Below are 144,179 nucleotides of genomic sequence, written 5' to 3'. Positions count from 1 at the left end.
GACTGTGATGCTAGAGGTGTCTGTCAGCGTGAAAGAACAGCCCCTGGAGCTGACAGTCACCAAGTGGCCCCGGGACCGCCCTCGAAGGGGGAGGAGACGAAAGGAGAGAACAAAGATGGGTGCCGCCTGGAGCAGTCTAGAGCGAGCGCACCCGGAGGCAAGAAGCCTGGAGAAGAGTATCGGAGGAGCTTACCCGGAGATGGCGAGAAAGCAGAGCAGCACCGGCCCGTTGGCCAGGAGCCTGCTAGAAACCGAGGAGGGAGAGCAGAGCAGCACCGGCCCGCTGGCCAGGAGCCTGCTGGAGACAACTGTAGGAGAGCAGAGCAGCACCGACCCGTTGGTCAGGAGCCTGCTGGAAACAACGACCCCACTAGGCCTAGTGGAGGTCCTAGCACAGCTCCCCCGAGACCGGGAGTGTGCACAGACCGCTCTGGAGGGCCTCGCAAGGAGGATGGCCCGGGTGCAGCGAGAGACGTTGGCGGAGTGGAGCCGTGAGATGGCCCAGCAGACCGAGACCTGTCAGCGGAGCACGCCACCCGAGACGAGGAGACAGACCGCCTCTGAGGATGGCGCAGGAGGACTCAAGGCCGGAGACGGCGCCGAGAAGGGAGCCGAACGAAAGGAGGCAGGTAAAGGGGACGTCTCTACCCCAAACCGGGAAACCGCGTACCTGCCCCAGCTCCCCGTCGCAGAGCCCGAAGTACCCCCTGCCGTGCCCGTAACCGCAACGTCACCGCCACAGACTAGGCCTCAACCGGAAGCCGCAGCCGCGACCCCTGTGACGTCACACGCCTCGACCCCGAGCGTGACCAAGCAGGAAGTACCACCAGCCTGGTCGCAAGGCCTAGTACCCCCGGGCGCCGCAATACCAACAGCGCCCCCTACCTCCGCGGAGCCACCGGCCTGGTCGCAGGGCCAAGTAGCCCATGGCGCCGCCGTCCTTACGGTGCCCTTCACTTTCCAGGTGCCCCAGGCCTGGCCGCAAGGCCTGGGCAACCCGGGCGCCACCACCACCGCGCCCATAAAACCTAAAGTGCCGCATCTGGGAGAAGATCTGTTCGCCCAACACACATGGCCGGACGGGCAGCCCCTTGTCTGGCCCAGGGAGTACTACGAACAAGAGCTCCAAAAGAGGGCAAGGCCCATGTGTGAACCCCTGATCCCGGCTCCAAAGCCCGTAAAAAGGATCTCGCCCCCGCTAGCAGAAGCGCAGTTTGAGTGGGACCCCACCGGAGAAGATCTCATGGGGTTCACTCAGGAGACCCGGGCAGCTGCAGCGGAGCGTGCAGAGTGCTGCCGGCAGCAGCTCGAGGTCTTTGAAAGGGAGCGGAGAGAGAGGCGGGTCCGGGAACAACAAGCCCAGATAAGGAGCGCGGAGCAGAAGAGCCGGGCCAGGAGAGACCCCCGTGCAGCGCATAGTCCCCGCACCACCGGGACTGTGATCAAGTTTAACATGCAGCATGGGTGGGGTTTCATCCGAGACCACCGCACCCCAGGCGACGTCTTCGTGACCAGAAGAGACGTTGAGTCCCACCTACCGGAGGGACACAGAGGTCGTGACCTTTACATAGGGGTACCAAAGAAACTGTTGCTGATAATATAGTCCCCATTGGGACCAGCAAGTGTGAACTGTTTACCCGTTTATCCCTTAAATACCTGGCCGAGGACTGAGAGCGGCCATATCCCTTGTAAATAGTTGCGCGTCCTAAAGCGCCCCCTACTGGTTTTATAGGAAAGCCACGAGTTCCAAAGACTGTCGCACTTTACCCGGTCACACGTTGCACAGTGACCGGAGGAGGAGCCAGAGGCGACGAGAATGTTATTAATATGAAAAGTTTTATGATGATGCTGATATATATATGATATTTTATATGTTTTTATTATGTTGTTTATATGAAAAAAAAAATGTATGTTTGTGGATGTTTATCTCTTACAGCCCGAGGACGTGCTGTGATTTACCAGGGGGGAATGTAGCACCCTGAGGATTCGGCTGCTACAGGGGTATTGCACCTCAACCCAGAGGTGTGATATTCCACTCCCGGGTAAGGATGGAGTGTGAAACTGAGCTCGGTAGGCTGCATGCACTACACACATCCCATTTCCGAGGAGCAGACCGACGGTACTCCCACTTAGAAATGTGCAGGTACGACCGAGTCTGTTCCTGGCTGGAGTGGGAGGGGGGTGGAACATCCCAAGTAGTGTAGGGGCAGATAGGGGGAGCAGCCTGGGTAAAGATAGGAGCTCATTGGGTGCTGGTCACCTGAGCTCACACATAGAGGGTGTATATAAGGTGGGCACCATCAGAGAACAGGGTCAGTCTGTCAGAGTAAGAAGCAGAGGAGGAGCAGAGAAGCCCCAGAGAGTGAGAGAGGAGAAGAAAGAGAGACCCAGAGGGGGAAGCAGAAGAGAGGACTCTAAGACCCCAAATCCAATCCACGGGTGAAGAGTCGGCATCAGGGTACCGGAACCCAAGCTGGTGGGGGGCAAAAACACACCCCAGCCAGAGACCGGAGGCCGTGGGCAGCGTCTGCCATGGCCACCCACCATATCCACCACGAAGGCATACCACGTGGAGGGTCAGGGAACCCAAGGCCAAGGGTCTCCCAACAGAAGGCCCGAGGGAGCTGGACCTGGGTGGATCACTAGTGGGGACGGCCAGAGAAAGGACAGAAGGAGAGCTCAGGGTCACGCTCCGGACTTGCTTGGGGGTTGGCTGGATCCAGGACCTGGTGGATGCAGCACGGCTCGGGAGGTCACTTGAAGCTGGAGTGACCGGAACATCAGCAGTGAGTAAATACCCTAAACTGCATAACCCGACTCTGTCTTCCTTTAACATCTACGCTGCACCACCACAACCCCCATCCTCTGCTCCTGACCCCCTGAGGCTATACCCCACCCGTTGGGGGTTATACCATCACAAGCTGCACCTACACCATCAGCCTCAGCGGACCCTGCTGCAGCGGCGGCCATAGTGACCGCAATACAACGGGTGGCGTAGTCGACAATAAAGAACTTAATAACATCTGTAGGACTGCCACATACAACTGAGTTTGACACCCTGGGCACGGACCGGGTCATAGCCACTCGGAAGACTACAACTCCCATCTGATCCGGCTCCGGATATTCCCATAAAGAATATGGCCCAGGGGGCGCGTCACATGCAAACTATATAGTGAGGAGTGACAAACTGGATTCACAGTATCTGTATACATGATACATATGCCACACAGGGATGGCACCTGTACACATATTACACACACGGTATATAGTGTGAATACCCTTGATATACTGGCTCTGCCTACATGATACGTATACCACATAGGGTTGGAGCCTGTACCCATATTACACATACAGTATACAGTGTACATATAGTATACTGAGAATACCCTTGATATACTGGCTCTGTATATAGTATAGTGATATACTGGCTCTGTATACATAAGTATACTGAACAGGGATGAAGCATAGACCCATATTACAATAATAGCATATAATGAGAGTATATATACCCTTGATATACTTCCTCTGTATCCATAATTATACCACACAGAGATGGTGCTTGGACCCATATTTACCCATAAAGTATATAGTGAGAATACTGCATCTGTAAACATAAGTATACCAAATGGGGATGGAGTATATAGTCAGAGTACCCAGATCATACATATATAGTGAGAAAATACATACACTGCTCAAAAAAATAAAGGGAACACTTAAACAACAGAATATAACGCCAAGTAAATCAAACTTCTGTGAAATCAAGCTGTCCACTTAGGAAGCAACACTGATTGACAATCAATTTCACATGCTGATGTGCAAATGGAATAGACGATAGATGGAAATTATTGGCAATTATCAAGACACCCTCAATAAAGGAGTGGTTCTACAGGTGGGGACCACAGACATCATCTCAGTACCAATGCTTTCTCGCTGATGTTTTGGTCACTTTTGAATTTTGGTTGTGCTTTCACACTCGTGGTAGCATGAGACGGACTCTCCAACCCACAGAAGTTGCTCAGGTAGTGCAGCTCATCCAGGATGGCACATCAATGCAATCTGTGGCAAGAAGGTTTGCTGTGTCTGTCAGCGTAGTGTCCAGAGGCTGGCGGCGCTACCAAGAGACAGGCCAGTACACCAGGAGACGTGGAGGGGGCGTAGGAGGGCAACAACTCAGCAGCAGGAACGTTACCTCCGCCTTTGTGCAAGGAGGAGCATTGCCAGAGCCCTGCAAAATGACCTCAAGCAGGCCACAAATGTGCATGTGCCTGCACAAACGGTTAGAAACCGACTCCAGATGGGGGTTGTGCTCACAGCTCAAAACTGTGCAGGACGCTTGGCATTTGCCACAGAACACCAGGATTGGCAAAGTCGCCACTGGCGCCCTGTGCTCTTCACAGATGAAAGCAGGTTCACACTGAGCACATGTGACAGAGTCTGACGACGCCGTGGAGAGCGATCTGCTGCCTGCAACATCCTTTAGCATGACCGGTTTGGCAGTGGGTCAGTAATGGTGTGGGGTGGCATTTCTTTGGAGGGCCGTGCAGCCCTCCATGTGCTCGCCAGAGGTAGCCTGACTGCCATTAGGTACCGGAATGAGATCCTCAGACCCCTTGTGAGATCATATGCTGGTGCAGTTGGCCCTGGGTTCATCCTAATGCAGGACAATGCCAGACCTCATGTGGCTGGAGTGTGTTAGCAGTTCCTGCAAGATGAAAGCATTGAAGCTATGGACTGGCCCGCCTGTTCCCCAGACCTGAATCTGATTGAGCACATCTCGGACATCATGTCTCGCTCCATCCACCAACGCACCACAGACTGTCCAGGAGTTGGCGGATGCTTTAGTCCAGGTCTGGGAGGAGATCCCACAGGAAACCATCCGCAACCTAATCAGGAGCATGCCCAGGCATTGTAGGGAGGTCATACAGGCACGAGGAGGCCACACACAATACTGAGCCTCATCAGGAGCATGCCTAGGCGTTGTAGGGAGGTCATACAGGCACGTGGAGGCCACACACAATACTGAGCCTCATCAGGAGCATGCTCAGGCGTTGTAGGGAGGTCATACAGGCACGTGGAGGCCACACACATTACTCAGCCTCATCAGGAGCATGCCCAGGCGTTGTAGGGAGGTCATACAGGCACGTGGAGGCCACACACAATACTCAGCCTCATCAAGAGCATGCCCAGGCGTTCTAGGGAGGTCATACAGGCACGTGGAGGCCACACACAATACTGAGACTCATTTTGACTTGTTTTAAGGACATTACATCAAAGTTGGATCAGCCTGTAGTGTGTTTTTCCACTTTAATTTTGGGGGTGACTCCAAATCCAGGCCTCCATTGGTTAATAAATTTGATTTAAATTGATGATTTTTGTGTGATTTTGTTGTCAGCACATTCAACTTTGTACAGAACAAAGTATTCAATGAGAATATTTCATTCATTCAGATCTAGGATGTGTTATTTGAGTGTTCTCTTTATTTTTTTGAACAGTGTATATACTGGGGATAATACACTGGATATACCGGATCTGTATACAGTCATGGCCAAAAGTTTTGAGAATGACACCAAAATTATATTTTCACATGATCTGCTAGCCTCTGGTTTTTATTAGTGTTTGTCTGATGTTTATATCACATACAGAAATATAATTGCAATCATATTATGAGTACCAATAGGTTATATTGACAGTTAGAATGAGTTAATGCAGCAAGTCAATATTTGCAGTGTTGCCCCTTCTTCTTCAAGACCTCTGTAATTCTCCCTGGCATGCTCTCAATCAACTTTTGGACCAAATCCTGACTGATAGCAGTCCATTCTTGCATAATCAATGCTTGCATTTTGCCAGAATTTGTTGGTTTTTGTTTGTCCACCCGTCTCTTGATGATTGACCACAAGTTCTCAATGGGATTAAGATCTGGGGAGTTTCCAGGCCATGGACCCAAAATCTCTATGTTTTGTTCCATGAGCCATTTAGTTATCACCTTTGCTTTATGGCAAGTTGCTCCATCATGCTGGAAAAGGCATTGTTGGGCGCCAAACTGCTCTTGGACGGTTGGGAGAAGTTGCTTTTGGAGGACATTCTGGTACCATTCTTTATTCATGGCTGTGTTTTTAGGCAAGGCTGTGAGTGAGCCGATTCCCTTGGCTGAGAAGCAACCCCACACATGAATGGTTTCAGGATGCTTTACAGTTGGCATGAGACAAGACTGGTGGTAGCGCTCACCTCTACTTCTCCGAATAAGCTGTTTTCCAGATGTCCCAAACAATCGAAAAGGGGATTCATCAGAGAAAATGACTTTGCCCCAGTCCTCAGCAGTCCACTCCCTGTACCTTTTGCAGAATATCAGTCGGTCCCTGATGTTTTTTCTGGAGAGAAGTGGCTTCTTTGCTGCCCTCCTTGAAACTAGCCCTTGCTCAAAGAGTCTCCGCCTCACAGTGCGTGCAGAAGCACTCACACCAGCCTGCTGCCATTCCTGAGCAAGCTCGGCACTGCTGTTAGTCCGATCCCGCAGCTGAAACAGTTTTAAGATACGGTCCTGGCGCTTGCTGGTCTTTCTTGGGCGCCCTGGAGCCTTTTTGACAACAATGGAAGCTCTCTCCTTGAAGTTCTTGATGATGCGATAGATTGTTGACTGAGGTGCAATCTTTGTAGCTGCGATACTCTTCCCTGTTAGGCCATTTTTGTGCAGTGCAATGATGGCTGCACGTGTTTCTTTAGAGATAACCATGGTTAACTGAAGAGAAACAATGATACCAAGAACCAGCCTCCTTTTAAAGTGTCCAGTGATGTCATTCTTACTTAATCATGACTGATTGATCGCCAGCCCTGTCCTCATCAACACCCACACCTGTGTTAATGGATCAATCACTAAAACGATGTTAGCTGCTCCTTTTAAGGCAGGACTGCAATGATGTTGAAATGTGTTTTGGGGGTTAAAGTTCATTTTCTGGGCAAATATTGACTTTGCAAGTACAGTAATTGCTGTTAAGCTGATCACTCTTTGACATTCAGGAGTACATGCAAATTGCCATTGCAAAAAATGAAGCAGTAAACTTTGGAAAAATTACTATTTGTCTCATTCTCAATACTTTTGGCCATGACTGTAGATAAGAATACTGCACTGGTAGATTACCCATATATAATGAGGAATGATAACCTTCACATACAGGATCCGTACACACAACATGCTCAGTATATAACAGAAAACCCATATATAATAACTTTCATACCCAGGATCTGTACACACAACATGATTAGTATATAACAGATTACCCCTACAGCATTATCAGGATCTCACCAGGTCACATACCAGTGACCAGACTCCATATATTTGAAGGTGGTGAAGGGGGCTAAAACACCCCACAGCAGGATGAGTATACCTTGATCTGACATTGTGTGTAGCATCTCCTTTTACATACCATCCCCCCGACCCCCTCTCACCAGTCTCTAGTAAATGTGTCTGTCCAGCTCCACTATAGAGAGCATTGTAATGGCAGACACTGTATGTGTCCATGATCTGTCCTGTACTATTACACTGTGATGGCCATCGCTCGGCTTTCCTAGAAGGTAGCAGTGTACAATCAGTATATAGATGACAGCAGTGTATAATCCGTGTATAGATGACAGCAGTGTACAATCAGTATACAGATGACAGCAGTGTATAATCCGTGATGAGTAGTGTTGAGCGATACCTTCCGATATCGGGAAATATCGGATCGGATTGGATCGGACCGATACCGAAAAAGTATCGGATATCGCCGATTCTGATACCGGAAACCAATGCAAGTCAATGGGACAGAAATATCGGAATGAAAATAAACCCTTTCTTTCCTTGTAGGTTAATTCTACATGAAGGAAAACAACTAAGAATAATGTAGAATGTATTGGGGGAGGTGGGGGAGACAATAAAGGCATAGAGGTTTAGCCCAATCAAATGGAATAGCAGGAATTAATATTTTTTTTAAGACGTTCTGAGTTACGGAAATATTGACTATGTTAAGTATTTTTATATTTTGTCAGATATTTATGTTTCACTACTTCCATGCTCTTCACCTTCTTTTTTACTTCTCCCACACTTTCTCCTTCATCATCCTCAGCATCTTTTTCATCCTCTTCTTCTTCACCTTCTTCATCTTCTTCTTCTTCACCTTCTTCGTATTATTCTTTTTTTTTACATTCTTCATATTCTGCTTCTTCATCTTCTTCTTCTTCATCATATTCTTATTTGTGACAGGCATTCCTGTAGTTGTTATCTATAAAAGGTTGGACATTACACCTTTCGTTCTGCCCGTCACAAAAGATTTACAACAGGATTTGTCCGCGTTCAGTTTGGCCTGCAGCAGCAGGTCTTTTCCAGGGGCACCACGAGGAGGAACGGACTCACCCCCATACACTGCTTAGTCATCTTCTGCTTATAATTTAGATATTATCTTTTGCTCTGATTTATAGCCTTATGCTTAATGTTCTTCCGCTTTTTGTTCTGCAGCTTCTTGTATTTCTGCTTCTTGGTTTTCTGTCTCTTGTTCTTCTGTATCTTGGTGCTTGTCTTCTCTTCTTTGTCCTCTTGGTCAACTTCTTCAGGGTCATCTTCTTGGTCTTCTTCGGGGTGGTCTTCAGGGTCGTCGTCTTCGGGGGTCGTCGTCTTCGGGGTCCTCGTCTTCTTCGGGGTGGTCTTCAGGGTCCTCGTCTTCTTCGGGGTGGTTTTCAGGGTCCTCGTCTTCTTCGGGGTGGTCTTCAGGGTCCTCGTCTTCAGGGTCGTCGTCAGGGAGATCCAGAGTGATTACCAAGAACCATTTCAAAAAGCTTGAACTTGGAAATGTAGCAGAAGGTACAAGAAAGCTGAGGAACTACCGAGAACCAGCTGACGGTACTGGAACCCGGATGGGTAGCAGAAGGTACAAGAGCCAATGGAACTGCCGAAGACCAGCTGACGGTACTGGAACTCGGTTACTAAGCAGGAGGTACCTGTGCCAGAAAGCACTACCAAGGACCAGCAGACGTTGGTGGAACTTGGATACCGAGAAGGAGGCACTTAATCCAAAGGCACTGCCGAGAACCAGCTGACGGTACTGGAACCCGGATGGGTAGCAGAAGGTACCCATGTAAAAAAAAGTTCAAGGCCGCGACCCGGCCGCAGTTACCAAAACCCACAGTCCTACAGGGGGTGCTTGTCCTATTGGCACTATGGAACCAGCCTTCATTGCCTGATCCCGCAGCCCACATAGGAGTCAACTAAACTGCAGGCACCATAGAGTCGGCTAACCCGACCGCAACACGACAGGACAACGCATTGGAGGCAAAGTGACGTTGACACTACCCGGAAACAGCTGGCGTGCTGGAAGCAGGCTGGGCAGGAGGGAGTACCCGTGCCAAAGTCACTGCCGAGAACCAGCTGACGGTACTAGTACCCGGATGGGTAGTAGAAGGTACAAGAGCAAATGGAACTACCGAGGACCAGCTGACGGTACTGGAACCCGGATGGGTAGCAGAAGGTACAAGAGCCAATGGAACTGCCGAAGACCAGCTGACGGTACTGGAACTCGGTTACTAAGCAGGAGGTACCTGTGCCAGAAAGCACTACCAAGGACCAGCAGACGTTGGTGGAACTTGGATACCGAGAAGGAGGCACCTAATCCAAAGGCACTGCCGAGAACCAGCTGACGGTACTGGAACCCGGATGGGTAGCAGAAGGTACCCATGTAAAAAAAAGTTCAAGGCCGCGAGCCGGCCGCAGTTACCAAAACCCTCAGTCCTACAGGGGGTGCTTGTCCTATAGGCACTATGGAACCAGCCTTCATTGCCAGATCCCGCAGCCCACATAGGAGTCACCTAAACTGCAGGCACCATAGAGTCGGCTAACCCGACCGCAACACGACAGGACAACACATTGGAGGCAAAGTGACATTGACACTACCCGGAAACAGCTGGCGTGCTGGAACCAGGCTGGGCAGGAGGGAGTACCCGTGCCAAAGACACTGCCGAGAACCAGCTGACGGTACTGGAACCCGGATGGGTAGTAGAAGGTACAAGAGCCAATGGAACTGCCGAAGACCAGCTGACGGTACTGGAACTCGGTTACTAAGCAGGAGGTACCTGTGCCAGAAAGCACTACCAAGGACCAGCAGACGGTGGAACTTGGATACCGAGAAGGAGGCACCTAATCCAAAGGCACTGCCGAGAACCAGCTGACGGTACTGGAACCCGGATGGGTAGCAGAAGGTACCCATGTAAAAAAAAGTTCAAGGTTGCGAGCCGGCCGCAGTTACCAAAACCCACAGTCCTACAGGGGGTGCTTGTCCTATTGGCACTATGGAACCAGCCTTCATTGCCTGATCCCGCAGCCCACATAGGAGTCACCTAAACTGCAGGCACCATAGAGTCGGCTAACCCGACCGCAACACGACAGGACAACGCATTGGAGGCAAAGTGACGTTGACACTACCCGGAAACAGCTGGCGTGCTGGAACCAGGCTGGGCAGGAAGGAGTACCCGTGCCAAAGTCACTGCCGAGAACCAGCTGACGGTACTGGAACCCGGATGGGTAGTAGAAGGTACAAGAGCAAATGGAACTACCGAGGACCAGCTGACGGTACTGGAACCCGGATGGGTAGCAGAAGGTACAAGAGCCAATGGAACTGCCGAAGACCAGCTGGTGGTACTGGAAATCGGTTACTAAGCAGGAGGTACCTGTGCCAGAAAGCACTACCAAGGACCAGCAGACGTTGGTGGAACTTGGATACCGAGAAGGAGGCACCTAATCCAAAGGAACTGCCGAGAACCAGCTGACGGTACTGGAACCCGGATGGGTAGCAGAAGGTACCCATGTAAAAAAAAGTTCAAGGCCGCGAGCCGGCCGCAGTTACCAAAACCCACAGTCCTACAGGGGGTGCTTGTCCTATTGGCACTATGGAACCAGCCTTCATTGCCTGATCCCGCAGCCCACATAGGAGTCACCTAAACTGCAGGCACCATAGAGTCAGCTAACCCGACCGCAACACGACAGGACAACGCATTGGAGGCAAAGTGACGTTGACACTACCCGGAAACAGCTGGCGTGCTGGAACCAGGCTGGGCAGGAGGGAGTACCCGTGCCAAAGACACTGCCGAGAACCAGCTGACGGTACTGGAACCCGGATGGGTAGTAGAAGGTAGAAGAGCCAATGGAACTGCCGAAGACCAGCTGACGGTACTGGAACTCGGTTACTAAGCAGGAGGTACATGTGCCAGAAAGCACTACCAAGGACCAGCAGACGTTGGTGGAACTTGGATACCGAGAAGGAGGCACCTAATCCAAAGGCACTGCCGAGAACCAGCTGACGGTACTGGAACCCAGATGGGTAGCAGAAGGTACCCATGTAAAAAAAAGTTCAAGGCCGCGAGCCGGCTGCAGTTACCAAAACCCACAGTCCTACAGAGGGTGCTTGTCCTATTGGCACTATGGAACCAGCCTTCATTGCCAGATCCCGCAGCCCACATAGGAGTCACCTAAACTGCAGGCACCATAGAGTCGGCTAACCCGACCGCAACACGACAGGACAACGCATTGGAGGCAAAGTGACGTTGACACTACCCGGAAACAGCTGGCGTGCTGGAACCAGGCTGGGCAGGAGGGAGTACCCGTGCCAAAGTCACTGCCGAGAACCAGCTGACGGTACTGGAACCCGGATGGGTAGTAGAAGGTACAAGAGCAAATTGAACTACCGAGGACCAGCTGACGGTACTGGAACCCGGATGGGTAGCAGAAGGTACAAGAGCCAATGGAACTGCCGAAGACCAGCTGACGGTATTGGAACTCGGTTACTAAGCAGGAGGTACCTGTGCCAGAAAGCACTACCAAGAACCAGCAGACGTTGGTGGAACTTGGATACCGAGAAGGAGGCACCTAATCCAAAGGCACTGCCGAGAACCAGCTGACGGTACTGGAACCCGGATGGGTAGTAGAAGGTACAAGAGCAAATGGAACTACCGAGAACCAGCTGGCGGTGCTGGAACCCAGAGTAAATACTAAAAACAGAGTGGAGCCAGAGGTGTAATTGGAGCAAGTTTTAAATCAGTAGTACAGTGGATGTGGACAAAGCAGGAGAATTTGCCGGACACACAGCAGGGGAACAGCTGACGTTACTGAACCCCAATAACACTGGAGCAAGCGTTGACTGTGCAGACGGCACTTCTGAGCAGCAACTAGCGGTATTGGAGCCCAGGGTAAATACTAAAAACAGAGGAGCCAGAGGTGTATTTGGAGGAGGTTTTAAATCAGTAGTACAGTGGATGTGGACAAAGCAGAAGAAATTGCCGTTCGCACAGCAGGGGAACAGCTGACGTTACCGAACCCCAATAACACGGCAGCAAGTGTTGACTGTGCAGACGGCACTTCCGAGCGCCAACTGGCGGTGTTGGAGCTCAGGGATAATACTGAAAACAGAGGAGCCAGAGGTGTATTTGGAGGAGGTTTTAAGTCAGTAGTACAGTGGATGTGGACAGAGCAGGAGAAATTGCCGTCCGCACAGCAGGGGAACAGCTGATGTTACTGAACCCCAATAACACGGCAGCAAGTGTTGACTGTGCAGACGGCACTTCCAAGCGCCAACTGGCGGTGTTGGAGCTCAGGGATAATACTGAAAACAGAGGAGCCAGAGGTGTAATTGGAGCAACTTTAAAATCTGTAGTAGTGAGAATGTGGACAGAGCAGGAGAAATTGCCGTCCGCACAGCAGGGGAACAGCTGACGTTACCGAACCCCAATAACATGGCAGCAAGTGTTGACTGTGCAGACGGCACTTCCGAGCGCCAACTGGCGGTGTTGGAGCTCAGGGATAATACTGAAAACAGAGGAGCCAGAGGTGTATTTGGAGGAGGTTTTAAATCAGTAGTACAGTGGATGTGGACAAAGCAGGAGAAAGTGCCGTCCGCACAGCAGGGGAACAGCTGACGTTACTGAACCCCAATAACACGGCAGCAAGTGTTGACTGTGCAGACGGCACTTCCGAGCGCCAACTGGCGGTGTTGGAGCTCAGGGATAATACTGAAAACAGAGGAGCCAGAGGTGTAATTGGAGCAACTTTAAAATCAGTAGTAGTGAGAATGTGGACAGAGCAGGAGAAATTGCCGTCCGCACAGCAGGGGAACAGCTGACGTTACTGAACCCCAATAACACGGCAGCAAGTGTTGACTGTGCAGACGGCACTTCCGAGCACCAACTGGCGGTGTTGGAGCTCAGGGATAATACTGAAAACAGAGGAGCCAGAGGTGTAATTGGAGCAACTTTAAAATCTGTAGTAGTGAGAATGTGGACAGAGCAGGAGAAATTGCCATCCGCACAGCAGGGGAACAGCTGACGTTACTGAACCCCAATGACATGGCAGCAAGTGTTGACTGTGCAGACGGCACTTCCAAGCGCCAACTGGCGGTGTTGGAGCTCAGGGATAATACTGAAAACAGAGGAGCCAGAGGTGTAATTGGAGCAACTTTAAAATCTGTAGTAGTGAGAATGTGGACAGAGCAGGAGAAATTGCCGTCCGCACAGCCGGGGAACAGCTGACGTTACTGAACCCCAATGACACGGCAGCAAGTGTTGACTGTGCAGACGGCACTTCCGAGCGCCAACTGGCGGTATTGGAGCTCAGGGATTACAGTTCAGGTGGTAGAAACATGAACAGAACAGGAGGCCTGGATACTTTTGCCAACAATTATTTATTCTGGAAGAGGACTGGCAAATTCATGAGAGATCCAGGCCTTGTTCATTTTGAGAAAAGTAAGCCGGTCAACGTTATCGGAGGATAGTCGCATGCGACGGTCTGTTAGTACACCACCTGCGGCACTAAAGACGCGTTTCGATAATACACTAGCAGCAGGGCAAGCTAGCACCTCCAATGCATACTGACTTAGCTCTGGCCATGTATCTAGCTTACAGACCCAAAACTTGAAGGGAGAAGAGCCGTCTGGGAGTACACTAAGAGGGCAAGACATGTAGTATGTCACCATCTGACGGAAACGTTGCCTCCTGCTGACTGGAGCCGTCTGTGATGGTGTAGACATTTGTGGCGGCGGGGACACAAAACTTTGCCACATTTGGGCCATACTGGTCTTGCCTTGTGCTGAGGCGCTGCTTCTGCTCCCTCTTTGTGCAGAGCTTCCTCCACTGCCTCGACGCACTGAGCTGCTTTGTAAAGCACTAGCAGCACTGCTCTCGGTTGGAATGGAGAACATGATGGAATGCACCAGTGCGTCTTGGTACTCCCGCATTTTACGCTCCCGGTTCAACGGTGTTATGAGGCTTTGTAAATTGTCCCAGTAGCGAGGATCTAGGAGGGTGGACATCCAATAATCAGCCGTGTTGAGAATGTGGGCGATGCGGCGGTCGTTTCTCAGGCACTGCAGCATGAAATCAACCATGTGCTGCAGACTGCCAACTGGCCAAGAAACGCTGTCCCCTGCTTGAGGCGTGATCTCTGCCTGCTCTGCATCACCCCACCCTCGCTCTAGATACTGACTACTAGAGCATTGTGTACCTCCCTCCTCTGGACAGATGTCTTCCTCATCCATTGACTCCTCCTCATCCTCCTCACAAAGTGTCCCCTGCCTAGGCCTTTGTGAGGAACCACGTTGCGCAGACTGTAGAGAAGCAGATGGCATTTGTGACTCCTCATCCTCCACCTCTTCCAAAACCTCGTCCCTTAGTGCTTGCAGTGTTTTTTCAAGCAGGCAGATAAGGGGGATAGTCATGCTGACTAGTGCATCATCTGCACTCGCCATCCGCATGGAATAATCGAAGGCACGCAAAACGTGGCAAATGTCCTTCATAGAGGCCCACTCAGTGGTGGTGAAGTGTGAACGGCGCGCACTGCGACTTGTTTGCGCCTGCTGCAGCTGGTACTCCATTACTGCTGCCTGCTGCTCACACAACCTCTCCAACATATGTAACGTTGAATTCCACCTGGTGGGTAGGTCACATATGATGCGATGTTCCGGAAGACGTAATCGGCGGTGCAGAGCTGCAATGCGTGATCTTGCATTGCTGGAACGCCGCAAGTGAGCGCACTCTATGCGGACCTTGTGAAGCAGTGCATCAAGATCCGGACAGTCCCTCAAAAAACTCTGCACGACCAAGTTGAGCACATGTGCCAGACATGGGATGTGAGTGAGGTTGCCTAGGCCCAGAGCTGCCACCAGATTTCGGCCATTGTCACACACTACCATGCCTGGCTGGAGATTCGCTGGCACAAACCACACGTCGCTCTGCTGCTTGATGGCATTCCAGAGCTCCTGCGCTGTGTGGCTTCGATTCCCCAAAGAAATTAATTTTAATACGGCCTGTTGACGTTTGGCCACGGCTGTGCTCATATTGGTCACCATAACAGGTAACCGTTCACGGGTCGATGTGGAGGTAGACCGTGATGGCTCCTGCAGCGCTGATTCAGAGGAACTGGAGTATGAGGAGCAGTCAATGTGTACAGACTGGATTCCTGCAATCCTTGGAGTTGGCAGAACACGTACAGCGCCACTCTCAAGATCTGTACCCGGCTCCACAACATTTACCCAATGGGCAGTGAGGGAAAGGTATCGTCCCTGTCCATGCTTACTGGTCCACGCATCGGTGGTCAGGTGGACCTTGCTACTGACGGCGTTTTGTAGCGCATGTTTAATTTTTCCCTCCACATGATGTTGCAGGGCAGGGACAGCTTGCCTGCTGAAATAAAATCGGCTGGGCACGTTGTATTGTGGGACTGCCAATGCCATAAAGTTACGGAATGTGTCAGTCTCCACCAGCCTGAATGATAGCATTTCAAGGGCCAGTAGTTTAGCAATGCCAGCATTCAGAGCCTGTGCTCGGGGGTGGTTTGCCGAGTATGGGCGCCTTTTCTCCCATGCCTGTGCTAACGATGGCTGTAGACTGGCCTGGGAGTGTGAGGATGACTGGGAAAGTGGTGCTGTGGGTGGAATTACACTGTGTCTCTGTACAACAGTGCCAGAGATTCTTCCATGGCGATCCTGTGAGGAAGCCGAACCAGCTGTGTGTGAGCTGGAGGAAGAGGCTACAACACGAGCTGAAGAGGTAGTAGGTGGCGCTGTAGGTTGGCCTAGGTCTTCAGTGTGTTTTTGTAACTCCACCACGTGCTTGGTCCGCACATGTTTCCACATATTTGTGGTATTGAGGTTGCTGACACTTTTCCCTCTTTTCACCTTCTGATTACACAGCTTGCATTTGACAAAGCAAATGTCATCTGCAACTGTGTCAAAAAAGGACTAGGCACTGCAAGTCTTGGGAGCGCCCGCTTTGGATTTTGGAAGAGCCATGCTCCTAATGGGTGCCGAAGTGGAGGCTACAGGCAACCAAGTCTGCCCCCTCCCTCTCCCTCCTTTTTGGGCTGTTCGGGGAATCTCTTCCTCAGAGCTGCTCCCACCACCTTCCCTTCCCTCACGCCATGATGGGTCAAGGACCTCATCATCTACACCACCCTCTTCAAACAACTGCTTCTCCTGGGTAGTCTCGACAGCACAGTACGCACCAGAAAGTGGCACCTGAGTCTCATCATCAGATGCGTACTGAGGTGTGCTGCTGACCATAGGCACTGGCCCATCCGCCTCTTCAGATTCAGAGAGACAAAACGGTTGCGCATCACTGCATACTACCTCTTCTTCAAATTCTCGAATTCTGCTTGGCTGGCCCCCTCTTTCCAAGCCAAGAGATTCAGAGAACAGAAGTAGAGATGGCTCCTGTCCAGGGCTCTCTGACTGCCTGGGCAATTTGGCAGGTGGTGACGAGACAGATGGGTGCTCTTCAGTGCTCAGGACCTGAGAGGATCTGGAACTAATTGAAGTCGATGCGTTAGCTGCCATCCATCCGACAACGGCTTCAATTTGGTCCTCCCGCAGCAGTGGGGTACGGCTAGCTCCTACAAAGCTGCGCATAAAGGACTGTTCCCTGGTAAAACTGGGGGATGCTGAGTCACTGGTGCCCGCAGCAGGCACAGAATCCCCACGTCCTCTCCCTGCAGGCACAGAATCCTCACGTCCTCTCCCTGCAGAAACTCCACGCCCACGACCACATGCCTTACTCCCTGCCTTCTTCATCTTGGTAGACTGATAAAGATAGGCAGAAAAGTACTAAGGGCTCAGTGTGCTTATTCCTGAACAGCTGCTAACAGGTATAAGAAACACTAATTTTATAAAGTGTGGACTAGACTTTAATATGAGCTAATGTGGCCTACACAACTGTAAAGTGGAGTGTTTGGTGAACTTTATTTAGGTTTTTTTTGTCACAAAAAGACACTGGATGTGCCTAAAGATGTAATACCGATAGTATCACAAACTTTTTGTGGCTATTACAATGTAGGAAGGTAACCTACAATGCAATAGATGAGGCTACAAAAAATAGGCTAATACTAATCTGGCTGGGGCTGCAGGGCCCAATGCTGCAGAAAGGCTCCTCTAACTACTCCTATATAGTGTGTTTGGAACCAATTTAGCTGAATACAGATGGAACCACCACACTAATAGGAGAAATCAGGAAAAATTATGAAATGGCAAAAAAGGACAATGTATGAGGCAGTGACGCACACTGAGTGCACTACAACCAGATGTGGTTGAAGCACACACTACAGGGTGAGCTGCACTCACACACCAGACCTTGCAGACAGCGGTGAACAGTACAGATGCAGAGCACTGTGCACTAGCGCTGCAAGTCCAAAAAAATTTCTCTATCTACTCCTATATAGTGTGTTTGGAACCAATTTAGCTGAATACGGATGGAACCACCACACTAATAGGAGAAATCAGGAAAAATTATGAATTGGCAAAAAAGGACAATGTATGAGGCAGTGACACACACTGAGTGCACTACAACCAGACGTGGTTGAAGCACACACTACAGGGTGAGCTGCACTCACACACCAGACCTTGCAGACAGCGGTGAACAGCACAGAGAACTGTGCACTAGCACTGCAAGGCACAGCGATTTATAAAGTAGCTTGGGTAAAGCAGAATAGACCAAATAGGTAGCTAAAACTGTCCCTCAGAACAACAGTGTCCTATCCCTAACTGAATTCACAGCAGAGTGAGCTCAAAATGGCGGCGGCGGCTTTTATAGTGCATCATGACATCATTTCAGCAGCCAATCACAGCCATGACATTAGTTAAGATGCCTACATGCCTAACAGGATGTGCCCACACTTCTTAGGATCCTCATTGGCTGAATAAAATGAAAATGGCTCATTGCATTATGGGAATTTCCGATTCCGGTATACGATATTGCAAAAGTATCGGAATTAAGTATCGGAATTCCGATACCGTGAATATCGGCCGATACCCGATATTTCAGTATCGGAATGCTCAACACTAGTGATGAGTAATATTTGCTATATCAGCCATGTCTGCAAGGAGGTCACACAGGAGCAGCATCCGAGGCAAGTTGCAGCAGTCACATGAGGACAATGGCGGCTACATGAATTTCTGAGGTAATATTGATCAGATATATGGTGTAGGAGCTGATACTACACTAATACATGGTGTCTGAGGTGAATATGTTCATATCATCCATAATGAGAGGTGATAATAACCCCCCAGTGTTATGCGAATACCCGAAATGTGAAATGTTATAATATCATCTGATAGTCCCAATATTATACTCTCCTGATACTGCTCCTGTCCATCCTCCATCTCATCCACAGAGAGAAAGAGATATCACACAAAGAGAGAAGAGTTACCTTCCCTCCCCCCTGTCAGCCCCACCCTCCTTACAATAAGCCCACAGGCAAATAAGACCCCCCGCCCCGCCTACTGTGATCCTTCCTCCTAGAGCAGAATCACTCCTTTAAAATCTACACAGCTCTACAAACAAAGCTGCTGACATTAAAGGTCCACCCCTCCCAAAGTCATGCCCTCCTCTGCTTAAGGCTCAGGGGGTTCCTCTGCCTTCTTTAGATGTTTTTTGCAAAGTCTAATCTGGCCTTTGTATTTTTAAGTCTGATTAATGGTTTCCACCTTGAGGTGAACCCTCTGATTTGCTCTCATGAAGTTTTCTTTTTTATGGTGGATGTAGACACTGAAAAACCTACTTCTTGGAAAGTGTTCTTCACTTAGGTTGATATTGTGAAAGGGCTTTTCTTCACCATGGAAAGGATTCTGCGATCATCTACCACGGTTTTCTTCCGTGGACGTCAATGCCTTTCTGAATTTCCAAGCTCACCAGTACACTTTTTTTTTTCACAATGTACCAAATTGTTGAATTGGCCAGCTCCAGACCCTTTACCTGCTTAATTGATAGTAGATTAATGAGGGAAGAGCACATACAGCCAATGAAGGAGGTTTTAAGATAATTGTCCAGTTACTTTTGGTCTCTTGAAAAAGTCAGATCCACACTAAAAAGCTGTAGTCGCTAAACCTTTACTTCATTTAGGATGTGAATACCCTCAAATTAAGGCCACGGGCCCACTATCAGTATTTGGTCAGTATTTTCTCTCAGGAGTGGGAGCCAAAACCAGGTAAGGAACAATCAGAGAAAAGGTATAATAGAAACAAGTCACCAATTCTGCATTCATCACCCACTCCTGGTTTTGGCTCCCACTCCTGGGAAAAAATACTGACCGAATACTGACCAAATACTGATAGTGGGGCCGTGGCCTTAAGCTAAGAGTCAACACTTTAAGCCCAGATTGATTATATAATTGTATCTTGAATATGTTTTGGTAAACAGCTATAATAATGCCATAACTTGCATGCATTGCTCAGGTGTTATTTTGTCACATTCTTCCACACAAACTCTCTTCAAATCCTCAAGGTCCTGTGGGCTCCTTTTATGAACTCTGAGCTTTAGTTCTTTCCATAAATGTTCTCTTCAGTTCATGTCAGGTAATCGGCTGAGTTATTCTAGCAGCTTTATTTTTTTTTTTATCTGAAACCAAATGAGAGTTTCTTAGGCTGTGTGTTTGGAATCATTGTCTTGCCGAAATGTAAACCCTCATTTTTATCTTCATCATCCTGGTAGATGGCAGCAGATTTTTATCAAGAATGTCTAGGTAAATTTGTCCGTTCATCCTTCCCTCAATTATATGAAGTTTGCCAGTGCCATATGTTGAAAAACAGCCCCACACCATGATGTTCCCACCTCCAAACTTCACTTTTGATATGGTGGAGTGATATGCAGTGCCTTTCGATCTCCAAAGATGGTGTGTATTATGGCATCCAAAGAGTTCTATTTTGGTCTCATCTGACAAGACTATCGTTATGAACTGGAACCATTGTGCCGTGGCCTGAGGTGAGCCTGGAGGGGGGTAACTAGGTGCCACACCAAGTCTGACCTTGGATGCACGGCAGCTAATGATACCATGATCCAAGGATGCGGAACCATGTGTACACCATGACTGACCTCGGATGCACAGCAGCTGACCCCCAAGTGACAGGAGGCTAGAACGGCCAAGAATGCGTAGACTTGGCAAGTACAGGTAAGCACGGCAGGTTTAGTGACTGGGACAACTGACAAACAGGCAGGCAGGTGCTGACAGGCACGGCTGATATACTGGCAGGCAGGCACGGCTGGTATACAGGCAGGAAGGTGCTGTGGGCACGGCTTGTATACAAGCAGGCAGGTGCTGGCAGACACAGCTGGTATACAGGCAGGCAAGTGTGGACTGGCACGGATGATATACAGGCTGGCACGGCAGGCGTGGATATCAGGGCCGGACTGGCCATCTGGCAATGCTGGCAAATGCTAGAGGGGTTGGTGTCAGCTGTGGGCCTCTCCTTCTTCCCAGGGAAGGGCAAACCTTCCCCCTGATGCCCCAATTGTTCTATAAAGATTCTACACTGTGCAGGGATTTAATTCAGTGGTGATCTGACCTCTGATTCTTCCTAGCCGCATTCAGTAAATAAAGGAGGAAGGAGGGCATGACGCCATTGCTGCCAGTCAGCTTAAAGGGGTCTAAATTGAAGACTCTCCTCTCTTTCTTGCTTTTGGACAAATCCAGACATGCAGAGAAAGTGAGAGCTGGGTCTGGTTTCTCATCTTCTTTGGATGCAAGTTACGTCCAAAGGAAGGGAGGAAGAAGCTGCTGAATTGCTACAGGCATCACCTTTAATGGTATATTTAGGTGCAGTCAATGCACCTTTAAGGGGTGGTCCAAAGCTAATAATGATTTTCATCCTAAATTACTATTTTTTTTATAATTGAATAGCATTTCTAGTATACTTTAATTAAAAAGCCCTTATTATTCCCTCTCTAATCTAACTGCTTTACATATTTTTTTTTTTTATCTATTTCCTCTTTGATGATGTTCTGTTTGAAAATCCCCATTGCATGCTGGGATACTCAAAAGAGTTGTCATCAGGAGGCAGAGGCTGCAGTCAGTCCACAGCCTCTGCACCCTAAAATGAAGTGTCATTCAGGGGGTGGACATATCATTGATGTAACCTGTGGTGCCGCACAGTGGCCCAAGAGGTCAGGGGCCCATTTCCACCTCCAAAACAGGTGGAATTGTGCATTATGATGAGCTGTTGGACTGCAAAGGGCCCATATACTGCTCTTGCACAGGGGCCCTTTTCTGTTTGTGTCTGCCAATGGCATCATCAGTGACATACATTTCAGGGGCTGGGCTAGTCCCTGCTCTACTGAGCATGTGTCATTTGTCAATTCCGATGTATGCTCAGTAGGACTTCCCTTGTCACTATGCAATCTTTTTCTCAGTGCACAGTGACAGTGCACAACCTTGTCAGCTCTAATGAGAAGTGATGTGCTGGAAAGAGAGAGCACTGTAATAGCGCATTGTAAGCAGGAAACTGGGAGAGCAGAGACCAGCCCTGCCCCTGATAGTGAAGTCACTTTCGTGGGTGGGCCTGGTCCTTGTTTGCTGCAATCTTTCCTTGACTGACAGCCAGATGTGCATCAGTGTGCAGCCGGCTGTCAGTCATAGTGCCAGGGCGTGCTTACAGCTGCTGCCCTCACTGCTGTGTGCGGTGACTGTAATTATTCTGGACACGCCTGCATGACTGAAAGCCAGTGGCTCCTGGGAGAGAAAATTTATTTTGTCCCAGGTGTCACACTTTTAGTACAGCGGCAGGGCACCTTCATAATGCAATTAACCTGCAAATTAACCCTTCATCTGCAAGTAAATAGTTATCTGACCTGACAGGTTCCCTTTAAATTTCACATTGTGTTATTCTGGCTCCACAGCAGTTTGCATTCTGTAAATGTGATATATATCTCGAGCGATCCACAAAAATCGACGAACATATATCACCTTCACTTCATAGCAAATGGGCCTGTGTGCTCTCAAATGCCAGGGCTGAATTTAAGTCCCAGTCCAACCCTGGTATACCTGTCCTGTATACTGTATACCTGTATACAGGACAGGTATACAGTAAAACCTTGTTTTACGACGAGTTTAATTAGTTTTGTGACCGAGCTCTTAACTCAATTTACTCTTATATCAAATTAAATTTCCCTATTAAAATGAATTGAAATGATATTAATCTGTTCGAGCCCTCCAAAAAACCACACCAATTTTTTTTGTTAGGCATTTTTAATGAACAAAAATTAACTTTATTAATAACAAATACAGTAATGTACAGTATGAAAAACTATTAAATGTGTAATAAAAAAAAATAAATACAAATAAGTACAGTTTAACTTCACTTAATCATCTTCACATATAAATATAGCAAATATTGAATCCTAAAGCCAACACTCCAAAGAGTCAGAGAGTGCACATAATAGTGTACCTTGCTGCACATGTGAAATAACATACACTACAAAAAAATAACCATTATCCTATGTACAACAGCCCCATGTCAAATGCATGCCGGAAGGAGTGCTAGAAATAGAGTCTACCCCAGGAAAATGATTCACAAGAAAAGGTCAAAAGCGCAACAGCAAAGACAGAGATGCTTACACGGCCGGATAATTACGTCGCTCGTAACTCAGATCTCGGATCGCATCATATAACAATAAATCAACTGAGCGGTGGCTCGCATCTCTGAAAATTCATAAGTAGATACCTTGATAAATGAGTGCATCACGTATCACTGAGATAAGAGCACTGGGGACCTAAGAACTAGCAACCGTTTTTGGAAACAGACTAACAACGTTGCACAGGCACCTCCATGCAGGTGGAGGTGCCTTAAATAGTGTCTCCCAGCCATTGGCTGAGGACATTTTAGGATGACGCACGTGCGGCCCCTTTAAGAAAGGAGTGTGCGCGCTCTAAGCACAGTGCATAAGGATCTGTGTATCCCGAGCTACAACCAATGAGGAAGGAAGAGGGAGCACGGGACGGGAGCCATGGTGGTGAGTAAGTCGGCTTCCCTGCTGGGGTAGTGGGCCAGCGTGCAAGGACGCTGGTACTACAGAACCCCCCCCTTTACGCACCCTCTTTTTCAAGCCTGCAAGGAATCTCTCCAGAAGGTCTCCTCAGGACCAAACCCCTTCCAATCCACAAGAAAAAAAGTTTTTCCTCTTACCCTCTTGGTGACCAGAATGTTCTCTACCTTGAAAACGTTTCCAGTGCTGACTGGAGCAGGAGTGGCACCAAAATCTTTGAAAAAAGGACTGAGAACCACAGGCTTGAGGAGAGACACATGAAAAGAATTGGGGATCTGTAAAGAGGCCGGGAGTCTGAGCTTGTAGGCTACTGGGTAAATCTGTTTTAGAACCTCAAACGGACTGATGAAGTGAAGGTCCACTTTATAGAAGGGTACCTTGATACAGACATACTTAGACGATAGCCAGACCTTTTCCCCAGGGCAAAACAGGGGCGGATCCAGACGTCTCTTGTCTGCATGTCTTTTCATGCATTCAGAGGAATTCAATAAGGTGGACTTGCTGTACTCCCAGTTTTTAGAAAAACCCTTGACGAGATTTGGCAGCAGGAATATGGGAGGTAGTGGAAACAGGGAACAGAATATTATGATGTTGACCATAGACCACAAAAAAACTGAGATTTGGCAGAGGATTCACTAACAAGGTTGTTGTATGAGAATTCGTCCCCAGTCAGGAGTTTGGCAGAGCTAACCACTAAGCCACCGTGCTGCCCCAAGGTTCTCTTTAATATACTCGGACATGGATAGGTTCGGCCTCATGGAGGGGATGTACCTGGTAGCCGGTCAATAGGGCAGTCATACAGCCTATGAGTTGGAGTCTTCCTTTTATCAAAGATGTCAACATACGTCCAATATACAGCAGGCAAGCCAGGTAAATTAGATGGAGAAGCCGGAGGTTGAGTAGGATGAATGGGAACTAGACATCTCTCGTGGCACTCCTGTCCCCAACGGAGTACTTCTCCAGATTTCCAATCCAAGACAGGCTCATGTTTTCGCAGCTATGGCAGACCTAGAAGCAGATGGTGAGACAGACCTGGCAGCACATAAAGATTAATCTTCTGTGAGTGTAGCATTCCTACTCGAAGTTCCGTAGGCTTGGTCATGAACAGGATTCAGAAAGAGGTTTTCCATCCACTAAAGAAAGCACCAACGGATCCTAAAGACGTTGGATCAGGATTTGATACCACTCCACAACGGCCTGTTGAATGAGATTACCTGTAGATCCGGATTCCAGGTAGGCCGACTCGACAAAACAGATGCCACCACAGGACACGGACATAGACACTGACAGAGTCTGCAATGGAGAGGAACTATTCTCTCCCAGGGTGACCTCTTCAACAAACCGCAGGCTATGGAGTTTCCCGGTCTCTCTGGGCAGGAACGTATTACATGCTCAGGACCTTCCTTCAACACAACGGACCTCTTGACGATGTTTGGTCAACTTGCATGGACTCTGGAGAAGGTGCTGGAGCTGATGCTTGCTGCATGACTAGTCTTAGAAAGGTAGGAGCCAGGCGTACAGGTCTTCTCTCTCGGGTCACCTCTTTGGAATGCTCCTGATACCGTGTTGCCAGAGACACCAGGTCATCCAGTGAGGTGGGTATATTGCGACCGGCCAACCTGTCCTTGATTCGCTCAGAAAGTGGCTACCAGAGCCTCATTATTGCAGGAGAGTTCAGACAACAGGCTATGAAAACGCACATCCTAATGGCCCACTGTGAGATTTCCCTAGCGCAGTCTGAGGAGAGAAGATGCTGCTGAGGAAGCATGGCCTGGCTCATCGAAGACCTTATGGAAGGCTTCTAGAAAGGACTGAAGGTTCGACACGAGAGGATCCCCTCTATCTCATAGGGGGTTCAGCCACTCCAGTGAGTTGGAACATGATGAAGGCCACTTTGGCCCCATCTGAAATGAACTGATGAATCAAGAGTTTGAAGTGTAGCGTGCACTGATTAATGAACCCCCGACATAGACTAAGTCTGACCATAGATGCATGGCAGCTGACAGCACCGTGAACAGAGGAGAGCGTAACCAGGTGCTACACCAGGACTGACCTGAAAGGAACTCATGAGACAAGAGTTCGAAGTGTAGCATGCACTGATTAATGAATCCCAGACATAGAGCAAGGTCACTGCCATAACGTGGAGGAGCTGACAGACAGGGTCAGGGGCCAGGTACAAAGCTGGCAGACTGATGTCACATCTGAAGTTGTTGCAGCTTGGGTAGTTGCGGATGCGGACAGAGTTGTCAGCATATCTAGTTAGGTGTTTACTGTCCGCAGGTAGAATCAGATTTTATTCTATTGATCTTTCTGGCGGGAGACCTCCTGGTACAGGTCAGTGATGGAGGAAGCCCGAGAGCCAGCAGATCCCATGGCCAGTGCAAACTGTTAGGATCGGTGGTGAAACCACTGTGCCATGGCTGGAGGAGAGCCTGGAGGGGCGTGACTAGGTGCCACACCAAGTCTAACCTCAAATGCAGGGCAGCTGACGATACCGCGATCCAAGGGGAGGCGGAACCAGGTGCTACAACAGGACTGACCTTGGATGCACGGCAGCTGACCCCCAAGGGACAGGAGGCTCTAACTGCCAAGAATGGGTAGACTTGGCAAGCACAGGCAAGCATGGCAGGTATAGTGACTGACATGGCTGACACACAGGCAGGCAGGTGCTGGCGGGCACAGCTGATATACTGTTAATATCATAAACAGGACATTCTGACCCATATTATATAATCAATTATTTAAATCCTGAGCGTACTCACAAAAGCAATTTTAATATTAATTACCATCAGGCAAACAATAGTTCATAAACTCATAATTTTATGAAGTATAATCAGCAAAATTGTATTAATGAAAGAATTATTACACAAATTATACCAACTACAGATAAATTCCCATAAAACCCCTTTAAAACACTATTAAAAACACAAAGAAATAGGGCAAGCTGTTCATAGAGATGGTGTACATGATATATAGGGTAAAAACTAATAATACATAATACATAATAGTACATAATAATACATAAATAACAATAGTCAATAAATTTATTTTTCAAATATTCAAAAACTACACAATAATATAAATAGTCGATATCATTAGACCCATATGCCAAATTCAATTGTACATCCCATGCAGATTCTACATATCATGATTATGATTATACACACCATATGCCATTGCAAAATGATAGCAGCTTGCTTAATATTAACACAGCTGATATACTGGCAGGCAGGTGCTGGTGGGCACTGCTGGAATACAGGCAGGCAGGTGCTGGCGGGCATGGCTGGTATACAGGCAGACTGGCGCTGGAAAGCACGGCTGGTACTCAGACAGGCAAGTGTGGACATGCACGGTTGATACACAGGCAGGCAGTTGAGTTGGAAGATATAACTGTAACACAGGCATCGCAGGCATGTATGGATATACAGGACAGGTATACTGAGAAACAAGCACTGGGGACCTGAGAACTAGCAAGCATGTTCGGAAACAGACTGATAACATTGCACAGGCACCTACCTGCAGGTGAAGGTGACTTAAATAGTGTCTCCCAGCCATTGGAATTTTTGGATAATTCTTTTCACTCCTCTGTCTGAAACCTAGTTGTGGCCAGTTTATGGTGAAATTATGTTCTTTCAACTACTGGATTATTGCTACAACAGTACTCACTGGAACCTTCAGTAGTTTAGAAATTGTTCTGTAATCAATGCCATCAGTATATTTTGCAACAATGAGGTTGCAAAGGTCTTGAGACAGCTCACTGGTTTTACCCTTCATGAGATGTTTTTTGTGTGGCATTCTGGTGAGAATTTCATGTCAATTACATCTTTAGAAATATAGTTACTTAGAAAATTGATGAAGTGTTCAATACTTATTTCACTTGCTGTATAACAATGAGAACTATTGACTGCACATTGAATATAGCTTTTTATTGCTTTTTGGAATAAAGACATTACTAACTGCATATATTTTTAATTCTAGTATACTGTATTTTTCAAACTATAAAACACACCTAACCATAAGCCACATCCAAGGCTTAGACAGAAGAAAAAAGGAAAAATATTGTTTTCTAATTAAATCTTCCTTGATGGTGTAAACTGGAGGGATGTGTGATGAATCAGCGTCACAGGAAAATATAGCCACTAGTGTGGGGGGCGTTGAACTATTCTTAATTATGCCAGACGTACTATTCCTTTGTTCAGTAAGTCAAGGGACATGAGCCATTGTTTCATACAAGACTGCCTGGCACCCCTTTTTGTATCCCAATTTGTAGACTGTCTGCTCAGCCTCCTGCAGTGTACTAGTCTGCAAAATCTGGAGGATAATTGGGCAGTCTAATTGAATAATCGAACAATGATAGAACAGCCATGTCTATCTACCCTTAATCCTGTGTGACAATGCCCTGAGATGGGAGTTGAGGGTTATAAAAAGATGACTGCTCCTATCACCGGTGTGATTCCACGGGACTTCAGCATAGGGATCAAGGCTCCAGCTGGTGTATTACAGAACGGCTCCACTGCCCAACAATGAGCCCACTAATGCATTTGGATAACCCAGGTTGGGACAATATGGTCACATAGCCACATACTTTGCTGTTCTCGGTCAGCTTCCTAAGCTAGCCACTACCTCCTCTCTGTAGTTGCCCGCCAAAAGCAGGGTGCTGTTGGTTGGGGTAGTTGGCCCTGGATGCCCCAAATACGCGGAGGTTCTAATTCTTGACGAGCCAGCGAAAGGGTGAGGCTCCATGACAGTGACAATCTTGTGTCCTTGCATGGAATGTAATATATGCTGTTAACTGTTGGTGACCCAATGAAGTCTTACTGGAGTGTGCTACCCTCACCCTATGTTGTGTGAGTAGTGTTCTGCCCACGGAGAAAGAGTACGAGTGTTCAGTGGGATGCGACCCAGGCCAGTGGACAAGATCACCCACTGACCATCGTGTCTACACAGGATGAAAATTACAAATTTGAATACACTAGTGTAGAATAGCGATGTACTAAATCTTTTGTTAGTCTTTCTCTGAACCATGTGTTTTATTTACATATAGATTCACAGCACGAACATTATTGAGGAAAAAAAAGAGGAAAAAATTGTGTGGATCTACAAGTGTGGCATTTGAATTATTCCTGAATTGAACCTGAAGGGAACTGGATACCCAGGCAAAGAAAACAATGTTTCTATTTGTGTTCACTCTCTCCCCTATAGTCTTTCACTTTCTACTAACCCCCTTAATCCCTACACCTAGAAAGGAACTCTTCATTTCTCCCTCCATTCTCCCCATTCATCTCACCTCCTCCTCGGAACTATTCCTCAATATTCACTCCTGTGTCTCCAAACACAGACAGCCACCTCATGCCCTCTCCTGCTCCCACCTGCTAACACTTTCCCTGCTCCTTCTGTCTGCTAGCGATATCTCTCCAAATCCTGGTCCTCCTCACCACATCCCCACAGTCACTTCCACCTCCTATCCACGATCTGCCACAAACTCTCGCAACTTTTCTAACCTTATAACCATCCGCCCAGCCACCGCCTCCCCAGCCCCATTAACAGGCGCTCTATGGAACGCTCGCTCCATGTGCAACAAACTTTCCTACATCCATGATCTTTCCATTACTAATAAACTCCTTCCTCGGCACCGAAACCTGGCTCACCCCCTCTGACACGGCCTCCCCAGCAGCACTTTTGTATGGTGGATTCCATCTTTCTCGCACCCCTCGCTCCAATGGCAAGCATAGTGGAGGAGTAGGTTTTCTCCTGTCAGGCAACTGCTCCTTCACCCATTTCCCACTGCCACCCTCCATTACTCTCCCCTACTTTGAAGTGCACTGTGTTTGCATCTACTCCCCCTCCAACTGGCCGTCGTTTACCGCCCCCCAGGACCAGCCACTATCTTCTTTGACCACTTCACCACTTGGCTGCTTCATTTCCTTTTCGCAGACATCCCCACTATCATTATGGGTGACTTTGACATCCCCATTAACACATCCCACCCATCTGTCTCCAAGCTTCTATCCCTCACTTACTCCTTCGGCCTTGCTCAATGGTCTTCAGCCCCCACTCACAAAGATGACCACACACTGGACCTCATCTTCACCTGCCTCTGTTCCCTATCTAACCTCTCTGCTCACCTCACCCTCTTTCTGACCACAACCTACTCACATTCTCTTCCCTCTCCTCTCCAGGTGCACAAGCCCCACTCCACAAATTTGCACACCCTCGCAGAAATCTCAAACACCTTGACCTACACTCACTTTCTGAATCCCTTCTCCCTCTCACAGGCATAAGTTCATTACATGATGCAAATGCTGCTGCCACTTTATATAACACCTGTGACAGAGTCACTAGTATGATTTATGAGGGGAGGTATATGTCACAGGTTGCTAGCCTGTGTGAGCTGAAACCAATAAACTTTTTGTCAGCATGTTATATGCTGAAGGGTTAATTCACTTAAAGGGTGTGGTTTTATGGGAATGACGTAGAGATGGGAGGGAAGTCATTCCCCATACCTCCACCTCAGGGTGTGGCTGAGCAAGGTTTAAATGTCATCATTTTTTTTTCTGTTGTTGTGTTTGGAGAAGCGGGGTCTCCAGACCGGACAGCCATAGCTCAGTAGGGAGCTGAAGGCTGGACATAACCTGTGTGGGTGAACCGCGCACACATATATGGACTGTGCCACAGTTTATCTTTTGTTTTGTTGTTTTGCCAATTAAGACTGTAGTTATTTTGCTGGAGTGCAGAGCTTTATGCTGTTTAATAAAGCCTGCAAAGAAAACCCAGGTTCCTGAGTCTACTTCCGGAAGTGGCCGAGCGAGTCGTCCTACCACACACCACAACAGCTGCAGCTCTCAATTCAGTCGCCCCCCTCACACATACAACAGCTCGCCCACTCAACCGGCAACCTTGGCACGCCAACCTGACTAAAGAACTGCGAAGGGCCTCCAGGGTTGCTGAGCGGAAATGGAAAGGGTCCCACTCCCAATGAGCACTTCATCGCATTCAAACAGTCCCTCACTACCTTCAAGTTCACACTTACTGCAGCAAAACAAACATGCTTCTCATCGCTCATATCCTCCGTCACACAACCCTAAACAGTTATTCAAAACTTTCAATTCTCTCCTCTGTCCCCCAGCGCCTCCTCCCTCTCCTCTCATCTCAGCTAAAGACTTTGCTTTATTCTTCAAACAGAAGATTGATAACATCAGACAAAGCTGTTGCCTAAAGTCCCCACAGCCCCTCCTCACACCTACTCAACCATCCTCCTCCAAAACCAGCTTCTCCACCATTACAGACAATCAACTCTCCTCTTTACTCTCCAAATCACACCTCACCACCTGCGAACTTGACCCAATCTCGTTCCACCTCATCCCTAACCTCACCATAGTCTTCATCCCAACCCTAACCCACCTTTTCAACCTGTCACTAACAACTGGTGTCTTCCCTCACGCTTCAAACATGTATCAATCACACCCATCCTCAAAAAGCCCTCCCTTGACCCATCATCTCTGACTAGCTCTCGCCCCATATCACTGCTTCCTTACGCCTCAAAACTACTGGAACAACACGTCCATTCTCAACTGTCCTCCACCTCTCCTCCTGCTTCCTCTTTGACAGCCTCCAATCTGGCTTCCCACCGCACCACTCCACTGAAACTGCCCTGACTAAAGTCACCAACGACCTACTAACTGCCAAATCCAAGCGACACTACTCTGTCCTCCTCCTCCTGGACCTGTCATCTGCCTTTGACACAGTGGACCATTCCCTCTTACTACAGACTCTCTCTTCTCTTGGCATCAAAGACTTAGCCCTATCTTGGATCTCCTCATACTTAACAGACAGGACATTAAGTGTCTCTCACTCACACATCACCTCCTCATCTCGCCCCCTATCTGACGGTGTTCCCAAGGTTCAATCCTAGGACCTCTGCTCTTTTCCATCTACACCTTCGGCCTGGGACAGCTCATAGAGTCCCATAGCTTTCAGTATCACCTCTATGCTGATGACAAACAGATCTACCTCTCTGGACCCGATATCTCCTCCCTACTAATGTTGAGCGAATTTGTTTGGGATTTCAAATTCGGGTTTGTGCTCAAGGTTCCAGCTTGTTTGCGCCAAAAAATCGGCTCCGCCCATGAACATCCCTGATTTGCTACGCTGTCATGCAGATGTTATCTGCGTGACAGCATGGCAAATCAGCGATGTTCATGGACGGAGCCGATTTTTTTTTGCGCAAACAGGCCGGAACCCCAAACACGAACCCGAATTTGAAATGCCAAACAAATTTGCTCAACACAACTCCCTACTAACCAAAATCCCACAATATCAGTCCGCTATCTCATCCTTCTTCTCTGACGGATTTCTAAAACTTAACATGGATAAAACAGAACTCATCATCTTTCCACCGTCTCACTCAACCTCCCCAACTGACCTATCCATCAAAGTCAATGGCTGCCCACTCTCCCCAGTCCTGCAAGCCCACTGCCTCCGGGTAACCCTGGACTCTAACATCTCCTTTAAACCACATATCCAAGTCCTTTCCACTCCCTGCCGAATCCAACTCAAAAATATCTCCTGGATCCGCACATTCCTCAATCACACTAGTGCACGCCTTCATCATCTCCCGCCTCAACTACTGCAACCTCTTGCTCTGTGGCCTCCCTTCTACCACTCTCGCTCTCCTCCAATCTATCCTAAACTATGCTGTCTGAGTAATCCACCTGTCCCCTGCTATCCCCCGGTCTCTCCTCTCTGTCAATCCCTTCACTGGCTCCCCATTGCCCAGACACTCAAGTTCAAAACCCTAATCATGGCATATAAAGCCATCCACAACGTGTCTCCTCCATATATCTGTGACCTGGTCTCCAGGTACTTACCTACACGCAACCTCCGATCCTCACAAGATCTCCTTCTCTACTCCCCTCTTATCTCCTGTACCAGCCGCCGACTTGTATTGTTCAAAATTTATTGTAATTGTTTGTGCTATGTATATCCCTTTCACATGTAAAGCGCCATGGACTGAATGGCGCTATAATAATAAATAATAATAATAGTGGCACTCACTGGTCCTGTAAAATCCAATGTATTTATTTAACAAAACATTATAACTGGCTGCTGAGAGGGACAAAGCACATGGAAAGGATGAAGCCCATTTTGCGCTAGCCTGCGCTTCAACGGGTTCTGGAAATTAAATGTTTCCCAAGGACCCGTTGAAGCACAGACTAGCACAAAACGGCAGTCATCCTTTCCATGTGCTCTGTTCCAGTTTTAATATTTTGTTAAATAAAGACATTGGATTTTACAGGACCGGTGAGTGCCACTTTTTTTCACATTTATGTACTTATTTATGTGAGCAACCGGTACCATCAGGCTTGATTGCTGAAGTCCAGCATTCGATTGGATATAAGAACACCAAGGTAGTTGGTGCAAGCAATTTTTTCCTCTTCCAGTACGAACATTAATGAACAGTTTACAGTGCATATATAGACACACAACACTTCTACGTGGACAGTGCACACACACTCAGCTCTGCTACATGTACAGATTTATACATACACACACACAGCTGTTCTACATGCGCACATTTCCATACACACAGCTCATATTTAAGGGTGCTGTACATGGGATTATGACATGCTGAGAGACGAATGACATGAATTTTTGAAACCACAAGTGATCCTACACTTCCAAAAAAGGTTACTACTAAAAAGACTCCTGATGAACCTTGAACAGGAATGGGGAAACTTGTTGGGGTCACATTACAATGGTAGCTATGAAGGGTTTCTATATATATAGTTCTATGACAAGCTGGGATCTACCACATTTTGAATGGACTCGCTATTTACAACATGTAGAGGTATTTTGTCTGTGACAAAATTGTAGTACTATTGGCACCTTATTAGAGGCACGGAAAATGTATCAATTTGTTTCATGAACATTTGAATTCTACCTCTGTAAACATAGAAGGAGCTTTGTGTGTAATATAAGCTATGTGTGAATTTCATGCATGGTCATTTTATTTGCCTGTGACAACACTGTAGCACTATTGGCATCTTTTTAGAGGCATGGACATTATTATTTAGTCTCATGTCTTCACATTTGAATTACCGTATTTTTCGGACAATAAGACACACGGGACCATAAGACGCACCTAGGTTTTAGAGGAGGAAAATAGAAAAAAAATGTAAGCAAAAAAATGTGGTCATGATGCAGTTTTATGGGGGAGGGGGTCTGCTGCTGACTCTGGTATTGGGATAATGTCCCCCAATTCTGTTAATATCCTCCATCCTGGTATTATGGCCCCTCCTTCCTGGTATACGTGGCCCTCATCCCCATCCTGGTATACATGGCCCTCATCCCTATCCTGGTATGCATGGCACCCCTTGATCCCCCATCCTGGCATGCATGGCACACCTTGATCCCCCATCCTGGTATGCATGGCACCCCTTGATCACCCATCCTTGTATGCATGGCACCCCTCTTCCTGGTATGCATGGCACACCTTGATCCTGGTATGCATGGCACCCCTTGATTCCCCCAACCTGGTATGCATGGCACCCCTTGTTCCCCCATCCTGGTATGCATGGCACCCATTGATCTCCCATCCTGGTATGTATGGCACCTCTTGATCCCCCATCCTGGTATGTATGGCACCCCTTGATTCCCCCATCCTGGTATGCATGGCACCCCTTAATCCTGGTATGCATGGCACCCCTTGAGCCCCCATCACGCTGCTCACAAAAAAAAAAAAAAAAAGAATCATACTCACCTCCTTTCTCCTTCAGTGCTGCGTCCCACTCTGTTGCCGACACTCACTGTGAGCCGCGCATAGCAGGGTTTGCATGGCGTCCCTGCCATGCACCCTCACACAGCGTGCACACTGCAGCCACAGTGCTGCTCCTGTTGCGCTCAGCGGTCAGTGTGCACGCTATAAAGATCATGAATATTCACTACAACCCATGGGAGTGGGTTGTAGCGAATATTCATGAGCTTTAATAGTGGGCACACAGACCGCCAGCTGCAGCAGGAGCCGAGCTGTGGTTACAGTGGGCACGCTATTAAGGAGAATGAATATTCCCTGCTCCCCACGCCTATGGGCGTGGGGAGCAGGGAATATTCATTTTCTTTAGCAGCAGGCACAGTGTAGGCTGCAGCAGGCGGCTGCTACCTCCTGTGCCCCGCTCTTCCTCCGCTGTCGCTCACCCCCAGCCCCCCCACCAGCCACAGAACATATGTTCGGACTTTAAGACGCACCACCCACTTTCCTCCAAAATTTTAGAGGAAAAAAGTGTGTCTTATAGTCCGAAAAATACGGTATACCTCTGCAAATATTGAAGGAGCCTCTTAATGTGTATTTATGGATATCTTGGCTGATAACTATTTGCCAAAACTACGTTTGGTTTAATTTTTTCCTCCTGTGAGTGGTTGTAGTACCTAGGATCATCAAGGGATAATTAGCGTGATACGACAGAAAGTGAGGGTGCCACAACTTGCGCTCTTTTAGGGTGTAAACCTCAGCGGCAAGGAAGGGTAAATAATGAGGGATAATTAATAGGGAAAGGATTGAGGCTCCATCCCCACCTCGCCTACATGCCTTTAACCCCTGATTTAATTTATATGGCCTAGGAATTAAATACATTTTTTTCATTTCTATAGTGCCAATTTGTAAAATCTGATCGGGAACATATGTAGTAGTTCCTTTTTAATAAGGTATAAATAAAGTATATACATTTTAATGGAGATTTTTCTTCGGGAGACAAATTTACATACACACAGCTCTACTACATATGCACATTTACATACATACACAGCTCTGCTACATATGATAATGTCTGTAAAGTGCTGTGGAATATGTTAGCACTATATAAGAATAAAGATTATTATTATTATATGCAAATTTGCATACAAAAACACTGTGTACACATTTCCTCATTTTGCAGTTCCTTCCAGGTCATGTGAATGATTACATGATCAGAAAGGTCCTTGAGCTAGTCAGGTGGAAGGTTTTTTAGCTGCTCACTCAGGACGTGCAGCCTCTGTACAGGTCCTGGTACCTTCCCCTCCTGCTCTGCACAAATCAGTTATATACAGGTGGGGCTGGAGGAGAGAGAGCAGTACTCTCAGTGATCAGGAAGGGCACTGTCTCAGCATTCTCCTCTGTCACGGGATGCTGCCTCCAGTTTATAAGACACACTTACTTATTAAGATATTTTCATGATAAAAATGTATTATAGGCCAAGAAATATGATACGTTCTAACGTGATTTCCCTTTCTCATTTAATAATATGCAAATTGCCTCTTCAGAGAAAGAGAGGACTTGTACTCTATAGCGCCACCTATTGGAAGTAGCAATCCTACAAGTCACAATCAATCCTTTAACGAGTCGTGCAATATGACTTAGGATAAAAGCCAAATCAGAATCTCAATTTGCAGACACGGTGTTTCGGGCTGTTGGCCCTCGTCAGTGCAAAGTATGAGTACTGATTTGGCTAGGTGAGAGGCTCTGGACTGAGGTCTAAGGGGTAGTGTTTCTCCTTATGGAGAGTGACACACCAGCTCTGGCACGTCAAGGTAAGGAGGCTTATTAATAATACAACTGTCTGTTATATCTCTTTGTACAATGTGTCAATACCACATATAGTTTATCTAAGTCTGAGTTATTTTTGATGGTCAACAAAATACAATTTTCCAGTAATTCATTTTTCACACTCTAGGTATGACAATGGCTTCTCTGTGTGGGATTTTTTACTTTTAAAGGGTTGTCCACTACATGGACAACCCCTTCTCAATCCTCATGCTTGGTCCTGTTAAAATAAAAGCACTGATACAAACCTCCCATGGAGGCGTCATTCAAGCGGTGTCAGCACTTGCGCTCCCGAGGCTTATATGTGAGGTTGTTACGTCACGTGAGCTCTTCAGCCAATTAGTGCTGGCGTGATTGTCCCCATCTTCAGACAAATTGAACATCAAGAAGAAGTCATAGAGCAGCCCTGGCTTCCTGTTGATGTTCAATGCATCCGAAGGCGGGGATACTGAAGCCGTCGCTGATTGGGCACAGGACTCATGTGATGTAACAACCTCACATGAGCCCCGGGAATGTGATTGCCGACACCCCTGGAATGGTGAATGAGTGTTTTTATTTTAACAAGCCAAATATGAGGAATGACAAGGAATTGCCCTAATCGTGGACAACCCCTTTAAGAAAGTACAATTTTCGATTAAAACATTTCAACATTCTGAACATGAAAAAGGCTTCTCCCTTGTGTGCCTTCTATGATGTTTTTTAATAGTTGATTTCCGTGTAAAACATTTCCCCCATTAAAAACATGAAAAAGACTTCTCCCCTGTGTGAACTCTTTGGTGACTAAGAAGAGATGATTTCTTCACAAAATATTTCCCACATTCTGAGCATGAAAAAGGGGTCTCCCCTGTGTGGGTTCTCTGGTGCATAACTAAACTTGATTTATGGTTAAAACATTTCCCACATTCTGAACATGAAAAAGGCTTTTCCCCTGTGTGGATTCTCTGGTGGCTATCAAGATGCGATTTCTGGTTAAAAGATTTCCCACATTCTGAACATGAAAAAGGCTTCTCCCCTGTGTGGGTTCTCTGGTGCTTAATCAAATCTGATTTCTGGATAAAAGATTTCCCACATTCTGAACATGAAAAAGGCTTCTCCCCTGTGTGGATTCTCTTGTGGCTATAAAGATATGATTTGTGGTTAAAATATTTCCCACATTCTGAACATGAAAAAGGCTTCTCCCCTGTGTGCGTTCTCTGGTGCTTAACCAAATCTGATTTATTCCCAAAACATTTCCCACATTCTGAACATGAAAAAGGCTTCTCCCCTGTGTGAGTTCTCTGGTGACCAAGAAGAATTGATTTTTTCCCAAAACATTTTCCACATTTTGAACATGAAAAAGGCTTCTCTCCTGTGTGAGCTCTTTGGTGACTAAGAAGATATGATTTTTTCCCAAAACATTTCCCACATTCTAAACATGAAAAAGGCTTCTCCCCTGTGTGGGTTCTCTGGTGGTTAACAAAATATGATTTATAGTTAAAACATTTCCCACATTCTGAACAGGAAAAAGGCTTCTCCCCTGTGTGACTTCTCTGGTGTATAACAAGATCCCATTTCTGGAAAAAATATTTCCCACATTCTGAACAGGAAAAAGGCTTCTCCCCTGTGTGACTTCTCTGGTGTATAACAAGATTCCATTTCTGCATAAAATATTTCCCACATTCTGAACAGGAAAATTGCTTCTCCCCTGTGTGGGTTCTCTGGTGCTTAACCAAATCTGATTTCTGGTTAAAACATTTCCCACATTCTGAACAGCAAAAAGGCTTCTCCCCTGTGTGAGTTTTCTGGTGCTTAACCAAATTCGATTTTTGTGTAAAACATTTCTCACATTCTGAACAGGAGTATGGCTTCTCACCTGTGTGACTTCTCTGGTGTCTAGCAAGATCTGATTTCTGGTTAAAATATTTCCCACACTTGGAACAAGAAAATCTTTTCTCCACTGTGTGAATTTTTTTATGTTTAAGAAAAGGCTTTTCGAAGTGAAAATTATTTCCAGATTCTGAATGTGAAAATGGTTTCTTTGCTTTAGGATCAATTTGTTTTTTAATTCTTATTTTTTTACTTTCATTTTCCTTAGCAGTCGGTAATGAATCAGAAGACAGGACCTGTTTCAAAGCATCAGATGACAGATCTTTGCTGTGAAGGGATGATGGTATGTCTGGAGTAATGGCATTCACTTTAGTTGTATCCTGTGGGATATCGAGATCATTTGATTTAAAAATGGAAGATGTCAGCTGTCCCTCTGATCTCCTGGTACAGTCATCTGCCAAGAATAAAACCAATTATTTTTGAATAAAATATCCTTGAATTTTATATTGTTCAACATTTCTACTTAAACTGTCTGTAAAAATGGCCAGTTATGTAAAATTATAGAATTATTCACAAAGACAATGACAGTTCACAGTCTAATAGAAAACCTCATAGGATGAACCAGTAGAGCGTGGTGTCCAACTGTTTATTCATTCTGCTTCCCAAATACGGAATAAAAAGCCACCAAACAATGTTATGTAGGTGAAAATTATAGCAATAACAACTTCTACTGATCTCACCAAAAACAAGTCCCCACTCAGGTCCATCATCTGTCAATGGAAAAACAGAGGTTTCCACATTATTAGTGACTAAAAGGCTCTTAAAAAGCAACATGGCTTCCATAAACCAATCCACCAATATCCACTCTCCCAAAGTCAAATCTCCCCCTCACTTCTGAGCCTTGCAGTGTACCCAAACCACATTTAGCATCCATGTATTTGACATTACTATAGTGAGAAGATCCCACTTCATTTACGGTGTGTGTCTCCTGGAGCACAATCTGGGCACTATGTGTTGGGTAATAAAATACTATTTTGCAATTTTCACTCTCCAACATCCACTACGTGCTAATTTCTAGAAAGTGCCTGTGGAGTCAAAATAGTCACTACTCCTAGGGGATTTCTACTGCTCTGGTTTTCTGCCATTTTGTCATATCAGGGCTTCTTCAAAAGGGGTGTCCCATCTCCTTTGTGTCCTGCTCCTGAGACATCTGCTTCTGTCACCAGGCGCTGTCTTATTCATTCTGCAGGTGGTGCTAGTAATGGAGGTGTCGGAGCAAGAAGCTCTAAGCGGCCCAGGCTCTGCACAGCCACTAAGATTAGGGTGCCTGGGACCTATAGTACCATCCAGTCTGGCAGCATGGGTGTGTGTGCTGTCCAGCTTGAGTAATCAGCTTCCTGCTTTAGCCAGCTGGAAAGCACCACACCCTACTAAAGCTGGAAGCATAATGCTGGAAGCTGCCAGATACAGCCTTGTTCTCCTCTGGTTCAGTCCTCTGTGCTCAGCTCCCGGCTTGTGTATTTGTTTCCTGTTGTGACCCCGGCCCACTTACTGACTACTCGTGTCTTCTGATTTTGTATTTTCTCTGCCCTCCTGGTTCTGACTCGGCTACCTGACTATTCTTCTTGCCAAGTCACACCACAGAATAGCAGGTAACACCGTGGCACAAGCTTAGGGGTCTCTGTGTAAGTCCTTGTTCATCACCCTTTAATGTTTAAAGGGTGATGAACAAGAAAATTCCTGAGATCTGGAAAACGGGGTATATAGTGCCAAGCCTGTTCGTAGGAGCCATCTTTTGAGCTGCCAGGTGACCACGAACAGTGCCCCAATACATTGTGTCTGCAAATTATTCCAGCAAGATCTGCATTCAAATAGCTAAATCCTTCCTTTCTTAACCTGCTATGTGCCCAGACAGAAGTGTACAATTGTATATAGGGTATTGTCGGATTCAAGAGAAGTTGAAAAATAATTTGTAAAAGTCCATTTGTTTCCTATTATCCTTTGTGAAGAATTCCAAAGTTATCACCACATAAAGTGGCACACGTCAGATATGAAAATTGAGACCTAATTAGGAACACAAAACTGTGTGCGGGAAGTGGTTAAATCAGAGTATTTTGGGCATTAACTACTGTAGTCAAAAATTGTGGCATTTGGTTTTTATACCTTGAGAAAGGCACCGTTCCGCCTAAACGTGCCAGCTTCCATTTTTTGCCTAGTCAAAAATTGTGAACGTAGACAATAACACATCTACTAAAATGACCAAACTGAACAGTCTCCATCAATAAAAGATGAGTAACTAGTGGTGAAACCTCTCTGGGGTAATTAGAGTATGGGGCTCGGTGGCTCTTGGCAATCTAAACTATCGAAAGGGATAATATTATCTATCAGATGAGGTTCAAGAAGAAATATTAGACATTCAAGGAGAACTTTTTATAATAGTGAAGAGCTAAGATATCTTAAATTTAGATCTAAGGCATTTGGAAGAGGCAATGGAGACCTTTTTTTAAAGACTACCAGGGAGTTACAGTCTCACATAAGTGAGGCCGGCCGATTCCACCACAATCAAACTATTGCACAGAATGAACCTGTAAAAAATAGACATAAAATAAAAAAAAAATTTACATCCCCAACAACAACGTAAGTATGAAGGGAAAACTTCAACACTAAACCGGAGGTGCATTCATTTATGGTGGACCATTGGAGCTACTATAAGTCCTGACCAGAAGAGTAGAGAAAGAATTAGTGCTCCCCATTTCAGGAGGGATTGTGCAGTAATCTGAATTCATTAGGACCGAAAACATAATGGAATTTATGAAGCGGAGTGAATCCATGAAACCAGGACTCGAGCCATGCCAACACATCTCCTGCAGGCGTGAATAAATGTACACTGCTCAAAAAAATAAAGGGAACACTTAAACAACAGAATATAACTCCAAGTAAATCAAAATTCTGTGAAATCAAACTGTCCACTTAGGAAGCAACACTGATTGACAATCAATCTCACATGCTGTTGTGCAAATGGAATAGACAATAGATGGAAATTATTGGCAATTATCAAGACACCCTCAATAAAGGAGTGGTTCTGCAGGTGGGGAGCACAGACCACATCTCAGTACCAATGCTTTCTGGCTGATGTTTTGGTCACTTCTGAATGTTGATCGTGCTTTCACACTTGTGGTAGCATGAGACGGACTCTACAACCCACAGAAGTTGCTCAGGTAGTTCAGTTCATCCAGGATGGCACATCAATGCGAGCTGTGGCAAGAAGGTTTGCAGTGTCTGTCAGCGTAGTGTCCAGTGGCTGGAGGCACTACCAGGAGATAGGTCAGTACACCAGGAGACGTGGAGAGGGCCAACAACCCAGCAGCAGGACCGCTACCTCCGCCTTTGTGCAAGGAGGAACAGGAGGAGCACTGCCAGAGCCATGCAAAATGACCTCCAGCAGGCCACAATGTGCATGTGTTTGCACAAACGGTTAGAAACCGACTCCGTGAGGGTGGTATGAGCGCCCGACGTCCACAGATGGGGGTTGTGCTCACAGCTCAACACCGTGCAGGACGCTTGGCATTTGCCACAGAACACCAGGATTGGCAAAGTCACCACTGGCGCCCTGTGCTCTTCACAGATGAAAGCAGGTTCACACTGAGCACATGTGACAGACGTGACAGAGTCTGGAGACGCCGTGGAGAGCGACATCCTTCAGCATGACCGGTTTGGCAGTGGGTGAGTAATGGTGTGGGGTGGCATTTTTTGGAGTGTGCTCGCCAGAGGTAGCCTGACTGCCATTAGGTACCGAGATGAGATCCTCAGACCCCTTGTGAGACCATATGCTGGAGCGGTTGGCCCTGGGTTCCTCCTAATGCAGGACAATGCCAGACCTCATGTGGCTGGAGTGTGTCAGCAGTTCCTGCAAGACGAAGGCATTGAAGCTATGGACTGACCCGCCCGTTCCCCAGACCTGAATCCGATTGAGCACATCTGGGACATCATGTCTCGCTCCATCCACCAACGTCACGTTGTACCACAGACTGTCCAGGAGTTGGCGGATTCTTTGGTCCAGGTCTTGGAGGAGATCCCACAGGAGACCATCCGCAAGCTCATCAGGAGCATGCCCAGGCATTGTAGGGAGGTCATACAGGCACGTGGAGGCCACACACAATACTGAGCCTCATGACTTGTTTAAGGACATTACATCAAAGTTGGATCAGCCTGTAGTGTTTTTCCACTTTAATTTTGGGGGTGACTCCAAATCCAGGCCTCCATTGGTTAATAAATATGATTTCCATTGATGATTTTTGTGTGATTTTGTTGTCAGCACATTCAACTTTGTACAGAACAAAGTATTCAATGAGAATATTTCATTCATTCAGATCTAGGAGGTGTTATTTGAGTGTTCCCTTTATTTCTTTGAGCAGTGTATATTACAACCATCAACCACGCTCAACTTAGAGATATATCATGGCACAGATGTAATGTAAATTGCATAATTTATCAAATTTCTGTTTGAAGTTAGTTGATTTTAAAAGAAATTGAAAATTTAAGATAAAGGGAAACTCTGTTGTTATTGTACAGAAATTCACACTTGGCCTCACTGCACATTTAATGTTGTCAATTACAAAAAGTGAAGTTTGGCCAGAAAGACTGGACCTGGTCTTGTAGGGACCATATGAGCACATTCAGCAGCACAGAAGAGAGAGAAGGTAGATTCATCCAATAAGATATCAGGGATCTAGGAAGCCAACACCATCATTACCCTCCGCTTACAGGCCCATCATAATATTTTTCTTCAAGTGATTTTCTAACTTGTCAGCACATTCTACGTACGCTGTCATTTGGCTTTGCAGTTTACAGATCTGGACAGGTAAGGGTCAGCGTCTTCTAATTTCAGTTGGAAGGTGTATCCTCCAGGTTGTAAGTTCTAGAGAAAATGGCTTTTAATGCCCAAAGTCATTTGAACAGTTTTTGGTGGAGCAGAATGTTGTGGTCTAGAGGCAAAATGGTGATCACATGTTTGTAATACGGCCGGACTTCACCACCGATAAAGCAGACACAGACAGTGACTGAGAAGACTATGTGACTTCTCTGCATTTAGTGGTTACTACTCACTTTGGTGGTTATCTGTAGGAATCTCCTCTTTACACCACTCATCACCCCTCACATATGTCTCTGTAGTATTAATATGGGTCAGATCTTCACTCTGAAACAAATATTGTAAAAGTCACAGACAGGTGGAGAAGTCACATCTATGATCAGCTCTAATCCTGCCATCTCCACAGTTATCATTACACAAGTATAAAACATATAATACTGGTGGATAAAACAAGACTGAACACAAGACCTTCACAGCCGTCTACACATCATAGGGGAGATCTCATGACACCTTCTCTCCATCTACCTGATGATCCTGAGGAACATTGGGGTCTTCTTGTTTACAGTCTTGTGGAAGAAGAGGATGGGGACATCTCTCTGGTGTTGTCCTCTTACTGGATAGATCTGGAGGAAACACATACAGGGGACTGAATTCATTCTATACATACAGATAATTATAGGCCGTGTGTATTTAGTCCTGTCTATTACCTGGTGATGTGAGGGGCTGGGGAACCTCCATCATGACGTCCTTGTACAGATCTTTGTGTCCTTCTAAATATTCCCACTCCTCCATGGAGAAATAGACAGCGACATCCTGACACCTTATAGGAACCTGACACATACAATGAAACTGTCACACCCCCAATACCGAAATCCCCCAGAACCTTCATAGCATTACTGTATCATGTCCCAGAATTCCCAGCAATGTCACCTCTCCAGTCAGCAGCTCAATCATCTTGTAGGTGAGTTCTAGGATCTTCTGGTTATTGATGTCCTCATGTATCAGGGGGTGAGGTGGAGGCCCCGTGATTAGGCTCAGGGGTCTTCCCCATCCCTCAGACACAGGGTCCTGACAGCGCTCACTAGAGGTCTTCTTCACTACTGTGTAATCCTGGTTATGGAGAGACACATTAATAAATCTCCCTCCAGACATTTCCAGAGTCCTCACCTCCCCAGTTCTGTCCATCTGTTATTCCCATAGATAAGAATGATGTAATGTGAAGTCATCAGAATCTCTCACCTCTCCAGTAAGCCGGAAGAGGATCTCTAGGGTGAGGTGGAATATCCTCTCTGCCATCTTGTCTCTGTCCATATCCATCTTTGATGGGTAAATCAGGAAAATTCTCTTATATAGAAGATCTTCACTGAGGGATCTGATATTGTAGAGATCTGAATGAGAATATGAACAGATGTAACATTATAAAAATCCTGTGTAATAATACAATTACTGGAGACAATAAGGGGAAATATATGAGGAGATTTATTATTTTACAGTATTTAGTTTTCTTCTTTACATCTACTAATAAAACCTATATATTTTAGGCCACAGACAACAAGCAGGTTCTTCCTCGGAGTCTGCAGCTGAAGACGTTTCTCATAGACTCATCTTCCATAAAGCGAATTCTCTAATCATTTATTGACACTGGAATCAGCATTGGCAATACTGCAGGAGATATTCATTACACGTGACATGAGAAATAACTACTTGATGAAGAGGACGACATCTTCATCTTCTACTATGGCTCGGGAACATATTTGGTCAGAGTCAGTCACTGACTACATCACCCCCGGCGTCTATATAAATGTTTCCTGTCTTCCTCAGACTTTAATCTTCTATCACATGACATCTCAGGTTTAATTAACACACAGAAGTTTGAGGCATTTATAAAAGCTAATTTGTTTGCACAAATACCGAGGACAGAAATTATTTGATAGCAAAGTCTCCTTGTACAGTGTTTTATGGGGTTTATTTCTGGCCTTCAGTTTTCCTATATTACAAGAAAAGACACCAGAAAAAAGGCAGATATTAAAATGTTTCAACAGAAAATTGGCACCAACAATACTTGCAAAAAACAAACAAACCATAAACGATTTTTTTTTTAAATTAACTGTTTTGGGCATCAAAACATAGATGTACACTGCAGGGATGACACAGATGTGGCTGCAACAAAAATCCTGGCAGTTTAACCACTTACTGCTGTCAAATGAAAACATGGCATCTCAGAAGGTTGACAGAGTTCGGCTCAATGCCCCTCCTCCCCCAAGTACTCGATAGTATGGGGCTCCCTAGTTACTACAATATTTAAATGCCTAATAATGGTTTCTGGGCCTGTAATGTACGAAAGTCTATTAGGTCGGGCACTGATTTTGGGGGATTTGGTTGACTATATAATGTATTTGGGGGCCTGAATTTCAGATGCTAATCCGTTTGTTATTCCTGTAGATAATCCTCCACTAGAGGAGTCTTGTGGCGACTCTCTCATATAGACCACAGGAAAGCTGGAATATTTGTGTGTATGGGGGAGTTGGGAGAGATAGTCATCTGCCAAATGACCGTTCGGCCAATATCTATCATGTGTATAGGGCCGTTAGTATTACACTGACAGTCAGGGATAATACAGTAGTACAGTGCATCACCTGAGCAATCAGAGGCTTGTATGTTGTATGATCGCACTAATAAGAGTTGGTTAACAAAGGTTTAACGTGAATAAAAATATCAGTTTTGGCAACAAGAAATATCCGTCACTATTGGCAAAACAGACTCACTACACAATGTTAAGTTACGTCCATAACAACTTTATTATACTCTATTATCCTATACACGGTGACGTAGATCGAAATCACAGGTCCTACAGCAACATCTCTAATTGGGCCCCACCATCCTTAAAAGGAGTGATTATATATATATATAGTACAAACCAAAAGTTTGGACACACCTTCTCATTTAAAGATTTTTCTGTCTTTTCATGACTATGAAAATTGTACATTCACACTGAAGGCATCAAAACTATGAATTAACGCATGTGGAATTATATATTTTACAAAAAAGTGTGAAACAACTGAAAATATGTCTTATATTCTAGGTTCTTCAAAGTAGCCACCTTTTGCTTTGATGACTGCTTTGCACACTCTTGGCATTCTCTTGATGAGCTTCAAGAGGTAGTCACCGGAAATGGTCTTCCAACAATCTTGAAGGAGTTCCCAGAGATGCTTAGCACTTGTTGGCCCTTTTGTCTTCACTCTGCGGTCCAGCTCACCCCATACCATCTCGATTGGGTTCAGGTCTGGTGACTGTGGAGGCCACGTCATCTGGCGTAGCACCCCATCACTCTCCTTCTTGGTCAAATAGTCCTTACACAGCCTGGAGGTGTGTTTGGGGTCATTGTCCTGTTGAAAAATGATGGTCCAACTAAGCGCAAACCGGATGGAAAAGCATGCCGCTGCAAGATGCTGTGGTAGTCATGCTGGTACAGTATGCCTTCAATTTTGAATAAATCACCAACAGTGTCACCAGCAAAGCACTCCCACACCATCACACATCCTCCTCCATGCTTCACGGTGGGAACCAGGCATGTAGAGTCCATCTGTTCACCTTTTCAGCGTCGCACAAAGACACGGTGGTTGGAACCAAAGATCTCAAATTTGGACTCATCAGACCAAAGCACAGATTTCCACTGGTCTAATGTCCATTCCTTGTGTTCTTTAGCCCAAACAAGTCTCTTCTGCTTGTTGCCTGTCCTTAGCAGTGGTTTCCTAGCAGCTATTTTTACTATGAAGACCTGCTGCACAAAGTCTCCTCTTAACAGTTGTTGTAGAGATGTGTCTGCTGCTAGAACTCTGTGTGGCATTGACCTGGTCTCTAATCTGAGCTGCTGTTAACCTGCGATTTCTGAGGCTGGTGACTCGGATAAACTTATCCTCAGAAGCAGAAGTGACTCTTGGTCTTCCTTTCCTGGGGTGGTCCTCATGTGAGCCAGTTTCTTTGTAGCGCTTGATGGTTTTTGCAACTGCACTTGGGGACACATTCAAAGTTTTCCCAATTTTTCGGACTGACTGACCTTCATTTCTTAAAGTAATGATGGCCACTCCTTTTTCTTTACTTAGAATTTGTATTATGGCAAGAAAAAAGCAGCTAACAGTCTATTCAGTAGGACTATCAGCTGTGTATCCACTAGACTTCTGCACAACACAACTGATGGTCCCAACCCCATTTATAAGGCAAGAAATCCCACTTATTAAACCTGACAGGGCACACCTGTGAAGTGAAAAACATTTCCGTTGACTACCTCTTGAAGCTCATCAAGAGAATGCCTAGAGTGTGCAAAGCAGTCATCAAAGCAAAAGGTGGCTACTTTGAAGAACCTAGAATATAAGACATATTTTCAGTTGTTTCACACTTTTTTGTTAAGCATATAATTCCACATATGTTAATTCATAGTTTTGATGCCTTCAGTGTGAATGTACAATTTTCATAGTCATGAAAATACAGAAAAAATCTTTAAATGAGAAGGTGTGTCCAAACTTTTGGTCTGTACAGACCAATTTAAATAAAATAGGGTTCTTAGCAACACTGTTTTTGATCAAAAATAGTATATAAGCTATCCCACCATCGACAAGGTGAACCCGTTCGGGACAGTCCTACACTGTCTAACATTAAAAACCTTACCATGTGTCAAAGTTGACCTCTGTGTGAATAAGGGCTGACAAAGGACTGGGTCCCAACCGTGAATATGATGCTCTGCAATATCCTATAATATTTTAGAATGGCCAAGATGGCTATCGCTTTAATCTAAATGCAGACTAGAGATGAGCGTTGTTCTACTCGAACTGTTCGCCAATCTCAAATTCGAGCTGTTTTGGACGGTGTTCGAGCCGTTCGGCGAACACGAACAATTTGAGAAAAATTCGGCTGTTCGAGGTTATGTTCGATAACTGTTCGTGCACCAAAATCATAACTGGATTTTTTCTCAGTAATGATGAAAATTAATGTTAATACGCAGTTTGAGTGTACAGCGGGGTGGGGGGAGGGGCAGGGGATGGATCTCTGCAGGAACAATGAAGATCTCCATTTTTTTTTTCTCTTTCCCGCATTTACAGTGGGGAGGTGCAATCTGTCAGCCTATCAGCAGCGCACACACGGAGCGAAGTGCTTTTTTTCACACAAGCAAGGGCATGTGTCATTGGCAGTGTATGTCACATGTCCTTGCCCTATAAGACCCAGCCATTTTCCCCGTCGCCACCATTTTCTCACTGCTGCAGCTGCGTGTTAGACGGCACCGCTGTTGCTGTGTGCGCTATACCTTGTTAATTTCAAGCCAATTTTCGCACAAATCTACAGATAGCTTGGGAGTAGGGAATAGTTGTGATTGCAGTCCTTTTAAGGACTAGGTTACAGCATTTCCTATGACTTTTATCAGGCAGGTCTGTGCTCTTAAATAGATAGATTGTGGGAGTAAAGACTAATTGTAATTGGAGTCCTTTTCAGGACTAGGTTACATCAGTTCCTATCAGTTTTTGCCAGGCAGGTCTGTGCCAGTGCTGTGCAAGTTTTTTTCACAGCATTTGGCTGAATCTAGCAAAGCTAATCCTTTTTGGCCTATTGCAGAGTGTGTTAGTCAGTGGAGTAGCCTATCTGTGTTGCAAGATATACCACCTGTGTATAGAATACCAATTTTTTTACTGCACCTAGTGAAGTAAAATCTTTTGGGCATAGCATCATTCTATTAGTCCATCTATACTGACCTCCATCAGGTTGCAAATTGAATATATTTTTTTCTGCATCTACCTCTGAAAAAATATTGGGCTTCTAGCTGTGTGTGGGACTTGTTCTATTACTCCATCTATACAGACCTCCATCAGGTTGCAAACTGAATATATTTTTTTCTGCATCTACCTCTGAAAAAATATTGGGCTTCTAGCTGTGTGTGGGACTTGTTGTATTAGTCCATCTATACTGACCTCCATCAGGTTGCAAATTAAAAATAATTTTTATCTGCATCTACAGTACCTCTGAAAAAATATTTGGGCTTCTAGCTGTGTGTTGGACTTGTTCTATTAGTCCATCTATACAGACCTCCATCAGGTTGCAAATTGAATATAATTTTTATCTGCATCTAGCTCTGAAAAAATATTTGGCCTTCTAGCTGTGTGTGGAACTTTCTCTATTAGTCCATCTATACTGACCTCCATCAGGTTGCAAATTAAAAATAATTTTTATCTGCATCTACCTCTGAAAAAATATTTGGGCTTCTAGCTGTGTGTGGGACTTGTTCTATTAATCCATCTATACAGACCTCCATCAGGTTGCAAACTGAATATATTTTTTTCTGCATCTACCTCTGAAAAAATATGTGGCCTTCTAGCAGTGTGTGGGACTTTCTCTATTAGTCCATCTATACTGACCTCCATCAGGTTGCAAACTGAATATATTTTTTTCTGCATCTACCTCTGAAAAAATATTGGGCTTCTAGCTGTGTGTGGGACTTGTTCTATTAATCCATCTATACAGACCTCCATCAGGTTGCAAACTGAATATATTTTTTTCTGCATCTACCTTTAAAAAAATATGTGGCCTTCTAGCAGTGTGTGGGACTTTCTCTATTAGTCCATCTATACTGACCTCCATCAGGTTGCAAATTCAAAATAATTTTTTGTCTGCATCTAGCTCTGAAAAAATATTGGGCTTCTAGCTGTGTGTGGGACTTGTTGTATTAGTCCATCTATACTGACCTCCATCAGGTTGCAAACTGAATATATTTTTTTCTGCATCTAGCTCTGAAAAAATATTGGGCTTCTAGCTGTGTGTGGGACTTGTTCTATTAATCCATCTATACAGACCTCCATCAGGTTGCAAACTGAATATATTTTTTTCTGCATCTACCTCTGAAAAAATATTGGGCTTCTAGCTGTGTGTGGGACTTGTTCTATTAATCCATCTATACAGACCTCCATCAGGTTGCAAACTGAATATATTTTTTTCTGCATCTACCTCTGAAAAAATATTGGGCTTCTAGCTGTGTGTGGGACTTGTTCTATTAATCCATCTATACAGACCTCCATCAGGTTGCAAACTGAATATATTTTTTTCTGCATCTACCTCTGAAAAAATATTGGGCTTCTAGCTGTGTGTGGGACTTGTTCTATTAATCCATCTATACTGACCTCCATCAGGTTGCAAACTGAATATATTTTTTTCTGCATCTACCTCTGAAAAAATATTGGGCTTCTAGCTGTGTGTGGGACTTGTTGTATTAGTCCATCTATACTGACCTCCATCAGGTTGCAAACTGAATATATTTTTTTCTGCATCTACCTCTGAAAAAATATTGGGCCTTCTAGCAGTGTGTGGGACTTTCTCTGTTAGTCCATCTATACTGACCTCCATCAGGTTGCAAATCCAAAATAATTTTTTGTCTGCATCGAGCTCTGAAAAAATATTGGGCTTCTAGCTGTGTGTGGGACTTGTTGTATTAGTTCATCTATACTGACCTCCATCAGGTTGCAAATTAAAAATAATTTTTATCTGCATCTACAGTACCTCTGAAAAAATATTTGGGCTTCTAGCTGTGTGTGGGACTTGTTCTATTAGTCCATCTATACTGACCTCCATCAGGTTGCAAATTGAATATAATTTTTATCTGCATCTAGCTCTGAAAAAATATTTGGCCTTCTAGCAGTGTGTGGGACTTTCTCTATTAGTCCATCTATACTGACCTCCATCAGGTTGCAAATTGAATATAATTTTTATCTGCATCTAGCTCTGAAAAAAATATTTGGCCTTCTAGCAGTGTGTGGGACTTTCTCTATTAGTCCATCTATACTGACCTCCATCAGGTTGCAAATTAAAAATAATTTTTATCTGCATCTACCTCTGAAAAAATATTTGGGCTTCTAGCAGTGTGTGGGACTCATTGTATTAGGCCATCTATACCAAGCTCCACCAGCTTTGAAATTAATAATAATTTTTAGCTGCATCTAGCCCTGAAAATAATTTTTCCCAATAGTGGTAGCAATAGAAATATGGGGCGCGCGCCTGGCTAACAAAAATATACGCTTCATAACACAAAACACCAGCCTAGCGCACTGCATTAATAAGATGGCATCATCGTCTCTCCCAGTGCTAGGCCTACTACGCAGGCTAGTATTCCTGTGCCTAAAACACAATGTATGGGTCCGCGCTAGCCACTATGCTGAGGGGTATAAAGCTGCTGCTAACGCTTTATAACAATTCAATTGGCAGATTTTCACAGAGCTCTTCCACAACGCCCACCCATCGGGCAACAGTTGCCCACCCTCCCTATGGGATCTAGTGACGAATAGTTGATGCCATTAATCAGAGCGTCAGTTGCCCCGTCAACGTGGCAAGCATACGGTAAGGCATGGGAAGAGTGGACACGACTAGTAACAGGCAGACGGGTTGACCAATGTGAACAAGCCAGATCACAAATCACCATAGAATTTCTCCACCAGCTAATGATGAGGGGCATATCAGGGGCGTCAGCGCAGCGGTGTCTGACCGGAGTAGCATTTCACTTCCAACTACTGAATTGGGGAGATGTGACAAAGATTCATCATCAGACAATCCATAAAAGGGTGGAAAAGGGGTCAGCCAAGTCAGGAATGTAGACGTCCCGTCCCGTGTCACTAAAACTGATTTCTCACATCTTATCCCTAACACCATTAACATGACACTCACAATTTGAAGCAACACTAATGTCTACTGCATTTGTGATCGCCTTCTTCGGGGCGCTATGTATAAGCGAATTAGTCCCTCAATCCAAAATTACCACCAGTGGACGCTTATTACACCAGGAAGTAGTCATAGCCAATAATGCAATACGTTTACGCAGACACCAATCGAAAACGGTTCCAGCGGGCAGGGGTACTTGGGTACTTCTACAACCCACAAACGGTACACTGAGTCGGGTAACAATAGTAAAAACATATCTAACCATCAGATCACAAAGTAATTTCTTCGTATCACACATTGATGGAACGCCATTATCAAGATACCTGTTCCAAGCTATATTTAATAAATGCATAACATCGGCAGGGAACCACCCCAAAGATTACGGGACACACTCATTCCGCATAGGTGCGGCCACGGAAGCAGCAAGAGCAGGACTGTCAGAAACGGAAGTTCAGAGGATAGGGAGATGGCGATCCACGTGTTTGGCGAGATACATAAGACCGGACTTGTTATCCTAACGTGGTTTGTTTCTTTTACAGGTGACGCTAAGCCAACAGTGTGAGTGATCGGCCACTCGTATATATATTGGGCACAAAAAAGGGCGAAAGTCCGCCCAGGCAGGAGGAAATTAGAGTTTCATAACACATATTTCAACTGGAGAGGTATTAGAGGCCTGCTATGGCCACAGGTACTAATGGAGGTAATCAAGGTAGGGAGAGAGGCAAGAGGTCCGGTCATCTTAGTTATACAGGCCGGGGGAAACAACCTAGGTCATCACAAGAGCGCATAACTAATGGCAATAATGAAACTAGACACTGAGCGCTTCAGAGAATTTTTCACAAAATTAGCTATAGTATGGTCAGAGATTGTGCCGATAGCGGTATGGCAAGGTGCGCGAGACATCACGGCCATCGAATGGACAAGGCGGGTAATAAATATTCGGATGGCAAAATTTAGAAGAGACAGAGGCGGTGTAGTGATACGACACCGACAACTGGAAGGAGATAAAGCAGGCCTCATACGGCCCGACGGTGTTCACTTAATAGATATTGGACTGGACATATTCCTGTCAGGACTCCAGGACGGAGTGGAACAAGCGTTAAGAGTGATGGGTGGGGGTCAGAGTCCTGCATACGAGTACGCTGGATCCTCCGTGGCCTGGAAATAGAAAGGACATGTTGGAGAGTTACACTTGTTGGCCAACTTGCCGGAGTGGGGACCCAGGGCATACTGCAACAAGCTGAATTATTTTAGAAATAAAATGCCTTTCTAATGGAATGAGTATAAAGAGTTAATAAAGCTGTGACCGATCCTCACCCATCCAGTTGTAAGAGTTACATTATTGGGTTGTCCATGAAAGGGGGGCGGTAGGGGGGCTGAGCATCTGGGTTTGGTTGGGGGTCCCCACAGTCTGCCTAGGCTAGATTAATTTAAAAATTCTTATTAGATACACAGGCGGTGCAGCTTGCTTCGCAGCTGGGCTACTACGCCCAAAGTATTGCCTAGGCTAGATGCAGTTAAAAATTCTACGCTGACTAGCAGACACTGAAGATTTGGAGCAGACCTCTGAGTAAACAGCTCTTCAGACTCAACCATCTGTGTTACCCCAAGCCATAGTGTATGTAGTTTCTTACAGTTAAAAGGGGGGGTGCGACCCAACCCACCTGGAATTGACGATGCCAACGTCACGTAAGACACAGCAAGGGGACTCCCAAAATTGTGGCACAGACACCACTTAACCCTAGAACGCATACCTGTGGCCTTGCAGGCCCGCCCAGTTAATTGTTTTCTATTTTCTGCAAGATTGCTTTAGTTAGAATTTTGAAACTCTAGGTATTCTTCATGTATATAGTTGTTTGTCATTTGAGTTTGAGTTATTCCATGTTATTTGCACACGGGCCTAAAGGGCCCCAGGTATGTGAAAGTGTAGATTTTTATGGTCATGCGTTCTAGGGTTAAGTGGCATCAATTGCCCCACTGTTGCTTAAAACGGTTGGTGAGGTGATTTTACCAAATCCCCAAGCTTTTAGTCTCCCAAGGATGACACAGGGGTAGAAATGTCCTTGCGAATCCATGATTTGATCATCTTTATGAACGTGAGTCTGTCTACATTCTCAGTGGACAGCCGCGTGCGCTTATCTGTCAGCACACCACCAGCAGCGCTGAACACACGTTCAGAGAGAACGCTGGCTGCATGGCATGACAAGATCTCCAAGGCGTGAGTGGCGAGCTCCGGCGATTTTTCAAGATTGGAATACCAAAATGAGCAAGGGTCCAGTGACACAGTCATGGCTTCGATGTTCACTTGGAGATTCTCCTGTACCATCCTCTCTAGGCATTGACTATGTGTCAGACTTCTTGTCTCCTGTGGCCTTGCAAAGGATGGTCTAAAAAAGTGGTGAAACGATTCCACAAAATTGCTGTTACCAGCAGATACTGTGTTACTGTTACTGTTTGAGTGATGAAGACTCGACAGTCCCACCGTTGGCAAGTTAGAACTGTGAGATTCACTACGTGCACCACTGGTGTTTTGTGGAAAAGCACATGTAAGATTCTGCAACAGATACTCCTGCATTCGTCAATACCTTTTTATGGCAGGAATTATTTCGGCAATATACTTTTGTACCGGGGATCTAAGAGTGTGGCAACCCAGTAGTCGGGATTACTTCGAATTCTGACAATCCGGGGGTCATGTTGCAGGTAGTGCAGCAAGAAGGCACTCATGTGTCTTGCGCATCCAGAAGGACCAAGTCCTTGTTGTGTTGGTAGCGAGGTAAGAATCATGCTTCCTTCCTCTGCCCTCTCCCTCCAACCTCGCACAACAGAAATGTGATCAAGGTCTCCCTCATCTGATGAGTCTTCCATGCCCATTGCCAGTTCGTCCTCCACTTCTTCCTCGGCTCCTGCACCTTCCTCAACAGTTTGGCTGCTACCATGCGCCCTGGTTAATCCCTCTCCCCCACCCTCCCATGCCTGCCGCCTTGGTGCTGCCAACCGTCTGGACCTTGGAGATGTTATCCCTTCCGCATACGACTCCTCCTCTACTTCCTCCACCTCCTCTTGTCCCACCACCTGACTCCGAATTCTGTTTAACATGTGCTCCAGCATGTAAATCACCGTAATAGTCATGCTGATAATGGCATCGTCAGCACTAAACATCTTCGTCGCCATTTCAAGACTGTGCAGAAGGGTGCATAGGTCCCTGATCTGAGACCACTCCTCCAGCGTGATTTGCCCCACCTCTGGATCTCGTTGGCCCAGGCTATACGTCAGAACGTATTGCACCAGGGCTTGTCGGTGCTGCCACAGTCGCTGCAACATGTGCAGAGTTGAATTCCACCGTGTCGGCACATCGCATTTCAGCCGGTGAACTGGCAGGCCCAACGACTTCTGTAGAGATGTAAGTCGTTGAACTGCGGGATGCGAACGGCGGAAGTGAGCACACAGCGACCGTGCACTCTGCAGAAGGCCATCTAGTCCGGGATAGTGGGCTAAAAATTGCTGGACAACCAGGTTCAACACGTGAGCCATACAAGGCACGTGTGTGACATTGCCCCGGTGAAGTGCCGCACCCAGGTTTGCAGCATTGTCGCACATGGCCTTCCCTGGTTGCAGGTCCAGTGGAGACAACCTTTCATGAAACTGGGTCTCCAGAGCTGACCAAAACTCCTCAGCTGTGTGACTCACATTTCCCAGACATTTCAAAGTAAACACTGATGCGTTGAGCCCTGCTGCCAGCATAGTAAGGAGGTGTGCAGGATTCCTTCTGCGCAGTTAGAAAGCAGGTGGCATTACCAGACAGGCTTTGGGTGCAGGTGGAGGACCGAGAGGAGGTTGAGGAGGCAGAAGCAGTGGAGGAAGTTCGAGATAAAGAGGATTAACACACAACTCGTGGGGACGGTAAGACTTGGACAGCAGCCCCTTGTCCTGCTGTCACCATAGTTACCCAGTGCCCAGTCAGCGACATGTAACGCCCCTGTCCATGCCTTCTCGTCCAAGTGTCTGTGGTGAAGTGTACCCTGTCACACACAGAGTTTCTCAAAGAAGCGGTGATGTTGTGTGCGACATGCTAGTGGAGCGCAGGCACACCTTTCTTTGAGAAGTAGTGCCGACTGGGCATCTGGTACTGGGGCACTGTGACGGACATAAGGTCTTGAAAATCCTCTGTGTCCTCCAGGTGGAAAGGCAGCATTTCTGTAGCCAACAGCTTGCAGATGGTGAAATTCAACCTCTTAGCTTTCTCATGGCTAGGAGGAAATGGTCTTTTACTTTTCCACATCTGAGGGACCGAGGGCTGGCTGTTGTGCTTAGACGGTGTTGAGTAGGGTGTCCCCGGCAACTGCCGGTCTGTGAGGAAGATGCAGGCGGACATGTTAGGTTGCCTTGATCCAAAGGTGGTGCTCTCGATGTCGGAGAGCGCTCAACACTAGCAGGTGTTTCCACTTCCCAATGAACTGACGACCTGCCAATCACACTGGCTGTTGCGGGTAAAGAGGTGGCAGGTCTGCGTCCAAAAACATGTGTGACTGCTGTCCCCCCAGTCACAGAGGATGAAGAGGCTGCGGATGCACAAGATGGGGCAGACGGTGGTTGGCCCAGCCGGCTAGGCCGCATTGTAGCACAGTGAGCTTCCCACTGCAACTTATGCTTCATATCCATGTGACGGTACATGCATGAAGTACTCAAACTATGTATTTTTTGGCCTCTACTTAGCTTTTGCTGACAAATATTACAGATAACACGAGTTGGGTCATCCTTATCGATCTGAATAAATGCCCAGGCTATGCAAGGCTTAGAGCCCATGTGACCCGAAGAGCCACTACGACTTGTGGTCAGAGGCAGAGTTGTGGTTGAGGATGCAGTTGTTGACGTGCTTCCAGTACTCCGTCTCTGTTCAGGAAGGCGCAACCTAACCTCGTCGTCAATAGCATCTGTGATGCCCCGCTGCGCTTGGTATCACAGATCCTACAAGAGTGCATTGATGGAATCCTCCACAAGAGGCCCCCATAAACATTCACACATCTCCACCTTCCACCTCAGACCAGCAGAGGGAGCCCGTTAGGGATATAAATAGGGAAGGTGGAGCTAGGCAGTTCAGTTCCTCTGAAGAGTTCCTGCAGTAGAGAAGCCTAAGAGAGGTCAGTCTGCAGTGGAGCTCAGTCTAGTCTAGAGAACGCAGTTAATAGTTCAGCAGTGGAGCACGAGGCTCCTGCTTGCTAGATTCAGGGAGCCCAGATAGAGCTTAAGGTGTGCCGGTGCCGTAAGATCAGTGAAGCGCGGCAAGCTGCCGTTAGTGTGTATAGCCTAGTGAGGGCCCGAGTAGGCCGAAGGCGAGTGGCGAGTTAGTACATAAGGGGCAGAGGAGCTTAACCAGCTCACCCCTAAGCATTTACCGGACACAGGATCCGAGCTTACCGGTATCTCTATGACCCAGTAAGGCATAACCGGAATCCCTGGAGAACTACAAGTCCCAGGATCGCTAAGGTGCTGATATGTAACAGAGCCAGGAGACGCTTAGGCCCCGCATACTGGGAGCGTGAACTCCAAGAGAAGGCCCTACCACAAGGTTAGCCAGCGCAGGACAGAGACAAAGTTAGGCCTAGCTCCAGGCAGGTCAGAAACTTACTACGCAGAGGCAAGAAACAGGAGGCCCTACACCCGCTCATTGGGGAGGATCCTGATATGCACCCTTCACCCTACAGTGCTGCGGGATGTGCCTGAATTTCCACCAGTAAAAGGTACTGAAGTGACTACCGTGTCCGTTCCCGTTCTTGCTCTGACCCTGCTGGGTCTCGCCTGTCCTGCATTCCCCCTGCATACGCTGCCCTGAGACCTAGCTCCACCTGTGGGGAGCTATACCATCGAGCTGCCTTATCACCGGCCTCAGTGGACTGCTGCAGCGCTGGTGCTTGTCACCAGATACCACAGGTGGCGTCATGAACTCTTATAAAATTAACAATTATCCACCCTTTTAAAGAGAGACCCCAGGGTACGGGCCAGGGAGCCGACCACCGCGACATCCCCAAGGCCAGGCAAATGCCCGGGTACCGAGTCATCCCCATCCCCAGGGCTAGTCACATCCTCCTCCACCTCCTCTGCTGACCTCATCGACTGTCTGACTGTGGGTTGACAGTAAGTGGGATCTCCAACCTCGTCATCATCACCCTGTGTGTTATCACACCCGTCGCCCTCAGAGCCAACCTCTTCCTGCCCTGACCGAAAAGTCAAGTTGTCGCTCCAATCAGGTATTTGAGTCTCATCATCGTCTTCATCATTGTCTCCACCAACAGGAGTTACAGTTTGGGAACAAGGGTCTACATTATGCTCAGAACCTTCTTCATCTGGTCCTGGATCCAACTTATAAAGATTCTGGGCATCGGATCAGATCATTTCCTCATCTGGATTAACAGAAGCTCTGGAGCAGACCTCCGTTTCCCAGGCTATAGTATGAGTAAACAGCTGGGTAGACTCAGCCATCTGTGTTACCCCATACTCAGACGGGCAGCTGGAGACTTGGGAGCTGTGAGGAAGCAAGTGCGATTGGGGTGACACCTCTGAGGACTGGAGTATTTGTGATGTTGAAATTGAGGTGATGGAGAGCCCACTTGAAGGAGCACTTGATATCCGTTGAAGCACCTGCTGTTTTTGTGCCTCATCTAGAATTTGTAGCGATGGGCGTGTCCGTAAGAATGGGATCGTATCACATTGTCCACGAAAAGAAGTCGACATCTTAGTTTGGCTGGAAGATGGTCTTTCTTCTGCAGATGTTACTCCCCCCCCCCACCGTGGGGGGCCTCGACCCACCGGCGGACAGGCACCAGTATTGGGATAGGGGGGCTGGCCGTCAGGGTCCACCGCGACTCTGGCACAAACCCGGCGACACAGAGGTGGCACAGGCAGGAACGGACTGGCCGTGTCGGCTTCTCACTTTTTGGATTTTAGAAGGGCATGACATGCCTATATCTGTGTCTCCCCCTCCTTTTACTCCTCCACCTCTTTTCTTTTCGCATGACTATATGTACTTGTCACTTTTCCATGTGTTAGTTGTGTCTTCTGAGCAGTTTGTCAGCTTTTGGACACCTTTGAAGGTGTTTTCTATGTGTTTCTATGTGTTTTTGTTTGCCTGCCATTGGTTTTAACGGTGTTCGACGAACAGTTCGACGAACAGTTCGGCGAACACACGGGTGTTCGACGAACCGAACTCGAACACTACGGGGGTGGCTCAACACTAATGCAGACCAATTCCAGCACTACTAGGCCAACCAATAAAAAAATATCAGCTATGGACTTCTACACCTACCATATGATGATCAGACAAGGTTCAAACCACATTTTACCATGTAGGCAACTTTTTCATCAATTTATAGTAGATATGTATGCTAAGGTGGAAAGCGAGCGTCCTCTGTACATACGACTGAACCAACAAAAACTTTGAGAGGATGAAAACATTCATTTAAGAGATGCTGTTCCTAATTATGGCAACATGGTCAGCTCTATGTTGCTTGTTCTGGGCGGGGGGGGGGGGGGAGTGGGGGGGGATAACCCAAAAAATCTTCTCATATATGCACATGAAGGTAAACCGAAAAACGCTTTACCAGAAAGCGATACAATAGATGGCTGTGCATTAGTAAATCAGTCTAAGGCCGCGGCCCCACTATCAGTATTTGGCCAGTATTTTTTCTCAGGAGTGGGAGCCAAAACCAGGAGTGGGTGATAAATGCAGAATTGGTGACTTGTTTCTATTATACCTTTTCTCTGTTTGTTCCTCACCTGGTTTTGGCTCCCACTCCTGAGAAAAAATACTGAACGAATTACCGTGGCCTTACTCCTCTGTCCGTTACCCAGTGATCGGTTACACTGGGAGGAGTGGGTGAAGGGTTGCACTATGCTGCCCCCTCTTAATATTTTCCATGAAGTCCCCATGAAACGTTGCATGTGCCGACAGCTGATGGATCTCGCGTCACAGATCTGACAGGATCATCTGGATTGTTCCATAGGACTTACAGGAGGAACCGGTCCAGAAAGCAGAAGATCCAGCAAAGTATCGGCCATATAATGCTGCAAATCCCCCGAATATCATCACTACTATCTACATTACTGTGCTGGAGCTAGGAGAGGAATAATGGCGTTGTGTGAGGACTTCTCTGGGCTTCTGTCCTTCATCCTGCAGTCGTCTGAATGGATCTAATGTGGACGGGAACCAGCTAAGCCGCATTCTGTCCACAGATGTTACCTCACTGTTCACACCACACAGAGACCACAAAAGAGTCTCCGTGCTGAAGGGGTTAATGCCCCCTGCACCCAGTAATGGGGGTCTCCACATACCTCCACCTGCAGAGCCGCCACCACATATATGGTAGAGACTAAATCCAAGTCGGGCACCTCACTGCAATAAAGGACCTCTCCTGACGTCATGCCCATGTGACCATGCAATTTGATGATGTCACTGGAAGGGGCGGGGTCTCATTCTCCATCGCAAACCTGACACTGGAAGGCGCGTTCTGCTGCTGCTGAGGCTGTGGTGATTACACCGAGGAGCTGAGGGGTTTTGGAGGCATAGATAAGTGGATGTTCCTGTATGGGGGCTGAACAGGGAGATCTTGTAGGTGTGGGGAAGAAGGGGGCAATGTTACTTGTATGACCATGCTGAAGTTGATTTCTTATTCAGCAATTTTTTTTCTGTTTTTTACAAGTTTAATTACAAAAATAAAAAATTACAATAATAAAATACAATGTAGTGATGTGTCCTGATGTGAATACTCTTAAAAGCGGCTACAAAAGTCATAAAGTTGGCACAAAAATGGGCATCAAAGTGGGCACTGAAGGGCATTATTGAAAGGGTTAAATGACTTTGGGCTACTGATCTGACACTGCAAAAACACAGATCAGGGTGCCCCACATCCAACTCAAGTCACTCCGTCCTGGCCCAAATGGGTTCTGGGCATCACAACGGGCATCAAAGTGGGCAGACAGTCGATTTTGATGAGCAAAATAAGTAACTGGTGTTTTTCAGGTGTTAAGTTACTTTGGGCCACTGATCTCACACCAGCATTTCATACACAGCGATGGCCCGCATAAAATTTAGGTCACTCCAGACTGGCACAAATGGGTTCTGGGCATCAGAACGGGCATCAACGTGGGCAAATAGCCACTTTTCACAAATTTGCATAAGTAACTGGTGTTTTTCATGGGTTAAATGACTTTGGGCCACTGATCTCACACCAGCATTTCATACATAGTGATGGCCCGCATCAAATTCAGGTCACTCCAGGCTGGCCCAAATGGGTTCTGGGCATCAACGTGGGCAAATAGCCACTTTTCACAGATTTGAATAAGTAACTGTTTTTCATGGGTTAAATAACTTTGGGCCACAGATTTCACACCACCATTACATACATACATATATGCATACATGCATAAAAAACAGGTCACTCCAGACTGGCCCAAATGGGTCCTGGGTAGGCATGAGAGGACATTTCAATGTTCGATTTGGAAAAGTTCGCCGAACAAATTGATATTCGCCGAACATTTCCGAATCCCATAGGAGTCAATGGGGGGACCAAAAAATGCATATACAACACCTAGAAACGGGACCAAAAGAAGCCAAAACACATCAAATTAGGTGTAGACACCAGGGAAGTGCCATCAATTGACCCAGAGTATAAGTACTATAATTATTATTACTGTGACAGCAACATTTATTCAGTTGCGCTTTACATGTCAAAAGGGGTCACCGACTGGTACAACAGGAGAGAGGACCCTGCCTGCGAGGGCGCTTTGTCACGGACATGGTTTGTGGAACCACTGTTCCACGGACCCCGGAGAGCCTGGAGGGGGGTGACTAAGCAAGCAGCGGACTGTTTACTAGAGCCTCTGATGGTGAGGTTACACTTGGCTCCCGATGAACAGCAGGTGCCACTCCAAGACAGACCAACAAACGTGCAGCAGCTGGACCCAGTAGGACAGACTAGATGGTGCAGCAGGCAGAGTCTGTATCAGGAGTGCAGCAGGCAGAGTCTGTATCAGGAGTGCAGCAGGCAGAGTCTGTATCAGGAGTGCAGCCGGCAGAGTCTGAATCAGGAGTGCAGCAGGCAGAGGCTGAATCAGGAGTGCAGCAGGCAGAGGCTGTATCAGGAGTGCAGCAGGCAGAGTCTGTATCAGGAGTGCAGCAGGCAGAGTCTGTATCAGGAGTGCAGCAGGCAAAGTCTGTATCAGGAGTGCAGCAGGCAGAGTCTGAATCAGGAGTGCAGCAGGCAGAGTCTGAATCAGGAGTGCAGTAGGCAGAGTCTGAATCAGGAGTGCAGCAGGCAGAGTCTGAATCAGGAGTGCAGCAGGCAGAGTCTGTATCAGGAGTGCAGCAGGCAAAGTCTGTATCAGGAGTGCAGCAGGCAGAGTCTGTATCAGGAGTGCAGCAGGCAAAGTCTGTATCAGGAGCGCAGCAGGCAGAGTCTGTATCAGGAGTGCAGCAGGCAGAGGCTGTATCAGGAGTGCAGCAAGGACTGGTATGCAGCCTTACACAACTTAGACTGCAGAACAGGAAGGTTCCCCTACAGCCAACCCAATAGATGGAGACCCAATTAGGATTCCCCACATTTAAAAAAATTAGTGGCAGATGTCAGCAAAGTGTAATCAATTTCACAACTTTAGAAATAGTGTAAATAAGACCCACATCTGTTCCAGTACAGCCAGCCCAGGAGATGGAGACCTAACCAGGAGTGTTCACATTGCCCTAAATGAGGGCCTAACACCACCAAATTGGCATCAATTTCACCAGAGTATAAGTATTGCAAAGGAGGCCTAAACCAGTTCCACTACAGCCAACCCAATAGATGGAGACCCAATCAGGATTCCCCGCATTTAAAAAATTAGTGGCAGACACCAACAAAGTGGCATCAATTTCACTACAGTACAAATAGTGTAAATAAGAACCACACCTCTTCCAGTACAGACAGTCCAGGAGATGGAGACCTAACCAGGAGTGTTCACATTGCCATAAATGAGGGCCTGACACCACCGAAGTGGCATCAATGTCATCAGACTACAAGTAGTTTAACGCAGACCCAAACCTGTCCCACTACAGCAAACCCAATGGATGGAAACACAATCAGAATTCTCCACATTTCCCCAAATTAGGGCCTAAAACTTGCAGCAGCAGCAAGAGCAGGCACAGAAGCCATATCACAGACTGCAATTTCAAGAGATCAATGCAGCACACTCAAAAAGACAACATCGCCTACTCTGTACAGTCTGCAATTGGGGTGCAAAAGTCCTTGGAGATCCATGACTTGTTGATCTTTTTTTTTCAAATTTCTTTATTTAGGAACGAAACATAAAACATAGCAAGTATATAGATAAAGCCATACACTAAACATATTTTTGGCAGAGTAATACAGGAGAATACAAAAGTATCATAGAACAGTAAAAAAAAAAATAATACATATATATATATATAATATAATAAACATCTGTAAAGTAATCAATAATCCACATTGTGAGTTTAGTTTTGTCCAAATTTTTCATATTAAGACAGGAAGGAGAAGAAGAGCAGAAAGAAAAGAAGAACTTCAGGTAAAAAAGGAAAGGACTTAAAGAGAAAAGTAAATGGGGGGAGGGGAAATGGTAAGGGGAGTGGGGAGAAGAAAAAAAAAAAAGAGGAAAAAATCCCACCCCAGTCTAGACAACCGTTTGAACAAAAATCCCCCAATGGCAATCAAGGCTGAGAGTTGAGCTGCACAAGGCTTCCATATTCATTAGAGAAGAAGCAGTCAAATCCTCAATGTACATTAAATCATTGACCTGAGAAATCCAGAGGGACGGGCTAGGTGGATTAACTTTCTTCCATAACAACGGAATACAAGCTCTGGCAGCCTTCACCAAAAATCTCAATAGGGAACGTTTGTAGGAGGAAACAGAAGTCTCACCAAGCTGTAGAAGGAATAGTCCAGGACCCATTTCAGATGAAATGCCTGTAATTGACCTTATAATGCTTTTCACTTTAGTCCAGAACGGTTGTAAAACCGGACAGGACCAAAAGATATGAAGGAAATCTCTCTCGCCTGATCCACATCTCCAACACTTAGGGTCAATAGAGGGGAACATTTTGTTCAACTTATCCGGGACCCTGTACCACCTCCAAAGGAGTTTGAAATTCGCTTCCTGAAGCAGAGAACTTATGGAAGATTTATGCGTTAAGGACAGCACCTTTTCCCTTTGTTCCATGGAGAGAGTGATACCCAAGTCCTCTTCCCACTGTGTTAAAAATCTGGGAGGAGGCTGATCCATTGCGTTAGTTAGCATTGAGTGTACGGAGGAAAGTGCATTATGAATCACCCCCTTACCCATGCAAAGATTTTCAAACGCGGAAGGGGTTCGTGTATATTGAATGTAATTTGGAAGGGAGCGAACAAAGTGACGCAGTTGGAGAGAACGCCATGTGCCCAGTGCTAAGGGATCAGTAATCGCTTGAAGTGCCTCTAAAGAAGGCCAATCATTATCTACGCCAATCTGGAAAGCCCTAAACCTTTCCTGAGAAATCCAAAGTCTAAAAACAGGATCTGACAAACCAGTGGAGAAGTCCGGAGAGCCGATAGTAGGCGATAAAGGAGATGGAATGGGAAGGAGAAGTTTGCGTATCTCTGGTCTGGAGCAGCAGAGTGTAGCACTAATTGTGGGATGAGATTTCAGTGAAGATTGGGAAAAGAAGGGTACCCAGGGGAGAGCAGCTAGAGTGGCCTCTGAAAAGCTTTGTTCTATTTGTACCCATGGCTTCGCCGAGGCATGCCTACACCAATCTATAACTCTAGACATATGACCAGATAAATAGTATGTTTTTACATCCGGAAGGCCCAAGCCTCCCCGACTTTTTGGTCTACATAGAAGGGATCGCTGGAGTCTAGCGGGTTTGTTAGTCCATGTGGAACCTATTTGCAAGGACACGATAGATTTAAAAAAGGAGCTAGGGATTTTAATGAGAAGAGTTTGAAAGAGATATAATATGAGAGGGAGGATATTCATTTTGGAATTTCTGCCAAACAAAGTAAAGTAAAGTTTAGACCATTTTGAACAATTAACTTTAGTGTTCTGGAGCAATGGTAAGAAATTAAGTTTGAATATGGATTTCATATCAGCAGAGAGGAGAATGCCGAAATACTTCAGGGACTGAGATGACCAACGAAATTTGATTGAATTCTGTAATGAGGAAACTAATTTCAAAGGGAGATTTATATTCAAAAGCCTCTGACTTAGTTAAGTTGATCTTAAAATTAGACAAAAATGCATATTTTTTAAATTCCAACATCAAGCTAGAGAGAGATACAATCAGGTTAGTTATGAAGAATCACAGGTCATCTGCATAGGCTGCAATTTTGTAAGAGATATTTTGAATCTTTAGACCCATAATATCTGGGTTAGACCAGATACACCAAAGGAAGTCAGGATAAAGATTAGGAGGCTGAAGGGAGATCTGCAACCCGATAGATTTCAACACCTCCTACATGAACACCCAGTTGACCCGGTCAAAGGCCTTTTTGGCATCTGTGGATAAGAGCATCAAAGAGGTGCCATCCAATTTGGCCCTATTAATAAGATTCAAGGCCTTGGTGGTGTTTTTCTTTGCTTCTCTTTTGGGCATAAAGCCCGCCTGGTCAGGGTGAATAATGTCTCTGAATAAGGAGACATAATGTCTCCAATTTCACCTCAATGTACACTGTTCATGTGTCTCGCTAATGGGGTGTCACGGTCATGGTATATATTGCCCAAATGCTCCCCCTCGCTCCCTTCGTCTTGCCCATATAATCTAGGGGGCAGGTGCATGTGGCCATAAATAAAAGTCCGTGGAGGAACTTGAGAAAGATTTACATGGTCTCATCCAATTACATGTACAACTTTCTCCACATCTAAAGAAACCACAGACTCTTCTATCTAGCCAAGTCCCCTTGAGTTTTTTTTATAGACTCTATGCACTAAACGGTCCCTAATTGACCGAAACTTTCTGAAACTTATTGTGGAAGACGATCCCACAGCACCCTCAGATCTGGGTCAGCTCCAAGCATACCCCAGTGTTTTCTGAGGATATTAAAGATACGGTCACTCTGATTGTCATAAATTCCTATTACTCGTGTTATCCCATCTTTTTCTTGATCTCTTGGTTAGGTATGGAGGAGTGTCTGACTTTCCCGTTTTTCTGAAATTGATTGTGTGGAATACAAAATGTACTGTAGGTACTCTTCTTCCCCGAATCTGGTGTTCATGTCTATTGCCTGTATATTAAAATCTGTGACATTAGTTCAGTTCCTTCTCAACCGTAAAAATTGGCCTTTGGGTATTCCTTTTTTAGGGGGATGGGGTGGTGGCTATCCCACTTCAAAAGTTTATTAGTGCTTGAATGTTTATAGTAGATGAGTGTCCCTAGGGTCCCATCCAGTTCTTTCTTGATTGTTACATCCAGGAAAGGCAACTGGTTATAACTAAACTCCGCTGTAAATCTCAGACCCACTGTATTGATGTTGAGTTCCCTGACAAATTAAAAAAATTGTTCACTCGTCCCTGACCAGATGATAAAAATGTTGTCTATATATCTATACCATACCCCAATATGTGGACGCCACCACTTATGATCATCTCTGAATATTGTGGATTCCTCCCACCAGCCCAGGAATAGATTAGCATATGAGGGGGCACAGGGTCTCCCCATCGTAGTACCCCTGAGCTGGTGGAAGTACTTCCTGTCAAAAAGAAAGAAGTTTTGAGTAAGAGTGAATTTTAGAAGATCCTCCATGAAGTCATTATGTCTGCTACACTCTATTGATCTCGATTTCAAGAAATGTCTTACCCCTCTGATACCATCATCATGTTGCTGCACAAAGCCTCGATATCTAGCAATGCCTGCTCCCCTACATGCATGTATACATGCTCAAGGGTATACATGTAGGGGAGCAGGCAAAAGGAAAAACATTTTCCAGAGGGTTTATTGCAACTGTAAAACCTCAGGACTTATTCCAACTGCAGGACCTCAGGCGGTACTGTGGGGGCATCATATATACTGCATAAGGGGTATAACGGGGCATTACCCTGTGTGGGGGCATCATACTGTATAAGTGGCATAATGGGGGCATTACACTGTGTGGGGGCATCATATATACTGCATAAGGGGTATAATGGGGCAATACACTGTGTGGGGGCATCATACATACTGCATAAGGGGCATAATGGGGGCATTACACTGTGTGGGGGCATCATACATACTGCATAAGGGGCATAATGGGGGCATTACACTGTGGGGGGCATCATACATCCTGCATAAGGGGCATAATGGGGGCATTACACTGTGTGGAGGCATCATGGGGGCATTACACTGTGTGGGGGCATCATACATACTGCATAAGGGGCATAATGGGGGCATTACACTGTGTGGGGTATCATATATACTGCATAAGGGGCATAATGGGGGCATTACACTGTGTGGGGGCATCATACATACTGCATAAGGGGCATAATGGGGGCATTACACAGTGTGGGGTTTCATATATACTGCATAAGGGGCATAATGGGGGCATTACACTGTGTGGGGGCATCATACATCCTGCATAAGGGGCATAATGGGGGCATTACACTGTGTGGTGACATCATACATACTGCATAAGGGGCATAATGGGGGCATTACACTGTGTGGGGGCATCATACATTCTGCATAAGGAGCATAATGGGGGCATTACACTGTGGGGGGGCATCATACATCCTGCATAAGGGGCATAATGGGGGCATTACACTGTGGGGCAGTAAAGGGGTCCTGTACTATGAGAACAATACGTTTCCTCCCTTCCTGTCTCCATAGTTGGGTCGTATGTATCTATTACAGGAAACAGAACAAAAACCTTATGATTCTTATAAAGGGGCAACACAAGACCCCCAAAAGAGTCTCCGTGCTGAAGGGGTTAATGCCCCCTGCCCCAGTAATGGGGTCTCCACATACCTCCACCTGCAGAGCCGCCACCACATATATGGCTGCTCTGTGCACACAGGACCTGTGATGAGGTCACAGGAGGGGAGGAGTCAGGGGTCACATGATCAGGGGCCTCAGTGGATGCAGGACTCTGCTGTGCTGGTTGTCATGGTGCTGGATGAGCTGAAGTTTATGTGTGGGGTCAGGAGGGGTTTACAGTGTGGATGTAGCAGAGCCGCGTGTGTACGAGGTGTACGGAGCAGAGCCGTGTGTGTACGAGGTGTACGGAGCGGAGCCGCGTGTGTACGAGGTGTACGGAGCGGAGCCGCGCGTGTACGAGGTGTATGGAGCTGAGCCACGTGTACAAAGTGTACGTAGTGGAGCCGCGTGTGTGCGAGGTGTACGTAACGGAGCCGCGTGTACGAGGCGTACGGAGCAGAGCCGCGTGTGTACGAGGCGTACGGAGCAGAGCCGTGTGTGTACGAGGCGTACGGAGAAGAGCCGCGTGTGTGCGAGGTGTACGGAGAAGAGCCGCATGTGTGCGAGGTGTACGGAGAAGAGCCGCGTGTGTGCGAGGTGTACGGAGCGGAGCCGCGTGTCCCGGATTTCCCCTTTAGTTAATTTTCTTATTATTTTTTTTATGGAAATTACAGTAAAATGTCCCCAATCCCTTTTTCCCTTCTCCCAATCCATAATGCTGGGGTAAGATTATCTCTACAGAAACCCCTGTGCAGGAATGTTAGGGCTCCAGCGACATCACATCTATTATACAGAGAATAGCGCTATCTCCATAGCTCTGTACACAAGGACATAGAGATCAGACAAGGTCCTCATATTCAGGCAGCTTCTATTTTACTCCAACCCTCTTTATAAGAACAAGATCAGAGTCTCATTATACCAAGCAGAGAAGCTCCAGGGACAAAGACCCCGTCTGGTTCTAATGTTAGGGTGAACAGTTTGGTATGTTCACTAGTTGCCTGCTCCTGGCCTAATGGATATGATCAAGTGCATGCAAGAAAGAATAACATCAGACACACACAATGTCGGATGTAAGCTCTCCTTGATCAGCTAGGGCACAGCTCCAAGTGTCCTTTATTCAACTCCAACATAGATTTATATAAACTCTGTATATGGGCTCGGTTAGCCCCAGAATGTGAGTAACCAGATGTATTGATAGGTTAGTCCATGGGGCGTGGTCCATGTGGTCATCAAGGGGCGTGATGCATGAGGTCATCAGGGGGCATAGTCCATGAGGTCATCAGGGCGAGATGACCTGGCCTCCACAGTCACCAGACCTGAACCCAATCGAGATGGTTTGGGGTGAGCTGGACCGCAGAGTGAAGGCTAAGGGGCCAACAAGTGCTAAGCATCTCTGGGAACTCCTTCAAGATTGTTGGAAGACCATTTCCGGTGACTACCTCTTGAAGCTCATCAAGAGAATGCCAAGAGTGTGCAAAGCAGTCATCAAAGCAAAAGGTGGCTACTTTGAAGAACCTAGAATATAAGACATATTTTCAGTTGTTTCACACTTTTTTGTTAAGCATATAATTCCACATATGTTAATTCATAGTTTTGATGCCTTCAGTGTGAATGTACAATTTTCATAGTCATGAAAATACAGAAAAATCTTTAAATGAGAAGGTGTGTCCAAACTTTTGGTCTGTACTGTATATCCAAAGGAAATTAACACAATAAACACAAACTCGCATACACCTACTCTGACTGCCTAGTTGGGGGCTGTAAAAGACTGAAGGGGGCCTAGCTTTTCTATATCTGCATAATAACTAACCTCTTGAGCTAGGAAAGTGGGCACTGATGTTTCTACTCCTTTCTCGATCATCTTCCTTACACAAGGAAGAACACAAACAATAATAGCTGCAATAATTTAGACGACAAGGATAACAACGTCTATCTGAGCTAGCCACCTCTGCCATCCATTCATCCACGAAAAATATTGGTCCCAAGTATCTTCTACACCTGAATTCCTTTTTAATTCTTTTTGTAGAGAATTCAGCTTTTTTTATGGCTACTGTAACCTTCCCGGTGGGACCTGTATTATCTGGAATATAGGTACAACATGCAGATTTCATCATTTTGCAAACACCTCCTTTTTCTGCTAATATCATGTCAAGGGCCATTCTGTTTTGAAACGCCATTATCGATGTAGGGCCTAGTTGGTCTGCTAAACCTTGAAGAGCTTCTCTAGTGTAATTTACAAATCTCTGTTGATTATAATAGATGTAATTGATCCAGTCTACACTTTTATTTATGGTCACTAGCAGGGGTGTACATAGAAGTCATGGTGCCCCATAGCAGAAGCTCTAATTGGGCCCCCCCCCCTCCAAAAAAATAAATATTTGTCTGTGTCACAGAAGAGCAGATCTCATAACTTTCCAGCCTTTACATAGTAATTTACCTCCTTCTGAAGTCGTAGATTCCTCCTTCATTGCCCCCATAAAGTATGATGCCAACAAAAGTGCCCCCCAAACAGTATGATACCCCTATGGTGCATTCCTCCATATGCACAGTATAATGACCCTATTGTACCCCACTTCAACTCCCACGGCAAAGTATGGTGACCCTAACACAGTATAATCCCCCAACTGTGAACCCCACAGAGCCCTCCATACACTCTCATGGCCCCACACAGCCCTCCAAACAGTATAATGGCCCCCACACAGTCCTCCAAACAGTATAATGACCCCACACAAACATTCACATTGTATAATTGCTTTCATACAGTATAATGGCCCCCCACATAGCCCTCAAAATATTATAATGGCCCCACATAGCCTTCCATATAGTATAATGCACCACCAATAATCTTCCATATAGTATAATGCTCCCCCATAATCCTCCATATAGTATAATGCTCCCCCCATAAACCTCCATATAGTATAATGCGCCCCCCATAATCCTCCATATAGTATAATGAACTTCCCATGGTCCTCCATAGAATATAATGCACTCCCCATAGTCCTCCATACAGTATATTACACACCCCATAGGGTAAAATGCAGCCCCCATATAGTATAATGCACGTCACAGTCCTGCAGTATTATGGGCACCACGTACTCACTGATTTTAAAATACCGTATATTTTAAATAAGCCGACCCGAATATAAGCCGAGGCCCCTAATTTTACCACATAAAAATGGGAAAACCTATTGACTTGAGTATAAGCCTAGGGTGGGAAATGCAGCAGCTACTGGTAAATTTACCCATCCTCCTATGTGCGGCCCCCTCAATCCCACAATCCCTGGTATGTGTGGCCCCCTCAATCCCTGGTATGTGTGGCCCCCTCAATCCCACAATCCCTGGTATGTGTGGCCCCCTCAATCCCACAATCCCTGGTATGTGTGGCCCCCTCAATCCCACAATCCCTGGTATGTGTGGCCCCCTCAATCCCACAATCCCTGGTATGTGTGGCCCCCTCAATCCCACAATCCCTGGTATGTGTGGCCTCCTCAATCCCCCAATTCTGGTATGTGTGGCCTCCTCAACCCCTCAATCCTGGTATGTGTGGCCTACTCAACCCCCCAATCCTAGTATGTGTGGCCTCCTCAATCCCCAAATCCTGGTATGTGTGGCCTCCTCAACCCCCCAATCCTGGTATGTGTGGCCTTTTCAATCCCCAAATCCTGGTATGTGTGGCCTCCTCAATCCCCAAATCCTGGTATGTGTGGCCTCCTCAACCCCCCCAATCCTGGTATGTGTGGCCTCCTCAATCCCCCATTCCTGGTATGTGTGGCCTCCTCAACCCCCAATCCTGGTATGTGTGGCCTCCTCAATCCCCAAATCCTAGTATGTGTGGCCTCCTCAATCCCCAAATCCTGGTATGTGTGGCCTCCTCAATCCCCAAATCCTGGTATGTGTGGCCTCCTCAATCCCCCATTCCTGGTATGTGTGGCCTTCTCAATCCCCCATTCCTGGTATGTGTGGCCTCCTCGATGTAAGTATCCTGGTATGTGTGGCCTCCTCAATTCCCTAATCCCTGGTATGTGTGGCCTCCTCAATCCCCTAATCCCTGGTATGTGTGGCCTCCTCAATCCCCAAATCCTGGTAAGTGTGGCCTCCTCAATCCTCCATTCCTGGTATGTGTGGCCTCCTCAATCCCCCATTCCTGGTATGTGTGGCCTCCTCAATCCCCCATTCCTGGTATGTGTGTCCTCCTCAATCCAAGTATCCTGGTATGTGTGGCTTCCTCATACCCCCAATCACTGCACACATAAAACAATAAACACTTATACTCACCTTCCTTCCTCACCTCTACTCCAGCACTGAGTCCTGTCAGCAGCAGCTCATGTCGGCATCTGAGCTGCGCACGCTCTCAGAAGCCAAGGTGAGCTGCTGCAGCTGCTGCCGGTGTTAGAACTCTCCTGTTAGGTTTCTTCTATCTTGCTGGTCACATGACCTTTTTTGCCTATTTAGTCCTGCTCCGCCCTCCTGGCCTTGCTGGACTTCATTGTATTTCTACTCTTAAGTTAGCCTGGTGCTTAGTTACCTTTCTCTGTCAGTTTAGCTTGGTCTTCGGACCTTTATGTTCTATGTTGTGTGTTTGTCTTTTACTGCTACAATTTCTGCTAGGAGGTGTCCAATTTTATCCCAGTCCCTAGTTCATGTAGGGATCCCTCCCTTGCTTCTATAGGTCTTCGTACAGACTAGCCGAGGACTTTAGCGGGTCTGATTGCAGGATCAGGTTCCCCGTTACATCGTAGGGATCTAGCTTAGTTCTATTGTAGGGACAGATTTCCTTTCTTTCCTTAGTGCTTGTAGCAGATCATAACAGTAAGTCCAGCCCAAAAATATCTCTAAGGAAAGACTTCCAGTTTCCATCATGGTGTCGGTTCAGGATTTGGCTCAACGCCTGCAGGGACTCTCTCTGGAGGTGGCCGAGCTCCAACAACACGTGAGTAGCTGTTCTGGAGCACATTTTGTGGAGCCAAAGGTACGTTTGCCTGATTTATTTTTTGGTGATCAAGAAGAATTTTTTTCCTTTAAAAATGCTTGTTTGTTGTATTTTCGTTTGAGACCCAGATTCTCTGGTGATGAATCACAGCGCATAGGGTTCATAATGTCACTTTTGCGCAAAGAACCTCAGGGATGGGCCTTTTCTCTCTAACCTAGTGATCCATGCTTTAGATCAGTGGATAGTTTTTTTTCTGCTTTGGGTTTGTTGTATGATGATCCTGATCGTGTCTCATCAGCTGAAACTGAATTGAGACGTTTGAGGCAGGGATCAGGTAATGTGGAAAAATATTGTTCTCACTTCCGTCGGTGGTCTGCCCAGGTGGGGTGGAACGATTCTGCTTTGAAAAGTTTGTTTCTTGCGGGGCTAGGTGAAAGGGTTAAGGATTTGCTGATTGCTTATCCCACACCTGGAAACTTGCAGGAGGCAATGCAATTAGCTATACGGGTGGACAGGAGACTGCGTGCAAGGGTTAATGAGAGTAAATCCTCTGCTATGTCAGCTCCGAGTCTTGAGAGGGTCTGTACTGACACTGGAGAGCCGATGGAGATTGGGGCGATGGCACCCCGCTCTCAGGAAAAAGACCGCAGATCTTCTGAAGGTTTGTGCTTTTATTGCGGAAAATCTGACCATTTTATTAGGAACTGTGTGCTGCGTATGAACAAAAAAAAAAAAAAGGTCAGTTATGCCCGTATTGCCTGTTTAAATTCTAAGGGGGTATTTCTTTCTGCTGCTCAGGAAGAATTAATTGAATTTCGGATATTTGTGGATTGTGGTTCTACTCTGAATGTGATTGATGGGGGATTCTTGGAAAAACTTAAATTAAAACCCAAACCTTTATCATCCCCTATTGCTGTGGTTTCTGTCGATGGCTCCCCCTTGAAGAGTGTTACTCACAAGGTCTGTGAATTTCCCCTCACTATTAATGGTATTCACCAAGAAAATTTGGATTTGGTGGTATTAAATAATTTGCCTTCTCCAGTAATTTTGGGGTTACCCTGGTTAAAATTGCAAATCCTGTACTGGATTGGTCTACCAATGAAATTAAGTCCTGGAGCCCTAAGTGTTATGACAAGTGTTGTAACGGACGTATTGCTGCGGTGGATAAAGGGGAATTACCTGTACCTATTCAGGATTTTTGGAGAGTTTTTTCTGAGGAGGAGTCATAAATTTTGCCTCCCCATAGAGACTATGATTGTACCATTGAATTTGTCCCTGGAGCGACTCTTCCTAAAAGGCGTTTATTTAATCTTACTATTCCTGAGAGAAAGGCTTTGGAGGAATACATACAGACAAGCTTGGCCGCCGGTCACATTAGGCCTTCCAAGTCTCCTGTGGCTGTTGGATTTTTTTTTGTTAAAAAAAAGGATGGCGGTTTACGTCCTTGTCTGGATTTTCGTGAGATTAATAAAATTACTGTACGCAATCCTTACCCACTGCCATTGATTCCTGATTTGTTTAACCAGTTAGTGGGGGCCAAGTGGTTCTCTAAAATTGATCTCCGGGGGGCATACAATTTGTTGCGCATGAAGGAGGGTGATGAATGGAAGACTGCTTTTAACACTCCTGTGGGTCATTTTGAGAATCTGGTTATGCCTTTTGGTCTTACCAATGCTCCTGCATTTTTTCAGAATCTTATTAATGATATCCTTAGACCTTTGATCGGCAAAAATGTGGTTGTGTATTTGGATGACATTTTGATTTATTCACCGGATCTGGAGTCTCATTGGCGGAGCGTACGTGAGGTATTATAGTTATTAATTGACAATTCGCTTTTTGCTAAGCTGGAGAAATGTGAGTTCACTGTACAGAGAATTAGTTTTTGGGCTACATTATCTCCAGCGAGGGCTTTGAGATGGACCCTGTGAAGGTTCAGGCGGTTCAGGAATGGCCTAGGCCTATTGGTTTGAAATCGATACAGAGGTTTTTGGGTTTCGCCAATTATTACAGAAAATTCATAAAAAAATTTTCTATTATTGTCAAACCACTGACCGATCTCACCAGGAAAGGTGCTAATGCGGTTCAGTGGACTACTGAGGCCATTGAAGCTTTTGTGTTTCTAAAGGAGAGGTTCAGCTCTGCTCCCATCCTTATGCAGCCTGATGTGACTAAGCCGTTTTTGGTTGAGGTTGATGCTTCTTCGGTGGGGGTCGGTGCGGTGTTGTCTCAGAAAAACAAGGATGGAGTACATCCCTGTGCTTTTTTTACAAAAAATTTTCTGAGACTGAACTTAATTACGATATTGGTAATCGGGAATTGCTGGCTATTAAACTCGCATTTGAACACTGGCGTCATCTCTTGGAAGGTGCTGAATTTCCCATTCAGGTTTTCACTGATCATAAAAATCTGATCTATCTTGATGCTGCCAAGCGCTTGAATGCCCGTCAGGCTAGGTGGGCACTTTTTTTCTCGCGGTTTAATTTTTCCGTTACTTACATCCCGGGTACCAAGAATGTTAAAGCTGATGCTTTGTCTCGCAGCTTTTCTCCCATGGTCGGTGCTGAGGAGGAAGGGAGCATTTTACAAGAAGGTGTTGTGATTGCTGCATTGGACTCCGTTTTGGAAGATGAGATTCTTAAAGCACAGGAGAATGCCCCATCTAACACTCCCCATGGGAGGTTGTTTGTGCCTAGGACCTTTAGGAGAGATTTGTTTGTTGAGTGTCATGAGTCTCGGTTGGCAGGTCATCCAGGAATTTCTGAGACCAAGAGACTTGTGGGTTGCAGTTTTTGGTGGCATGGATGGCAGAAGGAAGTCATTAAGTGGGTGCGTCAATGTACGGTGTGTGCTAGATCTAAGTCTTCTCATACTCCTGCAGCGGGGTTGCTTTGCCCTCTGGAGGTTCCTAGTGCACCTTGGACACATCTGGCTATGGACTTTATTACTGACCTTCCCTCCTCTGAGGGTTTCACAGTCATCTGGGTGGTCGTGGACCGTTTTAGCAAGATGTGTCACTTGGTTCCTTTCATCAAACTGCCCTGCGCTAAGACACTCGCTAAGGCCTTTGTCAAGGAAATTGTCAGACTATATGGCGTTCTTACTGACATTGTTTCGGATAGGGGACCTCAGTTCGTGGCTCGTTTTTGACGTGCTTTTTGTGACAGGTTGGGAGTTCATTTGTCGTTTTCATCCGGATATCATCCTGAGTCTAATGGCCAGACAGAAAGGAAGAATCAGGATGTTGAGCAGTTCTTGCGTTGTTTTGTGGCAGACAATCAGGAGGGGTGGTCTGAGTTTCTGCCACTTGCTGAGTTTGCTCTTAACAACCATACATCCTCTTCTGCTGGTTGTTCGCCTTTTTTTTGTTGTTCTGGGAGACATCCGTCTTTTGGGTCATTCTCCAAATTGGTATCGGCTGTGCCTGAGGAGGAGAGTTTTTCCGGTGATTTGGAGAGAGTTTGGACGGATGTGCGTGGTAATCTTCCGGAGGCTAACAAAAAATCTAAGAGGTACTTTGATAGGAAACGGCAAGAGGTTTTGTTTGCTATTGGTGACATGGTTTGGTTGTCCTCTAAGAATCTGCGGTTGAGGATTCCTTCTAAAAAATTGGGTCCCAAGTTTGTAGGGCCCTTTAGTAGTTAACCAATCTGCTGTTAGGTTGGAGGTTCCTACCTCCTGGAAGATTAATCCGGTGTTTCATGTTTCTCTGTTGAAAAGAGCTTTTTTGTCGGATGGAGACGCCTCTGCCACTGTTCCTCCGGTGGTGGAGGACGAGGAATACGAAATTTCCCACATCCTAAATTCTAGACGTTATAGAGGGAGTTTGCAGTATCTCGCCGCTTGGAAGGGTTTCGGACCCGAGGATAACTCATGGGTGAGGGCGGATGATGTTTCTGCTTCCAGACTTGTCAGAGCGTTTCACAAGAGGTTTCCTGATAAGCCTGGGCCTAGGGGATCCGGAGGATCCTCTTAGAAGAGGGGGTACTGTTAGAACTCTCCTGTTAGGTTTCTTCTATCTTGCTGGTCACATGACCTTTTTTGCCTATTTAGTCCTGCTTCGCCCTCCTGGCCTTGCTGGACTTCATTGTATTTCTACTCTTAAGTTAGCCTGGTGCTTAGTTACCTTTCTCTGTCAGTTTAGCTTGGTCTTCGGACCTTTATGTTCTATGTTGTGTGTTTGTCTTTTACTGCTACAATTTCTGCTAGGAGGTGTCCAACTTTATCCCAGTCCCTAGTTCATGTAGGGATCCCTCCCTTGCTTCTATAGGTCTTCGTACAGACTAGCCGAGGACTTTAGCGGGTCTGATCGCAGGATCAGGTTCCCCGTTACATCGTAGGGATCTAGCTTAGTTCTATTGTAGGGACAGATTTCCTTTCTCTCCTTAGTGCTTGTAGCAGATCATAACAGCCGGCACATTCACTCCTCTCCACACCGGGACTATGGGCGTGGAGAAGCGTGAATATGCTTTCTCTTTAGCGGCGGCCACTGACAGCAGGAGCCGGGGCTCAGCGCTCCTCCGTGCCCGCTGCTAAAGAGAATGAATATTCCGTCTTCTCCACGCCCATGGGAGTGGAGAAGAGGGAATATTCATGTCTCTTTAGCAGCGGGCACACGTGATAGCTGCAGCAGCGGCTACAGCGTGTGCCCCGCTGCTCCACTGCCGCAACCCGCTCCTCTGCCGCCGCAACCTCCTACTCACCTATCCTCCTCGTTCCCACGCTGCTTGGGGCCCCCTCCGGCCACGGGCCCCATAGCAGTGGCGTGGTCTGCCGCCATTGGCGGTACGCCACTGGTCACTAGGGGTAAGATAAATGATTCGAAACCTGCTTTGACTTGATCTCTGGCTTTAAATTCATCCGGTACCCCCCTTGGAACCCCTATAGCATCAGTATAAATGTGGGGGTCGAAACTGCCTTTGGGTTCCAAAATGGTTTCCCTTTTTGTCCTGTGGAGATCTTCTGAAGTTAGGGCTTCCCTACCTTCTGCTGCTATGTAGAAGGGCATTATGGCTTTGGCTAGTGTACATTCTCCTATCCATTCTCCTTCTAAATGAGTTCTGATCTTCATGTCTCCACATATCCAGAAAACATCAGAAATAGACTGGGTTTGGTTGATCAGATCTCCTCTGGTTGCATTACTATATCTGCTGCAATAGCCCTTTGTGAAATTACCCAAAAATGTGCTCCCTTCAGTACTGGTATAACAGGTGTATTTTCCCGGGTATATGGTAATGCCTTGACCCGGGTTAGGTGTTTCTGTGACTATGGGGTACTTCTTTTTCCAGTTTTTGCAATTCATTCCGTCAAGGGATTTGTTAGTGAACAGACTCAGAAAACATTTTTCCACATCTGGGGGTAGGTCTAGAGGGACAGATCCCAAGTGGGGTCTCGCTCCTGCACAGACAAAGCAATTGGATTTATTATATTGATTAGCTGTATATTTCATCCACTTCAACCATAAGGTGGTCTCAGTGTACCCCGTTTCAACGGCAAGAATATCTTCAAATGTGGGATTTGCAACGGCTATCATTTTGTTACATTTTTGGATATGGAACATTATGGAGTTTGAGTGTGTATTATTATCTTTCGTTGACATTTCTTTTATGTCCGCTAATTTGAACATACCCAGCTGGGCACAACTGGCACACACACCATATACATGTGTACCCAGCAGATAGGTGCCCTAGGTTGAGGGTTCTCCAGGTTGAGGACTAAAGGATTACATTGCCTGATGGTATCACAAGGCTTAAGAACTTTTGTATGAGAAAGTGTCATCCTAGTGAGTAGGGATTTACCCTGTGGATCTTGTTTATTTAAGGCTGTGTTTGGTCTATACCCCCAATCTTCACCAGTGTTCCACCCTACCCCCCTCCATGAACTACAAGTTTGTCCCCATCCATCTCCCGTAACACATATATATTGTTGCACTGATCTCAGCTGTGCCGGTTGACTCATTGCGGAGGGTGAGGAAACCCATTGAGTATCACACTGTACTACATCACAATAATCAAATTTGAAAGCAGCAACGTGTGTTGTGGTGTTATAGCAGAACGTGATCACCCCCCTTGCTTGGGTGATTGCGACCTGTTGTGCTCCTACAAATGAGTATAGAATGGCACAACACACAAAGTAAAGGATATGCAACATTATGTAGAAGGTTCTGATGGAGGCATGAACTTCTTACAGTGGGAAGCGTGTATCCACGTCGGTCTTCCTTCAAGTTTGACTGAAGTAGGAGTGGTCAGGAGCACTTGATAGGGACCCTCAAATCTCAACTCCAGGGATGTCTTTCTGGTGAACTTCTTTACCAGCATGTATTCACCAGGTTAGAAAGTGTGAGTACCATCACTGAAATCTGGATCTGGAATCAATGACAAAACTCGTGCATGTGTTACTGACAATTCTTTAGTAAGGGCAATGATATAATTTACAAGAGTATCACTTCCTAAGGCTAGCTGTTGTAGCGGAAGTGTTGCGAGGAGAGGTCACTGCTTGAACTAACTCGTGTGGACGTGCGACTGAGTTGCCAGTGGAAGTGACAGTGGAAAGGGTCGGTGCTGGGGATGATCCAGGTGGGAGAATAGCTGGGCTCATGATGGGAGTGTTAGGTGAAAGGGTCGGTGGCCCACTGGACACCGTTGTGACAGGGAACATGGGTAAAGCCTGTTCACTTCCCGAAGGAGTATAGTACTGGCCATTAGTGGTCATTACTGGGTAAAAATGATCTTTTCTTGTGGTGTGTAGCATTGGCCTAGTATGTTCACCACCGAAAGTCGTGTGTATATTCCTGGAATGTGCCTCACTCGATTTAGCCAGATCTATGTCAGTTACATGATGATATGGCTCAGTTTGTATAATCTGGGGCAATGTTCCAAGATGGCCGCCACCGGAGGCAGCACATGTGCCATCCACAAAATGGTCACCGCCAGAAAGAGCACTTTTGCCATCCACAAAATGGCTGCCACCAGAAGGAGCACATTTTCCATCCACAAAATGGCTGCCGCCAGAAGGAGCACATGTGCCATCCACAAAATGGCTGCCGCCAGAAGGAGCACATGTGCCATCCACAAAATGGCTGCCGCCAGAAGGAGCACATGTGCCATCCACAAAATGGCTGCCGCCAGAAGCAGCACATGGCAATGTGCCACCATCACCACCATTATACGGTGGTGGCCGCTCACAGAATACATTTTTGTAATACACATAACTCAAAACTCTGTCCTTCTTTTTCCTTTCCTCTTCTACCCAATTTTCTCTATACAAACTTTCAGAGACTCTTTCCCATGCCCTAGCAGTAGACAACAATCCATAATCTTCTAGAGTACCTTTTCTCTCATTTAAGACAGTCTTCCACTCCAGGGGCTGTAACCTCCCCCCTTCTGGCATTCCACACAACTTCACATGCTTTTTACATTGTTTAACATGACTTTTCACTTCACGAGTCGCGACTAATGCACACGGGTCCAACTTGCCATCTGAATTTGGCTTAGTGCCAATATGACAAAACTGCATTAATTTCTCCATCTTTCTCTATATAGACCAAGATAAACACAAAACAAACAATAAGACGGGGGAGAATGACTCAAACCTGAGATTCTAAAGGAAAACTGAGTCTGCAGCACACACTTTCTGTCTCCGTCCTGCTACGTGGTCCCTGTCTGATTTCCGTATAAAAAAATTAAACACCTCGTATTAATCCAATTACCAGGCCCCGTACCGAGTCACTCACTCTAGGCTACGTGCAAAAACTCAATTTACTAGGCTCCGGGCCGAGTCACTCACTCCAGGCTCCGTGCCGATACCAGGCCGAGTCACTCACTCTAGGCCACTCCGAGTCACTCACTCCAGGCTAAGTACCCCTACTTTCTCCACCAGAACTGAAAATCATATCACAGGCGACAAACGTGAACTGTACCACAGACAATATCCTTTACTTCTCCAGACACTGCTCAAAAACCCACTTGCTCCCTTTAAATATCAGTCAATCTCCCCTCAACATGACACATAACAGGCAGCAGGCAACTGAGCACGTGACGGTTCTTCCACAGTTAAATGGCCAGCAGCGGAGAGACCCTTCTGCCGTCTTACAGATAACTCGAAAACCAGACACAGTCAGGCAATCTGCACAAGATACCCAGAGGAACACAGGAAATGACTACAGATTATAAAAATCAGCAGACTTACCGTGTTTGGTTATGGAGGTGATCAGTCTCCTGGCTTGGGGTATTCAGTGCGTCCTGCCGTTCCACTCGCCGATCCTCAGGGTGTAGGGCTTGTTCCTCTGCTGGCCCCACGTTGGGCGCCAAAAATGTTAGGGTGAACACTTTGGTATGTTCACTAGTTGCCTGCTCCTGGCCTAATGGATATGATCAAGTGCATGCAAGAAAGAATAACATCAGACACACACACAGTCGGATGTAAGCTCTCCTTGATCAGCTAGGGCACAGCTCCAAGTGTCCTTTATTCAACTCCAACATAGATTTATATAAACTCTGTATATGGGCTCGGTTAGCCCCAGAATGTAAATAACCAGATGTATTGATTGGTTAGTCCATGGGGCGTGGTCCATGAGGTCATCAGGGGTGTAATCCATGAGGTCATCAGGGGGTGTAATCCATGAGGTCATCAGGTGGTGTAGTCCATGAGGTCATCAGGGTGGGTTGGTCTATGAGGTCATCAGGGGGCGTGATCCATGTGATGTGTCCTATAGAACGCAGCTTCCTCCCAGAACAGAGCATGGTGTGATGAAACAGGAAATGGCAGCCATCTTTTGATCTAAACAAGCTTATGTAAGGTGAAATAATACACTTTCTGGGTCTTTTCTCTCAATCTCCTATGTCTTGAGGTTAATGAAGTATTTGAGCCTATGGCTCTCCTCAACACTAACACGCTGGGGGCCCGAATTCTCTCATTTGTGGCCCCAGCGTTTCTTGTAGAATAAATCCCTTTCTCATCCAGTCCTGAAGTAATGACTTTGTTATCAGGTTTTGTAGGAGGGTTCGTATGACTCCATCTTATGTTATCAATATCTCTGCGAGAAACAAGAGACGTCCGAGCGCAGTTTTACCGAGTGTCCAGTGTCTGACAAAAAGCCGCGGTGTCTCCGACCGAACCTGGGGAGTATACAGCTGTATACAGCGTACACACAGGGCTCCATACACACGCATCTCCGCTCCGTACACCTCGTACACACGCGGCTCTGCTCCGTACACCTCGTACACACACGGCTCTGCTACATCCACACTGTAAACCCCTCCTGACCCCACACATAAACTTCAGCTCATCCAGCACCATGACAACCAGCACAGCAGAGTCCGGCATCCACTGAGGCCCCTGATCATGTGACCCCTGACTCCTCCCCTCCTGTGACCTCTTCACAGGTCCTGTGTGCACAGAGCAGCCATATATGTGGTGGCGGCTCTGCAGGTGGAGGTGTGTGGTGGCGGCTCTGCAGGTGGAGGTATGTGGAGACCCCCATTACTGGGCGCAGAGGGCATTAACCCCTTCAGCACGGAGACTCTTTTGGGGTCTTGTGTTGCCCCTTTATAAGAATCATAAGGTTTTTGTTCTGTCTCCTGTAATAGATACATACGACCCAACTATGGAGACAGGAAGGCAGGAAACGTATTGTTCTCATAGTACAGGACCCCTTTACTGGCCCCACAGTGTAATGCCCCCATTATGCCCCTTATGCAGGATGTATGATGCCCCACAGTGTAATGCCCCCATTATGCCCCTTATGCAGTATGTATGATGCCCCCACAGTGTAATGCCCCCATTATGCCCCTTATGCAGGATGTATGATGCCCCCACACAGTGTAATGCCCCCATTATGCCCCTTATGCAGTATGTATGATGCCCCCACACAGTGTAATTCCCCCATTATGCCCCTTATGCAAGATGTATGATGCCCCCACACAGTGTAATGTCCCCATTATGCCCCTTTTGCAGTATGTATGATGCCCCCACACAGTGTAATTCCCCCATTATGCCCCTTATGCAGGATGTATGATGCCCCCACACAGTGTAATTCCCCCATTATGCCCCTTATGCAGGATGTATGATGCCCCCACACAGTGTAATGCCCCCATTATGCCCCTTATGCAGTATGTATGATGCCCCCACACAGTGTAATTCCCCCATTATGCCCCTTATGCAGGATGTATGATGCCCCCACACAGTGTAATGCCCCCATTATGCCCCTTATGCAGTATGTATGATGCCCCCACACAGTGTAATTCCCCCATTATGCCCCTTATGCAGGATGTATGATGCCCCCACACAGTGTAATTCCCCCATTATGCCCCTTATGCAGGATGTATGATGCCCACACACAGTGTAATCCCCCATTATGCCCCTTATGCAGTATGTATGATGCCCCCACAGTGTAATGCCCCCATTATGCCCCTTATGCAGTATGTATGATGCCCCATACAGTGTAATGCCCCCATTATGCCCCTTATGCAGTATGTGTAATGCCCCCATTATACCCCTTATGCAGGATGTATGATGCCCCCACACAGTGTAATGCCCCCATTATGCCCCTTATGCAGTATGTATGATCCCCCACAGTGTAATGCCCCCATTATGCCCCTTATGCAGTATGTATGATGCCCCCACACTGTATTGCCACCATTATGCCCCTTATGCAGTATAACCAAGCAATGTGAACTGAGGTCTAAGATGGTACACATGCAAGAAATAAGAGCATGTTCACACTAGCAAAAAGATACAAAACCTACAAAAAATATATCACATACCCTACCATCATTATATATAAATGTAAAGCAAAGTTGATGGTAGGGTATGTGATATATTTTTTGTTTTTTTGTAGGTTTTGACCCTTATGCAATATGTATGATGCCCCCATGCAGTGTAATGCCCCCACTATGCCCCTTATGCAGTATGTATGATGCCCCCACACAGTGTAATGCCCCCATTATGCCCCTTATGCAGTATATATGATGCCCCCATGCAGTGTAATGCCCCTTATACAGGATGTGTGATGCCCCCACACAGTGTAATGCTCCCATTATGCCTCTTATGCAGTATGTATAATGCCCCCACACAGTGTAATGCCCCCACTATGCCCCTTATACAGGATGTGTGATGCCCCCACACAGTGTAATGCTCCCATTATGCCTCTTATGCAGTATGTATAATGCCCCCACACAGTGTAATGCCCCCACTATGCCCCTTATACAGGATGTGTGATGCCCCCACACAGTGTAATGCTCCCATTATGCCTCTTATGCAGTATGTATAATGCCCCCACACAGTGTAATGCCCCCATTATGCCCCTTATGCAGTATATATGATGCCCCCACACAGTGTAATGCCCCCATTATGCCCCTTATGCAGGATGTATGATGCCCCCACACAGTGCAATTTCCCCATTATGCACCTTATGCAGTATGTATGATGCCCCCACACAGTGTAATTTCCCCATTATGCACCTTATGCAGTATGTATAATGCCTCCACGCAGTATAATGTTCCCACAATACCGCCTGAGGTCCTGCAGTTGGAATAAGTCCTGAGGTTTTACAGTTGCAATAATCCCTCTGGAAAATGTTTTTCCCTTTGCCTGCTCCCCTTTCATGTATACCCTCGAGCATGTATACATGCATGTAGGGGAGCAGGCATTGCTAGATATCGAGGCTTTGTGCAGCAACATGATGATGGTATCAGAGGGGTAAGACATTTCTTGAAATCGAGATCAATAGAGTGTAGCAGACATAATGACTTCATGGAGGATCTTCTAAAATTCACTCTTACTCAAAACTTCTTTCTTTTTGACAGGAAGTACTTCCACCAGCTCAGGGGTACTACGATGGGGAGACCCTGTGCCCCCTCATATGCTAATCTATTCCTGGGCTGGTGGGAGGAATCCACAATATTCAGAGATGATCATAAGTGGTGGCGTCCACATATTGGGGTATGGTATAGATATATAGACAACATTTTTATCATCTGGTCAGGGACGAGTGAACAATTTTTTTAATTTGTCAGGGAACTCAACATCAATACAGTGGGTCTGAGATTTACAGCGGAGTTTAGTTATAATCAGTTGCCTTTCCTGGATGTACTAATCAAGAAAGAACGGGATGGGACCCTTGGGACATTCATCTACTATAAACATTTAAGCACTAATAAACTATTGAAATGGAATAGCCACCACCCCATCCCCCTAAAAAAGGAACACCCAAAGGCCAATTTTTACTGTTGAGAAGGAACTGTTCAAGTGTCACAGATTTTAATATACAGGCAATAGACATGAACACCAGATTCGGGGAAGAAGAGTACCTACAGTACATTTTGTATTCCACACAATCAATTGCAGAAAAACGGGAAAGACAGACACTCCTCCATACCTAACCAAGAGATCAAGAAAAAGATGGGATAACACGAGTAATAGGAATTTATGACAATCAGAGCGACCGTATCTTTAATATCCTCAGAAAACACTGGGGTATGCTTGGGGCTGACCCAGATCTGAGGGTGCTGTGGGATTGTCTCCCACAATAACTTTCAGAAAGTGTGGGTCAATTAGGGACCTTTTAGTGCATAGAGTCTATAAAAAACCTGCTTCCTAGGGGACTTGGCTAGATAGAAGAGTCTGTGGTTTCTTTAGATGTGGAGAAAGTTGTACATGTAATTGGATGAGACCATGTAAATCTTTCTCAAGTTCCTCCACGTTCTTTTATTTATGGCTACATGCACCTGCCCCCTAGATTATATAGGCAAGACCATGAGATAGTCTAGGAGGAGAGTGGGGGAGCATGTGGGCAATATATACCATGACCGTGACACCCCATTAGCGAGACACATGAACAGTGTACATTGAGGTGAAACCGGAGACATTATGTTTCCTAATTCTGAGACATTATTCACCCTGACCACGCGGGCTTTATGCCCAAAAGAGAAGCAAGGGACAACACCACCAAGGCCTTGAATCTTTTTTATAGGGCCAAATTGGATGGCACCCCTTTGATGCTCTTATCCACAGATGCCGAAAAGGCCTTTGACCGGGTCAACTGGTTGTTCATGTAGGAGGTGTTGAAATCTATAGAGTTGCAGATCTCCCTTCAGCCCCCTAATCTTTATCCTCACTTCCTTTGGTGTATCCGGTCTAACCCAGATATTATGGGTCTAAAGATTCAAAATATCTCTTACAAAATTGCAGCCTATGCGGATGACCTGTGATTCTTCATAACTAACCTGATTGTATCTCTTCCTAACTTGATGATGGAATTTAAAAAATATGCATTTTTGTCTAATTTTAAGATCAACTTAACTAAGTCAGAGGCTTTTGAATATAAATCTCCCTTTTGAAATTACTTTCCTCATTACAGAATTCAATCAAATTTCGTTGGTCATCTCAGTCCCTGAAGTATTTCGGCATTCTCCTCTCTGCTGATATGAATTCCATCTTCAAACTTAATTTCTTACCATTGCTCCAGAACATTAAAGTTAATTGTTCAAAATGGTCTAAACTTTACTTTACTTTGTTCGGCAGATGTGAAATTCTCCTCCCATATTATATCTCTTTCAAACTCTTCCCATTAAAATCCCTAACTCCTTTTTTAAATCTATTGTGTCCTTGCAAATAGGTTTCATATGGGCTAACAAACCCGTTAGACTTCAGTGATCCCTTCTATGTAGACAAAAAAGTCGGGGAGGCTTGGGCCTTCCGGATGTAAAAGTGTACTATTTATCTGCTCATATGTCTAGAGTTATAGATTGGTGTAGGCATGCCTCGGTGAAGCCATGGGTACAAATAGAGCAAAGCTTTTCAGAGGCCACTTTAGCTGCTCTCCCCTGGGTACCCTTCTTTCCACAATCTTCACTGAAATCTCATCCCACAATTAAGGCCCCGTCACACTAAGCGACGCTACAGCGATTCCGACAACGATACGACCTGTCAGGGATCGTTGCTGCGTCGCTATGTGGTCGCTGGTGAGATGTCAAACAGTCAGATCTTCCCAACGGCGCAGCAACGATGCGGCGACCCATAGCGACCTGTATAACAATGCACGCCTATGTGTTTCTGTGTCTTGAGTCGTCAACAAGGTCATTGGTAAGGTGTCAAACACACCTATGCATGCTACCCAGCGGGGCCTCAACGATCAAAGAAATGTCCAGACTATTCCGACACGACCAGCGATCTCACAGCAGGGGCCTGGTTGCTGCTAAGTGTCAAACGTAGCGAGATCGCTACTGAGGTCGCTGTTGCGTCACAAAACTTGTGACTCAGCAGCGATCTCGCTAGCGATCTCGCTTAGTGTGACGGGGGCTTTAGTGCTACACTCTACTGCTGTTCCATATCAGAGATACGCAAACTTCTCCTTCCCATTCCATCTCCTTTATCACCTATTATCAGCTCTCCGGACTTCTCCACTGGTTTGTCAGATCCTGTTTTTAGACTTTAGATTTCTCAGGGAAGGTTTAGGGCTTTGCAGATTGGCGTAGATAATGATTGGCCTTCTTTAGAGGCACTTCAAGCTATTACTGATCCCTTACCACTGGGCACATGGCGTTCTCTCCAACTGCGTCACTTTGTTTGCTCCCTTCCAAATTACGCTCAATATACACGAACCCCTTCCGCGTTTGAAAATCTTTGCATGGGTAAGGGGGTGATTCGTCATGCACTTTTCTCCGTACACTCAATGCTAACTAACGCAATTCCTCCCAGAATTTTAACACAATGAGAAGAGGACTTGGGTATCACTCTCTCCATGGAGCAAAGGGAAAAGGTGCTGTCCTTAACGCATACATTTTCCATAAGTTCTCAGCTTCAGGAAGCGAATTTCAAACTCCTTTGAAGGTGGTACAGGGTCCCGGATAAGTTGAACAAAATGTTCCCCTCTATTGACCTTAAGTGTTGGAGATGTGGATCAGGCGAGAGAGATTTCCTTAATATCTTTTGGTCCTGTCCGGTTTTACAACCATTCTGGACTAAAGTGAAAAGCATTATCAGGTCGATTACAGGCATTTCATCTGAAATGGGTCCTGAACTATTCCTTCTATAGCTCGGTGAGACTTCTGTTTCCTCCTACAAACGTTCCCTATTAAGATTTTTGGTGAAGGCTGCCAGAGCTTGTATTCCGTTGTTATGGAAGAAAGTTAATCCACCTAGCCCGTCCCTCTGGATTTCTAAGGTCAATGATTTAATGTACATGGAGGATTTGATGGCTTCTCTCTACAATAGATATGAGGTCTTCTACAAAACGTGGTTCTATTGGATGGAATTTAAGCAATCTAATGAATATGGAAGCCTTGTGCAGCTCGACTCTCAAACTTGATTGCCATTGGGGGATTTTTGTTCAAACGGTTGTCTAGACTGGGGTGGGATTTTTTGCTCTTTTTTTTTCTTCTCCCCACTCGCCTTCCCAATCCCCTCCCCCCATCTACTTTTCTCTTTAAGTCCCTTCCTTTTTTACCTGAAGTTCTTCTTTTCTCTCTGCTCTTCTTCTCCTTCCTGTATTAATATGAAAAATTTGGACAAAACTAAAATCACAATGTGGATTCTTGATTACTTTACAGATGTTTATTATATTATATATATATGTATTATTATTTTTTTACTGTTCTATGATACTTTTGTATTCTACTGTATTACTCTGCCAAAAATATGTTTAGTGTATGGTTTTATCTATATACTTGCTATGTTTTATGTTTCGTTCCTAAATAAAGAAATTTGAAAAAAAAAGATCAACAAGTCATGGATCTCCAAGGACTTTTGCACCCCAATTGCACACTGTACAGAGTAGGCAATGTTGTCGTTTTGAGTGTGCTGCATTGATCTCTTGAAATTGCAGTCTGTGATATGGCTTCTGTGGCTGCTCTTGCTGCTGCTGCAGGTTTTTGGCCCTAATTTTGGGAAATGTGGAGAATTCTAATTGCGTTTCTGTAGCGTCGGCATCCCTGCCTCCTGCTAGGCAGGGACGCTGTTCCCCTCACCTCTCCGCTCCGTGCCCGGCGTCTTCCTCCCGCTCTGCTGGCAGCGCGCGCTCCTTCCCGGCCACGGTGCTTAGGGCGCGCGCGCGCTCCCTCCCTCTTAAAGGGGCCGCGTGCGCCGGCCTAAGGAGTCCCCGGCCAATGGCCGGAGGACTTCACCATATATAAGGCACCTCCTCCAAAATGGAGGTGCCCGAGCAATGTTGTTGCACTGTTCACTACTCTGCTTCAGCCCTCAGGTCCCGTTTCCAGTTACCTGCCAGTTACTTGCCAGTTTCCTGCCAGTTTGCTATCTGATTCCTGCCTGTTATCCGCTTACCTGCTTGCTAGCCTGAGGTCTGACGGTCTGCCTTCCGACACCAGTCAGTCTGTCTATGGACCAGCTTGCCCGCTCACCTGGGAGCGCTCATCTGCTACCTGCCTGTTAGCCTACCTGGAGGCTCCGCCGTCACGTGCTGTGACCACCTGCCAGTCCAGAGACTCTTGCCCGCTCACCTGGGAGCGCTCACCTGCTACCTGTCTGCTAGCCTACCTGGAGGCTCCGCCGTCACGTGCTGTGAGCACCTACCAGTCCAGAGACTCTTGCCCGCTCACCTGGGAGCGCTCATCTGCTAGCCTACCTGGAGGCTGTGCCGTCACGTGCTGTGACCACCTGCCAGTCCAGAGACTCTCGCCTGCTCATCTGGGAGCACACTTCTGCCATCTGCCTGCTAGCCTACCTGGAGGCTCAGCCGTCACAGGTCGTACCTACCCTTTACCTAGAGACTGTCCCGGTCACTTGCCGTGACCTCCTGCCCGTTTACCCAGATACTGTCCCGGTCACTTGCCGTGACCTCCTGCCCGTTTACCCAGATACTGTCCCGGTCACTTGCCGTGACCTCCTGCCCGTTCACCCAGAGACTGCCCCGGTCACTTGCTGTGACCTCCTGCCCATTTTCCCAGAGACTGTCCCGGTCACTTGCCGTGACCTCCTGCCCCTTTACCCAGAGACTGTCCCGGTCACCTCCTGTGACTACCTGCCTGTTTTCCCTGGTCGCCACCTGCTTCCTTACAAGGACCGCCCCCTTGTATAAGTTGCTCAGAGGTTCCGCCTCCCAGACCCGTTACAGTTTGCTCGGGCCATGGAACCCGGTGGCACCCAAGCTCCCTCGCTCTCAGACCTATGTCATGAACTGTCCCAACAGGAGTCCATCCTGAGTCACCTGCGGATCGTCAACTCCCGCCTGGACACACTGACTGCTCCACCAGCAACCACCGCTAGTGTCATGATTTACAACCCGGCAGCGCCGCTGCCTACCAACACCATGGTATCCTGTCCTGGACCCCGGATTTCCGCACCTCCTCGCTTCGGAGGTGACTCCGCCCAAGCTCGGGGCTTCATAAACCAGTGCACCCTGCACTTTGAACTCTTGTCCCACCAGTTTATCTCCGACCGGTCCAAAGTGGCCTTTATCATGTCCCACCTCACGGGGGAGGCTCTGGCTTGGCTAAATCCTCTATGGGAGAGAGGCGACCCCCTGGTGGCCGACTTGTCAGCCTTTCTCACGGCTTTCCGGAAAGTCTTCGATGAACCCGGACGGAAGACCTCATCCGCTTCGTCTCTGCAACGCCTCCGTCAGGGAAGTCTTACCGTGGTCCAATATGCCATACGGTTCCGTACCCTTGCCTCGTAGCTGGCCTGGGAAACGACGCTCTGGTGTCTGTCTTCAGGAAGGGTCTGTCCGGTCGTATTAAAGATGAACTCGCCGGTCGGGACGTTCCTACCACTCTCGACGACTTAATAACTCTTGCCACCCGGATTGACCTACGGTTCCAGGAGCGCGCCAAAGAGGTCACCCGTGAGAGGAGGTTTCCACGTCTAGCTCCTACCTTCCAGAGACCCGTCACTCCCTCCGTTACTCCCCAGGCACACTCTCCTGAGCCTATGCAGGTCGACCAGACCAAGATGGTCAAAACCCGTCAAGACTTACGCCGTGCCGAGGGGAGCTGCTTCTACTGTGGCAGTAAGGAGCACCGGATCCGTACCTGCCCGGAGAGGTCGGGAAACGCCTGTGTCTAGGATCGCTCAGAGAGGTCGTCCTAGACAAGAATAAACCCTCTCCATCTCTGCTGCTGTCAGTCTCAATCATCTACGGGGAGAACCGTTATTTCGAACTAGCCCAACTTGACTCTGGAGCAGCCGGGAATCTTATTTCACTGTCCCTGGTAGAAAAATACCGCATTCCCACCAAACCTCTGGCTGTACTCTTATCTGTCGCTGCCGTGGATGGGGGCCTCTTACCACGTCCCATCCAACTCATCACCGAATCCATTACTCTGCAGGTGGGAATGCTGCATTCTGAGAGCATCTCCTTTCATGTTCTGCCTGGACTCTCTCACGCCCTCTTATTAGGCCTACCTTGGCTCCAGAAACATGCACCCGTGCTGGACTGGCAGACCGGAGCAGTCCTTCGCTGGGGACAGGACTGCCATAAGACTTGTTTGGTTCCCGTTCATCCCGTCCGTCCTTCTCCTACCCCAACTAATCTACCTGGACTTCCGATTCCTTATTGGTCATATGCTGATGTCTTTAATAAAAAGGAGGCAGAGACATTACCCCCTCATAGGCCATACGACTGTCCTATCGACCTGTTACCCGGTACTACTCCTCCCCGTGGGCGTATTTACCCGTTGTCCGCTGCTGAGACCCGGTCTATGTCCGAATATATTGAGGAGAATCTGGCCCGGGGATTTATCCGGAAATCTACCCCCCCGGCGGGAGCAGGCTTCTTTTTCGTTAAAAAGAAGGACGGCTCTCTCCGTCCCTGTATAGACTATAGAGGCCTTAACCAGATCACGGTGAAGAATAAGTACCCCCTTCCGCTCATTCCGGAATTATTTGATCGTCTGAGGGGGGCTAGAATCTTCACCAAACTGGACCTCCGTGGGGCGTACAACCTGGTCCGTATCCGTCAGGGGGATGAGTGGAAGAGGTTGTACGTATCTGTCAGGCGGATGAGTGGAAGACGGCCACTATGAATATCTGGTAATGCCCTTTGGTCTTTGTAATGCTCCCGCCGTCTTTCAAGAGTTGGTCAATGACATCTTCCGGGACCTTCTCTACTCCTGCGTAGTGGTGTACCTGGACGACATCTTGGTCTTCTCTCCGGATCTCCAGACTCACCGGAGGGATGTTCGTCAGGTCCTGCTCAGGCTCAGGCAGAACCACCTCTTCGCCAAATATGAGAAGTGCCTCTTTGAGCAGACCTCGCTTCCGTTTTTGGGCTACATAATTTCTCAGACCGGCCTACGAATGGGTCCTGAGAAACTGTCTGCCATCGAGAAGTGGCCTCGACCGGAGGGGTTGAAGGCTATTCAGCGGTTCCTGGGCTTCGCCAACTACTACCGTCTCTTCATACCGCACTTCTCTTCCCGGACTGCCCCAATTTCCGCGCTCACCCGTAAGGGCACTAATCCCAGAGAGTGACCGCCCGAAGCAGAGGAGGCCTTTCTTTCCTTAAAACAGGCCTTCTCTTCCGCCCCGGTGCTGCATCGCCCGGACGGCAACAAGCAGTTCTTCCTGGAAGTTGACGCCTCCTCCTCTGGAGCCGGAGCGGTACTTACCCAAAAATCATCTTCCGGGAGAATGGTAACTTGTGGCTTCTTCTCCAAACTCTTCTCCTCTTCTGAGCGCAACTATTCCATAGGAGACCGAAAGTTATTGGCCATCAAGCTGGCATTGGAGGAGTGGCGTTACCTGCTCGAGGGGGCTCTTCACCCGGTAATAATTTACACTGACCACAAGAACTTGGCTTGCCTCCAGCATGCCCAGAGACTTAACCCGCGCCAAGCCCGGTGGTCCTTGTTTTTTGCTCGCTTTGATTTTGTTCTTCACTTTCGCCCGGCTGACAAAAACATCAAAGCGGACGCCTTGTCCCGATCCTTTCTGGTGTCTGATCTCGAGGAAGAACCTAAACATATCATCGATCCCGCCAGAGTAATGCAGGTGGCTCCCGTGAGTCTAAATCGTCTCCCTCCCGGTAAGACGTTCGTATCGGTACCTGATCGGGAGAAGATCCTACACTGGGGTCACTCGTCTAAACTAGCTGGCCACGCCGGTCAGAAAAAGACCCTCCAGCTTATTACCCTGCACTACTGGTGGCCTACCCTGCACAAGGACGTAATAGAGTTTGTCTCTGCCTGTATGTCCTGCGCCCGCAACAAGGTTCCGAGACACCTGCCAGCCGGTCGCCTCCTTCCTCTGCCAGTACCTGCTGCCCCCTGGCAGCATATAGCTATGGACTTCATAACCGATCTCCCCGTCTCTGCCGGTTGTACGGTCATTTGGGTGGTCGCTGACCGCTTTTCCAAGATGGCTCATTTTGCTCCCCTGCCAGGCCTCCCGTCTGCACCCAAGCTGGCTAAAGACTTTATCCACCACATCTTCCGCCTTAATGGCCTGCCCCTCCACATCGTGTCGGATCGTGGGGTACAGTTCACCTCACGCTTCTGGAGAGCCACTTGTAAACTGCTGGGCGTCACCCTGGACTTCTCCTCCACTTACCACCCTCAGTCTAATGGTCAAGTGGAGTGGATCAATCAGATCCTGACCAGTTACCACCATTCTGACTGGGTGGATCTCCTACCATGGGCCGAGTTCTCTTACAACAATCACGAGAGCGAATCTTCCTCCAAATCCCTGTTTTTTGTAGTCTTCGGTCAGCATCCTCGGATCCCATTTCCCGTCTCCACCTCGGTGGATAATCCGGCTGCGGAATCTCTTGTTAACAAATTTTCCTCCATGTGGGAGAGTACCCAGTCCGCACTCCTTCAGTCGTCCGAGCGTATGAAAAGGCACGCTGACAAAAAACGTCTGGATCCTCCTCAATTCCATCCTGGGGATAAATTCTGGCTCTCGTCCAAGTATGTCCGGCTCAAGATTCCTTCCTATAAGTTAGGGCCTCGGTTCATCGGCCCTCTGGAGGTCATCAGTCAGATCAACCCAGTGGCCTATAAATTGAAACTCCCGGCCAACTTGCGGATCCCTAACTCCTTCCATGTATCTCTCCTCAAACCCGTGGTACTTAACTCTTTTTCCAAGTCTACAGGTACGCCTCCGGCTCCGGTTTCCGCTGAAAACGAGTTTGAGGTAGAGAACATTCTGGCCACCAAAAGGGTAAGAGGAAAGACCTTTTTTCTAGTAGATTGGAAGGGGTTTGGTCCTGAGGAGAGAACGTGGGAGCCCCGGGAGAACATCCATGCCCCTCTCATCCTTGCTAAATTTCTGTCTGGCCTAAAAAAGGGGGGGCTGAAAGGGGGGGTACTGTAGCGTCGGCGTCCCTGCCTCCTGCTAGGCAGGGACGCTGTTCCCCTCACCTCTCCGCTCCGTGCCCGGCGTCTTCCTCCCGCTCTGCTGGCAGCGCGCGCTCCTTCCCGGCCACGGTGCTTAGGGCGCGCGCGCTCTCCCTCCCTCTTAAAGGGGCCGCGCGCGCCGGCCTAAGGAGTCCCCGGCCAATGGCCGGAGGACTTCACATGTATAAGGCACCTCCTCCAAAATGGAGGTGCCCGAGCAATGTTGTTGCACTGTTCACTACTCTGCTTCAGCCCTCAGGTCCCGTTACCAGTTACCTGCCAGTTACCTGCCAGTTACCTGCCAGTTACCTGCCAGTTTCCTGCCAGTTTGCTATCTGATTCCTGCCTGTTATCCGCTTACCTGCTTGCTAGCCTGAGGTCTGACGGTCTGCCTTCCGACACCAGTCAGTCTGTCTATGGACCAGCTTGCCCGCTCACCTGGGAGCGCTCATCTGCTACCTGCCTGTTAGCCTACCTGGAGGCTCTGCCGTCACGAGCTGTGACCACCTGCCAGTCCAGAGACTCTTGCTCGCTCACCTGGGAGCGCTCACCTGCTACCTGTCTGCTAGCCTACCTGGAGGCTCCGCCGTCACGTGCTGTGATCACCTGCCAGTCCAGAGACTCTTGCCCGCTCACCTGGGAGCGCTCATCTGCTAGCCTACCTGGAGGCTCCGCCGTCATGTGCTGTGACCACCTGCCAGTCCAGAGACTCTCGCCTGCTCATCTTGGAGCACACTTCTGCCATCTGCCTGCTAGCCTACCTGGAGGCTCAGCCATCACAGGTCGTACCTACCCTTTACCCAGAGACTGTCCCGGTCACTTGCCGTGACCTCCTGCCCGTTTACCCAGAGACTGTCCCGGTCACTTGCCGTGACCTCCTGCCCGTTCACCCAGAGACTGCCCCGGTCACTTGCTGTGGCCTCCTGCCCGTTTTCCCAGAGACTGTCCCGGTCACTTGCCGTGACCTCCTGCCCGTTTACCCAGAGACTGTCCCGGTCACCTCCTGTGACTACCTGCCTGTTTTCCCTGGTCGCCACCCGCTTCCTTACAAGGACCGCCCCCTTGTATAAGTTGCTCAGAGGTTCCGCCTCCCAGACCCGTTACAGTTTCCATCCATTGGGTTTGCTGTAGTGGGACAGGTATGGGTCTGCGTTAAACTACTTGTAGTCTAATGACATTGATGCCACTTCGGTGGTGTCAGGCCCTCATTTATGGCAATGTGAACACTCCTGATTACGTCTCCATCTCCTGGGTTGGCTGTACTGGAAGAGGTGTGGGTCTTATTTACACTATTTCTACTGTAGTGAAATTGATTAGACATTGCTAGTGTCTGCCACTAATTTTTTCAAATGTGGAGAATCCTGATTGGGTCTCCATCTATTGGGTTGGCTGTAGAGGAACTGGTTTTGGCCTCCTTTGCAATACTTATACTCTAGTGAAATTGATGTCACTTTGGTGGTGTTTGTTAGGCCCTCATTTATGGCAATATGAACACTCCTGGTTAGGTCTCCATCTCTTGGGTTGTCTGTACTGGAAGCGATGTAGGTCTCATTTAAACTATTTCTACTGTAGTGAAATTGATTACACTCTGCTGGCGTCTGCTGCTAATTTTTGGAACTGTGGGGAATCCTGAATGGGTCTCCATCCATTGGATTGACTATAGTGGAAGAGGTTTTGGTCTCCATGCATTCTATAGTTTTACTGTAGTGAAATGGAGCATTTGGTGCAGATATTATTCTCCCTAAATGGGTTCACAAACATGATAAACTCTAAATTGATTTTCAATAAACAGCCATCAGTCGCCCCATCAAACACCTCTGCTGCTTCTTCCTCCTCCTCTGTTACCGTGCCAAGTTGTGTCACGCAGGTGTCTGACAGAACCAGCTGTATTTGAAGTGGATATGCCTGCTGTGTTTGTCTCTCTGAGCACACCACACGTTTCTCAATCCACCGTAACATATCCGCCTGCACCTCACTCATGATCTATTGGTTTGTCCATTTCACCGTACTCTGCCCTCTCCCAGCACTGCAGCCAGCCCTCAATCCTGCTGTTGTGGTCACATAAAAGATTGTTTCATCCTACACGTGACAAAACTAAGAGGTTGAAGTCTGCCATCTCCAATCTGTTGGCCACGGAAATTGTGGTCTTAGGCCCTATTTTTTTAAATGTAAATAATGCCGATTGAGTCTGTATCTCCTGGGTTGGCTGTAGTGGGACAGGTATGGGTCTGCGTTAAACTACTTGCAGTCTGATGACATTGATGCCACTTCGGTGGTGTTAGGCCTTCATTTAGGGCAATGTTAACACTCCTGGTTAGGTCTCCATCTCCTGGGTTGGCTGTACTGGAAGAGATGTGGGTCTCATTTACACAATTTCTACAGTAGTGAAATTGATTACACTTTGTTGGCATCTGCCACTAATTTTTTTAAATGTGGGGAATCCTGATTGGGTCTCCATCTATTGGGTTGGCTGTAGGGGAACCTTCCTGTTCTGCAGTCTAAGTTGTGTAAGGTTGCATACCAGTCCTTGCTGCACTTCTGATACAGACTCTGCCTGCTGAACTCCTGGTACAGACTCTGCCTGCTGCACTCCTGATACAGACTCTGCCTGCTGCACTCCTGATACAGACTCTGCCTGCTGCACTCCTGATACAGACTCTGCCTGCTGCACTCCTGATACAGACTCTGCCTGCTGCACTCCTGATACAGACTCTGCCTGCTGCACTCCTGATACAGACTGTCTGCTGCACTCCTGATACAGATTCTGCCTGCTGCACTCCTGATACAGACTCTGCCTGCTGCACTCCTGATACAGACTCTGCCTGCTGCACTCCTGATACAGACTCTGCCTGCTGCACTCCTGATACAGACTCTGCCGGCTGCACTCCTGATACAGACTCTGCCTGCTGCACTCCTGATACAGACTCTGCCTGCTGCACTCCTGATACAGACACTGCCTGCTGCACTCCTGATACAGACTCTGCCTGCTGCACTCCTGATGCAGACTCTGCCTGCTGCACTCCTGATGCAGACTCTGCCTGCTGCACTCCTGATGCAGACTCTGCCTGCTGCACTCCTGATACAGACTCTGCCTGCTGCACTCCTGATACAGACTCTGCCGGCTGCACTCCTGATACAGACTCTGCCGGCTGCACTCCTGATACAGACTCTGCCTGCTGCACCATCTAGTCTGTCCTACTGGGTCCAGCTGCTGCGTGTCCGTTGGTCTGTCTTGGAGTGGCACCTGGTGTTTATTGGGAGCCAAGTCTAACCTCACCATCAGATGCTCTAGTGAACAGTCCGGCGCTCGCTTAGTCACCCCCCTCCAGGCTCTCCGAGTCCGTGGAACAGTGGTTCCACAAACCATGTCCGTGACAGTGCGACCTCGCAGGCAGGGTCCTCTCTCCTGTTGTACCAGTCGGTGACTCCTTTTGACATGTAAAGCGCAACTGAATAAATGTTGCAGTCACAGTAATAATAATTACAGTACTTGTACTCTTGGTCAATTGATGACACTTCCCTGGTGTCTACACCTAATTTGATGTGTTTTGGCATCTTTTGGTCCCGTTTCTAGGTGTTGTGTATGCATTTTTTTGGTCCCCCCATTGACTCCTATGGGATTTGGAAATGTTCGGCGCATATCAATTTGTTTGGCGAACTTTTCCAAGTCGAACATTGAAATGTCCGCTCATGCCTACCCAGAACCCATTTGGGCCAGTCTGGAGTGACCTGTTTTTTATGCATGTATGCATATATGTATGTATGTAATGGTGGTGTGAAATCAGTGGCCCAAAGTCATTTAACCCATGATAAACACCAGTTACTTATGCAAATCTGTGAAAAGTGGCTATTTGCCCACGTTGATGCCCGTTCTGATGCCCAGAACCCATTTGTGCCAGTCTGGAGTGACCTAAATTTTATGCGGGACATCACTGTGTATGAAATGCTGGTGTTAGATCAGTGGCCCAAAGTAACTTAACACCTGAAAAACACCAGTTACTTATTTTGCTTATCAAAATCGACCGTCTGCCCACTTTGATGCCCGTTGTGATGCCCAGAACCCATTTGGGCCAGGATGGAGTGACTTGAGTTGGATGTGGGGCACCCTGATCTGTGTGTTTGCAGTGTCAAATCAGTAGCCCAAAGTCATTTAACCCTTTCAATAACGCCCTTCAGTGCCCACTTTGATGCCCATTTTTGTGCCAGTTTTATGACTTTTTTAGCCGCTTTTAAGAGTATTCACATCAGCACACATCACTACATTGTATTTTCTAATTGTAATTTTTTATTTTTGTAATTAAACTTGTAAAAAACAGAAAAAAAGAAATTGCTGAATAAGAAATCAACTTCAGCATCGTCATACAAGTAACATTGCCCCCTTCTTCCCCACACCTACAAAATCCCCCTGTTCAGCCCCCATACATGAACATCCACTTATCTGCACCTCCAAAAACCCTCAGCTCCTCGGTGTAATCACCACAGCCTCAGCAGCAGCAGAACGCGCCTTCTAGTATTTGGTTTGCAATGGGTAATGAGGCCCCGCCCCTTCCAGTGACATCATCAAATTGCATGGTCACATGGGCATGACGTCAGGAGAGGTCCTTTATTGCAGTGAGGTGCCCGACTTGGATTTAGTCTCTACCATATATGTGGTGGCGGCTCTGCTGGTGGAGGTATGTGGAGACCCCCCATTACTGGGCGCAGGGGGCATTAACCCCTTCAGCACGGAGACTCTTTTGGGGTCTCTGTGTGGTGTGAACAGTGAGGTAACAGCTGTGGACAGAATGCGGCTTAGCTGGTTCCCGTCCACATTAGAACCATTAGACGACTAAAGGATTTAAGGACAGAAGCCCAGAGAAGTCCTCACACAACGCCATTATTCATCTCCTAGCTCCAGCACAGTAATGTAGATAGTAGTGATGATATTCGGGGGATTTGCAGCATTATATGGCCGATACTTTGCTGGATCTTCTGCTTTCTGGACCGGTTCCTCCTGTAAGTCCTATGGAACAATCCAGATGATCCTGTCAGATCTGTGCCGCGAGATCCATCAGCTGTCGGCACAGGCAACGTTTCATGGGGACATCATGGAAAATATTAAGAGGGGGCAGCATAGTGCAACCCTTCACCCACTCCCCCCAGTGTAACCGATCACTGGGTAACGGACAGACCAGTAAGGCCACGGTAATTCGGTCAGTATTTTTTCTCAGGAGTGGGAGCCAAAACCAGGTGTGAAACAATCAGAGAAATGGTCTAATAGAAACAAGTCAACAATTCTGCATTTATCACTCACTCCTCGTTTTGGCTCCCACTCCTGAGAAACAATACTGACCGAATACTGATAGTGGGGCCGGGGCCTTAGACTGATTTACGAATACACAGCCATTTATTGTATCGCTTTCTGGTAAAGCGTTTTTCGGTTTACCTTCAGGTGCATATATGATAAAAAAAATTGGGTTATCCCACCTCCCTCCCCCCCCCCCCCGCCTAGAACAAGCAACATAGAGCTGACCATGTGAAAAACATGGACTCTTTAAATTAATGGCGACTACTTTAAGTGATTGGCCTTGTGCTTTGTTTATAGTCAGAGCAAATCCAAGCCGGATTGGAAACTACAGATGCTTATAATGGAAGGGCATGTCGCTTGGTAGCAAGGGGATACGCGTAATGGAAATATTTTCCCCCTTAGAGTTTCCCATAAGAAGAGCGGCTTCAATAACGTTTGGTATGAGACTCGAACACACACTCTTGTGCCGTTAGGCTAAGTGCCCACGATGCAGAAATGCTCCGGATTTTTCCTGAGCGTTTCTGCATCTCCCTGGCAGAAAAAAAACGCATGCGGATTGTACATGCGTTTTTCCTGCCAGGGACATGCAGATGTGAAGCGTTTTTCACATGCATTTCCGCATGTGGGTTGTCAAGTTCTTTCCAAGTGATTTTAGCATCACTTGGAAAGTGCTTGTCAACTTGGTCACACTATATAAATCCATGCAACAGGCATGGATTTATATCGTGTGACCAAGTTAATAGTTGAAAAAAAGATTAAAAATGGTAAAAAAAACGCAAAACATTATACTTACCTTCTGATGGCCCCCAGTCTTTTCTCCGCTGCGTCCGGTCTGGCGTGCAGTCTCTTGTACGGCTCACGGTGGTGTGAAAGGACCTTCCATGACGTCATTTAGTCATGTGACAGGTTACGCGACCGCCGACGTCAGCGGTCACGTGACCCATCACATGACTAAATTACGTCATGGCAGGTCCTTTTAGACCATCGCGAGCCGTACAAGAGACCGGACGCAGCAGAGAAAAGACCGTGGGCCATCAGAAGGCAAGTATAATGTATTTTTTTAATTTTAATTCTTTTTTTTAACAGGTACTATGGTACCCGGGTCTGGAGGAGAGTCTCCTCTTCTCCAAACCCGGGTACCATCCTCACATTGAATATCCGCATGTGAACATGTAGTCATGCGGATAATAAGCGATTCAATGCAAGTCAATGGCGGCGAAAACGCTGCGATTACGTAAAATAATTGGTAGTGCTGTGGATTTTTCCGCAATGATAATCCGCAGCGGAAATTTCCACATCATGTGCACAGCACATGCGGATTATCATTGGGGAACATAGCAGACCTTCTACCAAGTGTTTTTTTAAGCGTTTCTGCAGCGTAATTGCCGCTGCGGAAACGCTTAAAAAACGCATAGTGGGCACACAGCCTTACACTATTTTGGTGGGTCAAGATTCCTAAGCAACATTATCGGAGCGCCTATTTTTATAGTGAGTCTATGAAGTGACATCCAGGAGGCTCCACACAATTCAGGAACTCCAATGGGTACATTGTTCACCATCCATGACTGAATCAATGGACATGTATGTGGTCTCTGGACCGGGCCGTCTCTTCTGTATTTGTAGATTTATGGAGCTGACACTATAGGTTTTATGGCCTAGGATTACGTGTTCACAAAGCCACTGATAGTTGTTAAAATTGTGACACATATCAGGGAAAACTTGGTTAATAATCTCCAGTACTGAGGACGCCATTTTGCAAAAGTTTTCCGGGAAGGAAATTAAGCCGGTAGTGGAATCTGTAGGGAACCTGTCGTTTCCGAGGCATAGTAGGTGGTGTGTAAATTTGTCCGCAGTAGTATTTCCCTTCAAGTGAACCCGTATATTAGTAGTCGGAGTAGCTTCTGAATATGTCTCCATAGATAACATTTTAACAGGTATTCAGCCTGTGAAGTCCTTGCAAATGGATCTGCTTGACACAGGAGAAAGAAAGCTGTTAATGTTGTATTAGGTGGTGGAGCCGCTCTTTCCTCTGCATTTTTGGCAGTGAAATAAATTTGTTTTCAAGATGGACGCTGAGATGAACTACAGTCAGATGTCTTTTATGGATGGGAAAATTTAGTAATCGCCACACGGATTTGTTACTACTTATACACCTCCCCATCTGACAGAGTATAATCTCATCAGATGCACATTTTTGATTGTGTAGTTGAAAAACTGCCATATCCCTGCCCTCGGTAATGTATTTGATGTCACAGAATTACAATATTCTACATTCATGCGCTCTTCAAATATTTTTCAAAGTAGTGAAGTGTAAGGTACAACCCATCAGATCTATTTCAATATCTGTGTACTGATTAACCCTTTTACATCTGATTGTTGCCGTATATTCTCCCTGTCCAGGTTTCCTTCTTCTGTAAGGAGGGTAACCATCATCTACTGTCTGTGTTTCTTCAAACAAGTTGTGAGGATACTTTTCAGTGCATTTTCCTTCCTTCGTGCATGGCGATCTTGGATTAAGTGGCCCACATAGCTTGTGGATCATATTTTTCTAAATCATTTCAAAATTACCGGGTCCTCTTCTGTGTTTGGAGGTTCATCCGAAATAACACCATCAATTTGATCAGGGTGTATCTTGTCCTTTAACCATATCGGTATGTGTGCATTCGGAAGACCTCTTTTTTTTGTCACTCAGTTGAATACATCCAACATCGAATTTCACCAAAAATATGACACTTTGTAATTACTTTCATGACCTTGATCAGTTTTTATTTAAACACCCTTACTGTTAAATCATGTCGATCAGAGGGACCCTGACCACTCAGAAGCTCTTCCCTTATCTCTGGCCAAGTTGGATTACACATAACTGTAATAAACAAATCTGGACGGCCATATATCTGAACATATGTCATGACGTCCCGAGCATATGTCTGGGACTTACTGTAAATGTAGCCAGTAAAATAACCTTACACCCAATATCCGCAATGTTGCCATAATTAGCAACAGCATCTCTTAAATGAATGGACATTAGACCAGTGGAAATCTGTGCTTTGGTCTGATGAGTCCAAATTTGAGATCTTTGGTTCCAACCACCGTTTCATTGTGCGATGCAGAAAAGGTGAACGGATGGACTCTACATGCCTGGTTTCCACCGTGAAGCATGGAGGAGGAGGTGTGATGGTGTGGGGGTGCTTAGCTGGTGACACTGTTGGGGATTTATTCAAAATTGAAGGCATACTGAACCAGCATGGCTACCACAGCATCTTGCAGCGGCATGCTTTTCCATCCGGTTTGCGTTTAGTTGGACCATCATTTATTTTTCAACAGGACAATGACCCCAAACTCACCTCCAGGCTGTGTAAGGGCTATTTGACCAAGAAGGAGAGTGATGGGGTGCTACGCCAGATGACCTGGCCTCCACAGTCACCAGACCTGAACCCAATCGAGATGGTTTGGCGTGAGCTGGACCGCAGAGTGAAGACAAAAGGGCCAACAAGTGCTAAGTATCTCTGGGAACTCCTTCAAGATTGTTGGAAGACCATTTCCGGTGACTACCTCTTGAAACTCATCAAGAGAATGCCAAGAGTGTGCAAAGCAGTCATCAAAGCAAAAGGTGGCTACTTTGAAGAACCTAGAATATAAGACATATTTTCAGTTGTTTCACACTTTTTTGTTAAGTATATAATTCCACATGTGCTAATTCATAGTTTTGATGCCTTCAGTGTGAATGTACAATTTTCATAGTCATGAAAAGACAGAAAAATCTTTAAATGAGAAGGTGTGTCCAAACTTTTGGTCGGTACTGTGTGTGTGTATGTGTGTATATATATATATATATATATATATATATATATATATATATATAGTATATCACTCCTTTTAAGGATGGTGGGGCCTAATTAAAGATGTTGTTGTAGGACTTGTGATTTCGATCTACGCCACTGTGTATAGGATAATAGAGTATAATAAAGTTGTTGTGGACGTGACTTAACATTGTGTAGTGAGTCTGTTGTGCCAATAGTGACGGATGTTTCTTGTTGCCAAAACTGATATTTTTATTCACGTTAAACCTTTGTTAACCAACTCTTATTAGTGCGATCATACAACATACAAGCCTCTGATTGCTCAGGTGATGCACTGTACTACTGTATTATCCCTGACTGTCAGTGTAATACTAACGGCCCCATACACGATAGATATTGGCCGAACGGTCATTTGGCAGATGGCTATCTCTCCCAACTCCCCCATGCACACAAATATTCCAGCTTTCTTGTGGTCTGTATGAGAGAGTCGCCACCAGACTCCTCTAGTGGAGGATTATCTACAGGAAGAACAAACGGATTAGCTTGTGAAATTCAGGCCCCCAAATACATTATATAGTCAACTAAATCCCCCGAAATCAGTGCCCGACCTAATAGACTTTCGTACATTACAGGCCCAGACACCATTATTAGGCATTTAAATATTGTAGTAACTAGGCAGCCCCATACTATCGAGTACTTAAGGAGAAAGGACATTAAGCCGAACTCTGTCAACCTTCTGAGATGCCATGTTTTCTTTTGACAGCAGTAAGTGGTTAAACTGCCAGGGTTTTTGTTGCAGCCGCGTCTGTGCCATCCCTGCAGTGTACATCTATGTTCTGGTGCCCAAAAGAGTTAATTAAAAAAAAAAAAAAAAAAATGTTTCATGTTTTGTTTTTTTTTTTACAAGAATTGTTGGTGCCAATTTTCTGTTGAAACATTTTAATATCTGCCTTTTTTCTGGTGTCTTTTCTTGTAATATAGGAAAACTGAAGGCCAGAAATAAACCCCATAAAACACTGTACAAGGAGACTTTACTATCAAATAATTTCTGTCCTCGGTATTTGTGCAAACAAATTAGCTTTTATAAATGCCTCAAACTTCTGTGTGTGAATCAGACCTGAGATGTCATGTGATAGAAGATTAAAGTCTGAGGAAGACGGGAAACATTTATATAGACGCCGGGGGTGATGTAGTCAGTGACTGACTCTGACCAAATATGTTCCCGAGCCATAGTAGAAGATGAAGATGTCGTCCTCCTCATGAAGTAGTTATTTCTCATGTCACGTGTAATGAATATCTCCTGCAGTATTGCTAATGCCGATTCCAGTGTCAATAAATGATTAGAGAATTCGCTTTATGGAAGATGAGTCTATGAGAAACGTCTTCAGCTGCAGACTCCAAGGAAGAAACTGCTTGTTGTCTGTGGCCTAAAATATATAGGTTTTATTACTAGATGTAAAGAAGAAAACTAAACACTGTAAAATAATAAATCCCCTCATATGTTTCCCTTATTGTCTCCAGTAATTGTATTATTACACAGGATTTTTATGATGTTCCATCGGCTCATATTCTCATTCAGATCTCTACAATATCAGATCCCTCAGTGAAGATCTTCTATATAAGAGAATTTTCCTGATTTACCCATCAAAGATGGATAATGACAGAGACAAGATGGCGGAGAGGATATTACACCTCACCGTAGAGATCCTCTTCCGGCTTACCGGAGAGGTGAGAGATTCTGATGACGTCACATTACATCATTCTTATCTATGGGAATAACAGATGGACAGAACTGGAGAGGTGAGGACTCTGGAAATGTCTGGAGTGAGATTTATTAATGTGTCTCTCCATAACCAGGATTACACAGTAGTGAAGAAGCGCTCTAGTGGGCGCTGTCAGGACCCTGTGTCTGAGGGATGGAGAAGACCCCTGAGCCCAATCACAGGGCCTCCACCTCACCCCCTGATACATGAGGACATCAATGACCAGAAGATCCTAGAACTCACCTACAAGATGATTGAGCTGCTGACTGGAGAGGTGACACTGCTGGGAAATCTGGGACATGATACATTAACTCTATGAAGGTATTGGGGGTGTGACAGTTTCATTGTCTGTGTCAGGTTCCTATAAGGTTTCAGGATGTCGCTGTCTATTTCTCCATGGAGGAGTGGGAATATTTAGAAGGACACAAAGATCTGTACAAGGACGTCATGATGGAGGTTCCCCAGCCCCTCACATCACCAGGTAATAGACAGGACTAAATACACACGGCCTATAATTATCTGTATGTAAAGAATGAATTCAGTCCCTGTATGTGTTTCCTCCAGATCTATCCAGTAAGAGGACAACACCAGGGAGATGTCCCCATTCTCTTCTTCCACAAGACTGTAAACAAGAAGATCCCAATGTTCCTCAGGATCATCAGGTAGATGGAGAGAAGGTGTCATGAGATCTCCCCTATGATGTGTAGACGGCTGTGAAGGTCTTGTGCTCAGTCTTGTTTTATCCACCAGTATTATATGTTTTATACTTGTGTAATGAGAACGGTGGAGATGGCAGGATTAGAGCTGATCATAAATGTGACTTCTCTGTCTGTGTCTTTTACAATATTTTTTCAGAGTGAAGATCTGACCCATATTAATACTACAGAGACATATGTGAGGGGTGATGAGTGGTGTAAAGAGGAGATTCCTACAGATAACCACCAAAGTAAGTAGCAACCACTAAATGCAGAGAAGTCACATAGTCTTCTCAGTCACTGTCTGTGTCTGCTTTATCGGTTCCTGAAGTCCGGCTGTATTAGAATCATGTGATCACCATTTTGCCTCTAGACCACAACATTCTCCTCCACCAAAAACTGTTCAAATGACTTTGGGCATTAAAAGCCATTTTCTCTAGAACTTACAACCTGGAGGATCCACCTACCCCCTGGGATTAGAAGACGCTGACCATTACCTGCCCAGATCTGTACACTGCAAAACCAAATGACAGCGTACCTAGAATGTGCTGACAAGTGAGAAAATCACTTGAAAAAAAATATTATGATGGACCTGTAAGAGAAAGCGGAGGGTAATGATGATGTTGGTTTCCTAGAACCCTGATATCTTATAGGATGAATCTACCTTCTCTCCCTTCTGTGCTGCTGAATGTGCTCATATGGTCCCTACAAGACCAGGTCCAGTCTTTCTGGCCAAATTTCACTTTTTGTGATTGGCAACATTAAATGTGCAGTGAGGGCCAAGTGTGAATTTCTGTACAATAACAGCAGAGTTTCCCTTTATCTTAAATTTTCAATTTCTTTTAAAATCAACTAACTTCAAACAGAAATTTGATAAATTATGCAATTTACATTACACCTGTGCCATGATATATCTCTAGTTGAGCGTGGCTGACGGTTGTAATATACACTGCTCAAAGAAATAAAGGGAACACTCAAATAACACATCCTAGATCTGAATGAATGAAATATTCTCATTGAATACTTTGTTCTGTACAAAGTTGAATGTGCTGACAACAAAATCACACAAAAATCATCAATGGAAATCAAATTTATTAACCAATGGAGGCCTGGATTTGGAGTCACCCCCAAAATTAAAGTGGAAAAACACACTACAGGCTGATCCAACTTTGATGTAATGTCCTTAAAATAAGTCAAAATGAGGCTCAGTATTGTGTGTGGCCTCCACGTGCCTGTATGACCTCCCTACAACGCCTGGGCATGCTCCTGATGAGGCTGAGTATTGTGTGGGGCCTCCACGTGCCTGTATGACCTCCCTACAATGCCTGGGCATGCTCCTGATGAGGTTGAGTATTGTGTGTGGCCTCCACGTGCCTGTATGACCTCCCTACAATGCCTGGGCATGCTCCTGATGAGGCTGAGTATTGTGTGTGGCTTCCACGTGCCTGTATGACCTCCCTACAATGCCTGGGCATGCTCCTGATGAGGTTGCGGATGGTCTCCTATGGGATCTCCTCCCAGACCTGGACCAAAGCATCCGCCAACTCCTGGACAGTCTGTGGTGCAATGTGACGTTGGTGGATGGAGCTAGACATGATGTCCCAGATGTGTTCAATCAGATTCAGGTCTGGGGAATGGGCGGCCAGTCCATAGCTTCAATGCCTTCATCTTGCAGGAATTACTGAAACACTCCAGCCACATGAGGTCTGGCATTGTCCTGCATTAGGAGGAACCCAGGGCCAACCGCACCAGCATATGGTCTCACAAGGTGTCTGAGGATCTCATCTCGGTACCTAATGGCAGTCAGGCTACCTGTGGCGAGCACACTCCAAAGAAATACCACCCCACACCATTACTGACCTACTGCCAAACCGGTCATGCTGAAGGATGTTGCAGGCATCAGATCGCTCTCCACGGCGTCTCCAGACTCTGTCACGTCTGTCACATGTGCTCAGTGTGAACCTGCTTTCATCTGTGAAGAGCACAGGGCGCCAGTGGCGACTTTGCCAATCCTGGTGTTCTGTGGCAAATGCCAAGTGTCCTGCACGGTGTTGAGCTGTGAGCACATTCCCCATCTGTGGACGTCGGGCCCTCATACCATCCTCGCGGAGTCGGTTTCTAACCGTTTGTGCAAACACATGACCATTTGTGGCCTGCTGGAGGTCATTTTGCATGGCTCTAGCAGTGCTCCTCCTGTTCCTACTTGCACAAAGGCAGAGGTAGCGGTCCTGCTGCTGGGTTGTTGCCCTCCTATGGCCCCCTCCACTTCTCCTGGTGTACTGACCTGTCTCCTGGTAGCACCTCCAGACTCTGGACACTGCACTCACAGACACAGCAAACCTTCTTGCCACAGCTCGCATTGATGTGCCATCCTGGATGAACTGAACTACCTAAGCAACTTCTGTGGGTTGTGGAGTTCATCTCATGCTACCACGAGTGTGAACCACTCCTTTATTGAGGGTGTCTTGATAATTGCCAATAATTTCCATCTATTGTCTATTCCATTTGCACAACAGCATGTGAAATTGATTGTCAATCTGTGTTGCCTCCTAAGTGGACAGTTTGATTTCACAGAAGTTTGATTCACTTGGAGTTATATTCTGTTGTTTAAGTGTTCCCTTTATTTTTGTTGAGCAGTGTACATTTATTCGCGCCTGCAGAAGATGTGTTGGCATGGCTCGAATCCTGGTTTCATGGATTCACTCCTCTTCATAAGTTCTATTATGTTGTCGGTCCTAATGAATTCAGATTACTGCACAATCTCTCCTAAAATGGAGAGCACTAATTCTTTCTCTACTCTTCTGGTCAGGACTCATAGTAGCTCCAATGGTCCACCGTAAATGAGTGCACCTTCGGTTTAGTGTTGGAGTTCTCCCTTCATACATACGTTGTTGTTGGGGATGTAAATTTTTTTTTTTAGTTTATGTCTATTTTTTACAGGTTCATTCTGTGTAATAGTTTGATTGTGATGGGATCGGCCGGCCTCACTTATGTGAGACTGTAACTCCCTGGTAGTCTTTAAAAAAGGTCTCCATTGCCTCTTACAAATGCCTTAGATCTAAATTTAAGACACCTCAGCTCTTCACTATTATAAAAAGTTCTCCTTGAATGTCTAATATTTCTTCATGAAACTTATCTGATAGAAAATATTATCCCTTTCGATAGTTTAGATTGCCAAGAGCCACCGAGCCCCATACTCTAATTACCCCAGAGAGGTTTCACCACTAGTTACTCATCTTTTATTGATGAAGACTGTTCAGTTTGATCATTTTAGCAGATGTGTTATTGTCTACGCTCACAATTTTTGACTAGGCAAAAAATGGAAGCTGGCACGTTTAGGCAGGCTGCGCTGCAGGAATGAAGAGGCTTGGGATTCCAAGACTGTTTTTATTAATACCAACTTGTTTCTGCGCCGGATCGGCGCCTTTCTTAAGATATAAAAACCAAATGCCACAATTTTTGACTACAGTAGTTAATGCCCAAAATACTCTGATTTAACCCCTTCCTGCAGCCAGTTTTGTGTTCCTAATTAGGCCTCAATTTTCACATCTGACGTGTGTCACTTTATGTGGTGATAACTTTGGAATTCTTCACAAAGGATAATAGGAAGAAAATGGACTTTTACAAATTATTTTAAAACTTCTCTTGAATCTGACAATACCCTATATACAATTGTACACTTCTGTCTGAACACATGGCAGGTTAAGAAAGGAAGGATTTAGCTATTTGAATGCAGATCTTGCTGGAATAATTTACAGACACAATGTATTGGGGCACTTTTCGTGGTCACCTGGCAGCTCAAAACATGGCTCCTACGAACAGGCTTGGCACTATCCACCCCGTTTTCCAGATCTCAGGAATTTTCTTGTTTATCACCCTTTAAACATTAAAGGGTGATGAACAAGGACTTACACAGAGACCACTAAGCTTGGGCCACGGTGTTACCTGCTATTCTGTGGTGTGACTTGGCAAGAAGAATAGTCGGGTAGCCGAGTCAGAACCAGGAGGGCAGAGAAAATACAAAATCCGAAGACACGAGTAGTCAGTAAACGGGCCGGGATCACAACAGGAAACAAATACACAAGCCGGGAGCTGAGCACAAAGGACTGAACCAGAGGAGAACAAGGCTGTATCTGGCAGCTTCCAGCAATATGCTCTGAGCTTTATGTTAGATAGGGGGAAGGGGAAGTAGGAGAAGTGTGGATATATAGAAAAATTTAAAATTCATAACCTTTATTAATTAAATCTTTAAAATACAAAATATCTAATGCATCTATAGATGCATAAAAGGTAACCATCTATTAGAGTATAAAGATGGTACCCACTAATAAGTCTGGCTAGATGCAGTGTAGGGCAAATTAGGGACACCTCTGTCCAGTCCCTCTAATATAGGACCGAGGTTATATGTAAATGATATCCCCATATATTGGAATAGCCTCAATGTCAGTGAAATAATTTGCCAAGATAACAATTAATTTTCCTATTCATTGGATTTGTATAACTGCTCCACCTGATATTAGCATTGAGACTATTCCAATATATGGGGATATCATTTACATATAACCTCGGTCCTATATTAGAGGGACTGGACAGAGGTGTCCCTAATTTGCCCTACATTTGCCCTTGAGAAAGCCGATCAGTATACACACGTAACGAGCGTCGGGAAGCGGGCTTTCCCTTCTATCTATTGGATTACTGACCTAGGGTAAACACTGTTTATCTGCTATCCTCCTCTACTGTGGTGGTTTTTTCTATATGCCCCAATGGGGGGTTCTATTTTCTCCATCGCTAACTGGACTTTTATGGCTGACATATTTACTAGTGATTTATTTAATCTGGATACTGCCTTAATCTATAGTCCATTCGTATGGCTCTACTCTGTGGAGCCCTATTGCCACAGTTAGGGGTCTGGGGATTTATGTACTTTATGGATGCAAGCTATATCTATTGATACATGATTTTGTCGGTATGTATCCCTCTGCTATCCCCATCCCCCCCCTAGTACTGTCAGTATTCGCTGCTACCGTTCCTAGCCCCCTTGCACATGTCTTTTTATTATAGGTTTTGTGTTGTCTCATATTCTGTGTCAATAAAATTTATACCTTTTTATCTTTGACAAAAAGCTCCGTTTTTTCTCTTGGTGGTATAGGATACATTTCTGTCTATATCTCCAGACAATATTTTGGGGTATGATTTATAAATAAATATATTGCCCTATTTATGACTGTTGGACCATTGAGATTATATTATGGCTACATCTAAGATAACGCATCAGCTGCGTACGAGGTTTACAAGACAAAAAGATGATGTTAAAGCTTTATTCAATGAAGAACCTTATAGTAAAGGAGAATCTTCTACAGCACATATTGAGATTGATGATGTCTTGAGGAGATTTAGAGACATGCAAATTAAACATGTGCAAGCTACCTGGACTAAATTAAGCCTTGAACAATATTTAGAACAGGGTTTAAGTTCCAGGGGCTTACGTGTTCCTATTTTTCCTTCGTATGATCTGACTAAACCAGACTTGAAAGAAAGATGGGAGGCCTGTCTAACGGAATGTTTGCGTAATTTAATGAGAATTCTCATCGAAGATGAAATACATATCATAGAAAAATTGGAGAGGGAACTTGAGGAGATAACTCCTATAATGGATAAAATGGAAGGAAAATCAGATTTTGAGGAGGGCTTTAAACAGACCATGGTATATGTTGATAAAGTAGAGGCCAAGATCAAGACACGGAAAAGAAGAAAGTATCTGAGGGATAAATCTGACTTTAATAAGGGACAGGTTTATATCTGGGGTAGAAAACAATCGCAGAGATTAGTAAAATCTGGGACTAGGAAAGCAGACGATTTTAGGAGAGATTTTTCAGGGAGAGATTTTTCGGGGACAGATGTAGAAAGTAGCAATGTTTCAGACTCTGATACAGAACAAGCTCCTGATAGGAGTGGTAGAACTGAACCGATAGGCAACTATAATTCCGATATGCCTTTTTTACGCGATCGGGGACGGTGGGGCTTCAGAGGTTCAACGAAAAACAGGAGCAGGAGAAAACAATAGAGCGAAATAATGGTAATTGCCTGAGGATTTTCAATCTTTCTGAGCATGTGATCACAGATGCACAGATGGATATCCTCAAAAAAGGACTCAATTTCTGTCTGCCAACACGTCTCAATAAATTTAATATTATTAAAGATCTACATCTCTTTGGACGAAAATTAATTTATAAAAAGATCTTTGCACAAAAATACCATGATATTACTGAAACACAAGAAGATACAGATCCTTCTGACTTATCCAGTCAAGAGTGACGAGCATTAGAAATCTTAGAGGAGTTGGATACTGATAATCCTCAAGAAGCAATTGATTTGACATGCAATCGGGAAGGATGTAAATGAGAGAAAAAGATCATGAAACCGAAATCCACTAATATGCCCTCTCTACAAACATGCCCTACCGTACAGGTTTTTGTAGATCTAGTTTCTCGAGACATACTGGCCTTACGTGAAAGAACGGTTAGCTCCCCAATTGATTTGGAATACAGAAAGAGCATTGATGAATTGAAAAGTTGGGATGATGTTGTCTTTAAATCCAGCGACAAAGGTGGTAACATTGTTATCTGGCCAAAGGACAAATATATCCTGGAAGCCAAAAAACAACTGATGAATAAACAATGTTACAGACCTCTTTGGAGTGATCCCACAGAGCAATTCTTGGATGAGTATAGACATATCATACAACAGGGTTGGGATAGTGGAGCAATTTTGAAACACGAGAAGGATTTTCTTTTAGTTAAGAATCCTAGAGTGGCAACATTCTATATGCTCCCTAAGGTTCACAAGAACCTTGAAAACCCCCCAGGTAGACCTATTGTCTCTGGTATAGGAAATCTGACAGAAAAAGCAAATCAATGGCTTGATCAAGAATTAAGGGGATATGTATATGATCTTCCCTCCTATACCAGAGACACTATGCAGATCTTACAGGAACTAGAGGGCTACCAAATGGAGGAACATGAAATATTTGTTACCTGTGATGTAGAGAGTCTCTATACGAGCATAGATCAGGAGATGGGTTGTAAAGCGGTGGACTTTTTTCTTAAAAAGGACCAAGAATATAATCCTATACGGAAAAAATTTGTTCTTCATCTTTTGAAATTTATTTTGAAGCGTAATTTCTTTCTCTTTGATGGCCGCATCTACCTCCAAACGCGGGGTACCGCGATGGGTGCGGCCGTAGCACCAACATTTGCTAATCTATACTTAGGATGGTGGGAGGAGGAAATAGTCTTTGCTGAAAATATGTCAACATACGTGGATTGCATTGTAACCTGGAAACGTTACATTGATGACGTGTTGATATTGTGGAGGGGTACGGAAGACAAACTACATGAATTTATAAATATATTGAATAATAACTCCCTCAACCTAAAACTTACACTGGCTTTCCATAGGCAAATGATCCCCTTCCTGGATATAATGATACAAAGAGACGAAAATAACTCGGTACAAACTGACCTGCACAGGAAAGAGACTTCCACCAATAGCATCCTAGATGCCAAAAGTGCTCACTCAACCAGTACTATTAGAGGAATTCCAAAAGGAGAATTTTTACGTTTACGACGGAATTGTTCGACTTTTGAGCTTTTTAAAGAACGGGCTCGAGAACTTAAACTCAGACTCTTGGAGAGAAGTTACTCAGGGAGAATGATTAAAAAGACATATAACTATGCCCTAAGGGTTGAGAGAAGAGAGCTTTTGGTCCCTAAGAAGAAGAATAGAGATGACAACAATGTCGTGAGATTCATAACAGAATTTCACGAGGAATGGCAAACGATGCTGGATATTCTGAACAAACATTGGGATATTATTCGATCAGATGTGGACCTTAGGAATTGTGTAACATCACGAGCTTCCTCTGGATATAGAAAAAATACTCCAGTTTCAAGCTTTTTAGTATCTAGTCACTTTAGGAAGGACAATGTGTCTACAAGAACAAGAGATCCCGGTTTTTTCCCATGCAAAATGTGCAAGGCATGTTGGATTTTAGTTCCTAGAAAATCGTTTATGGACGCCTTTGGGAAAAAATGTATAATCCACCAACATATCAATTGTACCACTAGTGGGGTAGTTTACTGCCTTGAATGCACATGTGAGCTTAAATATGTTGGGAAAACAATAAGGGATCTGAGAACCCGTATAAGGGAACACACTCAAAGTATTGTTAACTATGATAGGGATGAGAGAAGGAGTCAGGAGCAGGGAAAAATATTTACCCCAACACCGATTGCTAGACATTTTAAGATTAAACATCAATCACAATGGAAGGACTTGAAGGGTTGGGTAATCTGTCAAATAAAATTGGATAACAGAGGAGGAGATCTGGATTCCATGCTTCTGAAGAGAGAGAGAGCGAATGGATTTTTAGATGTAACTCTGTGAATCCACATGGACTGAATGAGAGCTTCAATTTCGGATGTTTTTTGTAATTGCCATTCCCTATCCTGTGGGCATATGAGACGGATATACCATGGCCCCTGTACGTATTAATATGATTGGGAATATATGATAATGGGGCTATTTGTGGCTAAAAATTAAAATCCAAATAATAATAAAAACATTTCGTGATGAGATTTAAGTGAAGAATAATTTCCCCTTTTTTCCCTCTCCTTCTCTCTTTTCTTTTCTCCTCTATCCCTTCCTTTATATCAATTCTCTCTCCCTTTATCTCTCTGAAAACCTATTTAGAGGTATTAATTCAAATATATCTGAACACTGAAAGATCAATCAGTTGTAAAATATGAGTATAGGTATATGAAAATGTTTTTCTTGAGTCACCTTTGCTTCCTTTCTCATGTTATATTTATAAACCATGATGTGGGCTATGCAAATGGATAATCTGTTTGTTTTAATATTGCTCAAGTAGTATGATTCACACATATAAGAGCTATTTGTAATTTAGAGAAAAGAAATCTTTCTCTTTTGATTAACATAATCTGGTTGGTCGATCCTCCTGTCAATCAAGTTAGAGGGTATAAAGATCCGGAGTTGGAGGCCGACTCCACCCTTAGAAAAAGCCGGTATACCGGCGAAACGCGCGTCAGGGATTATATCTGAGCTATTTGACAGTGTAGGGGGAAATGAGATTAAGCCCTAGGAATATGCACACAATTGCGGTACTCTGACAAGGGAGAACCGCATCAGTACTCCAAGCTGCAGCGGACAACATAAAGTCCAGGTCTGCAGCGATCAGCTGTTGTAGCCGGCACGCGACGCACGTGTGCAGTGAGAGAGCAAGGAGACAGTGTATCGCTCCTCACTGCAGCGATCAGCTGTTTGAAGCCGGGACGCTGAGCACATGTGCGGGGAGTGAGACAGGGGACAATAGACTGCCCCTCACCCCAGTGATTAGCTGTTCAGCCAGGCACGCTGAACATTAGTGTGATCATTAGTACCTGACATGTGAGGAGTTGTTCGGCACAGCGGGCTGCTCCTCAGTGTCATAAGATTTATGATCGCTTGGCAGTGAGGTTTTCCTCCTGACAAAGATTTCAAGTGGTGCCGGCTCAGTTATTACAAGCACTAATACACACACAGTGCACTTTATTATGGACTACTGCGGTATTGGGCAGAGTTAGTGATTATAGCTGACATCTATCACTACCATTATATTACAAACCGCTAGACTAATGTCATCTCATTTTTATGGGATAATCAGGGGGTGTACAGTTGTGTCCCAAGGCAGATTTATACATGACAGTGAAATAATTTGCCAAGATAACAATTCATTTTCCTATTCATTGGATTTGTATAACTGCTCCACCTGATATTAGCATTGAGGCTATTCCAATATATGGGGATATCATTTACATATAACCTCGGTCCTATATTAGAGGGACTGGACAGAGGTGTCCCTAATTTGCCCTACACTGCATCTAGCCAGACTTATTAGTGGGTACCATCTTTATACTCTAATAGATGGTTACCTTATATCCATCTATAGATGCATTAGATATTTTGAATTTTAAAGATTTAATTAATAAAGGTTATGAATTTTTAAATTTTTCTATATATCCACACTTCTCCTACTTCCCCTTCCCCCTATCTAACATGATTATTTTTGGTGGTGTACACCTGTGGATATAGATCTGATGAGAATAGACCATCTCCTTGGCTAAAGCAGGAAGCTGATTACTCAAGCTAGCGCACACACCCATATTGCCAGACTGGATGGTGCTATAGGTCCCAGGCACCCTAATCTTAGTGGCTGAGCCACCTAGAGCTTCTTGCTCCGACACCTCCATTACTAGCACCACCTGCAGAATGAATAAGACATTGCCTGGTTACAGAAGCAGATGTCTCAGGAGCAGGACACAAAGGAGATGGGACACCCCTTTTGAAGAAGCCCTAATTTGACAAAATGGCAGAAAACCAGAGCATTAGAAATCCCCTAGGAGTAGTGACTATTCTGACTCCACATGCACTTTCTAGAAACTAGCACGTAGTGGATGTTGGAGAGTGAAAATTGCAAAATAGTATTTTATTACCCAACACATAGTGTCCAGATTGTGCTCCAGGAGACACACACCGTAAATTAAGTGGGTTCTTCTCACTATAGTAATGTCAAATACATGGATGCTAAATGTGCTTTGGGCACACAGCAAGGCTCAGAAGTGAGGGGGAGATTTGACTTTGGGAGAGCAGATATTGCTGGATTGGTTTATGGAAGCCATGTTGCTTTTGAGTCACTAATAATGTGGAAACCTCTGTTTTTCCATTGACAGATGATGGACCTGAGTGGGGACTTGTTTTTTTGAGAGATCAGTAGAAGTTGTTATTGCTATAATTTTCACCTATATAACATTGTTTGGTGGCTTTTTATTCCATATTTGGGAAGCAGAATGAACAAACAGTTGAACACCACGCTCCACTGATTCATCCTATGAGGTTTTCTTTTAGACCGTGAACTGTCATTGTCTTAGTGAATAATTCTATATTTTTACATAACTTGCCATTTTTACAGACAATTTAAGTAGAAATGTTGAACAATATAAAAATCAAGGATATTTTATTCAAAAATTATTGGTTTTATTCTTGGCAGATGACTGTACCAGAAGATCAGAGGGACAGCTGAAATCTTCAATTTTTAAATCAAATGAACTCGGTATCCCACAAGCTACAACTAAAGTGAATGCCATTACTCCAGACATACCATCATCCCTTCACAGCAAAGATCTGTCATCTGATGCTTTGAAACCGGTCTCAACTTCTTATTCATTACCGACTGCTAAGGAAAATGAAAGTAAAAAAATAAGAATTAAAAAACGAATTGCTCCTAAAGCAAAGAAGCCATTTTCACATTCAGAATATGGAAATAATTTTCACTCTGAAAAGCCTTTTCTTAAACATCAAAAAATTCACACAGTGGAGAAAAGATTTTCTTGTTCCAAGTGTGGGAAATATTTTAACCAGAAATCACATCTTGCTAGACACCAGAGAAGTCACACAGGTGAGAAGCCATACTCCTGTTCAGAATGTGAGAAATGTTTTACACAGAAATCAAATTTGGTTAAGCACCAGAGAACTCACACAGGGGAGAAGCCTTTTTGCTGTTCTGAATGTCAGAAATGTTTTATCCAGAAATCTGATTTGGTTAAGCACCAGAGAACCCACACAGGGGAGAAGCATTTTTCTTGTTCAGAATGTGGGAAATATTTTAAACAGAAATGGAATCTTGTTATACACCAGAGAAGTCACACAGGGGAGAAGCCTTTTTCCTGTTCAGAATGTGGGAAATATTTTATCCAGAAATGGAATCTTGTTATACACCAGAGAAGTCACACAGGGGAGAAGCCTTTTTCCTGTTCAGAATGTGGGAAATGTTTTGGGAATAAATCATATCTTCTTAGTCACCAAAGAGCTCACACAGGAGAGAAGCCTTTTTCATGTTCAAAATGTGGGAAATGTTTTGGGAATAAATCAATCCTTCTTAGTCACCAAAGAGCTCACACAGGGGAGAAGCCTTTTTCATGTTCAGAATGTGGGAAATATTTTAATCGGAAATCATGTCTTGATAGCCACCAGAGAATCCACACAGGGGAGAAGCCTTTTTCATGTTCAGAATGTGGGAAATGTTTTAACCATAAATCAGATTTGATTAAGCACCAGAGAACCCACACAGGGGAGAAGCCTTTTTCATGTTCAGAATGTGGGAAATCTTTTAACCAGAAATCGAATCTTGATAGCCACCAGAGAATCCACACAGGGGAGAAGCCTTTTTCATGTTCAGAATGTGGGAAATGTTTTAACCATAAATCAGGTTTAGTTATGCACCAGAGAACCCACACAGGAGAGACACCTTTTTTATGCTCAGAATGTGGGAAATATTTTGTGAAGAAATCATCTCTTCTTAATCACCAAAGAGTTCACACAGGGGAGAAGCCTTTTTCATGTTTTTAATGTGGGAAATGTTTTACACAGAAATCAACTATTAGTAAACATCAGAGAAGGCACACAAGGGAGAAGCCTTTTTCATGTTCAGAATGTTGGAAATGTTTTAATCGAAAATTGTATTTTCTTAAAGGGGTTGTCCACTATTAAGGGCAATCCCTTGTCATTCCTCATATTTGGCCGCATTAAAATAAAAACACTCATACTCACCATTCCAGCAGTGTCGGCAATCGCATTCCCGGGGCTCATGTGAGGTTGTTACATCACATGAGTACTGTGCCCAATCAGCGACGGCTTCACTATCGCTGCCATCGGATGCATTAAACATCAACAGCAAGCCAGGGCTGCGGCTGCTCTCTGACTTCATCTTGATGTTCAATTTGTCCGAAGATGGGGACAGTCACGCCAGCACTAATTGGCTGAAGAGCTCACGTGACTTAACAACCTCACATGAGTCCCGGGAACGCAAGTGCCAACACCGCTTGAACGACGCCTCCATGGGAGGTTTGTATCAGTGCTTTTATTTTAACAGGACCAAGCATGAGGATTGAGAAGGGGTTGTCCATGTAGTGGAAAACCCTTAAAAAGTAAAAAATCCCACACAGAGAAGCCATTGTCATACCTAGAGTGTGAAAAATGAATTACTGGAAAATATTATTTTGTTGACCATCAAAAATAACTCAGACTTAGAGAAACTATATGTGTTATTGACACATTGTACAAAGAGATATAACAAACAGGTGTATTATTAAATGAGAAAGGGAAATCACTTTAGAACTTATCATATTTCTTGGACTATAAGACATATTTTTAGCATGAACATATCTTGTTAATAAGTGTGTCTTATAAACTGGAGGCAGCATCCTGTGACAGAGAAGAATGCTGAGACAGTGTCCTTCATGGTCACTGAGAGAACTGCTCTCTTTCCTCCAGCTCCACACATATCTGATTGGTGCAGAGCAGGAGAGGAAGGTATCAGGACCTGTACAGAGGCTGCACGTCCTGAGTGAGCAGCTGAAAAACCTTCCACCTGACTAGCTCAAGGACCTTTCCCATCATGTAATCATTCACATGACCTGGAAGGAACTGCAAAAAGGGGAAATGTGTACACAGTGTTTGTGTATGCAAATTTGCATATGATAATAATAATCTTTATTCTTGTATAGTGCTAACATATTCCGCAGCACTTTACAGACATTATCATATGTAGCAGAGCTGTGTATTTATGTAAATGTGCATATGTAGCAGAGCTGTGTGTATGTAAATGTGCATATGTAGTAGAGCTCTATGTATGTAAATATGTCTCACAAATAAAAATCTCCATTAAAATGTATATAATTCATTTATACCTTATTAAAAAGGAACTATTACATATGTTCCCAATCAAATTTTACAAATTAGCATTATAGAAATGAAAAAAATTTATTTAATTCCTAGGCCATATAAATTAAATCAGGGGTTAAAGGCAGGTGGTAGGGGAGGTGGGGATGGCGCCTCAATCCTTTCCCTATTAATTATCCCTCATTATTTACCCTTCCTTGCCGCTGAGGTTTACACCCTAAAAGAGCGTAATTTCTGTTTCATCCTAATTATCCCTAGATGATCCTAGGTACTACAACCACTCACAGGAGGAAAAAATTAAACCAAACGTAGTTTTGGCAAATAGTTATCAGCCAAGGTATCCATAAGTAAAGTCACAATGCGTGAACCAACAATATGGCTTATACTACATTAAGAGGTTCCTTCAATATCTGCAGAGGTATACCATATTTTTCGAACTATAAGATGGCACTTATTTCCTCCAAAATTTTGGAGGAAAGTGGGAGGTGCGTCTTATAGTCCGAACATATGTTCTGTGACTGGTGGGGGGTCTGGGGGTGAGCGGCAGTGGGGGAAGAGCGGGGCACAGGAGGTAGCAGCCGCCCACCCTACGCTGTGCCTGCTAAAGAAAATGAATATTCCCTGCTCCCCATGCCAGGACTGTGTGTGCGTGGGGAGCAGTACCATTCAGTCTCTTCAATAGCACAGCTCCTGCTGCAGCCGGCGGACTGTGTGCCCGCTATTAAAGCTCATGAATATTCACTACAACCCACTCCCATGGGTTGTAGGGAATATTCATGGTCTTAAATAGCGTGCACACTGACCGCCGAGCGCAGCAGGGGCCGCGCTATTGAAGAGACTGAGTGGTTACTGCTCCCCACGCACACAGTCTCGGCGTGGGGAGCAGTGAATATTCCGGCACAGCACTTCATTGTGTGAGGGCGCATGGCAGGGACGCCATGCACACCCTGCCATGCACAGTGAGAGTGTCGGCGGCAGAGCGGGACGCAGCGCTGGAGGAGAGAGGAGGGGAGTATGATTCTTTGTTTTGTGGGCAAAAAAGGGGTGCCAAGCATACCAAGATCAAGGGGTGCCATGCATACCAGGATGGGGGAATCAAGGGGTGCCATGCATATCAGGAGGGGGGATCAAGGGGTGCCATACATGTCAGGATGGAGGATCAAGGGGTGCCATGCATACCAGGATGGGGGATCAAGGGGTGCCATGCATGCCAGGATGGGGGATCAAGGGGTGCCATGCATACCAGGATGGAGATGAGGGCCATGTATACTAGGATGGGAATGAGGGCCATGTATACCAGGATGAGGATGAGGACCATGTATACCAGGATGAGGATGAGGGCCACGTATACCAGGAAGGAGGATATTAACGGAATTGGAGAACATTATCCCAATACCAATGTCAGCAGCAGACCCCCTCCACCATAACAGTGCATCATGACCACATTTTCTGCTTAATTTTTTTTCTATTTTCCTCCTCTAAAACCTAGGTGCGTCTTATGGTCCGGTGCGTCTTATAGTCCAAAAATACATTAATTCAAATATTCATGAGACTAAATAATAAAGAGTCCATGCCTCTTATAAGGTGCCAATAGTGCTACAGTGTTGTCACAGACAAATAAAATGACCATGCATGAATACCTCTACATGTTGTAAATAGTGAGTCCATTCAAACTGTAGTAGATCCTAGCTTGTCACAGAACTATATACAGTGGTGGCCAAAAGTATTGGCACCCCTGCAATTCTGTCAGATAATACTCAGTTTCTTCCTGAAAATGATTGCAATCACAAATTCTTTGGTATTATTATCTTCATTTAATTGCTTGCAAGGAAAAAACGCAAAAGAGAATGAAGCAAAAATCAAATCATTGATCATTTTACACAAAACTCCAAAAATGGGCCAGACAAAAGTATTGGCACCCTCAGCCTAATACTTGGTTGCACAACCTTTAGCCAAAATAACTGCGAACAACCGCTTCCGGTAACCATCAATGAGTTTCTTACAATGCTCTGCAGGAATTGTAGACCCTTCTTCTTTGGCAAACTGCTCCAGGTCCCTGATATTTGAAGGGTGCCTTCTCCAAACGGCCATTTTGAGATCTCTCCACAGGTGTTCAATGGGATTCAGGTCTGGACTCATTGCTGGCCATCTTAGAAGTCTCCAGTGCTTTCTCTCAAACCATTTTATAGTGCTTTTGAAAGTGTGTTTTGGGTCATTGTCCTGCTGGAAGACCCATGACCTCTGAGGGAGACCAAGCTTTCTCACACTGGGCCCTACATTATGCTGCAAAATTTGTTGGTAGTCTTCAGACTTCATAATGCCATGCACACGGTCAATCTGTCCAGTGCCAGAGGCACTGTAGGGACCGTGTTCTTTTCTTTGAATGCCTCTTTTTTTTCCCTGTACACTCTATGTTGATGCTTTTTCCCAAAAAGCTCTACTTTTGTCTCATCTGACCAGAGAACATTCTTCCAAAACGTTTTAGGCTTTCTCAGGTAAGTTTTGGCAAACTCCAGCCTGGCTTTTTTATGTCTCGGGGTAAGAAGTGGGGTCTTCCTGGGTATCCTACCATATAGTTCCTTTTCATTCAGACGCCAACGGATAGTACGGGTTGACACTGTTGTACCCTCGGACTGCAGGGCAGCTTGAACTTGTTTGGATGTTAGTCGAGGTTCTTTATCCACCACCCGCACAATCTTGCGTTGAAATCTCTCGTCAATTTTTCATTTCCATCCACATCTAGGGAGGTTAGCCACAGTGCCATGGGCTTTACACTTCTTGATGACACTGCGCACGGAAGACACAGGAACATTCAGGTCTTTGGAGATGGACTTGTAGCCTTGAGATTGCTCATGCTTCCTCACAATTTGGTTTCTCAAGTCCTCAGACAGTTCTTTCGTCTTCTTTCTTTTCTCCATGCTCAATGTGGTACACACAAGGACACGGGACAGAGGTTGAGTCAACTTTAACCACTTCGCACCAGAGCCTGTTTCTGCCTTCGTGACCGGGCCAATTTTTTCAATTCTGACCACTGTCACTTTATGAGGTAATTACTCTGGAACGCTTCAACGGATTCCCCTGATTCTGAGATTGTTTTTTCGTGACATATTGTACTTCATGATAGTGGTAAAATTTCTTCGATATCACTTGCGTTTATTTGTGAAAAAATTGGAAATTTGGCGAAAATTTTGAAATTTTCAAACTTTGAATTTTCATGCCCTTAAATCAGAGCGATATATCACACAAAATAGTTAATAAATAACATTTCCCACATGTCTACTTCACAACAGCACAATTTTGGAACCAAAATTTTTTTTTGTTAGGGAGCTATAAGGGTTAAAAGTTGACCAGCGATTTCTAATTTTTACAACAAAATTTACAAAAACATTTTTTTAGGGACCACATCTTATTTGAAGTGACTTTGAGGGGCCTTTGACAGAAAATACCCAAAAGTGATACCATTCTAAAAACTGCACCCTACAAGGTGCTCAAAACCACATTCAAGAAGTTTATTAACCCTTCAGGTGCTTCACAGGAATTTTTGGAATGTGGAAGAAAACAATGAACATTTAACTTTTTTTCACAAAACTGCTACTTTAACCTCAAATTTTTAATTTTCACAAGGGCAGCCAGAAAAAATGGACCCCAAAATGTGTTGTGCAATTTCTCCTGAGCATGCTGATACCCCATATGTGGTGCAAAGCCACTGTTTGGGCGCACGGCATGGCTCGGAAGGTAAGGAGCGCCATTTGACTTTTGGAATGGAAATTTCACTTGAATCGATAGCGGATGCCATGTTGCATTTGGAGAGCCCCTGAGGTGCCTAAACAGAGGAAACTCCCAACAAGTGACCCCATTTTGGAAACTAGACCCCTCAAGGAACTTATCTAGATGTGTGGTGAGCACATTGAACCCCTAGGGGCTTCACAGAATTTTATAATGTTGAAGAGTGAAAATAAAAAAACACATTTTTAACACAAAACTGCTACTTTAGCCTCAAATTTTTAACTTTTACAAGGGCAGCCAGAAAAAATGGACCCCAAAATGTGTTGTGCAATTTCTCCTGAGCACGCTGATACCCCATATGTGGTGCAAAGCCACTGTTTGGGCGCACGGCATGGCTCGGAAGGTAAGGAGCGCCATTTGACTTTTGGAATGGAAATTTGGCTGGGATCGATAGCGGATGCCATGTTGCATTTGGAGAGCCCCTGGGGTGCCTAAACAGAGGAAACCCCCAACAAGTGACCGAATTTTACAATCTACTCCTCTGTATAAATTAATCTAGTGGTGGGAAAATAAGTAGATAGGTAAATGGTCTCTAAACCCATAGATGAATTCCCAGAGAGGTGTCATTTCCAAAATGGGGTCACTTCAGGGGGGATTCTGCTGTTTTGGCACTTTTCAGAGGCGCTAAGTACCAGAATTAAAGAATCCCCCCTGAAGTGACCCCATTTTGGAAATGACACCCCTCTGGGAATTCATCTATGGGTTTAGTGACCATTTTAACTCAATGGATGATTTCCAGAAACAAGCACGCAATGGAAGGTTTAGATTCTGGAGAACCCCCCCTGGAAATTAAGTGAGCTCTACTCGAATGTGTCATTCACTAAATGAACCAAATGTTTGAATGACAAATTGGGATACATTTTTACAGTTTAAAAACGTGGTTCTGTGTGGAAGATTTTAAAGCAGTCAGTGACGCATAAGGCTGGCAATGATGGGCATTGTGGGCAATAGTAGTGGGTATCACGCCTCATTCCTCTCTTAGTACATACACGACATCTTTTCTGGGGGTTCCTTCTTGTTTCCGTTGCTGGAATAAGTGCAATAAAATGTCGCTCAGTGAGTCTTTTCACATCCTCAGATTCTAATGGATGAGCGGGGCTAACACTTTGAAAGACAAGATTTTCAATTACCTTTTCTTGATAGTCAAGAAAAGGATCTGAATTTCCTGCTTTTTTGTACAACACAAAAGAATGGTATGTGGCCACCTGAAACAAATAAATAACCAACTTTTTATACCAGGTATAGGACTTTCTTGATACCTGGTATGGCTGTAGAACCTGGTCTGCAAGGTCCACACCCCCCATGTGTTTGTTGTAGTCAATGACTGACACAGGTTTTTGCTTCGGAGTGGTGGATCCTAGTTCTACAGTGGCCCTTGTGACATCTGTGTGGATCGACCTGAGGACAAAAATATCCCTCTTATCCCTATATTTCAGGGCAAGCAGCTCTCCGTTGCGTACAGCCCCTGACTGCCCCTTTTGAAACTTTTGGTTGACCAATGGTTGTGGAAACCCCTGACGGTTTTTACGGATGGTCCCACAAGCCCCGATGTTGTGTTCAACCAGACTTTTAAATAGGGGTATACTGGTGTAATAATTGTCCACGTACAGATTGTAGCCTTTTTGAAAAAATGGACTTATCAGCTCCCAAACAATTTTTCCAGATGTCCCCAGATAAGTAGGGCATCCTGGTGGGTTTAGCTGGCTATCTTTCCCCTCATATATGCGGAAAGCGGATGTGTATCCGGTTCAACTTTCGCACATTTTATAGATCTTTATTCCAAACCTTGCCCTTTTAGATGGGATAAATTGCTTGAGGTGCAGTCTTCCTTTGAATTTTACAAGGGACTCATCTATAGAAATATTTTGTGTTGGGGTGTAGAGCCTTAAGAATTTTTCTGACAAATTTTCAATGATGGGTCTAATTTTATATAACCTGTCATGTTCTGGGGCATTTCTGGGCAGGCATTGACTATTGTCGTTAAAATGCCAAAACCGCATGAGCATTTCATAACGGGTCCTAGTAAGAACAACTGAAAACATAGGGGTGGCTTGAACAGGGTGGTTGGACCAGTAGGATCGAATGCTCGGTTTTTTAACAAGCCCCATGGCAAATGTAAGTCCTAAAAAATTTTTTATTTCCGGGACATTAGTTGGTGTCCATAAATTTGCCCTAGCATAGTAAGATCGGGGATTCTGGCTTATGAATTGGGATGCGTATAAATTTGTTTGCATGACAATATTCTCTAGCAAGCTGTCTGTAAAAAACAAATTAAAAAAATGAATTGGTCCAAAATCTTCCACCTCCACATTTATACCAGGAGTGGCGTTGAAATCAGGGCTGAATGGAGCAGCCGAATCCGAAGCCTCCCATCTGGGAAATGCTAGATCATGTGGCAAAGCCCCTTGTACAGGGCCGGCTCCAGGTTTTTCTGGGCCCCGGGCGAAAGAGTCTCAGTGGGCCCCTTTAATACATACCACGATTCATGATGCACAGATACCGCAGAGAAATAAATATATATATATATATATATATATATATATTAGTACAATGCAAAGATTTCACTTCTTACATTACATGAGCGATATCTATTGTAAATTCTACAAAAGCTCAGAAACGGGCGAATCGCTCCACACAGAATACTGGCCCCCATATAAGGCCCCATACGGAATACTGGCCCCCATATAAGGCTCCATACGGAATACTGGCCTCCATATAAGGCTCCATACGGAATACTGGCCCCCATATAAGGCTCCATACGGAATACTGGCCCCCATATAAGGCTCCATACAGGATACTGGTCCCCATATAATGCTGCATGCAGGCTGTTACCCACCACATAATGCTCCATACAGGCTGTCCCCCCCCTTATAATGCCCCATGCAGGCTGTTCCCCCCCTTATAATGCCCCATGCAGGCTGTCACCCCCTCTCTCTATAATGCCCCATGCAGGATGTCATCCCCCCCTCTCTTTATAATGCCCCATGCAGGATGTCACCCCCCCTCTCTTTATAATGCCCCATGCAGGCTGTCACCCCCCCTCTCTTTATAATGCCCCATGCAAGCTGTCACCCCCTCTCTCCATAATGCCCCATGCAGGCTGTCACCCCCTCTCTCCATAATGCCCCATGCAGGCTGTCACCCCCTCTCTCCATAATGCCCCATGCAGGCTGTCACCCCCTCTCTCCATAATGCCCCATGCAGGCTGTCACCACCCCCCCCCCATATAATGCCCCATGCCTCCATACATTAAAAAAAAAAATCAAATACCTCCCTCCTCCTCACCTGCTGCAGCTGCTCAGGTCCGGACTCCAGCGTTGTCGGTGTCTTCCCGCTCTGCGCTCCCTGTGACGGCTCAGGGGGACGGCGCGGTGAAAAGACGTCACCGCGCCCTCTGACCTGAGACGTCACAGGGAGCGCAGAGCAGGAAGACAGCGGATCTGCGGAGGCACGGGGAGAGGTAAGTATCCCGCTGCCGGGGCCCTGAGCAAGCGGGGAAGAAGAAGGGCGCTGACACCGCTCTCCTCTGCCCATAGCCCAGCGGGGTGCGCGACTGCCAGTGGGCCCCTCTGCCTGCTCAGGGCCCCGGCACTTGCCCGGGTGCGCCGGGTGCTGACGCCGGCCCTGCCCTTGTACACTGGCGTGCGCCAATTCACTGGTAGCACGGACAGCGCTTGTACTGGGCAGTGTTCCCTGATTTGGAGACGTTTCTCCAGTAGCGCTATTTGCCCCTATTGCTGTACTGGTCCTTGGGCTTGAGGATGGACCAGAATCACTGCTCATTTCTGAGCTCTCAGTGTCGCCGCTACTAAAGCCCTCAAAATCCATATCTCCATCTGAGATTGCACTGTCATCAGTGTCAGAACATAGCAGGGCATACACCTCTTCTGTGGTATAAGTCTGACGGGCCATTTTATTTTTATATTTTTTGGCCGGATTGAACGGACGGGACTGGACTGGACTGACTGGACTGACCGGACTGGACTGGACTGACCGGACTGGACTGACCGGACTGGACTGACCGGACTGGACTGACCGGACTGGACTGATCTGACAGGACTGACTGGACTGATCTGACTGGACTGATCTGACAGGACTGACTGACTGACAGGACTGACTGACAGGACTGACTCATCTGACAGGACTGACTGACTGATCTGACAGGACTGACTGGACTGATCTGACAGGACTGACTGGACTGATCTGACTGGACTGATCTGACTGGACTGATCTGACAGGACTGACTGACAGGACTGACAGGACTGACTGACTGACAGGACTGACTGATCTGACAGGACTGACTGACTGACTGATCTGACAGGACTGACTGATCTGACAGGACTGACTGACTGATCTGACAGGACTGACTGACAGATCTGACAGGACTGACTGACTGATCTGACAGGACTGACTGACTGACTGATCTGACAGGACTGACTGACTGATCTGACAGGACTGACTGATCTGACAGATCTGACTGATCTGACAGGACTGACTAACCCTAACTCTTACTTTCTTTTTTATTTTATTTTTTTCACTTTTTCTGTGGAAAGGCTGACAGCTCTTGTCACACTGTTTCTCCTCTGCTCTCTCACTGAGATCGGAGGAGAAACAGTGCATTTATCAGCCAGATCGCCCGGGAAAGTTAGTTGCTAAAACAAACTTCCCTAGTGATCTCTCTGATTGGCTGGTGTGACGCTGACATCATCGAGACCTGAGCCAATCAGGTCTCGATGATGTCAGAGGTCACAGCACCGGGATCCCCGCCACTACTAAGGTATGTGGGGGGTCCCGATCGCCGACCACCGGCTGTCACTATCTTTTAAATGCCGCGATCGCTATGGATCGCGGCATCTAGAAGATAGGAACAGGTTAACATCATGGGGACCTGATCCAATCAGGTCCCCATGATGCCACATGTCGGAGCTATCGCTCTGAACCGGTACCGCAGCACTTGCAGGACCCTGGGGGTCCTGAGCGCTGTGGGACCACCCACCGTTTGTAAACGTCGGCGCTGCACAGAGCCCAGGCAGCGCCGACGTTTATATACAGTGGGGCGTCGCAAAGCGGCTAATCCATGTTAACTGGCTGCAAGTGTGATTTAGTTATTGCCAACACCTGTTAGGTGCCACAGGTAAGTTACAGGTGCTGTTAATTACACGAATTAGAAGCATCACATGATTTTTCAAACAGTGCCAATACTTTTGTCCACCCCCTTTTTTAGGTTTGGTGTGGAATAATATCCAATTTGGCTTTAGGACAATTCTTTTTGTGTTTTTTCATTGAAGACAAATTAAATGAAGATAATAATACCAAAGAATTTGTGATTGCAATCATTTTCAGGAAGAAACTGAATATTATCTGACAGAATTGCAGGGGTGCCAATACTTTTGGCCACCACTGTATATATAGAAACCCCACATAGCTACCATTGTAATGTGACCCCAACACGTTTCCCCATTCCTGTTCAATGTTCATCAGGAGGCTTTTTAGAAGTAACCTTTTTGGGAAGTGTAGGATCACTTGTGGTTTCAAAAATTCATGGCATCCGTCTCTCAGCATGTCATAATCCCATATACAGCACCCTTAAATATGAACTGTGTGTATGGAAATGTGCGCATGTAGCACAGCTGTGTGTGTGTATGTTTAAATGTGTACATGTAGCAGAGCTGAGTGTGTGTGCACTGTCCACGTAGGAGTGTTATGTGTCTATATGTGCACTGTAAACTGTTTCATTAATGTTCGTACTGGAAGAGGAAAAAATTGCTTGCACCAACTACCTTGGTGTTCTTATATCCATTCAAATACTGGACTTCAGCAATCAAGCCTGATGGTACCGGTTTCTCACATAAATAAGTACATAAATGTGAAAAAAGTGGCACTCACCGGTCCTGTAAAATCCAATGTCTTCATTTAACAAAATATTAAACCTGTCTGCGGAGAGGAACAGAGCACATGGAAAGGATGACTGCCGTTTCGTGCTAGTCTGCGCTTCAATGGGTCCTTGGGAAATGTAGCGTCTGCGTCTCTGTCCCCTGCCAGGCAGAGACGCCGTCCCCCTTACCACCGCGGTCCTGCTCTGACGTCTTCCGGCCTTCCTGCTGCTGGTGCGCGCAGCTTCTTCGGCAGTGTGCTTAGGGCACTCGCGCGCTCCCTCCCTCTTAAAGGGGCCACGAGCGCCGTCCTAAAAAGTCCCCAGCCAATGGCCGGAGGACTTTCTCTATAAAAGGCAACTCCTCCAATATGGAGGTGCCCGTGCAAGGTTGTTGCTCTGTTATACTTACTTAGCTTCAGCCCTCAGGTCCTCTGCAAGTCAGACTTGTCCGCCAGTCTGATCTTCAGTCCAGTCCGCCAGACTGACTACTTTCCAGCCCGCCAGTCTGCCTTCAGTCCAGTCCGCCAGTCTGTCTATGGACTCTGCCCACCAGCTTACCTGGAAGCACCTGCCTGTTACCTGCCGTGCCTGCCAGCCTGCTTACCTGGAAGCACCTACCTGTTACCTGCCGTGCCTGCCAGCCTGCTTACCTGGAAGCACCTGCCTGTTACCTGCCGTGCCCACTTGCCTGCCTTTACCTGCCCTGCCCACCTGCCTGCTTACCTGGAAGCACCTGCCTGTTATCTGTTGTGCCCGCCAGCTTGCCTACCCGGAGCACCTGTCTGGCTATCAGCCGAATCAGCCTGCCTGACTACCTGGACCACCCGTCAGCCTGCCTGCCGTGCTCTTCCGATGTACCGGTCAGTTCCTGCCTTCAGACCTGTGGGAGTCACCTGCTCTCATACAAGGTCGGTCCCAGAGTGGCACCTGGTCCCTCTGCTCGGTCCCTCCCTGGTTCACGGAGTCGACTGAGCCGCTGTGCGACCCTGGTCAGGCCGAGTAGATACTGTTATGAACTGCTACAAACACTAAGGAAAGATAGGAAAACTATCCCTACAATAGGACTAAGCTGATTCCCTACGATGCAGCGGGGTACCTGTTCCTTGTGAACATACCCGCCTAAGTCCTCGGCTAGTCTGAACGCAGACCTATAGATATAAGGGAGGGGTCCCTACAAGAACTAAGGACTGGGATATAGTTGGACACCTCCTAGCAGAAATTGTAGCAGAGTTAAGACAAACAAACAAACAGAAATACTAGTGGTCAAAAGACCAAGCAAACTACAGAGTAAGGTACAAGGCACCTGGCTAGCTTAAGAGTAAATGAAACACTGAAGTCCAGCAAGGCCAGGAGGGCGAAGCTGGATTATATAGGCAAAAAGTCATGTGACCAGCAAAATAGAAAAAGCTAACAGGAGGGTTCTAACAGTACCCCCTCTTCTATGAGGATCCTCCGGATCCTCCAGGCCCAGGTCTATCAGGAAACCTCCTGTGAAATGCTCCGACAAGTCTAGGAGCAGAGACATCATCCGCCCTTACCCAGGAGTTATCCTTGGGACCGAAACCTTTCCAAGCGACGAGATACTGCAATCTCCCTCTATGCCATCTAGAATTAAGAATGCGAGAAATTTCATATTCACCGTCTTCCTCCACCGGAGGAACAGAGACAGTGGCGTCCCTATCAGAAACATCAGCTTTTTTCAATAAGGAAACATGAAACACCGGATTAATCTTCCAGGAGGTAGGAACCTCCAACCTAACAGCAGATTGGTTAACTACCTGAAGCACCTTAAATGGACCCACAAACTTTGGGCCCTATTTCTTAGAAGGAATCCTCAACCGCAGATTCCTAGAGGACAACCAAACCATGTCACCAACAGTAAACAAAACCTCTTGACGTTTCCTGTCAAAGTACCTCTTGGATTTTTTGTTAGCCTCTTGAAGGTTACGACGTACATCAGTCCAAACTCTCTCCAAATCACCGGAAAAATTCTCCTCCTCCGGCACAGCCGATACCAATTTGGAGAATGACCCAAACGACGGATGTCTCCCAGTACAACAAAAAAAAGGAGAACACTCAGCAGAAGAGGATGTATGGTTGTTAAGAGCAAATTCAGCCAGTGGCAGAAACTCAGGCCACCCCTCTTGATTGTTAGCCACAAAATAACGCAAAAACTGTTCAACATCCTGGTTCTTTCTTTCTGTCTGTCCATTAGACTCAGGATGATAACCAGATGAAAATGACAAATGGACTCCCAACCTGTCACAAAAGGCACGCCAAAAACGAGCCACGAAGTGAGGTCCCCTATCGGAAACAATGTTGGTGGGAACGCCATGGAGCCTGACAATTTCTTTAACAAAAGCCTTAGCGAGTGTCTTGGCGCAGGGCAGTTTGATGAAGGGAACCAAGTGACACATCTTGCTAAAACGGTCCACGACCACCCAGATAACAGTGAAACCCTCAGAGGCAGGAAGGTCAGTAATAAAATCCATAGCAAGATGCGTCCAAGGAGCACTAGGAACCTCCAGAGGGCAAAGCAACCCCGCAGCAGGAGCATGTGAAGACTTAGATCTAGCACACACAGTACATTAACGCACCCACTTAATGACTTCCTTCTGCCACCCAGGCCACCAAAAACTGCGACCTACAAGTCTCTTAGTCTCCGAAATTCCTGGATGACCTGCCAACCGAGACTCATGACACTCCACAAACAAATGTCTCCTAAAGTTCCTAGGCACAAACAACCTCCCATGGGGAGTGTTAGATGGGACATCCTCCTGGGCTTTCAGAATCCCATCTTCCAAAATGGAGTCCAATGCTGCTATCACAACACCTTCCTGTAAAATGCTCTCCTCCTCTTCGGTACCAACCATGGGAGAAAAACTGCGAGATAAAGCATCAGCTTTTACATTCTTGGTACCCGGGATGTAAGTAACAGAAAAATTAAACCGCGAAAAAAAAAGTGCCCACCTAGCTTGACGGGCATTCAAGCGCTTGGCAGCATCAAGATAGATCAGATTCTTATGATCAGTAAAAACCTGAATGGGAAATTTAGCACCTTCCAAGAGATGATGCCAATGTTCAAATGCGAGTTTAATCGCCAGCAATTCCCGATTACCGACATCGTAATTAAGTTCGGTCTCAGAAAATTTTTTTGAAAAACAAGCACAGGGATGTACTCCATCCTTGTTTTCCTGAGACAAAACAGCACCGACCCCCACCGAAGAAGCATCAACCTCGACCAAAAAAGGCTTGGTCTCATCTGGCTGCATAAGGATGGAGGCAGAACTGAACCTCTCCTTGAGATACACAAAACCTTCAATGGCCTCAGTAGTCCACTGGACCGTATTCGCACCTTTCCTGGTGAGATCAGTCAGCGGCTTAACAATTATAGAAAAATTCTTAATGAATTTTCTGTAATAATTGGCGAAACCCAAAAATCTTTGTATTGGTTTCAAACCAATAGGCCTAGGCCATTCCTGAACCGCCTGAACCTTCACAGGGTCCATCTCAAAGCCCTCGCTGGAGATAATGTAGCCCAAAAAACTAATTCTCTGCACAGCGAACTCACATTTCTCCAGCTTAGCAAAAAGTGAATTGTCGCTTAACAACTGCAATACCTCACGTACGCTCTGCCAATGAGACTCCAGATCCGGCGCAAAAATCAAAATGTCATCCAAATACACCACCACATTCTTACCGATCAACGGTCTTAGGATGTCATTAATAAGGTTCTGAAAAAACGCTGGTGCGTTGGTAAGACCAAAGGACATAACCAGATTCTCAAAATGACCCACTGGAGTGTTAAAAGCAGTTTTCCACTCACCTTCCTTCATACGTAACAAATTGTATGCCCCCCGGAGATCAATCTTAGAGAACCACTTGGCCCCCACTAACTGGTTGAACAAGTCAGGAATTAATGGCAGTGGGTAGGAATTGCGTACTGTAATTTTATTAATTTCGCGAAAGTCCAGACATGGACGTAAACCGCCGTCCTTTTTTTTACAAAAAAGAATCCAACAGCCACAGGTGACTTTGAAGGTCTAATGTGACCCGCGGCCAAGCTTGTCTGTATGTATTCCTCCAAGGCCTTTCTCTCAGGGATAGTAAGATTAAATAAGCGACTCTTGGGAAGAGTTGCTCCAAGGACAAACTCAATAGTACAATCATAGTCCCTATGAGGAGGCAAAACTTGCGACTCCTCCTCAGAAAAAACCTTCCAAAAATCCTGAATAGGTACAGGTAATTCCCCTCTTTCCACAGCAGCAATGCGACCGTTGCAACATTTATCATAACACTTAGGACTCCAAGACTTAATTTCATTGGTAGACCAGTCCAGTACAGGATTGTGCAATTTTAACCAAGGTAACCCCAAAACCACTGGAGCAGGCAAATTATTTAATACCGCCAAATCCAAATTCTCTTGGTGGATACCATTAATGGTGAGGGGAAATTCAAAAACCTTGTGAGTAATACCTTTCAAGGGAGAGCCATCAACAGCAACCACAGAAATAGGAGATGAGTTTGGATTCTAATTTAAATTTTTCCAAAAAACCCTCATCAATCACATTGAGTGTAGAACCACAATCCACAAATACCCGAAATTCAATCAACTCCTCCTGGAATGAGGTGCATCCAGAAAGAAATACTCCTTTTGAGTTTAAACAAGCTATGCAGGCGTAACTGACCTCTTTTTTTTTTTCTTTGTTCAAACGAAGCACACAGTTCTTAATAAAGTGGTCAGATTTACCGCAATAAAAACACAATCCTTTAGCAAACCTGCGGTCTTTTTCCTGAGAGTGGGGTGACATCGCCCCAATCTCCATCGGTTCTCCACCCTCCGAACAGACCCTCTGAAAACTAGTAGCTGCCATAGCAGTAAATTTCTCTTCATTACTCCTAGCACGCAGTCTCCTGTCCACACGTATGGCTAATTGCATTGCCTCCTGCAAGGTTCCAGGTTTTGGGAAGGCAATCAGCAGATCCTTAACCCTTTCACCTAGACCATCAAGAAACAAACATTTTAATGCTGAGTCATTCCATTCCACTTCAGCCGACCATCTTCTGAAGTATGTACAATAATTTTCCACATCACCTGATCCCTGCTTCAAATGTCTTAATTCAGTTTCAGCAGATGAGACTCGATCAGGATCATCATACAACAACCCCATAGCAGAAAAAAAATCTTCAACAGATCTAAAACACGGATCATTAGGTTGTAGAGAAAAGGCCCATCCCTGTTGTTCTTTGCGCAAAAGTGACATTATAAACCCAATGCGCTGTGATTCATTCCCCGAGGATCTGGGTCTTAAACGAAAATATAATAAACAAGCATTTTTAAAGGAAAAAAAATCTTGCCGTTTACCAGAAAAAAAATCTGGCAGTCCTACCTTCGGTTCGACAAAATGCGCTCCAGGACAGCTACTCACGTGTTGCTGGAGCTCGGCTACCTCCAAAGACAGTCCCTTTAGGCGTTGAGCCAACTCCTGAACCGACACCATGCTGAAATCAGGATTTTTTCCTTAGAGTGTTTTATTTTTAGGCAGAACTTACTGTTATGAACTGCTACAAACACTAAGGAAAGATAGGAAAACTGTCCCTACAATAGGACTAAGCTGATTCCCTACGATGCAGCGGGGGACCTGTTCCTTGTGAACAGACCCGCCTAAGTCCTCGGCTAGTCTGAACGCAGACCTATAGATATAAGGGAGGGGTCCCTACAAGAACTAAGGACTGGGATATAGTTGGACACCTCCTAGCAGAAATTGTAGCAGAGCAAAGACAAACAAACAAACAGAAATACTAGTGGTCAAAAGACCAAGCAAACTACAGAGTAAGGTACAAGGCACCTGGATAGCTTAAGAGTAAATGAAACACTGAAGTCCAGCAAGGCCAGGAGGGCAGAGATGGATTATATAGGCAAAAAGTCATGTGACCAGCAAAATAGAAAAAACTAACAGGAGGGTTCTAACAGATACTTAGTCACGCCCCTTTGGTCCCTCCTTGCACCGCAGCACAGAGGTTCCACCACCAGGATCCATAACAGTTTGCACAGGAACCAGGTGCCTCCCAGGCTCTTTCGCTTTCTGACCGGTATCAGGAGGTTTCTCGTCAGAGATCCCAACAGGAAACTATCCTGAACTACCTGCGGTCTGTCAACTCCCGCCTGGACACGCTGTCCATCCCACCTGTGTCCGTCTTGAGCCGAGCGGCACCTGCTCAGGTGGCACCTTAGCCTACTGGTGCCATGGCATCCAGCTCTAGACCCCGGCTCTCTGCGCCTCCACGTTTTGGTGATGACCCCGTCTAATGTCGGGGTTTTCTAAACCAGTGCACGCTGCACTTTGAACTCCTGGCACATCAGTTTCCCTTCGACCGGGCCAAGGTGGAGTTCATCATGTCTCACCTCACCGGGGAAGCATTGGCATGGCTAAACCCCCTATGGGAGAGAGGGGATCCCCTGGTGTCCGATCTTCTGGCTTTCCTCACTGCCTTCCGGAAGGTCTTTGATGAGCCCGGACGGAAGACTTCTACTGCCTCCTCACTGCTCCGTCTCCGCCAAGGGAGTCTCACCGTGGGCCAGTATGCCATACCGTTCCATACCCTCACATCTGAGCTTGCCTGGAACCACTAGGCCCTGGTATCCACCTTCTGGGAGGGTCTTTCCGGACGAACCAAGGATGAGCTAGCCGGTCGTGACATTCCTTCCACCCTGGACGACCTGGTGTCACTAGCTACCCGGATTGACATGCGTTTCATGGAACGAGTTAAGGAGACTACCCGGGAGAGAAGATTTCCTCGTCTCGCTCCGGTATTCCAGAAACCTGCCTCCCAACCAGCAATTCCCCGGGCACGCTAACCTGAACCCATGCAAACCAAGAGGGTCAGGTATCGCCAGGAGACACGCCGAGCCAAAGGGAGTTGCTTCTACTGTGGCAGTAAGGAGCATCTGATCCGTTCCTGCCAAGTGAAGCCGGGAAACTCCAGTGTCTAGGACTGCTCGGAGAGGTCGTCCTAGGCAAGAGTAAATCCTCTCCATCCTTGACTCTATCTGTTTCTATTTCCAGTGGTGAGACCCGTTTCTTTGAGACCGCCCACCTGGATTCCGGAGCCGCTGGGAATCTCATTTCTCAGGCCCTTGTGGAGCAGTATCAGATTCCTACCAAACGTCTGGCCGAACCATTGGCAGTCGCTTCCGTGGATGGGAGACTCCTTCCGTTAACTATCCTGCTCGTCACAGAACCTGTAACCCTTCAGGTGGGAATGCTGCACTCGGAGAGGATCTCCTTTCATGTGCTGTCCGGTTTCTCTCACTCCCTTTTGCTTGGTCTACCCTGGCTACAGAGACATGAACACGTCATGAATTGGTGATCTGGTGAGGTGCTCCGTTGGGGGCAGGATTGCCTTGAGACCTGCCTGGCTCTGGTTCGTCCAGCTCGACCCCCGTCTTCTCCAGCTAATCTACTCGGTCTGCCAGCACCCTACTGGTCCTATGCGGACGTCTTCGACAAGAAGGAAGTGTGGACACTACCACCTCATAGGCCATATGATTGCCCCATCGACCTGGTACCCGATGCTTCTCCTCCCCGCGGGCGTATCTACCCCTTGTCACTGGCTGACACCTGGGCTATGTCTGAGTATATTGAGGAGAATCTGGCTAGGGGATTCATTCAGAAATCTACTTCCCCTGCTGGAGCAGGATTCTTCTTCGTTAAAAAGAAAGATGGCTTGCTATGGCCGTGTATCGACTACAGGGAGCTTAACTAGATTACCATCAAGAATAAGTACCCCCTGCCTCTAATCTCGAAGCTGTTCGACCGCCTTAAAGGCGCGAGGGTCTTCACCAAGCTTGATCTTCGTGGGGACGTACAATTTGGTCCGGATCCGCCAGGGAGACGAGTGGAAGACGGCATTCAACACGCGGGACAGTCACTATGAATACCGTATGATGCCCTTTGGTCTCTGTAACGCCCCAGCCATCTTCCAGGAGCTGGTTAGCGACATCTTCCGTGATCTCTTGTATTCTTGCGTAGTGGTGTACCTGGACGATATCTTGGTCTTCTCTCTGGATCTGCCCACATACCGGAGGAATGTTCATCAGGTTCTGCTAAGGCTCCGGCAGAATCGTCTCTACGCAAAATTTGAGTAGTGTCTCTTTGAGCAGACTTCCCTTCCGTTCCTGGGATATATTATCTCTGAGACTGGCCTTCGGATGGACCCCGAGAAGGTTTATGCCGTCTTAAAATGGCCCCGGCCGGAGGGGTTGAAGGCGATTCAGCGATTCCTGGGCTTCGCAAATTATTACCGCCTCTTCATCCCTCATTTCTCCTCCCGGACAGCTCCCATCTCCGCGCTCACCCGTAAGGGAGCAAATCCCAAGGAATGGACTTCCGAAGCGGAGGAGGCCTTCATCTCCCTTAAACAAGCTTTCTCCCCTGTGCTGCACTGTCCAGATTGCAACAAGCAGTTCTTCCTGGAGGTAGATGCTTCCTCCTCCGGAGCCGGAGCGGTGCTCACCCAGAAATCCCCGTCCGGGAGAATGGTAACATGCAGCTTCTTCTCCAAGCTTTTCTCCTCATCCGAGCGAAACTACTCCATAGGAGATCATGAGCTGCTTGCCATCAAATTGGCGCTGGAGGAGTGGCACTACCTGCTGGAAGGGGCTCTGCACCCAGTAATCATCTACACTGATCACAAAAACCTGGCCTATTTACAAAACGCCCAGAGACTCAATCCGCGACAGGCCCGGTGGTCTCTGTTGTTTGCCCGATTGTGCTTTCATCTACATTACTGCCCTGCGGACAAGAACATTAGAGGAGAAGTGTAGCGCCCCGAGGGTTCGGCCGCTACAGGGGTATTGCACCTCAGACCAGAGGTGTGATATTCCACTCCCGGGTAAGGATGGAGTGTGGACCAGGGCTCAGTTAGCTGCATACAGCACACACACCCCATTTCCGAGGGACAGCTCAACGGTGCTCCCACTAGACAGAAGTGCAGGCACGACCGACTATGTCCCTGACTGGAGTGGGGAGGGGGGTGGAACACCCAGTGCTGTAGGGGCAGATAGGGGTTGGTTCCTGAGCGTAGGAAGGAGCTCATTGGTTGCTGGTCACCTGGGCTCATGGTCAGAGGGAGGTATAAAAGGTGGGCACCATCTTAGTTCTGGAAGAAGAAGTTCAGTCTGTGAGGAGAGCTGACAGGGAGCAGCAGCTCAGGCAGAGTGCTGCTCCAGAGGCAGGCCTAGAGAAGAGGCTGGAGCCTGAGAGGAGAAGGAGAAGTGGGCCTAGAGAAGAGGCCGAGGAAGGAGGAGAAGTGGGAACAGGAGGAGAAGGAACAAGAAAGGAAGAGAGAGAGAAACAGAAGGGCTCAGGAACAAGAAGGTGGAAGGGACCCTAAGAACCCACGAGAATACAGGGTGAAGGGTCAGGCAGATTAAGGGTGCCGGATCCCAAGTTGGTGGAGGAGAAACTACCCTCAGCCAAAGACCGGACGTCGTGATCATTTATTGGTGCGACACCTCATCAAACCTGCTAGGAAGGCACCATATAGGACAGCGGAGGACGGGGCCCACGTTTAACCGCACAAGTCCGCGGCAGCTGGACAAAAGTGGGTCACTGGTGAGGCAGGCCAGAGAAAGGACAAAAGGGGGTCCTGAGCCATACTTCTGAACTGCCTGGGAGTTGACCGAGCCCCTCACCTGGTGGACGCAGCACGGCTCGGGCGGTCACTGCTGACAGAAGTGACCCGGAACAAATGAACTGTGAGTAAAGACCCTGGACTGTAACTTGTTGTCTGCGTGCTCCTTCGCGCCTCCAGCACTATCAGCACTGGGACTCTCACTACCATCACTCCCATCATCCACTACACTGCCCTGGGGCTGCACTCTTCCCGTGGGGAGTCACACCATCCCAGCTGCATACATCATCAGTCCCAGCGGACTGCCTTGCAGCAGCGGTTCCTAATAACCGCAATCCACGGGTGGCATAGTCGGACATTATCTAAGGGACTGCCACTGGTCTGACCACTCTGAGCCACGGGACCGGGCCACCACTACTACTCCCAGCGTCTCCTTATTGCCCGGTTCCGCGTGCCCCACGGCCCAGGGGGCGAGTCAGCTTTGGCGTAGTTGGCAGGATTTTGTGCCCGCTAATAACGGGTACTGCGCGCCTGAAAAGAGACTGTTTCGTTGTACTAAAGATGGCGCCCGCCCTAGAAGAACGAGCGCCATAATGTGCGCGCCAAAAGACCACAGGAGGCCGCCTCCCATCGTGGGCCAGGTCCCAGAATGGCACCAAAGAGGAAGCCCGCCCCCAACAACCAAGAGCATGGCGGTAGAAATGTCCGTCAACGTGGGGGGGCTGCCCCTGAGAGTGATTGTCAGCAGAATGCCCCAGGACCGCCCCTCATGGGGGCGGAAAGAGAAGAAAACTGCGGGGCAGGGGGTGGTCTGGATCAGTTTGGCCAGGCCGCACCCGGAGATGGAGAAAGGAACCAGCTCCAGCACTTTGGCAAGGGGCCTGCTGCAAGCCACACCACCATACAGCCTCACCGAGCTGCTAGCCCACCTCCCCAAGGAAGACCCTGAGTATGCGCGGGCGGCGCTGGAGGAGTTAGACCGGAGAATGGTCCGGGCGCAGCAGGACGTGATCGCCGGGTGGAAAGAAGAAGTGGCCCGGCGGGCTGTGACCCTGCAGCAGGAGGCGCCGTTGACGTCCAGCAGCACACCAGCCACCGGGGACAGTGACGGCAGAGCGGAGGCTGAAGACGACGCCGCGGAGGAGGCCGCGACAGCAGAGGCAGGTAACGGAGATGCCCCTACCCCGAACCCTGGGGCCGCTGACCTGCCCCTGCACCCTGTTGCGGAGCCCAACGTACCTGGACCCACCGTCAACACCGTGCCTCCACCGCCACCAACCGGACCCCGGGCCGTCGACGCTGCCAGAGAACCCCGCCCCGCGCCGTGCCCTCTGACCCCGGGCGTGCTTAGCAATCCACTGTCGCAGGCCCGGCCGCAAGGCCTAGCGCCCCCGGGCGCCGCTGCCCCGACGGAACCCCCTGCACTCGCTGTACCACCCCAGGGTGCAACTAGGAAATGCCCAGCGCGGGCCTGGTCGCAAGGCCGCGTGCCCCCGGGCGCCGCCAACCCGCTCGCGCTCCCTGCCTCTGCAGTACCACCACTGGGCGCAGATCTCTTCGCCCAACACACCAGTCCGGATGGGCTGACTTTCATCTGGTCCCCCGAGTTTGTCAACCCCCGCTTTCGGAGGAGCTAGCCCGCGGAGGTTGAAGTGCCATCTGAGCCCCTCATACCTGCTCCGGCGCCTCAGGAAACCCCCCAGCTGCCGTTAGAGGATGCCCAGTTTGAATGGGACCCCACAGGGGAGGACATAATGGGGTTCACGAAGGAAACACGGGCGGACGCAGCCGAACGGCGGGAGGCCTGCCGCCAACAGCTGGAAATGTTTGAGAGGGAGCAGCGAGAACGGCGCGTGAAACAAGAGAAGCTGCAGGTCCAGAGCGCGGAGCAGAAAATGAAGGCCTGGCGAGATCCCCGAACTGCCCGCAGTCCCCGAGTCACCGGGACTGTTGTGAAGTTCCAGATGGAGCGTGGCTGGGGTTTCATCCGAGACCCTGAGACCATCAGCGACGTGTTCGTGACGAGGAGGGATGCGGAGAGCCACCTGCCGGAAGGTCATCGAGGGCGGGATCTGTTTCCAGGGGATGTGGTGTCTTACACCCGACACCAAGGCGTGAAGGGATGGTACGCCCTCCACATCCACAGAGTAGTAGAGGAGGAGGAACAGCACTACTCAGACTCTGAGTACCAGGAGGGCCCGGACGGGCCTGAGGATCATGAGGAAGAAGGAGCATCAGGAGGACACCGTTACCAGTGAACGGTAAAGTGGAATTGTAAATAGTTACTCATTAGGGTACAAAGGAACTGTTTGGGACTGTTTCAAATTGCGTGTGGTCCCCGTTGGGACTGATATAGGACTGTGTGAAAGTTATCCCCTACATCCCCTAACAGGCTGAGGACTGTGAGCAGCCATTTCCCTTCCCAAAACTGGCCGAGGACTGAGAGCGGCCACCCCTTGTATATAGTTGCGCTTCCTAAAGCGCCTCCTACTGGTTTTATAAAAAGACTGCAACATCTACCTCAAGGCAAATTTGCTGGACTGTTGCACCTTTAAGAAGAAAGAACACCTAGTCGTAAGTTGCACCGCGGCCATGATCCAAGAATCCAAGAATGCGCTTTACTTAAAAATGTTTTACGTGAGAATGTTTTATATGCTGCTAGGTGATAATGCAAGAGTTTTATAAGATGTTTTATACAAAAGAGTTCCGGAAGTACTGAAAATGTTTCTATAATGTCTAGTGAAAAGAAAAGTGTGTCCCATAAAGGGAATTGAACTTTGTCGTCCGTTTCTAAATGTAAAAAGTTATTGAAAAAGTTTTGCATGTCCTGCAATCAACTGTTTTGCTCTTTTCCAGCCCGAGGACGTGCTGTGCTTTACCAGGGGGGAATGTAGCGCCCCGAGGGTTCGGCCGCTACAGGGGTATTGCACCTCAGACCAGAGGTGTGATATTCCACTCCCGGGTAAGGATGGAGTGTGGACCAGGGCTCAGTTAGCTGCATACAGCACACACACCCCATTTCCGAGGGACAGCTCAACGGTGCTCCCACTAGACAGAAGTGCAGGCACGACCGACTATGTCCCTGACTGGAGTGGGGAGGGGGGTGGAACACCCAGTGCTGTAGGGGCAGATAGGGGTTGGTTCCTGAGCGTAGGAAGGAGCTCATTGGTTGCTGGTCACCTGGGCTCATGGTCAGAGGGAGGTATAAAAGGTGGGCACCATCTTAGTTCTGGAAGAAGAAGTTCAGTCTGTAAGGAGAGCTGACAGGGAGCAGCAGCTCAGGCTGAGTGCTGCTCCAGAGGCAGGCCTAGAGAAGAGGCCGGAGCCTGAGAGGAGAAGGAGAAGTGGGCCTAGAGAAGAGGCCGAGGAAGGAGGAGAAGTGGGAACAGGAGGAGAAGGAACAAGAAAGGAAGAGAGAGAGAAACAGAAGGGCTCAGGAACAAGAAGGTGGAAGGGACCCTAAGAACCCACGAGAATACAGGGTGAAGGGTCAGGCAGATTAAGGGTGCCGGATCCCAAGTTGGTGGAGGAGAAACTACCCTCAGCCAAAGACCGGACGTCGTGATCATTTATTGGTGCGACACCTCATCAAACCTGCTAGGAAGGCACCATATAGGACAGCGGAGGACGGGGCCCACGTTTAACCGCACAAGTCCGCGGCAGCTGGACAAAAGTGGGTCACTGGTGAGGCAGGCCAGAGAAAGGACAAAAGGGGGTCCTGAGCCATACTTCTGAACTGCCTGGGAGTTGTCCGAGCCCCTCACCTGGTGGACGCAGCACGGCTCAGGCGGTCACTGCTGACAGAAGTGACCCGGAACAAATGAACTGTGAGTAAAGACCCTGGACTGTAACTTGTTGTCCGCGTGCTCCTTCGCGCCTCCCGCACTATCAGCACTGGGACTCTCACTACCATCACTCCCACCATCCACTACACTGCCCTGGGGCTGCACTCTTCCCGTGGGGAGTCACACCATCCCAGCTGCATACATCATCAGCCCCAGCGGACTGCCTTGCAGCGGCGGTTCCTAATAACCGCAATCCACGGGTGGCGTATTCGGACATTATCTAAGGGACTGCCACTGGTCTGACCACTCTGAGCCACGGGACCGGGCCACCACTACTACTCCCAGCGTCTCCCTATTGCCCGGTTCCGCGTGCCCCACGGCCCAGGGGGCGAGTCAGAAGCCTCTGTATATCATCGACCCCTCCAGTATAATGACTGTAGCCCCGTTTGACCTGTCTCGTCTTCCACCCAGTAAGACTTTTGTAGCTGTTCCGGTACGTAAGAAAGTTCTTCACTGGGTTCATTTGTCCAAAGTAGCTGGCCATGCAGGCCAGAAGAAGACCTTCCTGCTCATCGCCCGGCATTACTGGTGGCCATCTCTGCGCAAGGACATTGCGGATTTCGTCACGGCTTGTTCCTCCTGTGCCCGTAATAAAGTTCTCAGGCATCTTCCCGCCGGTCGTCTCCTTCCTCTACCCGTACCTTCCGCTCCGTGGCAACACATTGCTATGGACTTTATTATGGATCTCCCTGTTTTTGACGGTTGTACTGTCATTTGGGTGGTCGCTGACTGCTTTTCTAAGATGGCCCACTTCATCCCTCTGCCTGGTCTCCCTTCCGCATCTGTGCAGGCTAAGGACTTCCATCCATCACATCTTTCGTCTCCACGGCCTTCCCCTCCACATCGTGTCTGATCGTGGGGTCCAGTTTACTTTGCGCTTCTGGAGAGCTACTTGTAAACTGCTGGATGTCACCCTGGATTTCTCCTCTGCTTATCATCCTCAGTCCAATGGTCAAGTGGAACGTATCAACCAGGTCCTTACCAGCTTTCTCCGGCATTTCGTCAATGCTCACCATAATGATTGGGTTTAGCTCCTACCATGGGCTGAGTTCTCCTATAACAACCATGAGAGTGAGTCTTCTTTCAAATCTCCGTTCTTTGTGGTCTATGGTTAACACCCCCGGATTCCATTTCCCGTCTCCGCTTCTGTGGACAATCCTGCCGCGGAGTCTCTGGTCAGCGAATTTTCTACTATTTGGGAAGACACTAGATCCGCACTTCTTCGGTCCTCTGAGCGGATGAAGAGACATGCCGATAAGAGAGTTTGGATCCGCCTCAATTCCATCCGGGACACAGGGTCTGGCTCTCCTCCAAACATGTTTGGCTCAAAATACCATCATATAAGTTGGGTCCGCGGTTCATCGGCCCATTTGAGGTCCTCAAGCAAATCAATCCCGTGGCTTACAAGCTAAAATTCCAGGCCACCTTACGGATTCCCAACTCCTTCCATGTATCTCTCCTCAAACCAGTTGTTCTTAATTATTTTTCTGACGATCCAGGTACCACTCCAGCCCCAGTCTCCGCTGAGGACATCTATGAGGTAGAGAACATTTTGGCCACCAAAAGGGTAAGAGGAAAAACGTTTTTTCTGGTGGATTGGAAGGGGTTTGGCCCAGAGGAGAGGTATTGGGAACCCAGGGAGAACATCCATGCTCCTCTTCTTCTTAAAGAATTTCTTGCTGGCCTAAAAAAAAGGGGGCGTAAAGGGGGGGTACTGTAGGGTCGGCATCTCTGCCCCCTGTCAGGCACAGACGCCGTCCCCTTTACCGCCGCGGTCCTGCTCCGGCGTCTTCCGGCCTTCCTGCTGCTGCTGCTGGTGCGAGCAGCTTCCTCAGCACTGTGCTTAGGGCGCTCGCGCGCTCCCTCCCTCTTAAAGGGGCCACGCACGCCGTCCTAAAAAGTCCCCGGCCAATGGCCGGAGGACTTTCTCTATAAAAGGCACCTCCTCCAATATGGAGGTGCCCGTGCCAGGTTGTTGCTCTGTTATACTTCCTTTACTTCAGCCCTCAGGTCCTCTGCAAGTCAGACTTTTCCGCCAGTCTGATCATCAGTCCAGTCCGCCAGTCTGACTACTTTCCAGCCCGACAGTCTGCCTTCAGTCCAGTCCGCCAGTCTGTCTATGGACTCTGACTGCCAGCTTATCTGGAAACACCTGCCTGTTACCTGCCATGCCTGCCAGCCTGCTTACCTGGAAGCACCTGCCTGTTACCTGCCACCCTATTTACCTGGAAGCACCTGCCTGTTACCTGCTGTGCCCATCTGCCTGCTTACCTGGAAGCACCTGCCTGTTATCTGTTGTGCCCGCCAGCTT

General features: G+C 46.6%; 2 protein-coding genes across 7 annotated transcripts; one reads left to right on the top strand and one right to left on the bottom strand.

Annotated features, from left to right (window-relative positions):
- Positions 1-36,389: 36,389 nt before the first annotated feature.
- LOC141271699 (uncharacterized) lies at positions 36,390-59,677 on the bottom strand. Its single transcript, XM_073681775.1, has 7 exons — positions 59,574-59,677; positions 43,800-43,948; positions 43,491-43,670; positions 43,268-43,391; positions 43,086-43,183; positions 42,797-42,887; positions 36,390-38,144 (listed from the first exon to the last, which is right to left on the bottom strand). The coding sequence occupies exons 2-7, from the start codon at positions 43,875-43,877 to the stop codon at positions 36,619-36,621; spliced, it is 2,097 nt and encodes a 698-aa protein (XP_073537876.1). The 5' UTR covers positions 43,878-43,948; positions 59,574-59,677; the 3' UTR covers positions 36,390-36,618.
- Positions 59,678-81,453: 21,776 nt separating this feature from the next.
- Positions 81,454-118,684, top strand: LOC141271695 (uncharacterized). Of its 6 annotated transcripts, none has more exons than XM_073681766.1 (8): positions 81,454-81,557; positions 101,999-102,284; positions 104,054-104,202; positions 104,332-104,511; positions 104,595-104,718; positions 104,802-104,899; positions 105,093-105,183; positions 116,037-118,684. In XM_073681766.1, exons 1-8 carry the CDS (start codon positions 81,504-81,506, stop codon positions 117,392-117,394), a joined length of 2,340 nt encoding a protein of 779 aa, XP_073537867.1. In that variant the 5' UTR covers positions 81,454-81,503; the 3' UTR covers positions 117,395-118,684. The 6 variants fall into 6 exon arrangements, with proteins under 6 accessions (XP_073537867.1, XP_073537872.1, XP_073537871.1 ...); XM_073681765.1 differs by lacking the exon at positions 81,454-81,557 and adding an exon at positions 97,956-98,060; XM_073681770.1 differs by lacking the exons at positions 81,454-81,557; positions 101,999-102,284 and adding an exon at positions 97,944-98,060 and having other exon boundaries at positions 116,037-118,683.
- The last annotated feature ends 25,495 nt before the right edge of the window (positions 118,685-144,179 follow it).

Source organism: Phyllobates terribilis, unplaced genomic scaffold (assembly GCF_046119375.1).
Source record: "Phyllobates terribilis strain yellow unplaced genomic scaffold, ASM4611937v1 Scaffold_5__5_contigs__length_657084704, whole genome shotgun sequence".
In the NCBI taxonomy this organism is placed as follows: Eukaryota; Metazoa; Chordata; class Amphibia; order Anura; family Dendrobatidae; genus Phyllobates; species Phyllobates terribilis.
Note: the sequence above shows the minus strand (reverse complement) of the source record. Positions and strands in the feature narration are given on the sequence as shown.

Coding starts and splice junctions, on each gene's coding strand:
- LOC141271699 (XM_073681775.1), bottom strand. CDS start 43,877: ATGGATATGGACAGAGACAAGATGGCAGAGAGGATATTCCACCTCACC. Junction 43,184..43,267: donor CCAGCCCCTCACATCACCAG/GTAATAGACAGG, acceptor TGTTTCCTCCAG/ATCTATCCAGTAAGAGGACA. Junction 38,145..42,796: donor TCCTACAGATAACCACCAAA/GTGAGTAGTAAC, acceptor TATTCTTGGCAG/ATGACTGTACCAGGAGATCA.
- LOC141271695 (XM_073681765.1), top strand. CDS start 97,965: ATGGGCATGACGTCAGGAGAGGTCCTTTATTGCAGTGAGGTGCCCGAC. Junction 104,203..104,331: donor TCTTCCGGCTTACCGGAGAG/GTGAGAGATTCT, acceptor CTCCATAACCAG/GATTACACAGTAGTGAAGAA. Junction 104,719..104,801: donor CCAGCCCCTCACATCACCAG/GTAATAGACAGG, acceptor TGTTTCCTCCAG/ATCTATCCAGTAAGAGGACA.